Raw genomic sequence first — 126,061 nt, 5'->3', positions numbered from 1 at the left:
AACCTGGCTTGCTCTTGAAATTCATTTCTTGTGGCTTAGCCAAGAACCTAGAAAAAATCCAGCAACACCATGTAAAGGTCCTGGGTTTATTCCCCAGTACCTCCTAAAACGAAACTTAAATCTCATATTCTTTTGGGGTTTTTTGGCCTTTCGTATTGACATAGTGCCTTCATTGCCTTTGTGAACTATAATTTGGGCTCAGCCGTTCACTCACTGTGACATTGGACAAACAATTTAACCTTTCTGGGTCTCAGTGAGGTTACCTACAGAGTTGGTGTAAAGAGTAAATGATTTAATACATGTAAAGTACATGTAATAATGCCTCACCCCAGCAAGCTCTCCATAAACGTTAGCTGTGATTCCTCAGACTGGAACTCGGATGCCAACCAGACCCATCTCATTTGGGATAGCCTTTTTTTTCTGAGATACCAGGCCCAGGGATTGAAATGAGGACCTGGTATATGGGAAGCTGGCACTCATCCACTGAGCCACATTGGCTCCCTGGGTTGGTTTTGTCATATGTTTACTCGTTGTTTGCTTTTTTGTTTTTAGGAGGCCCTAGGGGTTGAACCCAGGACCTCCCACATTGAGCAGGTGCTCAACAGCTTGAGCCACATCCACTCCCCAGGGATAGTCTTTCAATGCCCACATCACATCCCTGTAGCTCTAAGGAGGAAAAACGCAAGCAGTGGCCCTGGTTTCTGGTACAAATGTTGGCAACACATTACTTTAATATCATAATATACTTTACGTATAAATAATACATGGCCTTGCATCTGCTTTGGCATAGATGTTCAATCCACATGTTGATGGCAGGACCAGCTAGATCGAGTCCCCACTTGCTATCCTCTGAGCAGGGTCTGGTCTCCTGTGTTGACCCTTTGCCTCCACCTCCACACATCCAAGTCCATCCCAAACTCACAATCATTCCTTAGGCATGTCGTGACTATTTCTTGCCAACTTTACTTTTCAAAAAATACTTTCAGACATACTGCTTTGCCAAACCTGTAGAACTTCTTCATAAAATCCAAAAACAGCTGTTGGTTTTTATAGCCACTGCACCCTCTCAAACCCTAGAAAATACTCAAATTCCCTGAAAGTGAATTGTACTTAAAACTTGTTTTTAAATGGGAGAAGTGTCCTCCTTTTTCACTTCAATTGGTTTTAATGGGATGGGTCATGAAATTTAAAGCAGGAGAGAGGACTTTGGATAGGTTGTCCTAGTACCTTAAACGTGTTCTACATAGTGCTCATGAATTACTCACGATGTCACAACTAGAAAGGAGCACCTCAAAGTGAAAAGTGGTAGTGCAAATATGGGGCATCTTTTTTTCCTTCTTCTAAAGCTTCCTTTAGTCTTAGACCACATTTTAAATTTATGGAAAGTAAGTTAAAATTACTCATTAATGACTATCCTCTTTTTATTCAAATGATTTTCAGCAATCCTTATTTATGAATATCACCTGATGAATATTCTAAATCAATTTGCTTTTAAAAAGTTAGGTTAAGCAAAAACATCTTGTCCTAATGTTATTTTTACAACTGCAAGCAAGGCACCTTTCTGCTTCCTTTTATATATATTAGGAAGGACTTTTACCTGTAATATCCTAGATTTGACATTGAAATCATTTTTATGGAATACCAAAATCAAAAGTTTAATTTCGGGTATGATGTTGCCTGTTGCTGGTTGAGAACCCAGTACAAAAGCATCAGCAAAGTGCCTCGTGTGTCCTTGCAGATGGCTGGCAACAGCCAAAGTCCAGCCTCCAGAACACATTGCTTGGCTTTGATTTGCTTGAACAAGAAGTTCCGACTGAAAAACATACACTGTGGGATTTGTGCTAGGAGGAGGAGAACATCTGGACCTAGAAGTGGTGGAGTGGAAACAGATGGCCAGCTCCCTTGGAGCAGAGCTGCGGCTCCTCCATGGCTGAGAGCTGTGCACCCCATGGTTTTGCACCTCATTTTCCTACTAAACAAAGACTGTCTCCATCTGATTATCTTGAAAAGATATTTTATACTCCTACAACTTTCCAAAGGAATTATACATACCACAGAATGCCAAAGGAATAATGTCTACTGTTAATAAAAATTTCTATAAGCAAGATACAATTGTCTCTTTTTATCACCTTTATTTTCTTTAGAGTAGCTTTATTTTTTTAAAATATTTTAACCAGTTCTACATATAATTCAGGGGCACTGATTACATTTACAGTGTTGCATTACCTTCACCACCTTCCATTATCAAAATGTTTCATCACTACAAACTCTGTACCCATTAAGCAGTAACTCCCCATTCTCCTTCCCCCAGCCCCTAATCTACTTTTTTTGTCTCTATTTGTATATTCTAGATACTTCCTATAAGTGGACTCACACAATATTTGTCCTTTTGTCTGCTTTATTTAATGAAAACATTAAAGCATAATGTCAATGTCCATCCACGTTGTGGCATGTATCAACACTTGGTTCATTTTTAAGGCTGAGTAGTAGACCATCGTGTGTATGTACCACATTCTATTTATCCGTTCACCTCTTGATGGACCCTTGGTTGTTCCCCCCTTGTGGCTACTGTGAATAACGCTGCTATGAACACTGGCCTACATGTATCTATTTGAGTCCCTCTTTCCAAATTCTTTTGGGTGTGTAGCTAAGAGAGGAATTGCTGGTACAACTGTCTTTTCAACAGAAATGTTATTGGATTTTGAGTTTAGATTAGTGTTTAATTTACTCAAATAAAAGAGAAAGAGCTACAAAATGCTTTATTGTCTATATTATGTGAACTGTGGAGCTGGACTGCTGGGTTAAAATCCTAGCTTCCATGCCCTGAGTGAGTGCTCCTGGGTGAGAAAGTTATTTAACTTCTTTGTGCCTCACTTTCGTCATCTGTAAAATGAGACTATTTTGGGAACCCACCCTATTGAGTTGATGTGAGAATTAATGAGTTCGGTGAATAAACCCTAAAACCAATGTCTGGCACATAGTAGGCACTCAATAAATATTAGCTACTGTTATTTTAACATAAACTTCCAATGGGCTTTTTCATGTTGATCATCACACAGATCATGAAATTATTATCCTTCCTTTCAGTAGCCACAATGAAAGGAAATCACGTGTTGCCTTGTAGTGTAGTGGAAGTGACGTGGTTTTGGAATCTAAAGGTGTGTGAGTCCTCCATCTGCTGCCCCGGCTTGTGTGTAACCTTGAACAGGCCTTCCTCTCTCAGCCTCCTGTGGCCGTGCAAATCAAACGAGTTTTCCATCTACTAGCACTTAGGCTGGCAATTAGAAGGCACACAATAAAGGCATTGGGGGAAGCAGACTTGGCCCAGTGGTTAGGGCATCTGTCTACCACATGGGAGGTCCATGGTTCAAACTCCAGGCCTCCTTGACCTGTGTGGAGCTGGCCCATGTGCAGTGCTGATGCACGCAAGGAGTGCCCTACCATGCAGGGGTGTCCCCCACATAGGGAAGCCCCACACACAAGGAGTGCACCCCATAAGGAGAGCCTCCCAGTGCAAAAGAAAGTGCAGCCTGCCCAGGAATGGTGCTGCACACACGGAGAGCTGACACAACAAGATGATGCAATGAAAAGAAACACAGATTCCCGTGCGGCTGACAACAGAAGTGGACAAAGAGGAACACACAGCAAATGGACACAGAGAACAGACAACCAGGGCATGCAGGGGGGAGAGGGGAAAGAAATTTAAAAAATAAAGGCATTGGGAAAAAGTGCCTTTCATAAATCATAGCAGGAAACAAAGTTCTTAAGACAACAAAATACAGGAACAATGCCCATCAGTTCTGAACTTTTGGTTAAACCAATTTTGGAGACTATTTTGTCTAATTTGGGAACAGTGTGACACCCAATGCCTCTGGTTTCTGCTCTCTCTAAACCAGTTTGAGGCACTCAGGCTACAGAAATGCGTGAGACAAGAGGGAGTATTAGAACCTGTGAAAACTGGACTGTACAGGTTCCATCAAAAAAGGATTCAAGCTGGAAAGTGTTTCAATCATTGGCCTGTCCAAAGCTCACCTGCAGGCCAAAGTGAGCCCTCAGGCAAGCAGCCCACACTGGTTTTTGAACTGGTGCCCCTGAGTGAGGTTCCTATCACCTGGCATGGGGTCTCCTCTGCTGTGTTCTGCAGCTGTCCACTCATCTGCCCTTGCTAAATCCCCAGTGTTTACTCGGGTTTGGCCTTTCTCTCCTCTACCATCTACAAAGATGCTAGGCCGCTAGCAGTAAGGCACTACTAAGGAATGCGGCCAGCTGCTCCGAGGACCTCAGGAAGCCACAGCTGACAGAACACCGGGAGGCACTCAACAGGTATTTGCAGAGAGTCTATTCTGAGCACAAGGAAGCATCTCAGGGCAGGCATTTCCACTTTCCATCCCTATGTAACCCGAGGGACTTGGCTTTAACAAATCAGGTCATCAGCTTCCTTCCTATTCCCTTGGATAAACTAGTGCCTTCCATTTACAAAAATGTTTTTTCCTTGCTCCTTCTAAGTAAGATCACAGCAAATCTGCTTTGAATGTTGCCATTTCTAAACTTGCCATGAAGTGGCCCTGAGCTGTGTCGAGTCAGCCCAGCCAGGCTATAGGAATTGCCAGGTTCTCTGCACAGCCACTCGCTGGGGTTTGAAAGGATGTCTGCCCACGCTAAGGGTCGACAATGGGGGGTACAAGGGCTATGGATTTTCCCTTTTGGAGTCATGAAAACGTTCTAAAATTGACTGAGGTGATGACAGCACAACTCTGTGGTGAAACCGAGAGCCTCTGAGTGAACACGATGCATGGATTATACAAAGCATGGGACTGCAAATACAGAGGACCCTGTCGTGGCTGATGGTCTGTAGTTAACAGGACAAATACGAGAATGTTCTCTCATGAACTATAACAAACACATGGTGTTCATAATAGGGTGCTTTATGGAAAAATACACCAAATATAAGCTATGGACTACAGTTAGCAGTAATATCTGATTATATTCATTGATAATTTGTAATAAAGGTTCCACCGCAATGCAAGGTGTTGGTAGTGGAGTGATGTATGGGAATCCTGTATGATTGTTTTGTAAGCTCACAATTTTCTTAAAAAAACAAAAAGGCTATCTGCCCTCGTTTACTTTCTAAAATGATCACCTGTGACTCTAGTGGACATAAAATGGGTGCAGAGAATTTTACTGCACTGCAAAAACAAACTATAGAGTACTGATTTGTTTATGGTAAAACTAAACTAATTGTAACTTTAGTTCCACTTTCAGTTTTGTCATTCCATCTTAGAACGCCGGTTGCTCCTCTTGTCATCTTACAGTTGAGGAAACTGGAGCCTGGGGTCCACCCCCTGGACAAGTCCACTCAGAGGCCAGCCCAGGCCTGCCCCAGCCTCCTCCACGCAGTGAACAGGGATCCCCAAACGCTGGGCCACCCAGAAAGTGTTTTAGGAGCTCCTAAAATACAGTCACCTTGTTAAATATGAGATGTTCGTGAAGAACAATACTTTTCTTAGTCAAGTTCATAAATCTGAGTGAGTGAGAACTCTGTGCCCAGCACTACTCTAACCTCCCAGGGCACAGAAGTGATTTGAAGGTGGTTCATTCCCTCCTGGGGTTCAGGATCTCCTGAGAGAGACAAAAGTGAAAACAATTACTGCAAAGCAATCGGTGCCATAAGGGACGTCACTAATCATGGGAGGGGACACAGAAGAGCCTCCTCTTCTCTGCTGCCCTATCAGGGAGCCTGAGGAGCTCACCAGATGGACAGTGCATGGAAGGGCAAGGGGCATGGGAACAGCATATGTGAAGTCAAAGAGGTGGGAAAGTGCGTGGCTTGTTTAAGGAACTGAAAGCAGTGCACACAGTATGGGGGATATCTTTGTAAGGGTAGAAAATAGGCTGGATCTTGAAGGGCCTGTGTACCATGCTAGGAAGTCTGATAATTTCTGTGGACAGGGAGAATCAAAAAAGAGTTTCACAGTCAGATAGGCATTTTTGCAAGAATGCTCTGGCGGATTAGGAGAGAGCAAGAAAGAAGCAGAGGACTATTAGAAAGCTAATGAAACCATTTGGGCCATTAATGATCAGGCAGTACCACAGGGATAGAGCAAGTGATAGAAACTGGAGACTTACTGGATGCAAAGATAATGGGAAAAGAATTTCAAAGTGCCTCCTATGTTCCTGACCTGGGGGACTGGTTGTGTGGAGTGGCTTCACACCTCAATATAGAGCAGTTTGGAGAGAGAAGAGGATCCAGATTAGAAGACCCATTTTTGAAATACATATTTGAGAATTTTCATCTGAGCTTGGATAAACTTGCCTGGAAGTGTATGTGGCATGACTAGGGAAATGTAATGACAAGACCGACATGGCCAATACTTGAGAGGCAAGATGAAGTGATGCAGCCAAAGGGAAGCAGAAGCAGACTACAAACAGGAGAGGATGCCAGGAGAGAGCTTGTCACAGAAGCCCGGGAAACAAGTGCCACTTGCCACTGAGAGGCCAAGTGGACCATGATCTGAAAAGGAATCATTTAGACTCAAGTAGGTGAGTGTATATTAAGCACCTGCTAGGTGCATAGAGTGTTCAAGGCAGTGAGGATAAATTAGTGAACAAATAGGAAAAAAGAAATCCCTACCCTCTAGGCTTACAATCTGGTGGGGGACACAAATAAATAGTAAAATTACAAAATATTAGATAAGCGCTATGGAGAAAAATATAACAGGAAAGGACAACATCAAGTTGGGATAGGGAAAGATGTGGATATGACTGAAAATAGAGTTATCCAAAAAGACTTTAAGTGAGCAAATGCAAAGGCCTTGAAATGAGAGCAAATTTTACTGGAATCAGTTTCAGTCTAGCAATGGTGAAAGCTAGATTGTAATGAATTGAAGAGTAAGTGGGGGGGGATGGAAGAAGAAGAAAAGAGTGATGAAAGTGAAGGAAATGGAACACAGAGAGCAAATAACTCCCCCAAGCAACATGATTCGAAAGGGCAGGGATGAGATCCATAGCCCTGGTTGAAGAGACAGGGAGAAAGTAACAAAAGAGGTATGGGAGCAGGCAGGTTTGTAGGTTGAAGGCCAGGAAGTGAGGCTGCCAATCTGACGACTCCAGGGGAACCTTCAGTTGCGGGCCTGCTCCTCCCTGGAGTCGTGAAATGAGGTGTCCAAACCCACTCCCTCCATTAACTCCAGTCTTGTTATGAAATAGGAAGAAAGAATATCTATTCAAAGTACAGGGCTATCTGATCATCAATTGCAATGAATGTATCACACTGATGAAAGAAGTTGTTGATGTAGGAGGAGTAGAGGGGGTAGGAAGTGGGGCATATGGGAACCTCCTATATATATTTTTTTAAGATTTATTTTTTAATTTATTTCTCTCCCTTTCCCCCCCTCCCAGTTGTCTGCTCTCTGTGTCCATTCACTGTGTGTTCTTCTGTATCTGCTTCTATTCTTGTCAGCAGCACAGGAATCTGTGTTTCTTTTTGTTGCATCATCTTGCTGTGTCAGCTCTCCGTGCATGCAGCACCATTCCTGGGGAGGCTGCACTTTCTTTCATGCTGGGAGGCTCTCCTTACAGAGGGCATAGGGGCCAGCTCCACATGGGTCAAGGAGGCCCGAGGTTTGAACCGCAGACCTCCCATGTGGTAGGCAGACGCTCTAACTGTTGAGCCAAGTCTGCTTCCCTCCTATATTTTTTAATGTAACATTTTGTGTGATTGATGTGTCTTTTAAAAATAAATAAAAAACATTTTTTAAAAAGTACAAGAATGTCATCAGGCAGGGGTAAGGGTTGGGGTTGACTGGTTGGGACAAAAACAATAAACAAGGGAGTTCTGGGAAGATGGCATAGGAATAGGCAGGCACAGCTAAAATCTCTCACAAAAACAATGGAGAAAGAGCCAAAAGTTGCCTGAGCAACCTGCCTTGGGAATCATCAGAAATCCCAGGAGGGTGAAGGACACAGAGACAAAGAACTCAAACAACAAACGTGAGTTACAAAACCCTGGCAGCAGCTGGGAAGGCTCCCCTCCTCCACCACAAAGATATTAAGTTTGGTAAAACCCAAGGCTCACTGCAGCTGACTGAGAGGGGAACAGCCATATTCCTTCCTGCCAGCTGTTACAAGGGAAAAGGGAGGGGAAGGCGGGGGGCTTCTCTTTCATGAATTTGGCCAACAGAACCCACTTTGAATCACTTTGAATCAAAGCAGAAAATACAAGAAAACAGAGATACACCTCTGTGAAAAGGTGCATTGAGGAGCGCCATCTGCTGACTGGTCTGGAAATTTCATGGACAAAAATTGACACTGGGTCTCTCTGTACCCTAACCCCTGTTAGAAAATCTGTGCCCCATTCATCAGCCCCTGGCCCAGTTTTGATAACTTAAGCTGGGAAGTATTAAAGACTTAGAATACCAATTATCAAGAGCTGTGAAAAAAAAATAGGCAAGTGAAATTCGCCATCAGAGTAAAATCACCAACAATATTCACATGCTTAGACATCAGCAAACAATTACAAGCCATACTAGGAAACAGGAAGAGATCACCCAGCCAAAGGAACAAACCAAATATTCCGAAGAGATATATGATTTAAGACAATGAATCAATGATTATCACACAACTCTTCTAAATATGTGCAAAGAGTTGAAAGAAATATAACTAAAGAGATAAAGGATATTAAGAAGACACTGGGGAAGAAGAAGTGGCTCAAACAGTTGGGCACCTGCCTACCACATGGGAAGTCTTGGATTTGGTTCCTGATGCCTCCAAAAGAAGAAGAAGCAAACTGGCATGGTGATTTGCCACAACAAGATGATGCCGCGAGATGATGCAACTAAGAGACACAGCTAGGAAACACAATGAGAGACACAACAAGCAGGGAGCAGAGGTGGCTCAAGTGATTGGGTGTCTCCCTCTCACATGGGAAGTCCCAGGTTCAGTTCCCAATACCTCCTAAAAAGAAGATGAACGGAGAGCAGATAGCGAGCATAAAAAACGGGGAGGGGGTGAATAATAAACCTTAATTTAAAAAAGAAGATACTGGGTGAGCATAAAGAATACTCTGAAAGCCTACAAAGAAAAGTAACAGACCTTACGAAAATGAAAGACACAAAGACTGATATTAAAAATACAATAGGGAAACGGACTTTGGCCCAGTGGTTAGGGCATCCGTCTACCATATGGGAGGTCCGCGGTTCAAACCCCGGGCCTCCTTGACCCGTGTGGAGCTGGCCATGTGCAGCGCTGATGCGCGCAAGGAGTGCCATGCCACGCAAGGGTGTCCCCCGCGTGGGGGAGCCCCACGCGCAAGGAGTGCGCCCGTGAGGAAAGCCGCCCAGCGTGAAAAGAAAGAGCAGCCTGCCCAGGAATGGCGCCGCCCACACTTCCCGTGCCGCTGACGACAACAGAAGCGGACAAAGAAACAAGACGCAGCAAATAGACACCAAGAACAGACAACCAGGGGAGGGGGGGAAATTAAAAAAACAAATAAATCTTTTTTAAAAAAATACAATAGAGGCATGTAAGAGCAGATTTGAGGGAAGTGGCTGTGGCTCAAGCAATTGAGCCCCCTTTTACCATATGGAGGACCCAGGTTCAACACCCAGGACCTCCTAGTGAAAAAAGAAAAAAAAAACTTCCCAGATGTGCATGGAGAGGTGCAGGTCCCTGCATGGCATGCCCTGATGCAGCAAAGCAATGCACCAAAAAGACAATGACACCACCAGATGGAGGGGTAAAAAAGAGCAGACTTGAATTGCATAAAGACAGAATTAATGGTTTCAAAGACAATATCTGAACTAGAATGGACAAGAAAACAGAAAAAGAAGAGAATGGAAAAAATGGAACAGGGTCTCTGGGAACTGAGTGACAACACGAAATGTACGAACATGCACATTATCAGTGTCCCAGTAGGAGAAGAGAATGGGAAAGGAGTAGAAAGAATATCTGAGGAAATAATGACTGAAAACATCCCAACCCCTATGAAAGATATAAATAGCAATATTCAAGAAGGACAATGCACCCCAAACAGAATAAACCCAAAGAGACCTACTCGGAGACATCTACTTTACAAAATGACAAATGTCAGAGATAAAGAGAGGATTCAGGAACCAGCAAGAACAAAGCAAAGCATCACATACAAGGAAACTGCAATAAGATGAAGTACTGGGAAGTGGACTTGGCCCAATGGATAGGGCATCCACCTACCACATGGGAGGCCTGCGGTTCAAACCCCAGGCCTCCTTGACCCATGTGCAGCTGGCCCACATGCAGTGCTATTGTGCACAAGGAGTGCCTTGCCATACAGGGGTGTCCCCTGAGTCAGGGAGCCCAAATGCACAAGGATTGTACCCCATAAAAAGAGCTGCCCAGTGCAAAAGAAAGTGCACCCTTCCCAGGAATGGCACCACACACATGGAGAGCTGACACAACAAGATGACGCAACAAAAGAAACACAGATTCCTGGTGCCACTGATAAAGATAGAAGTGGTCATAGAAGAACACACAGCGAATGGACACAGACAGCAGACAAGTGGGGGGGGGAGAAATACATTTTTTAAAAAATCTTAAAAAAAAAAAAAAGATTAAGTACTGACCTCCCATCAGAAACCATGGAGGAGAGAATAAAGTGATATGACATATTTAAAGTACTGAAAGAGAAAAACTGCCAACCAAGAAGTCTGTATCCAGCAAAACTGTCCTACAAAAATGACAGTGAGTTCAAAGTCTTCACAGACAAACAAAAACTGATAGAATATATTACCAAAACCAGAATTACAAAAGACTTAAAGGAAAAAACAAGGGGGAGTGACTTGGAGAAGAGTATAGAAATGAAATGAAGATTATGAGGAATGGTAAATTAAGGGGTAAAAAGAAAGACAGCAGTATGATATAACAACAGAAAGTCATAGGACAATGCAGATGAAGTAAGTAATGCCTTTACATTCATAACATTGAAGGGTAAGGGCTTGAATTTCCCAATCAAAAGTCATGGACTGATAGAATGGACTAAAAAATATGAGCCATCTTTTAAGCTGCCTACAAGAAACCCACCTCAGATGTAAAGACAAAACCAGGTTAAAAGTGAAAGGTAGGAAAAAGATAGTAAAAATAGTAACCAAAAAAGAGCTGGAGTAGTGATACTAATATCAGACAAAATACATTCTAAATGCAAATCTGTTATAACGGATGGATAAGGTCACTATATACTAATAAAAGGGACTATTCATCAAGAAAAAATAACTATAATAAATATTTATGCCCCTAACCTAAGTGCCGCAAGGTACATGAGGCACACACTGGCAAAAGTGAAGTGAGAAATAGATATCTCTACAATAATAGTTAGAGACTTCAATACACCTTTTCTCAGTATTGGAAAAAACATCTGGACAGATATAAGTAAAAAAACAGAAAGGTTGAATAATATGATAAATGAACTAGACCTAACAGACATGTATAGAACATTGCACTCTGTAGCAGTTTGATATTACTGATGAATTAAAAAAATATATATTGGATCATGTTTGTAAATTGATCTTTTCCTCTGGGCATATCAGATTATATTGGATTTAGTAATTAAGTAAATTTAGTAAGTAAGTAATCAGGTAAACCTCTTCTGCCAGTAGGGCACTGAGTCCTCACCCCTTGGTGGGTGGGAGACTCACAGATAAAGAGCACAACAAAGGACAGAGTTAGGGGTTTTTGATGTTGGAGTTTTGACGTTGGAGTTTAGTGCTGAAACCTTAAGTTGGAGCCCTGGGAAGAGAGGTATGCTAAGCCTGGGAATAAGCAAGCCCTGGGAATAGAGGAACCCAGGAAGCCTGAACCCCCACAGACATCAGCAGCCATCTTGCTCCAACACGTGAAAACAGACTTTGGTGAAGGAAATAACTTATGCTGTATGACCTGGTATCTGTAATCTCCTAACCCAAGTAAATACCCTTTATAAAAAACAACCAATTTCTGGTGTTTTTTATCACCACCCCTTTGGCTAACGAGTACACACCAAACAGCAGGATATACAATCTTCCCAAGTGCTCATGGAGCCTTCTCCAAGATAGACCATATGTTGCATCACAAGATGAGTCTCAATAAATTTAAAAAGACTGAAATTAAAAAAACACTTTCTCTGATCATAATGGAATGAGGGAAGCAGACTTGGCCCAGTGTTTACAGTGCCGTCTACCACATGGGAGGTCCGTGGTTCAAATCCCCGGCCTCCTTGACTCATGTGCAGCTGGCCCATGTGCAGTGCTGATGTGCACAAGAGTGCCATGCCGCACAGGGGTGTCCTCCACATAGGGGAGCCCCACGCACAAGGAGTACACCCTGTAAGGAGAGCCACCCAGCATGAAAGTTCAGCCTGCCTAGGAGTGGCACCACACACATGAAGAGCTGACACAAGATGACACAACAAAAAGAAACACAGATTCCCATGCTGCTAACAACAGAAGCAGACAAAGAAGAACATGCAGCAAATAGACACAGAGGACAGACAACTGGGGTTGGGGGAGGGGAGAGAAATAAATAAATCTTTAAAAAAATAATGGAATGATGCTGGAAATCAATAATGGACATAAAAAGGAAAAACTCATAAATATATGGAGAATAAACAACACACTCTTAAATAATGAATGGATCTAAGAAGAAATTGCAAGACAAATCAGCAAATATCTTGAGATGAATTAAAATGAGAACACAGCACACAAAATTATGGGATTCCACAAAGGCAATGCTGAGAGGAAAAATTATAGCTCTTGGTGCTTACTTACATTAAAAAAGAAGAGCTAAAATCAAAGTTCTAAGTGCACATCTGGTGGAACTAGAAAAAGAACAGAAAACTAATTCCAAACCAGCTAAAGGGAAGAAATAGTAAAGATCAGAGCAAAAATAAATGAAATTGAGAACAAAAAACAAAACACAAACAAAAACAATAGATTCAACAAAACTAAAACCTCATTCTTTAAGAAGATCAACAAAATTGACAAGCCCTTAGCTAGACTGACAAAGAAAAAATGAGAGAAGATGCAAATGAACAATATCACAGATGAAAGGTGGGACATTACCACTGACCACTCAGAAAAAAGAGATCACAGAGAATACTATGGACAACTGTATGCCAAAAACAAAAAACAAAGCAAAGACAATGTAGACAAGATGGACAAATTCCTAGAAACACAGACTACCTACATTGACCCTAGAAGAAATAGAAGACTACAACTGTCGGAGTCATGGACCCGAAGGGTTTTGGGAATGAAATACAAAGAGAGATTGGGATCAGGGGATCTGAGAGCATTGAAGCCTCAAGCTCATCAGACAAGTCTATTAATCTCAGGGGCTTCTTTATATACCCAAGCAATTGTGAGAACCAGCAACTATTCTAGCTAACTATTCCCATTACCTCAACCTGTGTAACACAATGGATCAAATGCTATGATTATAATTCAAAGTTCAAAATTACAATGTTCCATTATACTGTTGAGAAAACATACCCATAAATCTTGTTGCCCAGGTTGTCCCATTCTACCAAGTCCTCATTTCACCTGAGCATTCACATCACCTTGCTAGATTTATGACCTGCACATATAGCTATGGAGACAGCATGACTCAGTGGTCAAGGAAGTAACTTGCTTCCATGGAAACAACATGCCTTTGTTTCCCACATGTCCCCCTTTTTGTTTTAGTCAGGGTGACTGTGCCTGTCTTCGATTGCCCTTGTCTGAGAGTCTTACCCATCATTGACTACCAGCCAAGTGCAGTGACCATAGGGAACTCATTGCCAGGTTCGTGCAAATACCAAATTATTGGCTTGTCCCATACCATTCACATGGTGCAGTCTTTGGGAAACACCTCGTCCCAGGCAGGCAACAACAATGAGCAACAAGATTAACACACAAAGTCCTATTCCTAATGCTAATAAAAAATGTTGAGACTTCCACCAATTTACTAGATTAAATTTATTGAAATGAGAAATCAAATAATTAAAGATATCCTTATCATCAGCTACATATATCTGATTATGAGACATTTTCAATATCTTTTTCTGTAATTTTTCTATTTTGAATGACATATTATGCTTATGACCTATCAAATGATTTTTAATCTTTTCCCAGTCAAACATAGAATTATTATAGGCAAGCAGAGTAATACAAAAATTACTCATTCCAATCACATTTTAATCCTCTAAGTAATTTTAAGTTATATACTTGATCTCCAAGATGTAAAACTGCTGATCCTAGATCATTAACTCTACTGTTTAATTCTTCATCAATATGTTCTTGACTTTGCCATAAGTCACTAGCATTCTTATGCCAATCATGCACATATTGCTGAGTCTGCACAGTCTCATGCAAGGCCATGGTAGCTGTAGCAGCAGCTGCAATAACACCAATCAGTTCCAATATGCCAGCTATTAACAGTCCCACAAATCGCTTTGAGCACTTAAGGATTTCTTGAGCCATATGGAACAGCAGTTGACTCTCAGGTGACGATTGCCAAATTCAGTTCAGTCGCACTGGGATCCACACTCCCCACTGCCTTCGAGCCATTATAATGAAATCTCAATTCTGTAAAATATTCTCAAACAGTTATACAATGCCCCACTTTTATAAAATAGAACATTCTTAGTTATAGCTGGTTTTCCAACCACAAACACATGAGGATCTCTTACACACGATAGAAAATGATGAGTTTGATCTAAATGCAAATATTGACCATTCTTACTATTAGTCCCAATCCATCTATAGCATGTGCTATTCCCAGAAAATTTTTCCACAAATTCTTTTGTAGGTTATGACGATGAGTGTCATTAGCCCAAGGGACCAGTATCCATTTTCCTTTGTAATGTTAACAGTTCCTGCCACAATAGCATAGGGAGAGGGCACAGGGGTCCAAAGTCCACAGGGAGACACAAGCTGCAAGTTCACAGTTCCAGGATTTGTAAAGTTAATGTGATGCATGGCATCAATTGCCACAGGTCTCAGTGAAGTATTTTATCCTCTGGCCATATTTCCACTTTTCCCCCTTTTTGTTTTAGTAAAGTAAGGAATACAGTTCAGGTGGATTTTTGTTGTATTGCTCCCCAGAGGATTTGAATTGTGCATTTGGGGGCTCATTCCTCTCAAAAGCAGAAGGGATATGATGTCACAGTCATTGGAGTAAGCATGAAGGTAGTTATGGGGGATGTCTCTGAGCTGTTGGCAAGTAACAGGCAGCCAGAACTGCTGGACTAGGCACCACAAGGTTTGGTACTCATGATGTTTGCCTTTTCAGTGGAGCCACTTTGCCTTTTCTCAGGTTTCAGTGATAGGGCCCTGGATCTTCACAAAGGCATCTGTGCCAACAGTCCTAAAAGGGATGTTAGTGGGGTGGACAGGGACATGACAGTCACCTGTTACTACTAGCAGGTATCTCAGATGTTTTTACATAGATATGAGGGTGATTTACAGCAGTCCATTATTACTGTCTTGCTTTTAGTATTTGCAATCCACCCCTGGATAGGGATAGCAGTTTTCAGAGTGAACAGACACTATTGGGTTAAATCTTTCACTTTTCACAGGACCTCCTATGCTGCACACAATTGCTTTTTTATATTGTACTTTTGGCCTTCTTCCAGAACTGTGTTTAAGACCCAAGGGGTTCTTGTTTAGATTTGCCTTTGCCACAAACTCCACCCAAAGCCAATATTGGTGCTTGCCACATCCAATTCATAGGCTAATTTAATGTCCACAATTTACTTTCCTTTTATTATTATTTAAAGCAGCTTGCTGGAGGTTTTCCTAATTCTGTGAAGGACTTTTCTCAATTAATACAAACAATGGTTTTAATATTTGAGCTAAATGAGGGATGAAAGATTTTTAGTGTTTTAATAATATTACAAATTCTATTAACATGAGAAAACATTGTACTTTATTAGTTACAGCAGGAAGTATAGTTTTATCTTACCCAACTAAACAAAATTTAAAAATTTGATAGAGCAGCAGGGACTTTGCAGCTTCTTCCAATTGTTTGCCTAGTTTAGGCTTTTAAGATACTATTGTCTCTGATGTTTTTTTAATTCTGAAAAAAAGGGATTACTGGTTAACGTCATCAGTAGGGTTTCAGCTACAGATTTTTTTCTACGCAGCCAGATTATTATCACCATGCCAGGAGAGATGGTTGGGCTATGTACACAGGCCTGAAAAGCAGTGTAAAAGTCCATTGTTGGGTTTTCCACAGATAGGGGAGTGCAGGCTGGTTTGACCTGTCTAAGAAGACACTAAAGAAAGTCTTAGCAAGTTTTAAAACAAAATTATAGCAACACAGCTGGACATTAACTTCTTGCAACAAACTAGCAGTATTTGGGACTGCTGCATACTATAGTGTTGTTATTTTAATCTATGATAAGAGGTTGTTTCTGTGACACATGCCCTTTTATAATAATTAAAACCATAAATAACCACATTGTACTTCTATTTAATATTATGCTGAAATATTGGTAAATTTATACCCTCTTAAGTATTCATAGGAACCTTTTACTCATACAACTTTAATAGAGGGTTAAAAAAAAACCTGTTAATTTTATAACACTTTTAAACACCTTCTATTCGACTTATAACATGTTAAATCAACTTACCTATTACTTTAATTTTTCTTTCAAGGTAAAAGAACAAATCTCTTATAATTAGTTTGGAATAAAAGGCTACTTTTTGGGATTTGATTTTGAGAAAGCAGGTTTGAACATTATGTTTTTTTAAAAGAGATAAGACTTTTCCTTCTTGGAACACCGAGGAAATGATGAGGTTAAAGCACAAGAAGCTATTTTGATAAAACAGACTTTCTTTGTATACTGATTATTGAGGATAAAAATTTTTTACCAAAACAGATTAATGACTTGAGAAACTTTGAGAAAGAAGAAAATTTTGAATTTGCTTTAGTATATTACTTGATACTAAATCTTTTAAAATTTTATAGATAGACCCATCAAATTTTATTTAACTTTAATCATAAAAATTTCTTTTCTACGAACTTCTACACTTTAGTATTCACCTAGGTTTTATTCCACACTCTACTCTTTCCCAATAATCAATCATTTTATCTTAGGACAAAATCATCTCCTGTTTCCTTAATAATAAAAACACATTCCATATAGCCCATATACAAAGTTATCAAGCAAACTTCTTACAACATAATACCATCAACACTAAACAAGCTTGTTAAAATAATAAACTTTTCTTTATTTCAAATACTTAGTAGCATGCAATATTGAAACAGTCTCCTAGAAACAAGTTGTCAGGGGAGGCTGGCTGCTGCCAAGTTTTCCTGTTGTAAAATTACATTTTATTATTACTAATATTATTATTATTAACTCAGGTTTGTTTAATAATGACTTTTTGGAATTAGCCATTTAAACACTTTAATTTAAACAATGCTTTGCTAAATTTCTTATAATTATTTATAACCATGTAGACTATAATTATATTATTTTAAGACAAATTTTACCTTCACAGAACACATTTCCTTACTTAAAGTTACCACAATACCTTCTAAAACTTGCTATATGCATTTAGGTCCCATGAATTTATGAAAATTAGCCATCCTATTTTAGGACAAAACACACTTTTTAGAAGAAACTTATTAAATTTCAGTCAGCATTTTCACAAACTTTGAACCTTCTTTAATATTCATTTAAGTTTTACATCCTTCATTTTATCCTGTAAAGAAAAATCAACTATTCATTTCAATCTAGGGAAGAACAACTTTTTATAAAAAGGCTTATAGTAATTTTGTTAATCAAGACTTACAAGTTTTATCATTGTGGAGATTTTATTAACACTTATTAACATTTAAACTTAAGTTTTAATATAAGTGCTTATTTAATTTTTGGCCATTTGAATAGAGCTCTTTTTAGAATTTTTATTAATTTATATTACCATCTGGATGTATTAAAATATACACTGACATTGAATGAACAGACAGACACAAAACAATTACAACACATTAACAGAAACATACAGTTTACAATTAACCCATAATTCTTATTTTCTTCATATAGCTGTTTTTAAGTTCTCCTTTATATCACATCTTAGACTGTACTTTTTAAAATTTCTTCTGGAATCCATGCTGCCTGTAACATGCAAGCTGGTACTTGGAAACATTGTTATTAGTTTAGTTACGGTTAAACATTGTTCAAAGTATGGGGTGGGACAGCTAGCCTGAACCTTTGGAAGGGTCTATTGCTCCTCACGTTTCAAAGTGCTTGGGGGAATGACTGTTATTCCGTTAGTAATGTTGTGTACCTACATGTTTGGCTTCATTATAATAGAGAGCTTTCCAGGTAATATAATCTCCGGGGGTTAAAATAGCAAGGGCTAGGTTTTTCCAATCAATAGGTGTATTGTGAGCATGAGAAATGCTGTTTAATAACAAGTGAGCACAGGGGCTATTAAGACTATATTCTTGAACGGCTTTATGAAGGTGAGTCATGGTTTTATGATCCCAAGGATCCTAAAAGGAAGGAGAATCTCATTGTGGTAATTTACTGGAAAGAAGTGAGGAGGAGTGAATGGGTGGTGATTAAGGACAATTGCAGTAAGTGAAGCTGAAAGAGGAGGTGTAGAAGGCGCAGCAGTGAAAGAGTTAGTAAGCAGAGCTGAAAAGGGAGGTGTAGTAGGCGTGGCAGTGAGAGAGTTAGACTCCGGCAGTTTTAGACAGTGTCTGGCAGGGTGCCTGTAAGGCAGCCGTGAATAGCTAAAAGAGTGGGTATGAGACTAAGAGGGAAGGTTTTGCTTTCGTGGGCCTTAGCAGATTTGACTCACCTGAGCAATTTAGCCCAAGTGGCAGGATACCATATTGCAGCAGTGGAAAGCCACGGGTTAAAATGGACAACAAGGTCCCAATACTGACAGCGCTCTTTTTCAGTGATTTTAACGTGGCAGCTAGCTAATAGGGCATATAACGCCCATGCTTGTGGTGCTTAATCACATGAGGCTAGATTGCCCATACTGAGCTTCACTTACCGATAGGAAGAGGATCGATGTGGATCCCGCTGAGGGCTGGCGAATGGGGAGGGGGGGCAAAAAGGTTGGGCGCCAGTTGTTGTCGATCCCCGCCCGGTTGGGGCGGGCTGCCTGTCCGCGAGGTAAGTGACGACGGAGCCCCGGAATCACACAGCCGGGTTGAACACACAGTAACCACTCCGGAGACGCAGGCTCGTGGCGCAGGTCTGGTTTACTGGGGAAGTGATACAGCTTATATAGGAGGGGTAAGGGCTTAGGGTGACGTGGCAATTACAGAGAGGCTACGGGGACTGGGGTAATTTGAAGCGGCTGTTGATTGGAGGAGGCAGGTTTGAAGCTGGCGCCCGTGGGTTTTTCTGGCGGGAAGGTGGTGAGGAAGGAGGGCGGTGCCGTTTGCCATAGCCATTAGCATGCTCAGCGGCCATTTTGGCTAGATGTTACTTGCTGGCAAGCTCACCAACACCCGCGGCGGTAATGACCGAGCCGCGCCCAGGAGCTGCAGCACCGCGGTGACCGAGGCTGCCGGACCCACCGGGGCGCAGCGACCTCCACCCACTGGCTCTGAGCGAGCGCTGTCCTCTGGCTGCGCCTCGTCTCCAGCGGCCGGCCCTGCCGAGCGCTCGCCCCAGGAAGGCTGCTGCGGAGGGTGACGTCCACCTCGATGCCAGGCCTGTCCCCGGGGAACGGGCACAGCAGCTGTGGCGTAAAAAGCCCCACCCGCAAGGCGCCTCCCGCGGCCTGGGATGTCCGGTTCAGGTCCATGTGAAAGACGGGCCACTCCACCTGGAGAAAGGCGCTTTTCTCCCCCCGGGGCACGGGGGGGGGGGTGGCTGGCCGTGGCGCCTGGGGACATGGTGAACCAGTAGTCCCCAGCCTCCTTGAAGTGGAAGCACTCAAACTCGGGCATCCCCTGCGCCTGGCTGCTCAGGAGGTGCTTGGTGGCGACAGTCCGGTTGGTGCTGGCCTCCACCAGCAGGGCGGAGACATTCCGCAGTGTCCCGTTTGCCCCGTCGACGTACTGGAAGGCCACGGACACCGAGCTGTTGCTGAGCGCGACATGGCCTGGTTCTCCCAGGAGGAGGTACTCGGCGTCTCCGAGAACTGAAACGAGATGGTCAGATCTGGTGTTGAGAAACGAGGAGTGGAACAGTGCCATCGGATAACACTGAAGACAGCGTTTCAGACACGAGAGAAGGCGGAGATGAGCCCAGGTGGGCATAAAACGGTGGTGAGGGCAGACCCGGGAGCTGGACCCTGCACTGTCCCCACATAAAGGGAAGGGTTCCTCCATCTTCACCTCTAGCGCTCATGTTTAAAATAATTCATTGTAAACACTCGGGGTTCAAAAGAATCAGAATAACAACTGATACTTCTCAAGACTAAAATCCCACCCCTCACATTTCTCATTTGAATCAGGTTCCAGTCCTTAGGACTTTGAGGAAAATGGACATACAGGGAAGTGAGAGAAAGCTTGCTTCAAGCAACACAATGCACACTTCTCTAGATCACTTAAAAGGTGAGGTGCGACATTTACTTCAAAGCTTTTACTGTCTGATACTTAAGACAAATACTTGGGAATTTTTACATGCAAAGGAACCAGTGCCCCTTGGTTCGTACAGGGCGGCAATTTGTAGACGGGTAAGCAATGTTGGCACTTCATTCTAACAGGCCAGCCGAGGGCTGGAGTGGGCTCTCAGAGACTGACCGGCTCTAAAATAACTAGTTTTGTTCTTGGAAGTTTTAGCCTCGCAAGTATCAGTCCGCTGGGATAAATCCTTTCTTTTTAAAAAGATACCCACCAGAATGGCTGAAGTGAAAAGTGGAAAGAACACAACACACACAGGAATGCTCGTTTCTGCTTTGAACCCTATCCAAAGACACAGTCAAAGAGACAGAATTTGGCACTGTAGTCATTGGCCAGCCCACGGCTGATGTAAGAAACAGCTCTGGATTTAAAGCACTGCAGTGGGAGTGAGGCATTTTATCTTACTTTTTAAAAAGAGCTACAACATTTAAAATGACACCTGAATCACTCATGCTGAACCCCCGAAGCTCCTTAAGAGCGCCCGCGGTCGCCGGGAGCACGGCTCTATTTTGATGTTGTTCTTAAGCAGGCACCGGGGATTGAAGCTGGAACCTCATGCACAGGCGGGCGCTCCACACTGAGCTGCACCTGCTCCCAGGCCGCAGGTGAAACGGCACTGCCCACAGACCCGCCCCTGCCGCCTTCGTGAAGGGTCGTCAGCATGGGTACATGTAGAAGGCTCACGCTTACGTTCCTTCCGTACCTGCATTAGGTGCGCCACACTCACCGTAGTCACAGAGGACCACCAAGGGAAGCTTGAAAAGTCTTTCAACATCTGTTTCATTCTGATCAGCGAAATCCCAGGTCTTTGGTCTCCTCATGTCCTTTCTCACATCCAAATCATGAATGTTTTTCAAGAACACCTGAAATTAGGAACCTCAGGTAACGACGGCTCTGTCCCATGGGAGTCACAGACTAGGAATCATGACAGGACAAAACCGTTCGAAGGAGGTCAGCTTCCTAGGGTATACCGACAGGAAAATGGGGAGGAAACAAACTCTCCCCGGGGAAATAACCTGCAGCCAAGGACGACCCCGCACTGCATTACAGCTCACGTGGTAAGGTCACCCGGTGTACTCAGCACCCAAAGACGACCTGTGCACAACACCACGTCTCTTACCTTTCATGCACATCCTTAAGTGTAGAGTTTGTTATTTGTGTCACGTCTGGATAATATATTTTCACACTGTTTATCTGATGAATTTACAAAATTCGGCCAAACTTCCGGGTGGTTCTGTGCTGTGTAGACCAGCCCTCCCTGCCCTGCTTCTACAACTGAGCTTTCCAAACGTTCTCTTGCAAAACCGATGTGCTGCCCGGACTGCGCCATCGCGCGTGTTTAGGCGCCGCCTCCAACGCACCCAGCCATTTAAAGGAAAGGCCAGCTGAGCACTGCACCGCGGGGTGAACCAGGGGCCCTGCTGCCCCTTCTCTTCAGGGCCAGCTGAAGAGAAAACACATCAGTCACGACCGTCCCCCAGTACCTGCTGCTGCTGACGGCTGAGGAGATGGGCTCCAGGCAGCAGTCTTCCCGGGCCCCTTGGCGGGCAGGAGAGGCTGGGGCGGGCGGTTCAGTTACTGTGAGCAGAGGCTCCTGCTCTGTATTACACACACGCAGACTAGACAAGACGCAAGGACATTTAAGGGGCGGTTTCCTCACACTCAAGTCGTGTAGACTTGGGGCTACCAAACAGTTTACTTAATGTTTACATTCCCCGACTGTCCCCCACTGTCCAGAAATTATATAGTTTAATACACAAGTAGTGTGTTTTCCAAATAAATGTATGCCACATCCTTTCAGACAACAGAAAGGAGGAAAGGAGTGCTGTCTAAAATAATCCAAAATTCAATGAAAAGGAAACTGGTGCGTTCCCATCAGCTTTCTTTCAGTACGAGTTGATTGAACAAAGGAAATACTGCACTTCCCCAAAGGAAGCAGAGATTTGAAGTGTAATTATGCTGATCATTAGTGAGGCTTTCACCCCACCCCCAACAACAAAAAATTCCCTTTGCTGGAAGGGGCTGTGGATCTGAGGGAACCCTTCACGGGGCCACAGAGAGGGAAAGCTCTTGAAAGGCGGCTGGTGAGAACTTGGCACAAGGGGCTCTTACCTCTCGGGCACGGGTGGGGCTTTAGGGCTGTTAAAATGCTTCTTTACAGCCACTGATACTCGGCCACCAAAATAGGGAGACACAAGAGGCCCCCTAGATCCCAAAGGGTGGGCTTGCTTCTCCCCACTTACTTGCTCCCTCACGATAGCCATTTTTCAAAGAAGTCCCTAATCACAACTGATTGTGTGATCATCACACATTTTTCTTTCTCATGAAAATGAATGCAGAATTGTGTGATGATCTATATTTAGGATATTCTATATGCTAAATGGAAATGTAATTATAAAATAAACCAGGATGCCACCTATAAATTATAATATGGATTTTTTTAACGTTTTCTGGTTTTCAAAGTTAAATGCGGACGTTTTACTAGTTTAACCCTGAATTTTAAGAAGTTAGAGCACCCCCCAGAACGGGATAGAATGCTGGGTAAATAACATTAGTTTGTTTTTTTTAAGAAGAGGTCATACCTCTTCGATTTTTTTTTAAACCTTGCTTACTTATTTGCTTCCCAAACGTTGTGCCCAATACCACAACGGGCCGTTTATGCTTGGCTTGAGAATCATTTTAAGAAAAAAGCTTAGGTATACTTTGTGCACATTTTAAAATACTCATATATAACAGTCATATACATAAAAACATTTATAGAAAAATTCTAAACGCATCAGTTGGGGGGCGGGGAGTTGGGAAAATTCTCCAAGGCCAAGGGCATCCCGCCAAGCTCATAACCCTAATTTGACGGAAACCAGCTAAAATAGATGCTTCTACAACCCCCGGAGAAGCAGAAAAAGAAAAATGTTTGCGGTCATGTCCGTGGGATCAACAGCTAGTCAGGAATAAACGGGAAATCCTAACCCACGCACCGCTGCTCGTGGGCGCACACGCCGGCATTTGGAGGCGGCCCCTCGCGCGCAGGCGAGGCCGGGAGAGCGCGGCGCCCGCGCCCGGCACCCGGGCAGGCGGCAGTCAAGTTCAGGCTTGGAGCGGGCCCGCCCGCGTCGTCAGCGAGAGCAACGCAAACAGGGGCCGTTCCCAAATGCCTACACGCTGCTCGCACACACCCCCCAAAAAGGAGGTTAGTCTTAGAAAGAAGCAAACCCCCGAAACGCAGAGCAACCCCAGACGCGACTTGTCCAGGGTCCCAGGATCCTGCCCGCGCCCCGCTCGGGACGGCCGGGTCCCCCCAGCCCCGCGCGCGGGAGGCGGCGCCGAGCAGGTCGGCCCTCGGCGGAGGAGAGCCCCGCGACTCGTCCAGGGCGCCCGGGGCGCCGCCGGGGCGCGCTCCCGGCTCGGTGCCTCGGGCTGCGGGGCCCCGCCCGCGCCCGCCGCGGGCTTCTCCTTACCTCGGTGTGCCGGGCGCCGGCGCCGCGCGGAGGGCGAGTCTGGGGGGCGGGCGGGCCGAGCATCCCGCGGCGCCCGACGGCGCCCCGCGCCCCGCCTCGCGCCCCGCCCCCCAGCTGGCCCGGCCCGCCCCCGACGGCGCGGGGAGGGCGGCACGGAGGGCGGGGGCGCCCGGGGCGAGGTCCGCCGCCTGCCCCCCACCCCGGGAGCGCATCCTCTGCTCCCGCCCGCAGCGCGCCCGGCGCTGGACAGGAAGCCCGGCGGGGAGCCGGAGCGGCCGTCCAGGGCCCAGCTGGGAGGGCGCGCAGCCCTGGCAAGCGCGTGCTGCCCCCACCCCAACACACCCCCCTGCCAGGCTGGTGCCGGGCTTTCCCGAGGCCTCGTATGCAAGCACTTGTCTCCATGTCATTCTTAGAGGGCGATCACAAAAATAAGTCTTTGAAATGGCATAATCTCTAGGCTTTCCCAAAAAAACTTGGTTTCCCAAATGTCATTTAAGAGTATCAAAGGAAAACAGGTAAAGTTCATCCTCATTTCTCCTCCCCTGGAACCGGGATATTTAATTTAAATTAAAAATAACTAGACATTTTTAGAACTCTAGTCTGCAAGTGTTAAGTTGTCTTTTTAAAAGAATACAAGAGGATAGAGGTCCATCTTGTTTAACAGCTGCCCGCACTTGTTTTGGGGTACACTAATGTGTGATAAAATTTGTTTTCTTTTCCACAAAATATAACATTAAACAGACAAAACTATTTTGCTGTGCTGGAAATCAAAGCGCAGTGGGGCGCCTGGGGAGATGTGATTGGAAGAAGCCCAGTGGAACTTTCTGGAGTGACAGATAGGTTGTATTGGCTGGTGTGTGAGTTACATGGGTTTACACAGTAGTCAAAATTCATCCTGCTATGATCTGCGCATCTTACTGTATATTTTGCCTCCGTTTTTAAAACTTAAAACATGTCTCCCCCTCATTTTGCATTTGCTGTGCTGGTCTTCCTTCAGAAGGCAGGGAGGAACCAATCACTCGGGCCACTTCCACTTCCTGTCACTTCATCTTTTCAAACACCAGCACCAGTATTCACTTATATGATAGCAGAGATGCCAGGTTTTCTAAGTACCTATCTCGTCAAATAACCCACACCAGTAGTTCTAATTCCATCCAAAGTTTCAAAAAAAGCTTTAAGATTATCATCCAATTTTCCAGAACTTAATTAGGAAAACTGTGTTTTTAGTTTTATAATCTTGAAATTATCTAATCCAATATGCCATTCATTGAGGGAATTCTTCTTCAAACCCTTGCCCAAGTCCTGGGCATTTTCAGTTTTGCCAACAAAAACTCAGTGCAAAGAGCAGGCTTCAGAGTTAGGGAAATCTGACTTTAAACTCCAGCGTTGCCTCTGTAATCTTGTGCAAATTATTTAAATCCCTCCCTCCCTTCACTGAAAAAGGCAAAGAATAATTACATTGAAGTCTGTGGTAAATAAGTGACAACCTATGGAAAGCAGCTTGCTTGCCGTGAACCATGTACACACTCTTCCTGTGGAGAGCCACTCTGGGAAGAAGGAACTATGTCTAGTACAAGAGGCTGCTGCATCGATATGCTTGGTCAGTTTTTAAATAGCTGCTTTGAGATGCTTGATTGTTCTTGTCTAAATTAGAATCCTTGCCAAACCATATTATTGTCTTTTCTGAGCAGTTACAATATAGTTTAACCTTCTTTAAAAGAAGGCAAATGAACGGTGAAGGGGGAAAAGGTTTTAAAAGAACAGTGGTGTGGTCGTGCCAGCACTGAACTAGCACTAAGATGGCTGTGAAGACACCTTCACTCTTTCCAGGCGTCTGATCCAGTGATCTTGTGTGAACGGAGTAAACTTTACACACTCTCTCTCTCAAGAACTCTCTTCACACCAATGGGGAAATCTATTTCCCCAGGTAATATTGTGAGATAAAAGCTGTAACTGATGCATGATGATTAGGACACAAGGAAGAACACAAATGACCCAGTTTTCACACTGCAACACAACACTATCTGCAGGTGCATAACCTGATTCTTCTGGTGCTTCCCACATCATGGATATGTTCCAAACCATGGAATTTGAATAAGACAGAGAAGGTCTGAGAGTAGACCTCAGACAAGTCTAGGTGAGAAGCATTTTGGGAAAAGGCGAAAGCACACAAACACAGTTTGCCTGGTCAACACAGTATCACCATCTCAAAATCACACAATTCAGTTAATACTTAATAGAAATCTACCATGTACAGTCAATGACGTAGGCCAGTGAGAATTCAAAAGACGTACTGTATGACGGTCCTTTAACTTACAGGAATCCAATTTTTCTATTTTCTGTATCAAGACAATTAGAGAACAAGACAAAATGGTTCATTCATAGGTATTTGAGTCTTTTTGTTGCTATTGTAAATGGAATTTTCCCTGATTTCCTCCTCAGATGGTTCAGTACTCAAGGGCAAGTACATTACTGATTTTTGCATGCTGATGTTGTATCCCACCACTTTGCTAAACGCATTTCTTAGCTCAAGTAGGTTTGTCGTGGGTACTTCAGAATTTTCTAAATACAGGATTCATGTCATCCTCCATTCGTATTTGGATTTTTTTTCTCATCTAATTGTCCTAGCTAGAACTTCTAGTACCAAACTGAATAACAATGGTGACAGTGGGCATCCTTGTCTAGTTCCGAATCTTAGAGGGAAGGCTTTCAACCTTTTCCCATTGAGTATGATGTTGGGTCTGGGTTTTTTGTGTGTGCTTTTTATTATAATGAGGAATTTTTCTTCTCTTCCTATCCTTTGAAGTGTTTTTATCAAAAAAGGATGTTGGATTTTGTCAAATGCCTTTTCTGCATCAGTTAACATGATTGTGTGCTTTTTCCCCTCCAATTTGTTAATGTGGTGTATTATACTGATTGATTTTCTTATGTTGAACCAGCTTTCATACCAGGAATAAATCCTACTTGGTTGTGACATGTAAATCTTTTGATATGCTGCTGGATTTTCTTTGCATGTATTTTGTTGTGAATCTTTGCATCTATGTTCCTTAGAGATTGGTCTGTAATTTTCTGTTCTTGTAGTATGTTTATCTGGCTTCCTTATTAGGGTGATGTTGGCTTTGTAAAATGTGTTAGGTAATTTTCCCTCCTCTTCAATTTTTCAGAAGAGTTTAAATGGGATTATTGTTAATGCTATTTGAAGTACTTGGTAGAATTCACCTGTGAAGTCATCTGGTCCTGGACATTTCTTTGCTGGAAGATTTTTGATGACAGATTCAATCTCCTTAAATGTGATTGGTTTGTTAAGTTCTTGTATTTCTTGTAGCATCAGTGTAGGTTGCATGTGCATTTCTAAGAATGTGTCCATTTCATCTCTGTTGTCTAAAGAGTTTCTCATAATATCCTCTTATGATCTTTTTCCTTCTGTGGGGTCAGTTGTAAATTTCCTCTTTCATTTCTGATTGTATTTATTTGCATCTTCTTCCTTTTTTCCTTTTTAATGTAGCTAAGGGTTTGTCAATTTTATTGATCTCAAAGAACCAGCTTTTGGTTTTGTTGTTCTCTATTGTCTTTTGTTCTCAATTTCATTTATTGCTGCTCTAGTCTTTATTATTTCTTTCCTTCCGCTTGCTTTGGGAATGGTTGTTGCTTTTTTTCTAGTTTCTCCAGTTGTGCAGTTACTCTTTGATTTTAGCTCTTTCTTTTTTTCTCATATAGGCATTTAGGGTTGTAAATTTCCATCTTGGAACTACCTTCACTGTATCTCTTAAGTTTCAATGAGTGTGTTCGTGTTTTCATTCATCTCAATATATTTACTAATTTCCCTTACAATTTCTTCTTTCACCCACTGATTATTTAGGAGTGTGTTCACCCTCTACACGTCTGTAAATTTACCTCTTTCGCATCTATTCCTGATTTCCAGTTTTATTCCATTATGATCTGAGAAGGTGCTATGTATAATTTCAATTTTTTATATTTATGGAGACCTGTATTGTGACCTAAAATGTGTTCTATACTGGAGAACGATCCAAGAACACTTGAGAATAATGTATGACCCCTGAGTGTGTGTACATTGTTCTGTATGTCTGTTCTGTCTAACTTCTTTATCATATTGTTCAAGTCCTCTGTTTCCTTGTTGATCTTCTGTCTAGGTCCAGCTAATGATGTGACTGGTGTGTTGAAGTCTCCAACTCCTATTGTAGAAATGTCTGTTTTTCCCTTCACTTTTGCCAGAGTTTGCCTCATACGTTTTGGGATATCCAAAATATATGCACAGTATTTATGACTGTTATTTCTTCCTGGTGGATTATCCCTTTTATTAATATATATATACTGTTCTTCTGTACCTCTCATAAATTTTTGCATTTAAAGTCCATTTTGTCTGATCTTAGCATTGCTACACTTTCTTTTTTATTATTATTATTATTATTTTTGTGGAGTATCTTTTTCCAACATTTCACTGACAGTTGGTTTGTATCCCTGGTTTAAGATGAGTCTCTTGTAGTCACCATATGGATGGCTCAAGTTTCTTTTACCCATTCTGTCAGCTTATATCTTTTCATTGGGAGTTTATCCATTCATATTCAATCATATTATTGTAAATGCATTATTTGTTTCTACTATTTTATTCTTTGATTTTCATATGTCGTATCTTATTTTTGTCTTTTTATTCTTTTGGTTAACCTTTCTGCTATTCTTTCTTCTATACTCTCCTTCAAGCATCCCTCTCCTTTCTTTTTCTTTCAATTTGTAAGGCTTAATTTACTATTTCCTGCAAAGGTAGATTCTTCTTTATGAATTCTCTTAGTTTCTGTGTGTGAATATTTTAAACTCCCTTTCATATCTGAAGGACAATTTTACTGCATGAAGAATTCCCCAGCTGGTACTATTTCTCTTTCAGTGTCCTAATTGTATCATTCCATTGCCTCCTTGCCTCCAAGGTTTTGATGAGAAATCCATGGTAAGCCTTGCTGGGCAGACATTGTATGTGACGGTTTCCTTCCCCCTTCCTGCTCTGAGAATTTTCTTTATCTCTGACATTTGACATTCTGGGTAGTATGTGTCTTGCAGTAGTTCTATTCACATTTATTTTGATTGGGGTATGCTGTGCTTCTTGAATATGTAAGTTCATTTGTTTCATGACCATTGGGAAATTTTTAGCTATTATGTCCTCACATATACTTTCTGCCCCCCTTTCCTTGTATTTTCCTTCTGGAACTCCCATACACATATGTTGTGTTTCATGCTATCAGGGAACTCCCTGAGCCCATGCTCAATTTTTTTCCATTCTTTTCTCTCTTCTTTTTCAGCACTTCTGTCACCTATATCATATATTCTTTCTTTTTTCATTTCCAGTCTGCAGTTATATGCCTCTAATATGCTGTATTTTTAAATTTTACCTATCTTGTCTTTCATTCTCATGAGTTCTGTTACTTTTCTTTTAAAATTTTCAAATTCTTCTTCATGCCAGCTCAGTGTCTTCTTGATGTCCTTAATCTCTCTAGCCATATTGTCTTTCAACTCATTAATTTGATTTTGGAAATTTGGGTACATCTCGTTGTTTACTTTTCTCAAATCTTGAATCTCTCCTGGTGCTTTGATATGTTCCTTTTCTTGGAGCCATTTCTTCCATTGTATTAGTATGGCTTGTAGTGTTTTGATGATGTCTAGGCATCTGATTAGGATGGTGAGATTACTCAGATGCTCTCTTTTCCTCTATCTTTTATAGGGATTTAGCAGTGGGGGCAGGGTGTTATGGTTCTATCTGTTCTGTGTCTTTAGGGTTGTCCCTGTTAGTTGCTCAGATCTGGGCACTGGACCCATTAATGCAGACTAGCTCCCCAGGTCCTTGAGTGGCGGAGGATGTAAAGAACAGAAAAAGCCTCTCAATTCTTTACTTTTACTTTTCTCATCTGCAAATCCTTGGTCCATCAGAAGATGGTGCTCTGTAATGGTCCTCTCAGGCCAGTGTGTGACTGGAGTGTGTTTTCTGCAACATGGGCCAGATCAGTTTGATAGATAATCCTGCTTGCAGCTAAAGTAGGTAGTAATCAAACATTCTCAGAGGCAGTTCTCCAACTTTTGCAATTTATAGCCCTAATTGCCTATATTAAAAAAGTGGAAAGAGGTAAAAATGAAATACTTGATTGAACACCTCAGGAAACTAGAAAAAGCACAGCAACCCATTCCCAAAGCAAGCAGTAGAAAATAAATAATACAGATGAAATATAAATAAATGAAATGAAGAACAACAATAACAAAAAAAATGTAGGAAATCAACAAAACCAAGAGCTGATGCATTGAGAAGATCATAATATTGATGAACCCCTAGGTAGACTAACGAAGAAGAAAAGAGAATATGCAATAAATAAAAAATCAAAGGGAATGTTATGACTGACTCCATGAAATAAAAAGCATCATAAGAGGATATGAGAAACTGTATGCCAACACTCTAGACAACCTCGATGAAATGGACAACTTTCTAGAAATGCACAAAACTACTTACATTGATGTTATTACATTGATGTTACAAGATATACAAGACATAAACCAATCATATTTAAAGAGACTCAATCAATCATCAACAATCTCCCAGCAAAGAAATTCCAAACAAAAGTGCCTTCAAAGAGAGAGTCTACCAAACATTTCAAAAAAAAATTAACACCAATCCTGTTTCAATGTTTAGAAAAAATTGAAAATAAGGGAAAATTACCCAACATATTTTATGAAGCCCACATAATGTAATACCAAAGCCAGGTAAAGATACTACACTAAAAGAAAATTAGAGAACAATATATCTAATGGACAGAGATGCAAAAATTCTCAGCAAAATACTTCCAAATAGAATCCAGAATGATATCAAATTATTTATATATCATGACCAGATAAGATTTATTCTTGGTATGCAAAGGTAGTTCAAAAAAAGAAAATTAATTAACAAAATACTCCACATTAACAAATTGAAGGAAGGAACCACATGATCATCTCAATCAGTGAGAAAACATTAGGCAAAATCTAGCCTCCTTTCTTGATAAAAACATTTCAAAGGTAGATATAGAAGAAAAATTCCTCAATATAATAAAAAGTGTATATGAAAAACCCACAACCAACATCATACTCAATAGGAAAGGTGAAAGTTTTCCCTCTAAGACTAGGGACAAGAGACGGAGGCCCACTGAAACCACTGTTATTCTACATTGTTTTAGAAGTTCTAGCTAGGGTCATTAGAGAGGAAAAAAGGTAATCCAAACAGGAAAAGAAGAGGCAATATTCTCACTATTTGCAGATGACATGAATCTATACTTGGAAAATTCTGAAATGTCTGTGACAAAGCTACTTTAGCTAATAAACAAGTTCAGCAACGTGGCAGGATAGAAGATCAACACACAAAAATCAGAATGTTTCTACACTAGTATTGTACAATCTGAGGAAGAAATCAGGGGGAAAATTCCATTTACCATAGCAACAAAAAGACTCAAATACCTAGGAATCAAATACCAAAGACATACAGGACTTAAATGCAGAAATTTACAAAACAATGTTAAATGGAATCAATGAAGACCTAAACAAATGGAAAGACATTCCACATTCATGGATTAGAAGACAAAATATGAGGGTGTCAATTTGACCCAAACTGATTTGTAGATTCAGTGTAATACCAATCAAATTCAAACAGCCTACTTTAACAAAATACACAAGGCAATTACCAAGTTCATTTGGAAGGGAAAGTGCACCTGAAAAGACAAAAGCATTCTAAAAAACAAGAATGAGGTGAGAGCAATTTTACTGCCAGACCTTGAAACATAATCCAAAGCTATAGTTGTTGAAACAAAATTGTACTGGCAAAAAGACAGACTCATCAATCAGTGGAATAGAATTGACAGTCCCAAAACAAGCCCTCACCTCAATCACAAACTGGTTTTCTGAAAACCTACCAAATGCATGTTAACAGGAGAAAACAGTCTCTTCAACAAACGGTGCTGGGAGAACTGGATATATATAACCAAAAGAATGAAAGAGAATTCATATCTCACTCCCTGTATAAGAATCAATTCAAAATGGATCAAAGACCTAAATGCAAAAGCCAGGACCACAAAACTATTAGAAGGAAATTTAGAGAAATGACCTTGTGATAGGTGGTAGTTTCTTGGATGTTACACCCAAAGTGTGAGAAAAAGAAAAAATAGATAAATGGGACCTCCTCAAAGTTAAACACTCTTGCACATTAAAGGACTTTGTCAAAAGGATGAAAATGTAGCCTAATCAACGGGAGAAAATATATGGCAATCACATACCTGACAAGGGCTAAATATCTGTGATATATAAAGAAATGCTACAGCTCAAAAGAAATGGGCATAAGACTTGAATAGACATTTGCCCAAAGAAATATAAATGGCAAAAAAACATGAAAATATGTCCAGCTTCACTAGTGATTAGGGAAATGTAAGTCACAGCTACAATCAGATATCATTCCACACCTATTAGAATGGACACTAGTAAAAATACAGAGAACTACAAGGGTTGTGGAAGATGTGGAGAGATAGAAACACTTATTCATAGTTGGTGGCATTAAAGAACGGTATAGCCACTCTGGAGGATTGTTTGGCACTTCCTAAAGAAGTTGAATAGCCCAATGGTACCACTACTGGTTATATAACTAGAAAAACTGAGAGCACTGTTAGGAACAGACATCAGCACACTGATGGTCATTGTGGAATTATTCATGTTTGCCAAAGTTGAAACCATCTGGGTTCCATCAACTGAGGAATGGATAAACAAACTGTGGTCTATTATTATGGTGGAATACTTTGCACCTTTAAGAAGAAATGAAGTCATAAAATATATGAAAACATGAATGAACCTGGAGGATATTATGTTGAATGAAGCAAGCCAGGCACAAAAGGAGAAATTCTGTATGATTGTTCTTCTGTGATCTAAATATATTGTGCAATCCCATAGAGTTAAATCACTTGAATATGGGTCAACAGAAAATATGTTAATCTTTGCAAATGAGGAGAAAAGGTAAAAGCCCAAAATCATGTTAATAACTAACTCTGCTATTAAGTGGGTATGAAATTGCTTTAGATGGAATGTCTAACATCATGTATATTACTAAAAGGAAACTAAATCTGTAACACAGGACTGTATAGCATAAGAAATGCACACGTGAACTACAACAATGGGTTAAATTGCATATATAACATCTTTCTTTGAAAGTGAACAAATGTATGTTAGTACTATGAGATGTTAGTATCAGACCAAAAGAAAAAAAAAAAAACCACATGTGAAGTGAAAGAAATCAGACACAAAGTACCACATATTGTATGATTTCATTTATATAAAATGTAGATATAGATCAATTTATAAAGATAAAATTAGAGTAGTGATTATGTAGAGTAGGGGAAGGACTGAAGGGTGGTATGGAATTTTTCTTTTGGAGTAATGTAATTGTCCCAAAATTTTTGGGGTCATGAATGCACAACATTGTGATTATATTAACAGCCACTGATTATACTTTAGGTAGACATTATGGTATGTGGATAGATAAATAATTGTGCAATAAGAGCCAGAAATAACAGCGATGTACAGCAGGGGAATTCACAGAGAGATTGAGAAGTGAAGACTTTTTTTGTTTGTTTATTATTATTATTGAAATAATTAAAATGAAAATGCTCTAATAATGACTGAAGCGATACATGCATAACTAGTTGATTTTACCAAATGTCATTGCTAGTACATTCTGGATAAACTGCTTTATTAATATGGATCAATAAAAATGACATGATTTAAAAACATGAAAGAGATAAAAATCTTGATTAGATTTACCTTGATTGGTATCCAAGTTAATCAGGATGCATTCTTTGGATTCTATGACTGAAGAGATTGTCACATGCCAGAAGGATAATTCAGCATTGAAACTGTTTTATTCTAGCAAAAGAAGCTGGGGTCTCAAGTATTAGTGACAGTATCAATAATGAAGACTTGAAATCTTTGATTTATCCAATCTATTTTGGTTCTTTTGAATACTAGGGTAATTTTCACCAGGGTTTCTTTTATTTTTTAGATGAGCTCTTATCAAAATAAAACTGCTTAATCCAACTACAGTTACCTTGGGTAGGTCTTCTGAGGACAGGCTAGGTAGCTGTGAGCATATTGCTCCTCATTTGAATGCACAGGTAGAGAAGCGGACTTGGTGCAGTGGATAGGGCATCCGTCTACCACATGGGAGATCTGTGGTTCAAACCCTGGGCCTCCATGACCTGTGTGGAGCTGGCCTACGTAGAGTGCTGATACGTGCAAGGAGTGCCGTGCCAGTCAGGGGTGCTCCCCTCGTAGGGGAGCCACATGCACAAGGAGTGTACCCTGTAAGGGGAGCCGCCCAGTGCGAAAGAAAGTGCAGCCTGCCCAGGAATGGCACCACACACACGGAGAGCTGACACAACAAGATGACACAACAAAAATAGGCACAGATTCCCATGTCACTGACAACAACAGAAGTGGACAAAAGAACATGCAGCGAATGAACACAGAGAACAGACAAATGGGGTGGGAGGAAGGGGAGAGAAATAAATTAACAAATAATAATAAATAAAATAAAATGCACAGGTAATAGTCACAGGAAATCTTGTCTCATCTTAGCATGGGGGTTTGATTTTTCTGTGATCTGATCAGTGAGGGAGGCAGACTATACACAACACCTACAGACAGACAGGAATATTAGAGTTTTAATTAAGTCTAGGGGGAGCAAATGTAAGGGCTATCATTAGTGGAGTTCATTGAAAGGATATCTGAGGAATTCTCATTTCAATTAAGACTGAAAGAAAATGAGTATGGGGGAGGCAGTGTTTGTGGAATGGGGTGGAAATTAATGTAAAAAGTGATTAGTTTAGACAGAATAGCACTGTTTAGTTGTCTTTTGTAGGTTTGAGAGGGCTTGCAAAGTATCAGTCTCTATGCCTGGTGGAGGCCTTAAGCAAGAGTAAAGGAGGTGTAGTATTTCTATTTCAGGGGAGAGCTTATGCTCTGAGAAGTATTCCATATTAAGTCCATGTAATTAACCAAGTAGCAATGACAGCTCAGAAAAGGATTCCAGTGTTTGGTCACTTTCATCTTAGGAAGAGCAATGGAAGAAATGAAAAGTAAGTGAATAAATTTGGGAAGATGTAAGGATAGTTTATAAAAAAGGAGAAGAGAGGGTGCTAGGATTTAGTCAAACTGTTGTTTGATTTGTTCTTTGCAGTGACCAATGTAGTTTGAAAACAGTCAGAAGAATAGCATTTCAGAGAGAGCAAGGAAAAAGAAGTTCCAAAACCAGATCATGGTTCAATTCTTCCGTGGTTCCAAGTAAGGATTTATTTACGGAGAAATCCATGTTGACGTTAGCCAGCTCTCCTTTGAGGAATCATTGTTGGTCTCTGTGAGTCAAAGGGTGGGTGGGGTGAGGAATTGGTAACTGTGCTGGTAGTTTGATTGTGAAGGCAAGGACAGGAGATCAGGAACTTGGGGAGAAATAGGTTAGGAGGAAGTTTTTGTTTAACAATGGAATAGATGGAATGCGCTTCAATGGTGAGATGGATTGTGAGAAGAGGGAGCAGTTTCTGATTTAGGAGATTCAATTTAAAATCAATTCTATAGTCAGCAAAAAATCAGGAGAGGAAGAGTTCACCAGAGACTTTGGTCTCAGCCAGAGGTAACAACACTTCTCAATTTAATAGAAGAGAAGGTGTAGCCAATGTGAATGGTTGCAAGGAATATTTGAAGATGTTATGCTATGGAAGGGAAATCTGAAAATTGATGATCCATCTACTTCTTAAGAGGATATTCTATACATTAAAAGTGAGGTGTTCTGTTAGAATAAGTGTGATCGAAAGCTATGGAGGAGATTTCATGTATTTATAGAGATCAGAGCAGTAATATAATTGTCAAGACATTTGAGGTGCCAGATATATTTGATAGTCACTAGGAGTAGTGACTTTGGGTTTATACCAGGAACAATATCCTAATCTCATGAGGTGTCAGAGGCAATCATGGAGAAATGCAGGTATTTAGGTCTTGATCACTAGCAGTAGCAGTTAGTATGACGGACATAAGAAATTAAATGTTGGATTTGTAATGCTGAAATGTGTAACTGGATTAACCTAGACATTCAAGACAGAGGTCAGAGGCTGATATTTGGCAAGAGGCATGAAGGCATGAGGAGATTCCTGTGAACAAGCCCAAAGGGAGGTGGTTGTGACCACAGGGTGCGGCCTCTGACACGTGATGGGAGATGGGACAGTCCAGGTAAAGCCTGGGTGTGGTGAATAATGTACCAGGAATTTAAGCTTGGCACACAGGCTAAGCGGCATTCAAATCACAGCTGTGTGATCTTCTAGGCATGTAATTTGGTCATGTTATTAAAGTTTGCCGAACTTCTAATCATAACCTTTGTGAAATTGTTTGAAAAAAATAATCTACAGGATTATTCTGACAATAAAATAAGGAAATCTATGTGAATCTTTCCTTTTTCTAGACTTAAGGTAAAAGTGGGTGCTTACTTTGTTTATGACACATTACCATTTTTGTTCTTTGAATACACTTAATTATTAAAAGTTTAAGGGACAAATGTATAGTTTATAAATGATTAATGCTTTTACACTTGTGTATATTTATATATAAATTGAAGGACATTGCAGCAATATTGATAAATACAGGACTGGATTTCAGTAAGCCTTTTCTTAAAAGAGCAGATGGGCAACCAGCTACACCCTTACGCTCATCCATCCTACATTTTCTGAGATTTGCCCTACAAGGATTGTCTCTTGGCACAACATTATAATCTATGTATTCCTGCTAATTTCTAATGAATGGTATTTTCAGGGCTAGACTTGGAGAATGGGTGACATTGATCTGTCCAAATGAATACATTCTTAAACTTATTAACTCCTTCATGAAATAGATTTTAATTTGCATGAATGATATCCAAATGTACAGGTAAAATATCTAAAAGTCAGGCTTGAGGGAGTGATAATTCTTAAAATCCCAAGTGGGATGACCAAAATGATTTAGGGCAAGTGTATATGAAAGAGCAGAAACTGCACAGATCATGAAGTGGGTGGATTCCAGAGGACTGGGAGGGACACGGGTGAAACAATGAAGCCCCAGTGTATGCAACAACATGGATGAATCTTGAGGACATCATGTTGAATGAAATAAGTCAGATGCAAAAGGACAAATCTCTCATGGCCTCACTAATATAAACTAATAAGTCAACTCATGGAGGTAAGATCTAGAGCATAAGTTACCAGGAGATACAATGAGGACAGATAATAGGGAACTGATGCTTAATGTGTGCAGACAATTTAATGAGGTTGACTGTAAAAGTTTAAAAATGGATACATGTGATGGTAGCAAATTATTGTGAGTGCAGTTAACAGTGTTCATATATGGCAGTGATTGTGGCAGAAAGGGGAAGCTTATGGTTGTATATGTCATTAGAAGGAAACTAGAGAATGAAATTGGTACTATATAACATAATGAATCCTGTTGTGGATGATGAATGTAGTTAATAATACAAATATAAGTGCTCTTTCATGAAGTATAATAAATGTATGCTACTTGTGTAAGGTGCTAATAATAGGGTGTTATATGGGAAAATACTAATAATGCAAATTCTTGCACAGTAAACAGTAATACTGTAATATATTCAACAACTGTAACAAATGTACATTAACAATGCTAAAGAGCATTAATAGTGGGAATAAAGAATATGGTAGCTTTCTTTTTGGAGTAATGAAACTATTCTAAATTCATTCTGGTGATGAATGCAAAACTATGTGATTGCACTGAGAGCCATGGATTGTACATTATGGATGGAGTGTGTGGAGCTCAAAGAATAAAATTTTAAAAAGAAAAAATCTAGCATGAATGTCACTCAATTCCTGGTTTAGGTGTTAATAATTTGGAAGATTTTCTTGAATATTCAAATCCAACACTGGTGCCTACACTGGGATCACAAAAATTTATTCTTCTAACATCAAAGTATGATCTACTCATTCTTTATAACATATTTTTTACTGATATCTACTCTCCCAGTCATTGACTCATGTGAAGTAGAAATCATGTATGTCAATGTCATCTTTTTTTAATTTCAAAATTCTTTTTCTTTATTAAATTGTCTTTTTTAAAAAAAGATACATAGATTGCAAAAAATGTTACATAAAAAAATAAGAGGTATCATCTTTTATACCAGTTTTGGCAAAAAGAGCAGTTCAAGAATAGTATTGGCTGAATTATAGATACTTTCCTTCAGACATTTTGTAATATTTAAGAAAGGAGATATCTTTGAGGTAGTACTTCAAGAGATATAAAGAAGTCAGTGTTGGCATAAAGACAGGCAGATTGACAAATGGAACTGAATAAAAATCTCAGAAATAGACCCTCACAGCTATGGTGAAGTGATTTTTTGACAAGGCTGTCAAGTCCTCCCAGGTGGATCAGAACATTCTATTCAACAAATGGTAATGGGAAAATGATAGACATATACAAAAGAAAGAAAGATGACCCCTATTTCACAACTTATACAAAAATTAACTCAAAAGATATCAAGGGCCTAAATATAAAGCCAATAAACATAAGAATCCTAGAAGATGTTGTAGAGAAACATCTTCAAGATCTTGTGAAGGATGGTGGTTTCTTAAACATTACACATAAAGCACAATCAATGAAGGAAAATATAGATAAATGGGATCTCTCAAAATTAAACACCTCTGTACCTCAAAGGACTTTGTGAAAAGGGTGAAAAGGCAGGCAAGTCAATGGGAGAAAATATTTGGCAACCACATATCAAATAAGGATTTAATATCCATGATATATACAGATAATATAGCTAAACAATAAAAAGATTAACTATCAAATTTTAAAAATGGGCAAAAGAGTTGAAAAGACAATTGTCCAAAGAGGAAATAGAAATGGAGAAAAAACTAATGAAATATTGCTCAACATCAGTAGCGATTAGGAAAATTCAAATAAAAACTACAATGAAAGGGAAATGTGGGAAAATGTATTAGATTAGGCAGGCAAGACTCAATTTTCTCACAAAAACAATGGAGAAAGAGCCAAAAGCTATCTGAGGGAACGGCTTTGGGGTCAGCAAACCAGTATGGTGCTACACAAGTCCCAGGAGGGTAAGGGAAAGAGAGAGGAAGAACCCAAAACAACAAATGTCAGTTACCAAATCCCTGCAGTGTCTGCGCTGGGTCCCCTCCCAACCGCACATATACTAAGCTGGGGTAAAACCCCTGGCTCACTGCAGCTGACTGAGATGGGAACAGATTTCTTCCTCCCTTTCAGCTATTCAAGGCAAAATGGAGGGGGAGATGGGGAGACTTTTCATGAGTAAATTTGTCCAGCAGATCCCAATAAGAATCTCAACTCTGGATGACCAAAACACAGGAAAGCGAAGACTGAAACGCCTCCATGGAAATGTGTGCTCTTGAGCACCATCTGATGATACATCTGAAAATTGTATGGAAAAAATGTTTCTGGTTCTCTCTGTATCCTATGTATCCTAGCCCCTGGGAGAAAATCTATACCACATTGGTGAGTTCCTGGTCTGATTTTGACAACCTAAGCTGGGTAATTTTTAAAAAATGGTAGAACACAAATGGAGTTTCCCACTACCACAAATTAGGCAGGAGATTTTCCCATACTCAGAGAAGTCACATATCCAGAATGCAATGGATTGGCCTCACCCTGGGAAAAATCAGCTTCATGTTCTTTGTACCTCTCCTGCTAGGTAAGTATGGGGTAATTTTAAGAACTTAGAATAAGCTGAAACAAATACCAGAGAAGACCTGTGGGAAAAAAAAGGAAGAGAGAATTTGGCCATCAGAGTAAATTCACCAACATATTCAGATGGCTAGACATCAGCAAATAATCACAAGCCATACTAGGAAACAGGAAGAGGTGGCCTAAAGAAATAAACCAAATGACCTGATAATCACACAACTCTCCTAAATCAATTCAAAGAATTTAAAGAAAATATGACTAAAGAAATAAAGGATATTAACAAGATACTGCATGAGTATAAAGAACAATTTGAAAGTCTGCAAAGAAAAGTAACAGACCTGATGGGAATGAAGGACATGATGGATGAGATTAAAAATACATTAGTGATACATATAAGCAGATTTTAATTGCTCTAAGACAGAATTAGGGATTTGAAAATCACAATATCTGAATTGGAAAAGTCAGGAAAACAGAAAGACAAGAGAATGGAAAAAATGAATCCAGGACTCTGCAAATTGAATGAAAATGGCAATTGTTTATACACACTATCAGTGCTCCAGAAGGAGAAGAGACTAGAAATGGGAGAGAAAGAATATTTGAGGAAATAATGATTGAAAACTTCCCTACCCTTATGAAAGACATAAATATCAATATCCAAGAAGGACAATGCACCCCAAACAGATTAAATCCAAAGAGGCATGTGCTGAGACCCACTATACAGAATGACAAATATCAGAGATAGAGGATTCTGAAAGCATCAAGAGAAAAGCAAAGCAACACATACAAGGGATACTTGATAAGATTAACTGCTGCATCCTCATCAGAAACCATGGAGGAGAGAAGAATTCTATATCTGGCAAAACTGTACTTCAAAAATGAGGGTGAGTTCAATGTTTTCACAGACAAATAAAAATTGATGAAATATGTTACCAAAAGACCAGAATTATAAGAGATACTAGAGGCAGTGCTGCAGCCTGCAAGGAAAAAACAAGGATGAGATTTGGAGAAGAGTAAAGAAATGAAGATTACTAAGAAGGGTAAATTAAAGGGTAAAAAGATAGACAATAGAATGATATGATGAGAGAAATGAAGGACAAAATAGATGAAGTAAGTAATGTCTTTATATTAATGACATTAAATGTTAATGACTTAAACTCCCCAATCCAAAGACTTAGACTGATAGAATGAATAAAAAGTATGAGCCATCGATATGTTTTCTACAAAAGACCAACTTCAGATATAAGGTCACAACCAGGATAAATGTAATAAGTTGGAAAAAGATCATGCAAATAGTAACCAAAACAGACTGGAGTAGTGATATTAGTATTGGACAAACAGATTTCAAGTCAAAACTGATAAAAAAGGATGAAGAGGAAACGGACTTTGGCCCAGTGGTTAGGGCGTCCGTCTACCATATGGGAGGTCCGCGGTTCAAACCCCGGGCCTCCTTGACCCGTGTGGAGCTAGCCATGCGCAGTGCTGATGCGCGCAAGGAGTGCCGTGCCACGCAAGGGTGTCCCCCGCGTGCCCCACGCGCAAGGAGTGCTCCTGTGAGGAATGCCGCCCAGTGTGAAAAGAAAGTGCAGCCTGCCCAGGAAAGGCACGGCCCACGCTTCCCATACCGCTGACGACAACAGAAGCGGATAAAGAAACAAGACGCAGCAAATAGACACCAAGAACAGACAACCAGGGGAGGGGGGGAAATTAAATAAATAAATAAATCCCCCCAAAAAAAAAAAAAGGATGAAGAAGGTCATTATATATTTTAAAAGAAGCAATTCACCTAGAAGAAATAGCTATAATAAATATTTATGCACCTAACCTGAGTGACCAAAGATACATGAGGAACACGCTGGTAAAACTGCAGGGAGGAACAGGTTCCTCTATAATAATAGTTGGAGACTTCAATACACCCCACTCAGTATTGGATAGAACATCAGGACAGAGGATAAAGAAAGAGAACAAGAATAATATGACAAATGAACTAGACCTAACAAACATCTATGAAGCACTGCATCCCCAAACAGCACAGTGTACTTTACTTTTTAAGAGATGAGATCATTTGTTGGGTCACAGGACAAGTCTCAATTAATTTACAAAGTTTGAAGTTGTGCAAAACACTTTCTCTGATAATAACAGAGTGAAACAAAATCAATAATGGATGGAAAAAGGGAAATTCATAATTATATGGAGATTAAACAACACACTTTTAAATAATAAGTTGGTCAAAGAAGAAATTGGAGGAGTATTCAAATATCTTGAGGTGAATGAAATAAGAACACAACATATCAAAAGTTATGGGACACTGCAAAAGCAGTGTTAGATTAAAAAAGAAGAAAGATCTAAAATTGAAGTTCTAACTACACACCTGAAGGAAACTGAAAAAGAACAGTAAACTTAGGCCAAACCAACCCAAAGGAAAAAGTAGTAAAGATCAGAGCAGTAATAAATGAAATCGAGAACAAAAAAAACAATACAGAGAAATAACAAAACCAAAAGTTGGTTTTTTTTAGAAGATCAACAAACTCAACAAATCCTTAGCTGGAATGACAAAGAAATAAGAGAGAAGACACAAATAAATATAATCAGAAATGAGAGAGGGGACATTACTACTGATCCTGCAGAAATAAGAGAGATCATAAGAGGATACTATGAACAACTGTATATGAAAAAACCAGACAATGTTGAGGAGATGGATAATTTCCTAGAAACACACGAATTACCTACACTGACCCTGGAAGAAGTAGAAAAGCACAACATATTATAAGAGATTGAAAGTCATTAAAATCCTCCAAAGGATGAGAAGCCAAGGACCCGATGCCTTCACAGGTGAAATCTACCACTCATTCAAAGATGATCTAATACCAATCTTGCTCAAGCTCTCCCCAAACACTTGAGAAGGGAAGAACACCAGCAGACTCACTCCATGAAACCCACATCACCCTAACAGCAAAACTAGATAAAGATACTAAAAAAAAATTTAAATTCCAGACCATTTTCTCTAATGCATAGAAATGCAAAAATCCTCAACAAAATACTTGCAAACAGAGTCCAAAAAGTACATTGAAAGAATTATGACCCTCAATCAAGTGGGTTTTATCCCAGATGCAGAGGGTGGTTCAACAGCATAAAATCAATTGGTGTAATAAGCCATATTAATAAGTTGAGGAAGAAAAATCACATGATCTTCTTGATTGGTGCAGAAAAGTTATTTCATAAAGTACAGTACCTTTTCCTGATAAAAACACTCCAAAGATAGGAAGGAGGAAACTTTCTCAATATGGTAATGTGTATATATGAAAAACCTGCAGCTACCATTGAATTCAATGGGAAGGACAAAGCTTCCCCACTGAAATCTAGAACAAGACTACGAGGCCTACTGTCACTGCTGTTATTCAATATGTGCTACAAAATAAAACTAAACAATTAAAAAATGGGCAAGTGCCTTGAAAAGATCACCATCTGAAGAAGAAATACAAATGGCAAAGAGACACATGAATAAATGTTCAACATCACTAGCAATTAAGGAAATGCAAATTAAAACTTAAATGAGGTATCAGTTCACACTTATTAGATTGGCTATCATAAAAAGTAAAAAAACTGTAAACGTTGGAGAAGATGTGGAGAGACAGTGATGCTTTTTCACTGTTGGTGTGAATGTAGAATGGTACAGCCCCTGCAGAGGACTGTTTGGCAGTTCCTAAGGAAGAGAATACTTGCCATGTGACCTGACAACATCATTGCCAGCTGTATACCAGAAGAACTGAGGGCAGAGACACAGACATCTGCACACCAGTGTTCACATTGGGATTATTCATGAATGCCAGAAGTAGGAAACAACCCATGTGTCCATCAACTGATGAATGGATAAACAATTGTGGCATGTGCACATGAAGGAATGTTACGCAGCTGTGAGAAGAAATGAAGTGGTGAAGCATATGACAACATGGATGAATGTGGAGGATATGATTTTGAGTAAAGCATGCCAGCCATAAAAGGAAAAATACTGTATGATTATGCTAATATGAACTAAATATATTGTGTAAACTCAAGGAATTAATAATTGGAAAACAGGTCACAAGAAAATAGAATGAAGATAGAGAATGGAAAGCTGAGGGTTAATCTCTGCAGATTTGGTATAAAGGTTATTCGTAGACCTTAGGAAATAAATAGAAACAGTGAGAGCACATCTTAGTGTTTGTAACTAGCAGAGCTATTCTATGGCTTTGACAGTGGTTGAAAAGGGTAAGTCCAAGGTCATGTACATTACAAGAAGGAAAGCTAAAAACTGTAATCTGGGACTGTGTAAGATAGTAAAACCTCATGTAAAACACAAATATGGGTGATACTGCTTATATAAAACTGTTTTTACAAAATATAAATAAAAATAACCTAGAACAAATGAAAAAGAATAGGAGCTACATATGGCAGGGGAAGCATAGAGAAACTGAGAGATGCTGAGATTCTTTGTTTTCTTTTTATTATTATTATTACTATTATTAGAATAATGAAACTGCTCTAAAAAGGATTGAAGTGATGAATGCACAACTATTGTTTCTACCAAGTACCACTGATGAAAACTTTGGCTTGATTTATGCTTTAGTAATATGTATCAATAAAATTGATTTGTTAAAAAAACAACAATGAGATATCATTTCACACCTATTAGAATGGATACTATTAAAAAGTCAGAAATCTCTGAGTGTTGGAGAGGATGTGGAGAGACAGGAACCTTATTCACTGTTGGTGGAGTGTAGAATGGTACTACAATTGTGGGGGACTGCCTGTCAGTTCCTAAGGAAGTTGAACATAGACTTGCCTTGTGACCTGGCAATACCATTACTAGCTATGTACCCAGAGGAACTGAGAGCAGTGTCACAGAGACATCCACCTGCTGATGTTTTTAGTGACTTTATTCATGATTGCCAAAAGTTGGAAACAATCTAAGTGTCAATCAACTGATGAATGGACAAACTGTGGTATATATACACAACGGAATATTTTACAGCAGTAAGAAAAAATGAAGTCATGAAGCATATGACAACGTGGATGAGCCTATAAGACATTACATTTTTTTAAAGATTTTTTAAATTTATTTCTCTCCTCCCCCCCAGTTGTCTGTTCTCTGTGTATAAGATATTACTTTGAGTGAAGCAAGCCAGACACAAAAGGACAAATAGTGTATGACTGTGCTTTAAGAACTAAATATAAGGTCCTCAAGATTCATCTATGTTATCGCATGTGTTCGTACTGTGTTCCTTCTTACAGATGAGTGATATTCCTTTGTATGCATATTCAAGAATTTGTTTATCCATTCATCTGTTGATGGGTATTTGGGTTGATTCCAGCTTTTGGTGATAGTGAGCAATGCTGCTATGTACATTGGTGTGCATTTACCTGTTCGTGTCCTTGCTTTCAATTCTTCTGGGTATATACCCACTGTGGAATTGCTGGATCATAGTCCAGATCTATAGTTAGTTTTTCAAGCAACTGCCAAACTGTCCTCCACAATCACTGCACCATTCTACATTCCCGCCAGCAGTGCCCCAGGTTTCCCATTCTTCCCCACCTACTTACCACTGGTAGTCTCCTGCTTTTTAATAGCTTCCAGTCTAACGGGTGTAAGATGATATCTCATTGCAGTTTTGATTTGCATTTTCCTAATAGCTAGTGATGTTAAGCATCTTTTCATGTGCTTTTCAGCCATTTCTATTTCTTCTTTGGAGAAGTGTCTATACAAATCACTTGCCCATTTATTAAATGGGTTGTCTTTTTATTTTCAAGGTGTAGGATTTCTTTACATATGCTTGATATTAGACTCCTTTCAGATATATGGTTACCAAATATTTTCTCCCATTGGGGAGGCTGCCTGTGTTGATTGAAGCAAGTCAGGTATTGAAGGACCTCACTGATAAGAAATAAGCAAGTTGAGCAACTCACAGAGCTAGAGTTTGTAAGATAGGTTTACCAGAAATAGAAAGGGAGAAGGTTGTTAGCCAATGCCCATAAGGGTAAAACCTATAAGATGGAAATGTGTACTTGTGCAGTGAAGGGATGTGACAGGTGTGGAGTGATACTAATGGGTTGGATGGTGCAGGTTTGATGGGGGTAGGGTAGGGTGAGTGTGTTGAATGGTCCATGGAACTGGGGAGAGGGTTGGGGGAGGGAGCAGGTGAACACTGGGGATCTGTGGGTACCTAGTTGAAACTACCATGCTGGGAAAGCTCTTTTGGTGATATGGCAAGGAAGGGTTACTGGTTTGGGGTCCTCAATGGGGAGGCATTTGTGCCAGGGTGCACCTGGGGCAGGCTTCCAGGGAGTGTATGAGTGATCATTTTGCCATAGTGTTTTGTATCAGTGGGTGGAAACTCACATAAAGAGCAGGAAGGAATTGGACTCCCATCCTGGGGTGGCCCATTATGTTCTCAAATAGAGGGACAGGAGTCTCTCAAGAGCACGGGCAATATCTAATAGGGAAAGACAGACAGTGTGTCAAGCCCTCAGTGTTGCTGCAAACAACTATGAATCTTGTCCTTCAAGGAGTGAAGCCTCGTGGTTGCTGTGTGCCACAGGGGAGGGGGAGGCAGGAATAGAATAGATGAAACAGGCGATATTTTGGGGGCAATAGAAGTTTTCTAAATGATCTTGCAGTGATGGATACAGGCTATGCTAAACTTCATCAAAATTTATAAAAGTGTACACTCAAAAATGTAAACCATAACGTAAACTATTGACCATGGTTAGTAGCTATGTACATCAGTTGTAAGAAATGTATCATCCACATATAAAAAGGTTATTTATATGGGAAGGGGGAAAATGGTCAGGACGTTGGGTAAATGGGATCCCCTGTATTTTTTGTGTGACTTTACTGGGACCTGACAAAATGAAGAAAAGCAAGACACCATGGGAACAAATGGATGAAAATGTCAGTGTACATATAGGACAACAGATCTCACAGTGATGAAAGGCAAAATGTGTCAAAAAATTTTTTCTTAAGTATTTTTTATTTTATAAATCCCCAAATTCACTATGTTTTTAATTTTAAAACATTTTCTGAATTTTATTATGTTTAAAACTATCATTATTATTTCATTTTCTTATTAATTGTATTTGGCTACTTTATTGGGTTCATTTTGGAGAAGTTTTGGATCACAGAAGGGTTACAACTGTGGCAGGGGAGGATCAGTGGGGCAGGGTGTCAGTGATGGGGATACATGGGAGGAGGTTCACTGGACATAAATATAAGGCATATAAATGTGTTCAAAGGTTCATGGGGCATGGCCATAGTGGCTGGAGATTCACACAATAACCAAACGAATATCAAATGCCCATCCTGGGGATCTCTGCCACATTCTCCACTGGAGCCCCAAATACAGGGGCAATGACTAGTGGAGGAGAATGGTCCATTGATGGGCCATTGATACTGATGACTATGATTATGAACCTTTGCTCTTGAAATTGAAACTTGGCATAATATTGCAGGATGCCCAAGAGTTACCTACTGGAAGCCTCCCTGTTGCTCAAATGAGGCCTCTTCTAAGACAAAACTCAGCATATAAATGCAATAAATTCCCCCAAGGAAAATGACTCCCAGGGATGAGACTCCCTGGCACCAAGGGATTGCTACCAAGTACCAACAATGCAACTGGAGAAAATAAAGGCCTTGACCAAATGGGGGAAAAGGTGGAGACAAATGAGTTTACATGGTTCAGAGACTTCAAAGTAAGTTGGGAGGGAATTCCAGAGGTAACCTTTATGCACATCTCAGCATGATCACATAGACTGTCAAAGTAGATACTATCCCAAATAGTGGGGCTCCTGAGGGCTCTGGAGACATCCAGACACTACAGTCAGGGCAGATAGCTCAGGAGTTTGGTCCCTTGCCAGTGGGCCCTACTTTGGGATTTATGCTCTCCAGTGTGACAGAGTCAGACTCCCTTGTGGTTTCCCTACACATGGCTCCTCTGTCCTTCTGTTTGAACTTATAATTTGTACTGAAGTTGGTAGGTATACCTCTAAGAGACATAAATCTCTGGGCTGTCCTTGTGCCAGCCTAGCCCTGAGTCTTAAAGGAGTTGTGACACCTCCTCTCCAGTTCATTGGACTGACCCAGGACAAGTAACAAGGAGGAGATGAAGGAGAACCAATATGCCAAGGAATCAAGAGTGCCTACAACTGCTAGCAAGAGAGTTCCATGCACTGGCTGTATGGGATTGAAGCATCCCCCTCAAATAAAGGTGGAGTGGGCATCACCATCCCAGAATCCTCAGGATTGGGGAATGTACTATGGACTACAGTACACTTACTAGTATTCTACTCTAGACCTTTTGTAATTCTAGCAATGGAGGAAATAGTGATGTGCAGGCAGTGGCCACTGGAGGTTCTGAGGGTAGGGAGAGGGAGAAAGAGGTATAATATGAGGGCATCTTCAAGACTTGGGAATCAGCCTGAATGACATTACAGCAACAGACACAGGTCAATATATATACTGCCATAAGTTACAGAATTGAGTGCGAGAAAGTGTAAACTGCAATTCAAACTATAAACCATAATGAGTGGCAATGCTACAAAATGTGTTTCCAATGCAATGAATGTACCCCGCTAATCAAAGATGTTGCTAATGTGAGAAAGTGTGGGAGGTGTGGGGAGCAGGGCATATGAGAATCCCCTATATATTCTCTGTGACATTTATGTAGTCTAAGTATCTTTTAAAAAGTAAAAAAAAAAAAAAAAAAAAAAAGAAAAGACACATACACAAAAGAACTGGATAAATTTTGTAAAATCTTGGAGTTAACAATTAGAATATAGGTCACCAGAAAATAGAAAGAGGGTAGAGGAAATAAAAGTTAAGGATTAAACTGTGCAGAATTGGTATAAAGGTTGTAAATCTTTAGAAGTGAATAGAAATTGTGAAAGCACATCGTAGGGTTTGTAAGTAGCAGAGCTATTATATAGGTATCACACTGGTTGAAAGGATAAGTCCAAGGTCATGTATATTACTAGAAGGAAAGCTAAAAAATGTAACATGGGACTGTACAACATAGTGAAACCTTATGTGAAATATGAAAATGGGGGATATTGCATATTTTAAACTAACACAATATAAATACAAATAATTAGAGAGACGTAAACAGAATAGCAGCTACGTGTGTTCAGGGAAGCATAGAGATTGGGAGGTGTTTTTTGTTTGTTTATTTTTTGGGTTATTATCGGAGTAATGAAAATGCTCCTTAATGATTGAAGTGATAAATGGACAACTATGTGATTACCCTGACTACCACTGATAATAAACTTTGAATGGATTTATGCTTCATTATTACCAATAAAATTGATTTGTTAAAGAAAACTAATCTTAACCAATCATTTAATCAAAAGACATCTCAGTTGAATTGTAGAAAATCAAAAGGTATCACACCCAGAGGAATAGATTAGTTTACAAACACAATCTTGCCCTTTTGGGGATTGATAAATAAACTTAAACAGCCACATGCTGACTTTAGCAGTTTGATATGGTTATGAATTCCAAAAATAGATATTGGATTATGTTTGTAGTCTGGTCTGAACAAGGGCATGATTAAGTTATGATTAGAGATTTTATTGGGCCATGTCATTAGGGCACTGGGTCCCCACTGCCTGGTGGGGGGGGGGGGGCTCACAGATAAAAGGCATGGCAAAGGACAGAGTTGAGGGTTTCTGAAGTTGGAGTGTTGATGTTGGAGTTTGATGCCGAAGCCTTAAGCTGGAGCCCTGGGAATAAGCTCACAGAGGAAACAGAAGCAAGCCCCAGGAAGAGAGGAACCCTGAGCCCAGGAAGAAGCAAGACCCTGGAAGGGAGGAACCCAGGAAGCCTGAATCTCCACAGCTGTCAGCAGCCATCTTGCTCCAACATGTGAAAATAGACTGGTGAGGGATGTAGCTTATGCTTTATGGCCTAGTATCTGTAAGCTCCTACCCCAAATAAACACCCTGTATAGAAACCAAGCAATTTCTGGTTTGCATCAGCACCACCTTGGCTGAAAACTCACTGACTTAAGAATTTCTTTCCCATAACTATCAAGGTCATTATAATATGGTGAATGAGACTGTTCATGAATTCCAGGGAAGAAGAGGTTAAACAGCTGTTTTAGTATCTAGCTGTGCGGGCAAGTCAGCGACATCCTCGGGGGCCATTTCTCAGCCTTGCCTCCCCCCCTCACCTTGGTGTGCAGAGGCTTCATGTCTCCATTCTAGATCCCTGGGAGGCGTAGGTCTAATGGAACAGCCTGAGCACACCTTGTGACCCAAACAGGGAACAGAGGCCCCAGCTGCTTCTCAGGGTGGGAACTGCACAGAGGTTGTGTGGTACCTGCTTCGTCCTCAGGGGAAGGCCCGCTCCCCACTGGACGTCCTGCCTCTCCAAAGCAAAGCTGTGTGTGGGGAGCTGCCGTCCCACAGCCTGACCTGAGTCGTGGACCTCCTCGGGGAACCGGCAAGGAGGGCGTCTCTTCCCGGGCCCTTTGGGTGCTCTGTGCTGAAGAAGTCATAAAGCGGTCAGTGCTGGAAAAAAATAAGAGTCAGTGTTAAACCAGGCAATGCTGGGCAGTTACTTGGGTGCAGATTTAGCTTAATGAGTCAGTACAAAGCCGACGCACTCACAGCCATCCAGGCTGACTGAGCCAAACCATTTCAGAGATCACTGAGCAAAGACTGCTGAGGACTGGACAGTGAGAGGAAAAGGCTGACCACAAAGGTGCAAATCTGTGAGTACTGAAAGGTTTCTTTTCTCAAGTCAAATAGCTCTCCTAACAGAACTTAACAAACACCAATCACAGGGAGTTCTCATCAAGAGGGCATTTGCTCTAGAGAAGTGCATATATTCTATTTTTTTTCCATGCTCTTTCATGGGCCATTACATTTATTTTGAGCATTCCTTTTTACGTTTTATCAAAATTATTTTCATGCTTTAAATCTAAATCATGAAAACACTTCATGGAGCATCTATCTTAAAGGACGGCATCTATTCTTTTGAGAATTATCTTCTAAATATTTTAATGACATTCAGATTTTTGAAGATTGAAATTTATCAATTAACTATTAGCAATTCCTTAATTTATCTTGTTAGGCTATTGCTCTTAATTGCTCTTATTAGGATTTTTCTTTCTGGTAATAATGAACTTGCAAAACTTTGGCACTCTTTATAAAATTTAAATATTTTCAGCAATTCTCCTCAGTCTTTCCAGGATTGTGCCATTATCTGTGTTTCATGAAATTTTATTTTTCGTAAAATTTAAAGTAATACATCCCTGATCAATTTTTATATGGACTTTTCTATTGTATCGAATACTGAATCTTCCTATTTCTCATACTGGGGACAAGAATTTTCACATCCAGGACTTAGAAAGAACTTCTTGACCTGAAGACATAATAGTAATAAAACGAAATCAACAGTTTGCCAAGCTTAGTTCAAAGCCCTCTCTAAGCATCAACTTGGTTTATCCTTCAAAACCTGCATGAGGTTAACGGGGGAGGGGTGGTGTGGGCGAGAGGGGAAGGTCTGTGGGAGCCGATCCCGTCGCGGTCGCAGCCCCCGTGGTCGGGGCACTGGGAGACGCCTGGGGCCCAGCTGGAGCCCGGGACCCACGGAGCCCGCAGCCAGGCGGTGGGACCAGGCTCAAGCGCCCAGGCCGACTCCAGGGCCCCGCCCACTGCGCCTGGGGCCGGGTGCGGGGGAGCCCGAAGCGAGCCCAGCTGAGCTGAGCCGAGGCGAGCGCAGCCGAGCAGGGTCCTGCCGAATCCAGCTGAGCCGAGCCCAGGGCAGCTGAGCCCAGCCGAGTGGAGACCAGTAGGGCCGAGACCAGTAGGGCAGAGCCCCGCCCAGGAGAGCCTACCCCAGCCCAGCCGAGCAAAGCCGAACCGGGACTCGCCGAGCCGAGGCCATCCGGACCTAGCCGAACCCGTCTGAGCCGAACCCTACTGAGCCCAGCCTAGCCCAGCCCCTGCCCAGCCCAACCGATCCAGCCGAGGCGAGCCTTGTCGAATCCTAGCACCACCGAGTCCAGCGCACTGAGCGCAGCTGAGCCAGGTCCACCGAGCCGAGACCAGCTCAATCGAGCCAGACGAACCCAACCAAGCCCAGCACACCCGAGCCCAGCCGAGTCCAAACGAGCCGTGGCCAACCGAACCCTGCCCAGTGCAGCCGAACTGAGTCCTGCCGCATCCAGCCGAGCATGAGCCCACCAGCCGAGCCCAGCCGAGCCCAGCCCACTGAGCCCAGCTGAGCCCAGCCTGGGTGAGCCCAGCGCCGCCGAGCCGAGACCAGCTCAGTCGAGCCAGACGAGCCCAACGGAGTCCAGCACACACGAGCCTGGCTGAGTCCAAAGGAGCCGTGGCCAGCCGGCCCAGCCCAACTGAGCCAAGTCGAGCCGAGCCCAACCAAGCCAGGTCCAGCTCAGTGGATCCGAGCCCAGCCGAGCCGAACCCTGCCGAGTGCAGCCGAGCTGAGTCCTGCCGAATCCAGCCCAGCCGAGTCCAGTGGAGACGAGCCCAGCGGAGAAGATACCAACAGGGCCAAGACCAATAGGGCAGAGCGCATCAGAGCCAGCCCAGCCCAGCCCAGCCGAGCAGAGCCCATGCCAGCCCAGCCCAGCCCAGCCCAGCCCAGCCCAGCCGAGCAGAGCCCATGCCAGCCCAGCCCAGCCCAGCCCAGCCCAGCCCAGCCCAGCCCAGCCCAGCCCAGCCCAGCCCGAAGAGCCTGGCCCACCCAAGCCGAGCCGAGCCGAGCCAAGACTCGCCAAGCTGAGGCCAGCCGAGCTGAGCCGAGCTCGACTGAGCCGAACCCAACTGAGCCGAGCCCAGCCCCCCGGGGCGCGCATGCCGAGCTTGGACTTCCTGCCAAAGAAAGGGACCCTGGAAAATTCACAACTAAGAGAAAATTACGAACTACACTCAAGCTACAGACTTTAGAGGAATAAAAGGTCGGTAAAAGAATATCATGAACAATAGTACAACAAACTAGATAACTTAGGTAGAACAGACAACTTCCTACAAGCATACAAAGTACCAAAACGGACTGAAGAATAAATAGAAAGTAAGATCAGAGCTCTAACAAGAGATGGAACAATCATCAAAAATTTCCCCACCCATGCTTCACGGACAACTACGGGACATTGTAGATCCCCCCAGGGCCCACTGGATGGAACGTGGGAGAGTGTGGGCTATGATGTGGACCATTGACTATGGGGTGCAGCGATGCCCAGAGATGTACTTACCAGGTGCAATGGATGTGTCATGATGATGGGAGAGTGTTGCTGTGGGGGGAGTGGGGGGTGGGGGCGGTGGGGGTGAATGGGACTTCATATGTTTTGAATGTAATATTTTTTAAAAAATGAATAGAAAATTAAAAAAAAAAATTTCCCCACCCAGAAGAATCCAGGACCAGATGGCTTCCTTGGTCAATTTTACTAAAAATATACAGAATAACTAACACTAATAGTTTTCAAACTCTTCCAAATATAAAAAGAGGCGAGAAATTTCCTAGCTTGTTGCATGAGGCATCAATGTTCTGATATTGAAGATTCCGCAGGACCCTACAGGCCAGGAGTTACTTGAACTCGTCTGAAAACTCCTGAACCTGCCGCACAGCACCCCCCGCAGCTCGTCTGCAGGGTCGTGAGCGGGAGGAGCAGGAGTCTCCCAGGAACTCAGCAGGGTCCGCACAGGAAGATCAAGCACTGAGCAGCACCTTGGGCTCCTCAGCTCGGCCCACCAGCGGCTGGGGGTACAGGGGCAGAGCTGGCCAAGTCGGGGGTCGCGGGGCTGCCAGGGCTGGGGGCGCTCGGCCCTGCTGCCCAGGATGCTCTGCCGCCCCCCGGGACCACGAGGCAGGACCTGCAGAGGAGCCCAGCGGCGCAGGCGCAGTAGAGCAAGGTGCCGGAGCCGCCGGTGGACTGCGAGAGAGGGGCCTCCTGCGGGACCCGGGTTACTGGAGACCCTGGTGCCCGTGAAAGAGAAGTCGAGGAGTGAGCTGAACCCCAAGGTGAGCCTCCCGGGGAGCGGCGCAGACAGGTGCAGGTGAGCTCCACCTGCAGCCTCCGTGCACACCTGGCCGCGCTCCTGCTGGCGCCAGCAGCAGCCACAGGGCGAGCCCTTCCCGGCCTGGCTGGGGCAGCCGCTGTGGGACTAAGCGGACCCACCTTGCCAGGAAAGCACAAAGAAAACTGATGAACCCAGATGAGAAGATGAAGATGATCCAGCTGTCACAGAGCAACTCTGAAATATGGAGTGGATCCTGCCCCTGTTGTAGGAACAGCCCAGAACTTGGTCACTTCTCTAAGAAATCTCTAAATTTCTTTCCGTGAACTCTGCAAAATCAACTGAATGCTATATCTTTGGCACCCTGAACTTGGTCTCCTAATTTTAACTATATAAAAACATTGGTGTACACTTGTTGGCTCAAGAACTAAAATAATGTGGTTATTTTACAGTATTCCTTTGAAAAGAAAAGAAAACTTAAATGGACTTCATTGAAATGTTTTGGACTTTAAACTAAGTTCACTTTGTGGCCATATGAATAAACATTTTTAGCTGTGGAACTTTTTGTCGGTTTATTTGTTTTCACGTGGACATCTTATTTCATTTTTTGAGAAAAACTATACTGTTTCTGTGTATTTGGGAAACAAGAAGGGCGAAACATGGTAGTATAATGCGAACCTACACATTTCAAAATCTTGAATTCTTACAGAACACATCTTAGGATTCCTTCTCTGTGAAACATAATGAAATTCAGCAAGAGGAAACATGAATAAGTTGGGGTTGCACAATTTAAACAAAGTTTGATAGTGGTTACGGGGAAAAGTACAGCAGTAATCTCTCCTGTAATTTTTATTTGTGTCAATGTTATTTAGCCCTATTGAATTAGTATCATGAACATCTTACTTCTGTTAAGATCTGTTTAAATACAGTTGATTTCTAGCAGGGATATTTTACTGCAAAATATAGTGTTTTAGAAAACTGACAGCTGCCTTTCAAGCAATATTGGAAATGTGTCTTTATTTACAGTCAAACATTAATTCCATACAATTTGGCACCAAAATATTTTTTTAGATAGTTAAGTGTGTGTTTAGAAGTTAGAAACTTTAAATACTGTTCTTAGGTTCCATTTGGACTTTTCTTGGATACACAGTAGTAAAAGTTGTACACTCAGAACTTGAGTAGGGCATTATGATTTTGCATGTACTAGAACCAGTTAGTTTTATCTTTGTGGTGGAATTTTTGTTAGTTGAAACTTACCTCATGTATAAGTCAGTTAAGTAAAGTAGTAGGTAATTGAAATGTCAATAGAATCAAGTGAAATATAAAATTTTAAACTCATTCATTTGAGTTTCAAACTTAGCATATTACACTTAGAAAAGGTAACTTACTTTTAAGTACCATCTGCAATAAAAAAGGAAAAACCTGAAGATATATATTTAGACTGGCATAGAATTTTGATTTTAATTAGCCCTGTTTTGATTTTTGACTTATACATGTTTTGCAGACATTTTCACTTACTTTGCAATTGAGACCAGAAACACTTGAAGATCTGGTCCTGCAGAGAACGTGGGAAACTTACTCCCAGATCACAAATACTTGCCTCTGAGTAAATGTGCTTCCTTGAGACGAGCCATAGAGGGGCCATGTTTTACTCAACCTTTCCACTACAGGAAAACAGCAGATTTACTTTGTTTTTAAACCATTTCCCTTTTGTTTATAACTTAGAAATTGTGAGAAGCTGTATTTAATTTTTAAAATGTGGAAAGATAAATCAGATTTAACATAAATGTGTTAGTTCTCTAGGAAGAAAAGTGCAGTCCAAAATAGCAAAAGTGAGACCTGGTAAAACATGTAGTCTTTATTTTTAAAAACACATACTTGGTCTTTTGTCTATGTCTCTTTTATGCCACTACAGTAAATGTGTCCTTGATGTAAATGCAAAACTTTGTCTTGATTAAATTGTAGACATACTACTGAAGCCTTTACAACATAACTCAATAATAAGAAAGTAACTAACCACTACACAAACCTCATGATAATTTCCTGAGGGACACGAGTTTCAACAATATGTCAGACTGAGCCAAGTTGCCTGCCCAAGGACTGCCTCATGAGTTCCAGAGAATGTGATGGAAGGTGTTGCTCATGTGAGCTTGCTGTAGTGCTGGTGTCCCATGCGCAGTCTTTCTTCCTTGTAGAATCACCCAGATTCCTCATGTAAGGAAAATGGGTGGAAACAGCATGCTGACAGTGAGTGGTCCTCTCTGTAAGCACATCGTGTTCATTTTACCTTCTTTCCCACCCTCTCTCTCCCTTCCCCCTTCCCTCACTACCCCAGCTGCCCTCCATGGCAAAGACATTTAAGCCAGGGAGCCTCCCAGATGACTTTTCCATCCAGATGCCAGTCTTCCTTTGACACCCACAGTGGGCACATGAAGGGTTTCATACTTTGGCAAGAGTAGAGAGTTCATATTCCTCTTTTGGAGCTTCAGAAGGCCCGCAAGATTAGTAGCCAAGCTCTTACACGTGCCAGAGCTGCTTGCTGGATTCCTAACAGCTCAACTTTCTAGAAGTGCACTTTGAAGGAAGTAGAGTTTCCCCAAATCACAGCTACACCACCCTTGGGCAAATGCAGTTTCTGTTTTCAGCTTCTTAAATCTGAATTTCCAAAGGTTTCTTGCCTCTATAATGTATACACATTCCGGGTAAACAGAGGGTAAAAAGACTGTGAATGTTGACATGACCTGGTAAATCTTAAGCTCTATTAACTTGTCAAGTTAACTGCCAGGTGGCTTTCACTGTGTTTAAAAATAGCCTGCATTCCAAACAAAACAAAACTATAAAGCTATTGTGATTACAACAGTGTGGTCATGGTGAAATGATAGACAGGTAGATAATTGAAACAGAATAGAGAGAAAAAAGGTATATCCTGCACATATATATAGTGAACAGTCAACTAATCTATGACAAAAGAACAAAGGCTATTAAAGATGTAAGGACAGTTTCCAAGAAATGGTGCTGGAAAAACCGGACTACCAAATGCAAAAAGAATATGGACATATACTACGTAAATTTCTCTAAAACAAACTCAAAATGCATCATTAATCAAAGAATGCAAAAATATGCAATTTTTTAAAGTAATTATAGGTGGCATTGGGTTCAATGACTTTTTATGCAGAATCCTAAAAGCATTATATATTGAAAGAAAAAATGTTAGGTTGGACTTCATTAAAAAATTTAAAACCTGTATTCTGCAAAAGACACTATTGAGAAAATGAAAAGATAAACTACAGAGTGGGGGGAAGCATATGCAATCCACATGTCTGATAAAGTATTTATATCCAAAATATACAAGGAATGCTTAAAACTCAACAATAAAGAAACAACCCAATTAAAATGGACAAAAGATCTGCACAAACACCTGACCAAAAACGATATACAGATGGCATAGAAGCATATGAAAGGATTTGCATTATCTTTAGGATGTGGGTATTTAGGGAAACACAAAATTTTAAAAGTTAGATGCCACTACACAACTGTTTGCATGGTTAGAAACCCAAAAGCTGACAGCTGCAAGTGCTGGTGAGGATGTGGAGCAAGAGTAATTCCCACTCATTGCTCGTGATAAAGCAGAACAGAGCAGTCATGTTCAAAGAGAGTCTGCCCGTTTTGTAAAAAGCTAACATAGGCTTACCACACAATCCAGCACTAATATGGCTAAGTATTGATACAAATTACTTGAAAATGTACATCCACACAAAAACCTGCACAAATTATAGCAGAGTACTCATAATTGCCAAAAATTGGACATAATCAATGTGCCATTCAATAGGTACACAGATAAAAAATGTGTGATTTGTCCATTGAATGAGTATTTTCCAGTGTTCAAAACAAATTAGTAGGAAGCTAATGTGGCTCAAGCAATTGGGCTCCCATCTACCATATAGGAGGTGCAGGGTTCTATCTCAGAGACTCCTGGTGAAGGGATGCTGGCCTGAGTGGAAAGCTGGCCCACACGGCAGGCTGGCCCACATGGAGTGCTGGCCTGCATGGAGTCCTGGCCTGTACAGTAGTGCTGGCCCAGGCAGAGTGCTGGCCCTTGGGGAGTGCTGGCCCGTGCAGTAGTGCTAACCCATGTGGAGTGCTGGTCCACACGGCGTGCTGTCCCAAGCAATAGTGCCGGCCCACATGGAGTGCTGGCCCAAGCAATAGTGCTGGCCCACATGGAGTGCTGGCCCACACAGAGTGCTGGCCCAAGCAATAGTGCTGGCCCCCATGGAGTGCTGGCCCACATGGAGTACTGGCCCACATGGAGTACTAGACTACATGGAGTGCTGGCCCATGCAATAGTGTTGGTCCACACAGAGTGCTGGCCCACATGGAGTGCTGGCCCACATGGAGTACTGGTACAGCAAGATGACAAAATAAAAAGAGACACACAGGAGAGACAATAAGAGACACAGAAGACCAGGGAATTGAGGTGTGCAAGAGAGTGATCATCTTTCTCCCACTCTAGGAGGACCCAGGATCGGTTCCCAGTGCTGCCTAAAGAGAAGAGAAGCAAGAACAGAAGAACACACAGCAAATGGTAAGAGAAGGCAGACAGTGGGTGCAAACAATGGGGTGATTAAATAGATCTTTAAAAACAACAACAACAACAACAAATTAGTTATCAAGGCATGAAAAAGCATAGAGAAATCTTGAATGCATATGACTATGTGAAAGAAGCCAGTCTAGAAAAGCCTACATACCATCTAATTCCAACTATACGATATTCTGGAAAAGGCAATACTATAGAATCAATAAAATGTTCAAGGTAGCCAGGGTTTCTGGCGGAGGGAGGGTAGGGTGAGTTGGAGCACTGGCATTTTTAGGTGAGTGAACTGTTCCATATGGTACTATAATGAACACATGACCTTACGCATTTTCAAAACCCATAGAACTACACAATACAGAGTAAGCTCTAACCTAACCTATGGACTTTCTTTGACAAAAATGGATCAATATTGATCCATCAACTGTAGAAAATGTACCTCAGTAATGCAAGATGTGAAAATAAAAGACAACTGGGCAGAGGATGAAGAGGGGAGTATTGGAAGTAACTATACCCTCTGCATACTTTTTCCAGAGACCTAAAAGTGCTCTGAAAAATGAATTTTATTGTAGGAAATTAAAATCCAGATTACCTGTGTCATGGTGGGTATAGGGATTGGGGTCATTCTAAATTGGTATAAATTTTCTGTTTGGGGTGATGGGAAAATTTGGGTGGCAGATGTAGTGACAATATTGTGACTGTAAATAACAGCATTGAATTGTATATTGGAAAGTGGTTAAAATGGAACATGTTAGGTTGTATATATGCTACCAGAAGAAAAGGATTAAAAAATCATAGAACTGTACAACAAAAACGGTGAATCCTAACATAAACTATGAATTATAATCTAGTTATAAATCTTGTCACAGGGTTTCATCAATTTTAACTAAATTACCACATTAATGCAGTGTTAACTACAGGGAAATCTGTGTGTCTATGAGAGAGACCTGGGAATTCTGTACTTCATGCATGATTTCTCTGTAAAAACTTCTCACAAAATAATTGAATGCTATTAAAATACAAAATAACACATACCATTAATTCAAAGAAAAAAAAAACAAAACAAAAAATTTGATCTTGTCTATTGCCACAGAAAAACTATTTGACAAAATCCAATATGCATTTGTGCTCAAAAACAAACAAATAAGCAAACAAAATCAGGAATACATATTTAGCTTTCTAGTCATTGGGAAATACTAAAAGGTTTCCCAATGGAATAAGAAACAAACCAAAGATATTTGCCTTACTGCTATTAATCATTGTCCTGGATATAACAACTACAGCAATTAGGCAAGAAAAATAGAATAGGCATCCAAACAGGAAAGGAAGAAGTGAAACTACTGCTACTTGCAGATGATATGATTAATAAATAAAAAATGCTCTAGAATCACAAAAATACTTTTACAGCTAATAAGTATTTTCAGCAAAGTTGCACAAAAGTTCTTGTATATCTATACCACAGCAACAAATAACATGAAAAGGAAATTTTAAAAAGCCATTAATTTAACAACAGCATCAAAAGAACAAAATATTTAGGAAGAAATTTAACCAAGGAAGTGGAAGATTTGTAACTTGATAATGGCAAACCATTGCTGAAATATATGAAAGAAGGGGAAGCTGGGGAAGACATTTTAGGAAAGTGTATTAGTCAGGGTTCTTTAGGGAAACAGAATCAGCAAGAGATATCTGTCAATAGTATGTGATTTTATGAGTCTTTCGTGCAGCCATGGGGAGGCACAAGTCCAGGTTCCACAGACAGACTCAACCAGGGGCTGCAATGAAAGTCCAGTGAAGGTTCTTGATGAGTTCTGGGAGAGGTTGGCTGTCCAAAGGCAAGCTGGGAAATTCTCTCTCAATGCTGCAATCACTCCCCCTTTAAGGCATTCAACTGATTGACTTAAGTGTCACTCGTTGCTGATGGCAGTCTCCCTGATTGATGTAATTATAACCAGCTAGCTATGACTTACCACTGCAGTAAAGTCAATGGTGACTGAAGTCCATAAATGCCCTTGTATTACAGTTAGCCCAGTGCTTGCTTGACCAAACAACTGGGTGCAAACACCTGACTGAGTTGACACATAGCCTAACAATCACAGAAGGTAACATGAACGAAAACTTATATGTATATGTGTTAGAAGTAAAAATAAAAGCGTATTTAACACCATTACTGGTTCACAAGACACTGTTAAATGCTGCAATTATGCCAATTGAAAATGACATGAACATATAGTAAAATTAGAAAATGCTTTTGAAATGTCCATTTTTCTAAATTCAAGAAATAAATATTAAAATAAATCCTGCATTGGTTATATATAAAATTTCATACTTCAAATATTGTTTTATTTTAAATTCCACATACTTCTCAATTTTAAATACTTTTCACTACATTAATGTTGGAGGAATTTTTTCACATTAAAAATGGATGAAAACATGTAAACAGGGCCACCCACGGTCCTTTTCTCCTTGGGCTTCAATACGGCTCATCTGGCTTCAGCCTGTCCCCAACTTAACTGGAAAATCCCGACCTTTTGTATATTCATGTTCCAATTGTATATGCTTGCCCACTCTCTCTGAAGCTATCAGAATTTTACATGAAAACAGCCCTGAATCAGAAAAGAAACTACAGCATGCCTTGGTTGGAAAGTTGCTTAAGTCTTGCTTAAACATTCCATGAGAAAGCTAAGAATAAACCCCAGGGGAACAGCACAGAAAGTGAAATGTTTGTGCTCCCTAAGAACAATCTTCTCAGAGAACACATGGCAAAGCCCCCTCCTCAGGACAGATGCAAACAGAAAACCTTTTACTCACTGAGGAAATATCTAAGAATAAATTTAACCAAGGAATAAAGGACTTGTACACAGAAAAATACAAAACATTGCTAAAAGGAAATCAAAGAAGACCTAAATGAATAAACATTCTGTGGTCATGTATTAGAAGACAAAATATTGTTAAGATGTCAGTCGTACCCAGAGCAATTTATAGAATCAACAATCCCAATCAACACCAACAACCTTCTTTTAAAATTGGGAAGTTTTTCTTTTTGGAGTAATGAAACACTTCTAAAAATTTTTGGGGTGGTGAATACACAACCTTCTGATTATACTAAAAGTCATTGAATATATAGTTTGGATAGATCATATCATATATGAATATCTCAGTAAAACTGCTTAATAAAGAATTGTGCAAGAATGGCCAGAAACAGCAGCTATGTACAGCAGAAGAAGCATAGAGAGATCGAGAGGTGAAGAATTTTCTTCTTTATCTGGTGTTTCTGTGTTATTACTATCATTGAAATAATGACAATGTTCTAATGATGATTGAGGTGATGAATGAATAACTATGCACTTATACCGAATACCACTGATTATACACTTTCAGTGAATTATATGCTTTATTAATATGTGTCAATAAAACTGACTTATTTATTAAAAAAACAACAAGCAGAAAAGAGCATGGTATTCCCAAAGACTGACATACAGATCAAGAGACTCAAATTGAGATGTCAGAAACAAAGCCTGCCATTTATGGCCAACCTATTTGACAAGAGGGCAAAGAGCACTCAATGACTCAATTATGAAAGAATAGTTTCTTCAACAGATGGGGCAGGGAAAATTGGATCTCCATTTGCAAAAAAATAGGATGACTGCTACCTCACACCTTATACAAAACTCAACTCAAAATGGATGAAAGACCTAATTGTAAGACTCAGATATATCAAACTCCTGAAAGAAAATGTAGAGAAGTATCTCCAAGACCTTGTGTTAAGCGATGGTTTCTTAGACTTTACATGTAAAGCACAAGCAACAAAGGAAAAAAAACAAATAAATGGGGTCTCATAAAAATTTAAATTTTCAGCCCTTAAAGGATTTGCTCACGGAAACGAAATGACAACTGACACAATGGGGAAGTAAATTTGGAAACCACATTGTTAGAGGTTTGCAATATTAACAAGGTAATACTAACAAGCTCAGTTTCCCCTGACACACATTGGGGAAAAGGCACCCCCTCCCCCATGTCTGAGGGCACTTCCCCACAGGTTAAACAAAGGAACCTCATAGAGACAGGAGTAGAGGGACATAGAGACCTTCACCTCTGCCTGTCAGAGGCAGATGGAGATCTTCACTACTCTACCTGCATATCAGAGGGAGACAGAAACCTTCAGTGTTTACATATCAGAGGGAAACAAAGAAGCCCTTTAAAACCCTACAGATGAAAAGAAACGTGTGCTCCTGCAGCATTCCAAGAGACCCTGACCTCCCTACTCATTATCAGGAAAATTTTCACCTCTAAGGCCCCTATTGGCCCCTGCACCTCGCTCAGACCCTCACCCTCCCCACCCCCCACTATCACCTCCTCACCTAGGAAAGTTCTGTATAACTTCAAGTCCCCCCCTTCCAGGAGTGGCTGAAGTCTCTCTTCAGACCTCACCGTGCTGGTGGGGGGGCTGAAGTCTTTCTTCACACCCCTCCATTGGGAGAGCTTCTCAATAAATTCTTTTTCTGCCTGTGGTCAGTCTCCATGTCCTTGTGAATGCCATCTTTCTCCAACACACATATTTGATAAAGTTTTAATATTTAGAATTTATGAAACAAACCTTTGACTTAACGACAAAAGACACCAACAAAATTATAAAACAGGGAAAAGAATTGACATCTTTCTAAAGAACATATAAAAATGGCTACAATGCACATAAAAAGATGCTCAACATCATTAAATACAGGGAAATGCAAATCAAAACTACAGTGACATACATCATCTCACACCTATTAGAGTGACTGCTATTAAAAACAAAATTACCCGTGATTGGGAAGTTGCAGAGCAGTAGGAATACTCATCCACTGCTGATGGGATAATAAAGTGGTTCAGCCACTGTGGGAGTCAGTTTGACAGTTCCTCATAAAGTTAAGTATTGAATTACCATATGACCCCTCAATCTCCCTTGTGGGGAGCCCTGCAAAGCAGGCTCCAAAGTTCACAGGAAGGGTGTAGACCAAGAAGGAGGTGCCCCTGGCAAGATTATGTGCTGAACAAAATATGCTGCATGTGGATAAGAATTCTAGGAGAACAGTTATCAGAGAGCTATTGAGAAGAAGAATAACTGTTGTATTTGTAGTGACCTAGAAACAAGAGCTTCCCATGAGAACTGGTGAATGTGCCCATGTCACTGAAGGTATAAAATAGCATGCCTGATTGAACTCGGTGCCTGAGGTCGCTGTAAGCTCCTGCAATCTCCTCACAGTCCACCTGGTCCCTGCTACTTTGTGTCTTTCATTTCTTCTCCCTCTCATCCCCTCCTCGCAACTGTGCAGACCCTGTTCAGCTACGACTGCACTGTGCGGGTCATGGCACTCACTAAGGAAATACCCAAAATATTTGAAAGTATGGACCCGAAGAGGTATTTACACACGGCTATTCATAACACATTATTCCCAACTGCCAAAAGTGCCCATCAACTGATGGATGGATAAACAAAATATATACACACAATGAAATATTTTCTCAAGATTTAATATCATTATTTTTATACCCCCCCTTACCACTTGCACTTGCTCTCAGCACTCTGTGTCCATTTGTTACACATTCTGCTATATCTGTCTTCTCAGCTTGTCCTCTCTTCTCATCTTTTCTTTAGAAAGCACCAGGAACCAATCCCAGGACCTCTGATGTGGGAGAGAGACATTCAATTTCTGGAGCCACCCCAGCTTCCTGGTTTTGTCTCTCATTGTCTTTTCCTCTGTGTCTCCTTTTTTTGCTGTTGTTGTTATTGTTGTTGTTGTGTCATCTTGTTGTGTCATCTCCACATTGGCCAGCTCCACCACACAGGGTAACTCACCTTCACCAGGAGGCCCTGAGAACTGAGCCCAGGACCTCCCATATGGTAGATGGGAGCCTAATCACTTGAGCCACATCCACTTCCCTACAATGGAATAGATTTAAGTTGTAAAAATAAATGAAGTTCCGACACATGCAATCGCATGGATGAAACTTGAACACATCTTCTTGAGTGAAATAGCCAGATGCAAATGGACAAATATTGTAGGTTCTCACTGATATGAAATAATCAGAACAAGCAAACTTACAGAGTCAGAATCTAGAATAGCAGACAGGGCAGTGATAGGGAATGGGAAGTCAAGATGAAAAATGTACAGAGTTCCTAATTGGAATGGTAGAAACATTTGGTAAGATATGGTGCTGATGGGAGCACTACCTTGTGGTCATAATTAAAAGCACTGAAGTATATATATCTAAATGTGGCTAAAGGGGAATTGTTCGATTATATCGGTGGTAACAAATTTAAAAAACAAACATGGAACTGCACTACACAGAAAGTGAAGCTTAAGGTAAACCATGGGCTATAGTTAACAGTACAATTACAAATCTGTTTTCCTCAGCTAGAACAAATGCTGCATATCCATGCAAGCTGTTAACAATAGGGTGGTACAAGGGAATCCTCTATGTCATGCAAGATTGGTCTGTAAACACAGACTTTCTCTAATAAAGTAAAAAAAAATGGTATTGATATGTGATAGAAGAAAGAATTCATTCAAAATCAAGTAATTAATTTTTTTAGATTTATTTTTATTTATTTATTTCTCTCCCCTCCCCCCCCTTCTCCAGTTGTCTGTTCTGTGTCCATTTACTACATGTTCTTTTTGTCTGCTTCTGTTGTTGTCAGCGGCATGGGAATCTGTGTCTCTTTTCATTGCATCATCTTGCTGTGTCAGCTCTCCGAGTGTGCAGCACCATTCCTGGGCAGGCTGCACTTTCTTTTGCATTGGGTGGCTCTCCTTATGGGGTGCACTCCTTGTGTGTGGGGCTCCCCTATGCAAAGGAACACCTGCATGGCAGGGCAGTCCTTGCAGGCATCAGCACTGTACTTGGCCAGCTCCACACGGGTCAAGGAGGCCCGGGGTCTGAACCGTGGACCTCCCATCTGGTAGGTGGATGCCCTATTCACTGGGCCAAGTCTGCTTCCCAAGTAACTAATTTTAAAAAGTAGCCACAATATGATTGTCAGTCTTAAATCATTAATAATATGAGCACTTGCAGCTGTGCACAACTACCACAAGCTGCCTCAGCAAGCAGCGAGAGCCCCTCGGGTTACGATGTGCGTGAGTCCTACAGTGTTCCAGGCACAGGTGCTGTCCTACCGCAGGCAGACAACGTCGCTATTTCGCGGGGAACTGGTCCACATTAAAGCTTCTGGATTCTTGTTTAGTGGTAGGTTTTCCTTTATATGAACCAATTGCATATTTATGTCTTAAAATATTTATATGAACTAGAAAAAGCACAAAATTATCCCAAAGAAAAAAGAAAGTAGGAAATAACAAAGATTAGAGCAGAACAAAATGAAATTGAGAATTAATAGCAAAAAGAAAAAACCACTAGGAAAATTAGCCAATAGCTGGTTCTTTTAGAAGATTAATAAAATTGATCTTCTAGATGAACCAAAGAAAAATGAGAGGGGATGCAAATAAATAAAATAAAAACCAAGAGAGGGACTACCACCACTGAACCCACCAATGAAACAGGATCATTAAAGAGGATATTTTGAAAACCTGTATGCCAATAAGATGGATAACTTAGATGAAATGGATACATTTCTAGAAACACACAAGCATCCTACACTAATGAAAGAATAAGTAAAAGAAATGAAGAGGCCATAACTGAATTAGTCATAAAAAATCACACCAAATCAGAAAAGCCCAGCACCAGTGATTTCATGGGTAAATTGTACCATCATTCCAGGAAAATCTAAAACCTATTCTGCTTAAACCCTTCCCAAAACATTACCTAGCTCATTCTTTGATGCCAAAATCACCCTATTAGGTGATAAAGCAACATAAAGACACCACAAGGGAAGACAACTACAGATCAATCCCTCTAATGAACTAAAATCCTCAAAAAGACATTAATAATCCTATTTGACAACACATCAAACAAACTACACACCATGATTAAGTGGATTTTTAAAAAGATTTATTTATTTACTTATTTTTCCCGTTCCCTCCTCTCACCCTGCTGGAGTTTTTTGTTGTTGTTGTTTTTGTTTTGTTTTGTTTTGTTTTGTTTTCCTGTCTCTGTTGTCTTCTCTTCTTGTCTTTCTCCTCTAGGATTCTATCCTGGAGATCTCTGATGGGTAGAGGGGTTCCCTGTCAATCACACCACCTCAGTTCCTGGTTTGTGTTGCATTTCTCCTTGACTCTCCCCTTGTCTCTCTTTTGATCCATCATCATCTTGCTGCATGACTCACGTGTGCTGGGCACTGGCTCACCACGTGGGCACGCCTGCGGACACTTGTGTGGGCACTGGCTCACCACGCAGGCACTTGCTCTGGCACTGGCTTGCCATGAGAGCATGCTTTCTCTTCTTTTTCACCAGGAGGCCCCAGGGATCTACCTGAGGTCCTCCCATATAGTATGTGGAAACTCTATCACTTGAGCCACATCCACTTCCCATGATCAAGTCGAATTATCCCTAGTATGCAAGGGTGGTTTAATATAAAACAATTAATCAAATTAATAGACCATAAGAACAGATCCAGGGAAACGGACTTTGGCCCAGTGGTTAGGGCGTCCGTCTACCATATGGGAGGTCCGCGGTTCAAACCCCGGGCCTCCTTGACCCGTGTGGAGCTGGCCATGTGCAGCGCTGATGCACGCAAGGAGGGCCGTGCGACACAAGGGTGTCCCCCGCGTGGGGGAGCCCCACGCGCAAGGAGTGCGCCCGTGAGGAGAGCCGCCCAGCATGAAAAGAAAGAGCAGCCTGCCCAGGAATGGCGCCGCCCACACTTCCCGTGCCACTGACGACAACAGAAGCGGACAAAGAAACAAGACACAGCAAATAGACACCAAGAACAGACAACCAGGGGAAGGGGGGAAATTAAATAAATAAATAAATCTTTAAAAAAAAAAAAAAGAACAGATCCATAGAAAAAGCTACATGATCATCTCTACTGTCACAGAAAAAGCATTTGACAAGGTACAGCAGCCTTTTTGGATAAAAAACACTTGGAATTATAAGAATAGAAGGAAACTTCTTAGACATGATGAAGGCTGTATATGAAAAACCCACAATTAACATCATACTCAAAGGTGAAATGAAAAAGACTTGTCTTCTAAGATTGGAACAAAACTAGGACACCCACTGTCACTGCTCCCATTTAACATTTTTATTAGAAGTATTTGCAAGCATTTAGCCAAGAAAAAGAAATAAAAGTCATCCAAATTGGAAAAGAAAGAAAGCTTTCACTATTTGCTGATGACATGATACTGCATGTACAAAGCCAAAAAAAATAAACTGCAACAAAGCTGTTAAGAGCTTGTAAACAAGTTTACTAAAGTGGCAGGATAGAAGAGCAAAACATAAAAATCAGTAGATTTTGTACATAAAAATGTGCAATCTGAGGTACCAGTCAAGAAAAAAAAATCCACTTACAATAGCAACTTAAAAGAATCAAGTAGCCACCAGTAAGCTTATAAATGCAAAGGCCTCGTACACAGCAATCTCCACGACAGCATGAAAGGAAGTCGGGGTGCACTGGGGGATGTGCTCAGGAGGGCTGGGAAAATCCCTCCCTCCAGGGTGGGGCTCTGGGCCTTGCCCCTGCAGGACAGGTGGGGAGGGGAGCTCTGGATGGGGCCCTGGCACCCTGGGGAGAAGGGGAGAAAGGGGTCTCAGGGCCAGCCTTTGAGAGCCCATCCCCCCACAGCCCATTCCTGGCTCTGTTTGCCCACCCAGTCCTCTCCACCCCACGATCATGGTCCCAAAAGGGAGGTGTGGGGAGCGGCCCACTCACCAGTCCAGGCAGGGAACTCAGCTGCACTAGGGCTGAGCAAGGCTTTCTCCCCCCCATCGGGAGATTATCATCAGTGGGCGAGGACACCCACACACGGTTGTCAGAATAACACAGCACGAGGAGCTGGGCAGGGGATGGGGAGACTGGGGGGCAGGACCCAGGAAGAGCCTCGGAAGCTGCTGTTGTCCAGGAGCTAAGAGAGAGGGAGCTCAGACCATGCCTCCAGGGGCTGCAGCCTGGGGCGGTCCCTGGGGGTGTTTGGGCTGCTCAAGGCTGTGGGGTGTTCTGTGCTTTGAAAGGCAGAGGGATGGCCATCATGGGGGTGAACGTTTCTCCTCTTCCAGCTCCAGCACCAGGTCCAGAGCCAGACCTACAGCCAGACCTGGAGCTGGACTTCCCTGCAGCACCACCGCTGCCGCCAGCTCCAGCTCCAGGGGCAGCTTCTGGGTTGAGGGTACCTCAGATTTCAGAGGCAGCTCCAGCAGCTGCTCAAGAGCTCAAGACTGAGGGAGGTTGGCCCCCTCTAAACCAAGCCCTCCCTGGAGAGACGAGAGGGAGACCCTCTTCCAGTGAGGGAGCAGGGCCCAGCACGGACCTATCGGTAAGCTCAGGCCCTGCAAGCACCAAGGACACTGCTTCCTGGGATTTAGGAGAGAAGACAGGAACTAGTGGGGATGGAGGATTTGGGGGAGAAGTGGGAGGGCAACTGATTTCTGTATAAAAGTCCAAAGAAATACTAACCACGTGGATAGGGACATGATGAGTGTTTTAAACAGCAAGTTCTTGACCAGAATATTACACTAAATTTCTATTTCTAGGACAGCCTGGAGTTGCAGTTTGGTTCTTCATTTCCTGTGTTAATTAAAGTGAGATACAGACTCTTTCCTCCTTCAATCAAGTCTGAGGGTCATCAGTTTTTTAATGTGTGGCAAGTTCAAGGGCCATCTGTCCTTCTCTGGTGCTGAAGGACACACACGAGTCCCCTGCAGCAGAGCGAGGTGCATTTCACTACCATCAAACTGGGCGAGGAGCAAGACAGCCCATCAGAACCCCCGGGTGAGGGGTGAGGGCGTTCACCGGGCACAGCAACCACCTCTGAACAGTGGGTGTCTCTAAAACCCCATGTTCAAGGACCGCGTCCTGACGCACGGCAGTGCCTTCTTTCTGTTTGGAGAAAGAGGGAATCTGCCTGCTTCTCATGCTGAGATTTCTTTTCACCTCCGCTTAGGAAACCGCAGTCTTCATGGTGGGCTCTGGAGCCCATCAGCACCACGTGGGGGAAATGTACAACGAACGAGACTTCCCACGGGGAGGGACAGGACCGGGGAAGCCTGATCGCTGGCACGTGGGCTGTGGGGGCAGGACTGTGCACGCTCAGCTCCCTCTGGAGTGAGGAGTCCTTAGGCTGCCTCCTCCTGGATCCTGACCCCCGACTCCGAATGTTGCCCTGGTTGGGTGGACCCAGGGCAGACACTTGGGCACCTTCACGGCTCCAGCGGGGCCTCCTTTCATGGGCACCACTGCTCCTGTGAACTGGCATTTGACTGGGGGTGCAGGGACTGGAGTCCTGGTCTAGTGGGTGCAGTTTCTATGGGGTGACAGGAAAATCTGGTAGGGGATGACAGTGACAATACAGCGCATGCAAAGGAACATCACTGAATTGTATATTTGAAAAAAAAATAAATGGGAAATATTAGGTTGTATGTATCTTTCCACAATAAAAATTTCAAACATAGAACTGCACAACACAAAGAGAACCCTAAAGCAAACCATGGACTACATGTAACACTATAGTTCTAGTAATATTGTTCCATCAGTTATAACAAAAACACAGCATTAAAGCAAAGAATAATACAGAAAACTGCCTGTGAGAAGGTTATATGGAACTCTGTAATTCAGTGTGATTTTCCTGAAAACCTTAAACTTCTCTAATAAAATATTTTTAAAAATAAAATGTTATTAAGATACAAAGTAACAAGCAACATGAATTCAACAAGAAATGAATACTGTGGGGAAGTGGATGTAGCTCAAGTGATTGAGCTTCTACCTGCCATATGGGAGGGCCTGGGTTCCATCCCTGGGGCCTCCAGGTCAAAGGAAAAATGCATGCCTGTGCAGCGAGCCAGTGTCCACGCGGTGAGCCAAGTATCCACGCGCTGAGCTGAGTGCCCGTGTGGAGCATCAAGTCCCCAGGCAGCAAGCCAATTCCTATGCAAGGAAGACATGAAGCAAAATGATGACACAGCAAAAGAGAAACAAGGGGAGAGACAAGGCAAGACACAACAGAAACCAGGAACTGAGGTCATGCATGTCACAGGGAACCTCTCTCCACAGCAGAGGTCCCCAGGATGGGAATCCTAGAGGAGAAAAAAGAGAAGACAAAAAGAGAAATAAGCACAGAACATCACACGGCAAAGGGACACAGACAGCAAAAACAGCAGGGCTGGGGGAGGCGGAAGGAAAATTTAGAAAAAGAATACTGTGGCCATGCCATTTGCTGCAGATAAATCATTTGACACAATCCAATACCTTTTCATAATGAAATACAAAGAAACAGGGCAGCAAAACAAGGACTGCATAACTAGCGTCATTCTCGATGGTGAAAGGCTGTGCGTTTGGGCAATAACATCAAGGCCCAATCCATGATGCTGCTTTTGCCCCTGCTATTCCTCACTGTCCAGGATGTCCTAGCCAGAGCATCAGGCAAGAAAAAGGAGGTAAAGGCATCCACATTGGAAAGGAAGAACAAAACTATCTCTGTTTAGAAAGGACAGGGTTTATATATAAAAATCCCTCTAGGACTCACAAATACTCTTACAGCTAATAATGCCAGAAAGTTGCACAAAAGTCTGTTGTATTTCTATAACATAGAAGCAAACAATCTGAAAAGAAAGTTATAATGCAATTTCTTTTACAGGAGCATCAGAAAGAATAAAATACTTAGGAAGAAATTTAACCAAGGAGGTACAAGATTTGTTACCTGAAAACTACAAACCATTGATGAGACACATTCAAGGAGGGGGACCTGGGAAGCCATTTTAGGAATTAACCTGAATGAGAACTTATGGATGAAGCTTCTGACTCGCTACAGACAGGGCAAGAGTTGTCCCATGGCCCCCGGAGCTTCCCAGGACAGTCCTGCAGAATGAAGCGCTTGTCCACATGGGACAGGGCAACCAGGCCTCAGGGCCACAGGGAGGCCTTCTCCACTGGGCCTGAGGTTCAGTCGGGTCAAAATGATGGCTCAGTTGTCCTAAATGGCATTGCAGGGACAGATGCCGGACATTGTATGTCCTGCCATAACCCACTGAATGGACTGGGGAGAGTGTAAACTACAGTGTAAACCATTATCCACGTGGGGCAGCAGTGCTCCAAACTGTATTCACCAAATGCAATGAGGGTGTCACTTGATGAAAGAGGTTGTCGGGTGGGAGGAGTGGGGTGAGGGGCGATGGGTACAGGGGAACCTCATACTTTTTGAACATAACTTTTTTATCATCTAAGTATCTTCAAAAAAACAATTAAAACATTGATGGGGTCGGGGAGTGAGGAGTAGGGTATATGGGAACCTCTTATGTTTTTTAATGTAATGTTTTGTGTGGTCTCTTAACTTTAAAATAAGATAATTAAAAAAAAAAAGGTCCTCAGGCACCTCTCCTGGCAGCCAGGGTGCAGGAGAGGAACTGCTTGAGCTCACTGTTCAGCTGTGCACACGCGCCCCCTTCAGGCTACCAACAGAATCACAGAAATTAAAATTTTATATTATTCACTGCTATAAATTTGGAAGAAGGAAATGGAGCTAACTATCCAGTGCCTTGATGAGACTGCATGGAGATAACAAGAAGCAAAGTACAAGGTAAGTATACAAAAATCAATTGATTTCTCCTCCCCTGCAGTGAACAACAAAATAAAAAACAAATGCTTTTATAGTTGTAAAAACACATAATAAATTCCTTTGCTCAAACCTAAGAAAATAAGTACGTATTTCTCTCTCATAACCTATTAAAAACTTGCAAGTAGTAAAAAGTTAAATAAATGGAGACATATTCCTGTTTCATGGTAGGTAGAGTCAATATTTTTAAGGTCTTATATAAAATCATAGAAAGATATTTTGTATATATTTATGAACCTTTTCTACTCCTAGAAGAGCATGCAAAATGCTTAAGAAGGACAAAACTGAGCAGCCCATACTGCCTGGTTCCAATCCTTATTATAAATCTACAATAATTGATAGAGTTTGATGTTGGTACACAGAAAAATGGGGAAAAAAGAGAGTTCATATGTAGATCCATTAAAATACGTTCAAGTGAACATAATCCTTTCAAAATATGGAAATGGAACAACTGGATGGCCATATGAAAATAAATAAAGACATAAACTTTACAGCTTACACACAAATTCTCCTAAAATAGTTTATATGTGAATGTTTAAGAAGCAAAATGATTTTTTAAAAAAAGTGAGTTTCCAACAGAAGAATGACCTCGTGCTTGCTGATGAGTTTTTAAATGCAACATCTAAAGAGTCATGAAAAGAAAAAATGGTAATGGGACTTCATTTGAAAAGTTAAAAGTTCTACTTTGTAGAAGACACTGCTAATTGAATGAAAGACCTCAATCCTGCACTGGGAGTAAGTTTTGTAAGATACATATATTTTGTACCAAAATATACAAAAGCCCTACAGAGCTCAATAAAAAGAAAACAAACCACACAACTAAGAAATTGGAAAATGGCTGAACAGACCCCTCACTAAATTAGGTATACAATTGACAAATAAGCACACATAAAGACACTTATCATTTGTCATTATTGAAAAGTAACTTAAAACAACAATGAGAGATACTACCCACCCACTGGAATGGCTAACAGCCAAAGAACAGGCAATCCAACTGCTAGCAATGATGTGGGACAACAGGAACTCGCATTCCTTGCTGGAGGGAATGCAAATGGTACAGCCACTTTGGAAGACATTTTAGCATGATTACTAAGGTCAACTTATCTCAGCATGTGACTCATTAATCACACTCCTAGGCCTGTACTCAAGTTTGTTTGACAACTAATGTCCACACACACAAAAATCCAGCATTGATATATTTATAGCAACTTTTAGTTATAATAACTACAAGTTGGAGAAACCAAGATGTCCTTCACTAGGTGAATGGATAACCAAACTGTGGTACAACTACACCCATATAGTTACTCAGCAGTAAAAAGGAAAGTGTTATCCTGCCACAGAAGGACATGGATGCATCACAAATTCATATTGTTCAGAGAAAGAGGCTGCTCAGTTAGGGTTACATAATGCATGACAAGGTCACGCCTGCTTGTTGATGGGGTACGATGTTAAGGGCCTCTTTGCACACAACAAAACTAGGTGCTCCAAAACCTGTCAAATTAAAAAATTCAGATATCTGCTGAACTGTCATTTTGTCTTCCTTTAAGATCTGAATTGCAGTGGGGAAAAGAGATGATATGAAGTAGTTACTCTCAAATCTCAGCATCACAAAATGAGCTAGGCCCTGGCCCAGCTGCTAGAGAGGTAAATAGACAGTTGAACAAACAGAAATATTCTTGCCATCTTGTCTCTTACATTATTGCAAGATAAAGAAGAAAAAAAAAACACTGCGGCAACTGTTTTGAGTTACTTCAAGTTTCCAGAGTTAGAACAATTTCAGGACTCTGGCTGGGCCTTTCTTAGTTGAGAAATGTGGATCCATAGTTCAACATCCTGTACTTTAGTTATAGTACTAGAAGTTAGATGAACTTGGTAGGGGTTGTTTTTATTAATGAGGGTCCGTCACCTTGATGGAGCACCACACCTTGCCAAAATGTTTCCCTCATTCCAAATAGGAATGCTGTCGATTTTAAGTCTTTGCTTCTTCTCATTCTGTATACACACCGCAGGAATGAATACTCTACATTCTGATGCTATGAGATTATTTATTCTATATATTTCAAAAAAGTGAGACGACAATACTTGTCCTTTGTGTCTGGTTTATTTCACTCAATAGGACGTCTTCCAAGTTCATCCATATTGTCACACGTATCATGAATTCATTCCTTTGTACAGCTGAATAATATTTCATTGTATGTCTATTCTGTTATACATTTTATTTATCCATCCATTGGGGGAAACTTGTGTTGCTTCCATCATTTGGCAATTGTGAATAGTGCTGCTATGAACATCGGTGTTCAAATATCTTTTTGAGATGCTGCTTTCAATTCTTTGGGGTATATATCTAGTAGTCCAGTTGCCAGATCATTTGATAATTCTATGTTTTGCTTTCAGAGGAGCCATCACTCTGTCATCCATGGTGGATACACCATTTTGTATTGCCACATCCCTCCAACACTTTTACTTTCCATGCGGTTTAATAAAATAAGAGGCGGCCAATTCACGTGTAAGAAGGATGCTCCCTGGAGGCTCCCTTCTGACAGCAGGCCCGGGAAGCAAATGCTGAGAGGGCAGGGCCACATGGGGAAGGAGACTCGCTCACCAGTCACCTCAGGAGAGACCCCCATCCGGGAAGACTTGGATTAGAAGGGGACCAATGTCTCCACAGAAAATCCATGAAATTTTCAGAAACTGCCAGTCCCAACAGATTTCTCCCAAGATCCTCTGACTGTCATGCAGGTCAATTTGGTGAGACGCTGCAGAAGTCCAGTGCCCCTGCTTGCCTTGAGGAAAGGGGAACCCATGGGGGGGGAGGCTTCCTGTGATGCCTGCGGCAGGATCCTGCTTCCCAAGGGCAGAAAGAAACACTTAGGAGAATGAGCCCACCAGGCTGTGGGTACAGGAGCCCTCTATTGGCATGGCGCCCACCATTGTGCCCTGACATGCCCCGTGCAGGGGAGGGGTGAGGTCAGGGCACCGCTTGATCCTCTGGGCTTGCTGTAGGTCCAGGTGGGGCTCAGAGAGGCCAGAGCACAGGGGCTGGTCTCCTTTGCCTGACATCAGCCACATCCCTTTCATTAATGCACTTTCTATTTATACAAAGAGCAAAGCAAGAGAGCCCTGTTGCATAGAGCCTTGCTGGTCTCCCCCATGACAGCCCAATGACAGTCTTCCCTGTGACATCAGGACAGCTTCCCTGAGGACCCCAATACAGCCTCCTCTGGCTCTCCTTTCAGAGCTAAGCTCCTTAGAAACAGTCCCATGCAGCCCCTCTCCAGAGGGACATCTCTATTTCAGCCCTCGGTGTGTCTGAACTTGCTGAAGCCTAGCCAACCACTCCAGTGGAACAACTCTCCTATGGGTATTCCAATTACATTCACATTCTCACATGCAAAGGCCACTTTCTTTATCATGCTTGAACTTTCCTTCCTGATTTTTCAGCAGTTTTACAGATTTGATTATGTCTTCCCCTTCTGCTATCTTGGCTTCAGCAGGCTTGGGCTTGGGGCTCCCTGCTAATTTTCTTTCATACATCTCAGTGTCCTCTTCCTCTGTTAACTGTTTACATGTTGATGCTCCACAAGGTTCAGTCTTCTTCTCACTTTTCTTCTCATTCACCCTAGTCTATTTCAGTGACCACATCCAAACCTATTGTTTCAAGCAGGATGCCAAGGACCCTTAACTTTTCATATCTAGCCCAGATCTCTCTCCTGAGCCCCACATGTGAATTTCTCACTTGTCTTTCATAAATCCCTCAAACTAAGGCTGTTACCCCACAGTTCTACTCCATTTTCTTTTTCAGTATGAATGTCACCACCCCATGCCCAATTCTCTAAGCCAGAAACCAGATGATTTCCTTTATATTTCCCACTCTATAATTCTGAAATACAATTAGTCTGAAATTGTGTCAATACTACTTCCTAAATATATCTTCTCAATTCCACCCCACCTTCCCATTTCTCATGGTAGACTTAGTCCAGTATTTCATCACTGATAGCCGGGATTATTGTCACAAGCTTCCACATATTTTCTCCACTTCCGGTCCAGCCTCCTTCAAACTTATCTTCTACACTGCAGCTAGGACATGATAAAATGCAAAATATTTCTTATCTAAAACCATTCAATTATTTATATGGTTTGCATAATAAAATTCAAATCCTTCCAGCATTTTAGAACAGAAATCTCCAAACTGGCCATGATCCACCTCTATGACTCATCTGTGAACCACCCAACAGAATTCTCTTACACTAAAGGTCAGCATATTCTAAAGTGTTCCAAGGAGCACTTGTTCCAGATATTAATAAAATTCTGGTCTAATAAGTTTGTGAACATGGGGAAATGGACTTAAACACAGTGATGGGCAGGGAGTGTAAACTATAATGTAAACTATAATATACTTTAGTGGCAATGCTCCAAAATGTGTTCATCAATTGTAATAAATATACCACACTAATGGAGGATGTTGTTAATGTGGGAAAATGTGGAAAGGGTTGGGAGTGGGACATATCAGAATCCCCTCTATGTTTTTTTGTAACATTTATGTGGTCTAAGTACCTTTTTTAAAATTTAAAAGTATATTTTAAAAAAATCAACACAGTAATGGGCATTGGGGATACCCAAATAAGGAACAGAGAAGATACAGTCTGAGTGCTGAACTCCTGTTTTTCACTGAATAGCTACTAACACCTGAAGGCATTCAGTTTGGGAAAAGTTACTGAAAGCACTTGGGAAAAGCTAAAGCTCCAACAATATGCTCTACTCTCCTATTTCTTCACCTCTGCCTGGTGAGCCATCCTTTCATTCAGTCATTCATTTGTTCATAAACTCCAAAACAATCACTGGAAATCAACTAGTATATGCTTTACATTCAGGGGGAGAATACACTCCTGGGGAGCCAAACTTTGTAAACATATGATTAAAGCAGTCAGGATAAGTGCTCTGAATTTTGGAGCATAGTGTAAGGACCTGAGTTTGGCAGATCAATCGACAGCAAGCTTTCCCCCTCCTCCTTGACAGGGATATCCCTCAGATAGATGTCAATGTTGTTTTTTTTTTAACTTTAGGTATTAAATCGAATCTTAGGTGTTAAATGAGCATATAGTTACAGGTGTCATATCTTTCCCTTAGGTTGATCCTTTTATTGTTATGAAATCTCCCTCTCTGTAGAGGTGTAGGTAAAGTATATGTACATATCATGAAAGGTAAGTTGGTATCAAATGAAATATGATTTTATATATTCTGGATGTTGCATTTTAACCCCATGGAAAACACAGGAAAAGGAAATGACAATATATCCATATGGGAAAAGGAAGGCAATCAGTGTGGTACAATTCAAAACATCCAATACATATAATAGCAGGAAAAAAGGGTTGTGATGAAAATGAATTGTTACCTTGGGACAAACTTTCTAGATAGAGTTAAGAAATTCATAATAATAATAATTTGAAAGAGTGACAGAGTAAACTAGGCTGATGGGACAGAAGTGATCGTGAGATTATCCCAGATAGATTTTTTCATTATGTTCATGTACCTAATCAAGAAATCTAATATATTTTAATAAAATGCAGATTTCTGGTTCTCCACACCAAATCACAGATAAAAATATCTGGGTATAAGGTATAGAAAATAGTATTTTAAATATGTTTCCTACAAGATTTTCATGTACGATGAAGATCGAACCTTTCTGTTGAGAGACTGTAATGAATTCAATAATTGAAAGGTGCAGAATCCCTGACATAAGTCATATATATTGGCTTCTTCATTTTCCACTGACCACTAAAATATTACATACCTGGGCCAGAGCTTAACCTCCTGCCTCAATGTCTTTATCAAGTGATACTTCATAATTATAGTTTTGTTTTTTATTTACCAAGAAAGGGTTCTTATTTGCTAAAAAAAAAATTATCTTTTTTATTATTGTTCGTTTTTATTCATTGTCTCTAATAACAGTTCTCTTATTTAATTATCCCTGTAAAAGCTACCAGTTTCAGCATTCTTGCATCAGGAAAACTTTTTCTTAAAATGGAATGTTTTCTTCTCTGTGAAAAACAAATATGTAATTGCTTTGTAGCCTGAGAGACTATTGAACACAAATGAGAAGAGCAGGGCTGCCCTGATGGAAGGGGCTGAGGGTGAGAACTGTGTACTCTGTTTCCTCCATGACTCCTGCACTAATTTCCTAGCTGCTTTAATGGATTCCATGTAATGGGTTGGCTTACCAGCAGGGATTTACAGACTCAAGGTTTCAGAGGCTAGAAGGCATGCTTCCTCCCAGAGTCAGTGCTTCTATCTCACCAGCAATCTTGGTGCTCCTTGGCTTTTCTGTCTTGTGCTGATGCGTGTGGCTGCATCTTCTCCTTTCTCTTCTGGGCTCCCTTGCCTTCCAGCTTTAGGCTGCTCCCAGAGCTTCCTTTCCACATCCATTTGCTTTGCTTATAAGGACTTCAGCCACACTGGATTAAGGCCCATATAGTCAAAGGTCCTATTTACAAAAGTGTTCACACCCACAGACCAGGGGTTGGAAGCTGAACATACCTTTTGTGGGGGACATTATGCAATCCCCAACACCAATGATACCCTCTGACCACTCTCCTTTCCAATGGGACCCAGAGAGCAAACAAAAAATCATTAAGTGAAAAATCACTTTGGAAACCAGTATTTCAAATGTCCACAATTCTCACTTTGCTCTGAACACTAAGAAATTCAGTCAAATTTGATACAATTTGTATTAACGCTCTTTGTGAGAATGCTTACTTTTGCCTCCTTTATGGCTTTAACTTCTTTAGTGCTTAAGTTTCAAGAGAATTTCATAATTATTTCTATAAATATGTATTTGTGTGTATACTAAAAAACCATTATGGAAAGATGGGGTACAAATAGTCTGAATACATAGTCATTACTGTTATCTTTGTTGAAATCTTGTGAACTCAAATGGCTTCCATTACTTTACAATGATACTTCTGGGAAGATGGCAGACTAGCAAGATAGAGGACTCTCTTCTCTTCCAGAAAAATAGCTAGAGGACAGGCAGCAATGGCCTGGAAAGAAACTTCTAGGGTTCAGGACCCGCGGGGAAGGCTGGACACCACCCAGCAGAGAGAGGGGCAATGGAAAAGAACCATGGTGGCAAAACTGTGAGTACATGCTGCAGCTGCCAGGATCCACCCCACCATTTAGACACTTTGAATTCTCAGGCCTCAGGGCCACTGGCTACAAAGGGGGACCCACCTCCCGGAAGTGAGGAAAGAGCAACACAGCCTAAGGCTGGCTGCTTTTGCCTGACACCTTTGGTCTGCTGTGCCCTTGAGCTCCTGCAGGCTGGGGAGGGCCCTGCTATTGTTTTCCTGGGAGCTAGCAGGGGACTAAAGAGATCCAGGACTAAGGAGAGCTGACCCTCTCAATTGCCCTCTCTATTGACCAGGACAGACGGTTTGAATTAGGAGGCTCTTAGCCTCCAGGCAGGATCCTCTATTCCAGTGATCTGGTCTGGTGGATACAAACACACTCAGACCAGGCTTTGAACTGAAGGGCTGACAAGGAGTGCCATCTGCTGGTGGACCAAGGAAAAGCATGTGGGGAACACAGTAAATAAGCCAGAGAGGCATTTTCTGTTCTTTACAGTCTCCCTCCCCGAGGCCCTAGGAAGCAGGTCTGCAACACATTACTCTGTTCAGGGCCCAGATCTGAGCAACTAACAGGGACAATCCTAAAGACCCATAACAATTTAACCAGGAATCAATGACACCAGTAACACACAGCCTCCTGCCACTAAATCCCTATGAAAGGAAAGTGAGCGTCTGAGTAAACTCACCATCCAAATCAGATGCCTAGACATCAGGAAAAAATTAGAAGTCATTCGGAGAAAAGAGAAGAAATGACCCAAGAAAAGGAATCTATCAAAGTCCCCAGAAGATACACAGGATTTCAGACAACTAACCAAGGAGAGGCACACAAATTTCCAAAATCAAATTAATGCATTGAAAGATGATATGGATAAAAAGATAAAAGATATCAAGAAGACACCAAGTGAGCACAAAGAAGAAATTGGAAGCCTGAATAGAAAAGTAACAGAACTCATGGGAATGAAAGACACAATAGTGGGATAAAAAACAAATTAGAGGGCAGCAGTTGTAGCTCATGTGGTTGAGGATCTACTTCCCATGTACGAGGTCTCAGGTTTGATCCCTGGCACCTTCTAAAAACAAACAAATGAAAAAATGAACTCTCACTGTGGAGCAGATGTAGCTCAGTGGTTGGGCATCTGCTTATAATTCACAAGGTCCTGGGTTCAATTGCCAGTACCTCCTAAAGAGGAAACAAACAAAACAACAACAACAAAACATTAGAGGCATACAACAGCAAGTTTGAAATGACAGAAGAAACCATAAGTGATGCAGAAGACAGAACAGCAGAAATGGAAGAGAGAAAAGAACAAAGAGAAAAGAATGTGAAAATTTGAGCTAGGTCTCAGGGAGTTGAATGATAACAGAAAACACAACCACATGCATGTCATGTCAGTTCCAGAAGGGGAAGAGAAGGGAAAAGGGGCAGAAAGAGTATCTGAGGTAATAAGAGCTGAAAATTTCCCAACCCTCATGAAAGTAATGACCTTGCATGTCCAGGAAGCACAGTGTACCCCAATCAGAATAAATGTGAATAGACCTACTCCAATAGGTCTATTCAGATTCATAGTAGGTCTAACAGGACTTCTCCAACTGCCAAATGTCAAAGATAAAGAGAAAATTCTGACAGCAGCCATGGAGAAGCAAACTATCACATACAATGGATGCCCAGAAAGAGTTATTGGGGATTTCTCATCAGAACTTGGAGAAGACAATGGCATGATATAATTAGGTTATTAAAAGAGAAAAACTGCCAGCTAAGAAATCTTTATCCAGCAAAACTGGCCTTCAAATATGAAGGTGCGTTTAAAATGCAAAGAAAACAGAAATTAGGAGAATTCATAACAATGATTCGACTTTGTAGGAAATATTAAAGGAAGCTTTACCACCTGACAGAAAAAGACAGGAGACAGAGGCTTGGAAGAGATTATAGAAGAAAGAATAGCAGAAAGGATAACCAAGAGAGCAAAAATACAGACAGAAATAAGACATGACATATGAAAACCAAAGAAGAAAATGATAGAAGTAAATAATGCATTTACCGTAATATCATTGAATATGAATGGATTAAACTCCCCCATCAAAAGGTATAGGCTGGGAAGCAGACACGGCTCAACTGCTAGAGCATCTGTCTACCACATGGAGGGTCCAGGGTTCAATCCCCAGGGCCTCCTGACCTGTGCGGTAAGCTGGCCCACATGCATTGTTGCTGCACTCAAGGAGTGCCCTGCCATGCATGGGTGCCCCTGCATAGCAGTGCCCCACGTGTAAGGAGAGCGCCCCACAAGGAGAGCCGCCCCATATGAAAAAAAGTGCAGCTCGCCCAGGAGTGGCACTGCACACAGAGAGCTGACACAGCAAGATGACACAACAAAAAAAGAGACAGTTTTCCACTGCTGCCAGATAATGCAAGCAGACACAGAAGAACACACAGCAAATGGACACCTAGAGCAGAAATGGAGGGGGAAGGGGATAGAAATAAAAAAGAAATAAATAAATCTTTTAAAAAAAGATAAAGGCTGACAGAATGGATGGCAAAACATGAGCCATCCATGTGCTGCCTACAAGAGACTCACCTTAGATCCAGGGATAAAAACTGCCTGAAAGTGAAATCTTTGAAAAAGATACTCCATGCTAACAGTAACCAAAAAAGATCATGTCCTCTACACAAGTAAAAGAAAAAACTTGCAAACTTTGATGAGCGATTCTGCAGTTCTTTGGGATTTGAGGGTTCTATGACAATGGAAAGAGGCCACTGCCTGTTGTGGTTTAGAAAAGCCTGAGAGAAGAGAGAGAAGAGGCAGGAGGAGGAGGGGACCAGGGGGAGGAGGAACTGGAGGGAGGAGGGAGAAATGGGACATAAAGAATGGCAGCGAAGGTTCATGTGGTCAGAGAGGACCCTGCAAAGGCACTAGTAGAACAGGGGAAGCTTAAGTGAGCTAGGAGAAAACCCTCTGATCAGGTTCTGGACTAGAGCAGAAAAGAAAAATGCTTTAATTTATTCCAGTGATGAAGACTAGCAAGAGACTTGCTCAATTGCAAAATTCCTTTTTCCTCCTAATTCACTCTTGAGTGTGTCTGTGTTGATGATTCTTGTTTAACTTAATACCCTAGCCTTTAGCCATTTTTAGAACTAGAGAAACCTATTCCTTGAACAGGAACCAGTCAGGATTTTTGTGGCTCCTTTCCAATGTAGGCACACCTTCTCCTTTTGGATGGCATGGAACTCTACCATCAGCAGGTGACAACTCAGAACGGTGCAGGTGAGAGAGATAGTAGAAAGAAAGTGTTCCTTTCAAGCACCAAAGAGCATTATGATTGAGAGTTTCTTTTTCCTCCACTTCACATTATATTTTTTTGTTAGGTGAAAGTGACATAACATAAAATTAACAATTTTAACAGTACATTCTCTGGCATTTAGCACATTCACTATGTTGTGCATCAAATTTATCTAATTTCAGAACATTTTTATCCACTCCGAAGGAAACCTCATAGATCCAAAGGGAGTTCTTCCGCCTTCCCCACTCCCCTCAACCCCTGCCAGCCATTAATCACCGTTTTGTCTCTCTTTATTTGCATAGTATAGTGGGGGATGGGGGCGTGGGAACCTCATTTTTTTAATGTAACATTTTTTGTGCTCAAGGTAGCTTAAAAAAAAAGGCAAGTAAAACTTTTTTTCAAGTTTCCATTTATATGATAGTTTTTTGACATTACAGGAATAATCTGTTTAGAGTGATTACACAAGTCCTGAAAGATGAGTTACTGACAGCTTGTCCCAAGTATTGCTCTAAAATATTCCAAGTGTTGATTCACTTATAATCATAGCATTTCATAGGTCTTAATTTCCCTTGAAGAGTTTCCACTTTAAAATCCTGTGTATCTTGGGAAACTACAATAATTCTGTTCATTTTAACTATTTTTATCATCTTGGGTCCTAGAATCATGACCTTTAGTTGAAAAGGAGCCAGTAACCATCTGTTTACAATGAGACTCCCTGTTCCCCCCCACCCAACGCACCCCCTGCTGCCCTTTATTGCGCTGCACCCTGAGCTTCAGTCTTCTTTGATGTAGAAGAATATTTACCTCACAATAGGGGGCGCCGGCAGCTCTTCCCGGGAGGCGTCCCCACTCCTGGCCAGGGGGACCTGCGTGGCTGCCAGTCGCTAGCCGGATCTCGGGGGTGCGGAGACCCTCCTCCCGGAGGACGCAGGTAGGGGCCCCGAAGTCTAGTGGGACGGGAGCGCGCAGGAGCCCCGAGTGCGCGCGGGTCCGCCTCGGGCCGCGGCGGGGGCGGGGCTCCTGGCAAGGGCGTGGCCGGCGCTCAGCCCTGCTGCTGGCCGCGCAGCCGCATCCCCACCGCTCACCCCGCCCCTGGGCGTTCAACCCGCCCCGAGGCCCCGCCCCCCGAGGCCCCGCCCCCGAGGCCCCGCCCCCCGAGGCCCCGCCCCCCGAGGCCTCGTTCGTGTCTGACCGTTGACCTAGTGCTGCGGCCGGCTGAGGCGCCGCGGGGCCCCCGGTGTGCGGTGTGCGGGGATCCCCGCGGGGGGGCGGTTAGTGAGCGCCGGCCCGGAACCCTCAGGCGGAGCGCGCGGCCCCTCCTCAGACGCCCGCCTGCGCCGGCTCGGAGCCCGGGACGTGTTTGGCGCCACCTGGCGGCGGCGGGGCGGGCGGCGGGGAGCGCCCGCGGCCTGCGGGCGGGGCGGGGCGCGGGGCCGCGGGGCCGCCGGCAGCGCGGAAAAGCGGGCGAGCGGCCGTCCCCGCGCTGCGCTGAGGGCGCGCCCGGCCCGCGGCCGCCCAAGCTCCCGCTCGCTGGACGGTTGTGCGCGGTGGCCCCGCAGGCCCTGCCCTCTGCGTGCGGTTTGTCGCCAGGGGCGTGGGGGCGCCCTTGGCGGGGGAGCGGGGGCGGGGGCGGGGGGGGGGGGCCCTCCGGGCCTGCTTCAGTCTTCGGCATTTTTCCAGACACGGATAACTTGTTCATCTGTGACAGTTACTTGAGTGCAGTTACCTAGTTAGAGCTGCACAGCTGTTTACCATGTACCACCTCCTCTCATCCCAGCCCCGGGTGACAGGCGTTTGTCTGTTTCTCCAGTTTTGGCGGCCGTGAACTTGCCGTGAACTTGCCGGGGGCATCATGGTACAGCAAGTCGTCGTGGATAGATACCGCGGAGTGGAACTAGCAACAATGATGTAAGTTTATATTTTTAAGAAACTGACAAAATGTTTCCCAAAGTGGTAGCACCTTTTGGCATTCTCACTAGCAATGTAGGAGGACTCCAGGTTTTCCACATCTTCGTGAACAGTTGGTATTATCTTTCTTGATTTTAGCCATTTTACTATGTCTATATGATAAGTCATAGCAGATTTTATTTTGTATTTCCCTACTGGTGAAAGAATTGAATGTTTCTTCTCTTGTGAAAGTGTTATTTACATAGATTCCCATTTTTAAGTGCTGTTTGTCATTTTTTTTTAACAAATCATTTTTATCGATACGTAGCAACAAAGCATACAATTCACTGCACAGTCAGTGGTATTTGGCACCATCACATAGTTGTGCATTCATCATCTCAATCTTATTAGCGCATTTTCTTAATTTCAATAATGATAAAAAGGTAAATCCATCCCTTCTCCATCTGTGCTTCCCCTACTGTTCACAGCTCCCCTTTTTGGCTATTCTTGCACAGATACTTTTATTCCCCCCTCTATAAAATGATTTATATTTACATTTTATATAAATGGAATCATACAGTATGTTATATAACATATTTAGTTCATAGCGATCCCGTATTTATTGTATTTGTCCTTTTGTGTCTGGTTTCCTTCACTCAACATACTGTCCTCCAGTTTCGTTGATGTTGTCAAATGTTTTAGGCCTTTTTTTTTTAAGATTTATTTTTTATTTATTACTCTCCCCTTCCCCACCCCACCCCCAGTTGTCTGCTCTCTGTGTCCATTTTCTGTGTGTTCTTCTTGTGTCAACTGGTATTCTTAACAGTGACACCCAGAATCTGTGCCTTATTTTGTTGCATCATCTTGTTCTGTCACCTCTCCGTGTGTGTGGCACCACTCCTGGGCAAGCTGCACTTCCTTTCGCGCTGGGCGGCTCTCCATATGGGGCGCACTCCTTGCACATGGGGCTCTTCTATGCAGGGGATACCCCTGCTTGCCACAGCACTCCTTGGGAAAATCAGCCCTGTGCGTGGGCCAGCTCATCACACAGATCAGGAGGCCCTGAGTTTGAACCTTGGACCTCCCATGTGGTAGGCAGACGCCCTATCTGTCTGGCCAAATCCGCTTGCCCATTTCTTCTTAAGTACTACATAATATTCCGTTGTGGGACTATACCACTGTTTGTTTATCCATTTGTCAGTTGATGGACACCTGGGTTCTTTCCAGCTTTTGACATGATGACTAGCACTGCTATGAACATTGGTGTGCAGATGTTTATTTGTATCACTGCTTTCAATTCTGGGTGTAGACCCAATAGTGATAGTGCTGGGTCGCTGGCAAAACTATATTCAACTTCTTTAAAAAAAAAAATTATTTATTTATTTATTACCCCTCACCCCCACCCTGCTCCAGTTGTCTGTTCTCTATGTCTATTTGCTGCATCTTCTTCTTTGTCCGCTTCTGTTGTTGTCAGTGGCGTGGGCATCTGTGTTTCTTTTTGTTGCGTCATCTTGTTGTGTCAGCTCTCCGTGTGTGCAGCACCATTCTTAAGCAGGCTGCACATTCTTTTGCCCTGGGGAGCTCTCCTTATGGGGCACACTCCTTGCGCGTGGGGCTCCCCTATGCAGGGGACACCCCTGCGTGGCAGGGCACTCCTTGTGCGCGTCAGCACTGCATGTGGGCCAGCTCCACATGGGTCGAGGAGGCCCTGGGTTTGAACTGTGGACCTTCCATGTGGTAGATGGATGCCCTAACCACTGGACCAAGTCCACTTCCCTATATTCAGCTTCTTTAGGAACTGCCCAACAGTCCTCCACAGTGGCTGTACCATTCTGTATTTCCACCAATTGTGAGTAAGAGTTCCTGTCTCTCCACATCCTCTCCAACATTTGTAGTTCTCTGACTTTTTAATAGTGGCCATTCCAATTGGTGTGAAAAGATATCTCTTAGTTATGATTTGCATTTCCCTAATCATTACTCATATTGAACACTTTTTCATGTTTTTTTCTTGCCATTTGTATTTCTTCTTTGGACAAATATCTATTCATGTCTTTTGCCCATTTTTTAATTGAGTCTTTTTAAATTTTTGAGTTGTAACATCTCTTTACATATCATGGATATTAATCCCTTATTGGACATGTGATTTCCAAGTATTTCCTTCTGCTGAGGCAGCTGCCTTTACACCCTTTTGACAAAGTCCTGTGAGGTATACACGTGTTTAATTTTGAGGAGGTCCCATTTATCTATTTTTTCTTTTGTTTCATGTGCTTTGGGTGTAAGGTCCAAGAAACCACCATGTAGCACAAGGTCTTTAAGATGTTTCCCTACACTTTCTTCAAGCAGTTTTTTTTTTTTTTAAGATTTGTTTATGTATTTCTCTTCCCTTCCCCCCCCCCCACCCTGGTTGTCTGTTCTCTGTGTGTATTTGCTGCATCTTCTTCTTTGTCCACTTCTGTTGTTGTCAGCGGCATGGGAATCTGTGTTTCTTTTTGTTGCATCATCTTGTGTGTCAGCTCTCCGTGTGTGCGGTACCACTCCTGAGCAGGCTGCACTTACTTTCGTGCTGGGTGGCTCTCCTTATGGGGCACACTCCTTGAGCATGGGGCTCCCCTACACAGGGGACACCCCTGCGTGGCACAGCACTCCTTGCTCACATCAGCACTCTGCATGGGCCAACTCCACACGGGTCAAGGAGGCCCGGGTTTGAACTGTGGACCTCCCATATGGTAGACAGATGCCCTAACCACTGGGCCAAGTCTGCTTCCCACTTCAAGCAGTTTTATGGTCCTTACTTTTATATCTAGGTCTCTGATCCATTTTGAGTTGATTCTTGTATGGGATGTAAGATAGGGGTTCCATTCCATTCTTTTGGTTATAGATATCCAGGTCTCCCAGCACCATTTATTGAAGGGACTTTTTCCCCATTAACATGGACTTGGTAGGTGTCTGAAAAACTAGTTGACCGTGGAGGTGCGGGTTTATTTATGGACTCTAAATTTTATTATACTGATCGACAAGTCTCTTTTTATGCCGGTGCCTTGCTGTTTTGACCACTGTAGCTTTGTAATATGTTTCAAGGTCTGGCAGTGAAATTCCTCCCACGTTGCTCTTCTTTTTTTAGAATGCTTTTGATTACTTGGGTGCCTTTTCCCTTCCAAATGAATTTGGTAATTGCCTTTTCTATTTCTGTCAATTAGGCTGTTGGAATTTTGATTGGCATTACATTGAGTCTATAAATCAATTTAGGTTGGATTGATATCATCACAATATTTAGTCTTAGAGTACGTGAACACGGAGTGTCATTCCATTTGTTTAGGTCATTTTAAATTTCTTTTGCCACTGTTTTGTAGTTTTCCGCGTCTAGGTCCTATACTTCTTTGACTAAGTTGTTCCCTACATATTGAGTCTTTTTGTTGCTATTGTAAATGGAATCTTCCCTGATTTCTTCTCAGATTGTGTAATACTACTGTACAAGAACACTGATTTCTGCATGTGGATCTTGTATTCTGCCACTTTGCTGAACTCATTTATTATCTCAAGTAGCTCTGTTGTATACATTTCAGAATTTTCTAAATATAGGATCATGTCATCTGCTGGTAGTGCAAGTTTTATGTCCCCTTTTCCTATTTGGATGCCTTTAATTTTTTTTCTTCTCTAATTGCTCTAGCTAGAACCTGTAGTACAATGTTGAATAGCAGTGGTTATCGGGGGCATCCTTGTTTTGTTCCTGATCTTAGGTGGAAAGCTTTCAACCTTCCCCCACTGAGTACAATGTTGGCTGTGGGTTTTTCATATATGCCTTTTCATATATGCCTATTGTGGCATTTTCCTTCTATTCATACCTTTTGAAGTGTTTTTTACCAAGAAAGAATGCTGGATTCTGTCAAATGCCTTTTCTGTGTCTATTGTGATCATCGTGTTTTTTCCCTTCAATTTTTTTTTAATGTGGCGTATTATGTTGATGGTTTTTTTAATGTTGAGCTAGCGTTGCATACCAGGAACAAATCCCCCTTGGTCGTGATGTGTAAGTCTTCGATAATGCTGCTGGATTCAATTTGTCAATATTTTGTTGAGAATTTTTGCATCTCTGTGTTCATTGAAGAGATGAGTCTGTACTTTTCTTTCCATGTAGTGTCTTTATCTGGCTTTGGTGTTAGGGTGATGTTGGCTTCATAAAGGGAGTGGGGTAATTTTCCCTCCTCTTCATCATGTTGGAAGAGTTTAAACAGGATTGTTGTTAATTCTTTTTGAAATGCTTGGTAGAATTCATCTCTGAAGTCATCTGGTCCTGAGCTTTTCCTTGTTGGGAGGTGTTTGATGATGAATTCAGTCTCTTTAAATGTGGTTGGTTTGTTAATTCTTGTATTTCTTGTAGCGTCAGTGTAGATTGGTTCTGCCTTTCTAGGAATTTGCCCATTTCTAGGTTGTCATTGTTGGCATACAGTTTCTCATAGTATCGTCTTTTGATTCTTTTTATTTCTGTGAGGTCAGTCATTACTTCCCTCCTTGAATTTCTGATTGTATTTATTTGCCTGTTTTTCTCCTTTGTTAATCTTGCTAGCGATTTGTCAATTTTACTGACCTTCTCAAAGAACCAGCTTTTGGTTTTGATTTTATCTATTTTTTGTTGCTGTTCTCAATTTCATTTATTTCTGTTCTAATCTTTATTATTTTTTTCCTTCTGCTTGCTTTGAGGATTGGTTTGTTGTTCTTTTTCCATTTTCTCTAGGTGTTCAGTTTAGTCTTTGAGTTTAACTCTTTCTACTTTTTTAACATAGGTATTGAGGGCTATAAATTTCCCTCTCCAGACTGGCTTTGCTGTATCGGTTGCTGTTTTGGTAATTTGTGTTCTCATTTTCATTTGTCTACACATTTACTGATTTCACTTGCAATTTCTTCTTTGATCTACTGATCATTTAAGAGTGTGTTGTTTAGACTCCACAAGTTGCAAAGTTACCTTTTTGTGTCTATTCTTGATTTCCAATTTTGTTCCATTATGCTCTAAGAAGGTGCTTTGTATAATTTCAGTCTTTTCATATGTATTGAGACCGGCAGTGTGCCCTACATGTGGTGTATCCTGGTGAAGGATCCATGGGCACCTGTGAAGAATGTATAACGTGCTGCGTTTGGATGCAGCATTCTGTGTGTCTGTTAAGTCTAACTCATTTATTCTTTAAATTCTCTGTTTCCTCGTTGATCTTCTGTCCAGTTGTTCTGTCTCATAATGTGAGTGGTGTATTAGACTCTCCAGTGATTAATGTACAGATGCCTGTTTCTCCCTTCAGTTTTGACAGAGTTTGTCTTATGTATTTTGGGGCACCCTGGTTAGGTGCATAAATATATCTTCCTGGTGGGTTGGCCTTTTTATTAATATATAATGACCTTCTCTGACTCATAACTTTTTTTCACTTCAAGTTTGTTTTGTCCAATAATAGTATAGCTGTCCCTGCTCTTTTTTGGTTACTATTTGCATGGAGTGTCTTTTTCCAACTTTTTACATCTAGCTGGTTTGTATCCGTGAGTCAAAGGTGGGTCTTTTGTAAGCAGCATATGGATGGCTCATGTGTTTATTATCCATGCTGTCAATCTATATCTTTTGTTTGGTGCGTTTAATCCATTAACAATCGATGATAGGACTGTAAATGCATTGTTTACTTCCTACAATTTATTCTTTGCTTTTCATGTGTCATGTCATATTTTGGTCTGTCTTTTTTCTCTTGGTTATCCTTTCTGCTCTTCTTTTTTCTCTACTCTCCTACAGGCTTTTCTCTTCTTTTTCTTTCAGGCTCTATGGCTTCCTTATTATTTTCTGCAATTTGGATTCTTTTTTACAAACTCTCTTAGTTTCTGTTTGTGGATATTTTATACTCACCTTCATATTTGGAGGACAGTTTTGCTGGGTACAGACTTCTTGGCTGGCAGTTTTTTTCTTTCAGTCTCCTAATTGCATCATAACCACTGTCTTCTCGCCTGCATGGTTTCTGATGAGAAATCCACACTATTACTGGACATCCCTTGTATGTGATGATTTGCTTCCCTTACTGCTCTCAGAAGTTTCTCTTTATCTTTGACATTTGACATTCTGAATAATATATGTTTTGGAGTATGTCTATTTGGATTTATTCTGATTAGGATAAGGTGGGCTTCTTAGACATGCAGGATCATTCCTTTTGTGAGCGTTGGGAAATTTTAACTATTCCCTTAAATACTCTTCCTAATCCTTTTCCCTTCTCTTCTCCTTCTGGAATTCCCATGACATGTATGTTGTTGTGTTTTCTATTGTCATTCATCTCCCGGGCCTCTGCTCAATTTTTTTCTGCATTTTTCCTCCCTCTGTTCTTTTCTCTCTTCAATTTCAGCTGTTCTGTCTTTGGTATCACTTATACTTTCTTCTGTCCTTTCAAGTCTGCCTGAAATGTTGTAGACCTTTAATGTGTTTTTGATGTCACCTATTGTGTCTTTCATTCCCATGAGCTCTGTTGCTTTTCTGTTCCATATTTCAAATTCTATTTTTGCTTGGTCAACGTCTTCTTGATGTCATTCATCCCTTTAGCCATATTGTCTTTCAACTCATGAATTTAGTTTTGGAAATTGGTATGCATCTCATTAATTAGTTCTCTCAAATCCTGGATCTCTTCTGGGACTTTGAGATATTCCTTTTCCTGGGCTATGTCTTCCATTTTCTCCTTCTGGCTCATAAATTTTTGCTGATTCTAGGCACCTGATTAGTATGTAGTTTCCTCAGATGCTCAATTTCTTTGTCTTTTGTTGGGACTTAGTGGCAGGAGGCAGTGTGTTACTGTTGCTCTTTGATTCTTGATTCAGCCTGGATCATTAGGGTTGTCCCTGTTAGTTGCTCAAAGGTGTGCTCTGCACCCAGTAATGGGTTGCAGACCTACTTCCTAGGGCCTTGGGAGGAAAGCTATAAAGGTCAGAAAATGCCTCCTTTATTTTTTATTTTCTCACATGTACTACCTATTTCTGCCAGCAGATGGCACTCTTTGGCAGTCCTCTCAGTTCAATGCCTGTTTAGAGTGTTTTTGCTGTAACACAGCCTGGATCAATCTGAAAGGGTCCTGCCTGGAGCCTAAGAGCCTTGTAATTTGAACTTTCTTATAAAAAAGTCTCTAGCCTTCTCTGGCAACCCCCTCCCATTTTCTGGGTAATAATCCCACTCCTTTCTGCATCTTCAACAATTAGTCCCCGTTCATCGAGAAGATTGAGAAGTCAGATTTCTTTACTCCCTTACAGCCTCCTAAGGCAAGCAATGGCAAGGCCTCCCTGGCCTGGAAGGGCCCGTGGGACAGAACAGGCCAAATTTGTGAGTCAAAACCCAAGTCAGCCTTAGATCTTGTCCCTCTCTTCCCTGTTTCCTGGGAAGGTCCATCCTCAACAATTAGTGCCAGCTATAAGAGAGGGAAATTGAGAATGTTGTATTTCTCCAGGCCTGTTTAGTGTCCCAAGGTAGACAACAGTGTGGTCCCACTCAGCCTGGAAGGGCTGGTGGGACACAGCAGACCAGAACTGTGGGTCAGAAGCTGTCAGCCTTAGGCAGTGCCCCTCTCTCTCCCCTTTCCGGGGATGGTAAATCCCTGGATACCCCTTTGTAGTCAGCTCAGAGGCCTTTTTGTCCTTTTTAATTTTATTTTTAAAAGATCCTTAGATTACATAAAATGTTACATTAAAAATATGAGAGATTCCCATATGCCCTACTCCCTACACCTCCCACTGTTCCCAACATTACCAACTTCTTGCACTAGTGCGCTACATCCATTACAATTGATGAACAGATTTTGAAGCATTGCAACTAAGCATGGATTATAGTTTACATTGTAGATTACACTCTCTCGCACTCAATTCCGTAGGTTATAGCAGAATATATAATGGCCTGCGTATTAATCAGGCAAAGGGGTACTGATGTAAAATACCAGAAATTGGTTGTTTTTTAGCAAAGGGTATTTATTTGGGGTAGGAGCTTACAGATAGCAGACCATAAAACATAAGTTACTTCCCTCACCAAAGTCTATTTTCACATGTTGGAGCAAGATGGCTGCTGACATCTGCAAGGGTTCAGGCTTCCTGTGTTTCTTCCCTTGCAGGGTATTGCTTCTCTCTGGGTTCAGGGTTCCTTGCTTCCCAGGGCTCCAGCTTCAGCATCAAACTCCAACATCAAAACTACAACATTAAGAACCCTTAACTCTGTCCTTTGCCGTGCCTTTTATCTGTGTGTCCCTGCTCACCAAAGGGTGGGGACTCAGTGCCCTTCTGGCACAAGTGTCTAACATAATTACCTAATCAAGTAAACCTATAAATCCAACATAATTTAATATGCCCCCCAAAAAGATCAGTTTACATACATAATCCAATATTTCATTTTGGAATTCATCCATAATATCAAACTGCTATAGCCTGTATCTGTCATTGCAATGTCATTCGGGTCTATTCCAAGTCCTGAAAATGCCCCCATATCATACCTCTTTTTCCCTCTTCCTGATTTCAGCACCATCAGTGGCCAATGTCTCCACATTGATGAATAGTTTTTCCATTGATAGAACCACAGTAAGTCTATAGTAGAACACCAATAAGTCCACACTAATCTATATTTTATTCCCCAATCCTGAGGATTCTGGAATGGTGATGCCTACTCTACCTGAGAGGCGACTTTGATCTCATTTGGCTAATAGATGAGACTTTCTTGCCTGCAGTTGTTGACTTTCTCAGTTCCTTGGTATGGTGGTTGTCCATCCTGACCTCCTTGTTAGTTGTCCTGGGTGAGGCCAATGAACTGGAGAGTAGGTGTTACACCTCCACTGAGGCTCAGGGCCCAGCTGACACATGAACCATCCAGAGATTCAAGTCTTTTGGATGTACACCTACCAATTCCAGTATCAACTATAGGTTCAAATAAAAGAGGTGGAAGAGGCATGTGTTGAGAAGACACATTTAAGTCCAACTCTGTCATACTCAGGAGCACAAACTCTGAAGTAGGACCCAGTGGCCAGGCATCAATCTCTGGAGCTATGTGTCCTGAATATATGAGCTGGGTATCTCTGGATCCCTCAGGTGTCCCAGTATTTGTGGTAGCATCTGCTTTGGCAGTCTATGACATCCTGCAGAGACATTTTAAGTGTAAATCTCTGACGGCCTCCTGGCTTACTTTGAAGTCTCTTAGCCATATAAACTCATGTATCTTTACCTTTTCCCCCCTTTAGTTCAGTGTCCTTTTCTAGTTGCATCATCAGCTGGTGCTTGATAGTAATCCCTCAGTGCCAGGGAGTCTCATTCCTGGGAGTCATGTCCCACATTGGGGGAGAAGGTAATGCATTTATATGCTGAGTTTGGCTTAGGGAGAGGCCACATTTGAGTAACATGGAGGCTCTCAGGAAATAACTCTTAGGTATCCTACATCACTAGGCTAAGTTGCAAATTTAAGAGCAAAAAGTGCATAAGCATAGTCATCAATCTCAAGGGTATATCAATGGACCATCCTTTTTCACTAGTCCTTGCTCCTTGGGGGACTGTTGCTGTAGCATTAGAGAATGTGGCAGAGCTCCCAAGGATAGGACTTCAATATTCTTTCAGTTATTGTGTGAATCTCTACCCACTGTGGCAATGCCCATGAACATTTGAACATATTTATCTACCTTGTATATATCCCGTGGTGAACTTCCTCCCATGTATCCCCCATCACGGACACCCCACACCAATGTTCCTCCCCTACCATAGTTGTAACCCTTTTGTGATTTAAACTTCTTAAAAAATGAAGCCAAGAATATTTTCAAATTCGCTTAATAGGAAAATGAAATAATAATGAAGGTTTAGACGTCAGAAATAAAATACATAATTAAGGAAACTAAAACTAAAATAGGGTTAAAAAAGGGGTATTTAAAAAATGAAAAATAGTTAAAAAATTAAGTTTTGCCTTTCATCACTGTAATATATGTTGTCCTATATGTACAGTTACATTTTTTTCCATTACTTCCCTAGTATTTTACCTTTTTCATTTTGTCTTCAAAGAAGTTTTAGGTCACAGTAAAGTCACATACAGAATCTAGGGGACTCCCATATACCCAACATCCCCCCGTTTATCCCCTTTCTTTGTTAAGAACCTTTTTCATATGTGGATGGTACATTTGTTGCAACTGATGTACAAATATTAAAACATAGTTGCAAAGTATGGTCAGTGGTTTCTATTATGGTTTACATTTTAGACCATACACCTTTATGCATTTTTGATGAAATTTAATGTGGCCTATGTCCATCATTGCAAGATCAGACAGAACACTTCCTTTGCCCCCTAAATACCTACTCTTCCATTGATCCCTTTCCTCCCTCTCCCTTCCCTCAGGACTTACTGTGCCCACAAAGCTTCACTCCTTGAAGGACAAGATTTGTAATTCCTGCAGCAATGCTGATGGCTTGACACAGTAGTCTGTCCTCCCCTATTAGGAACCACCCATACTGTCCAGATTCACCCTCCCCTGTGTTTGAGAACATATCAAGACTCCCCTTTGTGGGAGTTTAACTCCTTTCCACTCATTAGGTGGGTCTCCCTCCACTGTTCCAACACACTATGACAAAATCACCACTTGCGCCTTCTCTATAAGACTGCCCCAGGTGTGCCCTGTCCCAAATGGACCTCCATCCAACACCCTAAACCAGTAGCCCTTCCTTGTCATATTGCCAAAAGAATTTTCTCAGCATTGTAGTTTCAACCACATACCTGCCAATCCCCAGTGTTCACCTGCTACTTTCCCCAACCCTTCCCCACTTTCCATGGACCATCCAACCCATCCTCCCTACCCAAGCTCCCTGTCAAGCTTGCACCACCCAATCCATTAGTATCCCTATACCCCTGTCATATCCCTGCACCGCACAACTACTCACACCTTATCATAGATTTCACCCCTATGGGCATTGGGTCACAATCTTCTCCCTTTCTATTTCCTGTAAACCTATCTTCCAGACTCTAGCTCCCTGAGTTGGCTTACTTAACTTATTTCTTATCCAAGAAGTCATGTAATATTTGTCCTTCAATGCCTGGCTTGCTTCATTCAACATAAGGCCCTTCAGATTCATTCATGTTATCCCATGTGTTGTACTGTGTTCCTTCTACAGTTGAATAATATTCCATTGTATGTATAGACTACATTTTGATTATCCATTCATCTCTTCATGGGCATTTGGGTTGATTCCAGTTTTGGCAATAGTGAATAAGGCTGCTATGAACATTGTTGTGCATAAGCAGTTTTTGTCTTTGTTTTCAGTTTCTGGATATATACCCAGCAGTGGAATTGATGGGTCTTATGACAGAACTACAGTTAGTTTTTTGAGGAAATCCCAAACTGTCATCCACAATGGCTGGGCCATTCTACATTCCCACCAGCAGTAGATGAGGGTGCCCATTACTCCGCATCCTCTCCAACACCTTAGTCCTCTGATTTCCTTAATGTCCACCCATCTGGTGGAAGTCAGATGGTATCTCGTTGTAGTTTTGATTTGCATTTCCCTAATAGCTAGTGATGTTGAGCATCTTTTCATATGCTTTTTAGCCTTTTGTATTGCTTCTTTGGAGAAGTGTTTGTTCAAATCACTTGTCCATTTTTTAAATGGGTTGTTTGTCTTTTTATTTTTGAGATATAGGATTTCTTTACATATGCTGGATATTAGGCTCCTATCAGATATTTGGTTTACCAAATACTTTCTACCGTTGTTGAGGCTGTCTTTTCACTTTTGTCACAAACTCCTTTCCAGTGCAAAAGGTTTTAATTTTGAGGAGGTCCCATTTATCTATTTTTTTCTTTTGCTTCTCATGCTTTGGGTTTGAAGTTCATGAAGACATTTCCTATTACAAGGTCTTATAGAAGCTTCCCTTCTTACCTTCCAAGGTCTTTATGGTCTTGGCTCTTATAATTAGATCTTTGATCCATCTTTAGTTAGTTTTTGTATAATGTGTGAGATGGATATTCTTTTGGATATTCATATCCAGTGCCCCAGCACCATTTGTTGAAGACACCATTCTCTCCCAATTGAGTGGGCTTGGTGGCTTTGCTGAGGATCAAATGACTGTATATGCCATGATCTATATCAGAACTCTCAGTTCAGTTCCATTAGTTATTAAGTCTGTTCTTGTGCCAGTACCATGCAGTTTTGACCACTGTAGCTTTGTAGTATGCTTTAAAGTCAGGTAGTGTGATTCCTCCAATTTCATTTTACTTTGTCAATATGTCTTTGAATATTCAGGGACTCTTGCCCTTCCAAATAAATTTCATAGTAAGTCTTTCCAATTCATTAAAAAATGCTGTGTTGATTTTTATTGGGATTGCATTAAATCTGTAGATTAGTTTGGGTAGGATAGACATCTCAATGATATTTAGTGTTCTTATCCATGAGCAGGGAATATTCTTCCATTTATTGAAGTCTTCTTTCATTTCCTTTAACAGTTCTTTGCAGTTGTCTGTGTATGTCATTTACTTCTTTAGTTAAATTATTCCTAGATATTTGATCTTTTTAGTTTCTTTTGTAAATGCTATTTTTTTCCTTGATTTCCTCATCAGATTGCTCATTATTGGCGTAGAGGAATGCTACTTATTTTTTTGCATTGTTCTTATAACCTTTGACTTTACTGAACTCATTTATAAGTTCTAGAAGCTTTGTTTCTGAGGACTTTCCATGTATAGGATCATGTCGTCTGTACATAGTGAAACTTTTACTTCTTCTTTTCCAATTTTGATGCCTTTTAAATCTTTTTCTGGCCTCAGTGCTCATGCAAGTACTTGTAACACAATGTTAAGTAAGAGCAGTGACAGTGGACATCCTTCTCTTGTATCCCATCTTAGATGGAAAACTTTTAGGAGTTCATGATTGTCTAGGATTTATCTGTGGGTTTTTCATAAATACCTTATATTATGTTGAGGAAGTTTCCCTCTATTCCTATCTTTTGGAGTGTGTTAATCAGGAAAGGGTGTGTTTTGTCAAATGTTTTTCCTGCATCTGTAGAGATGATCATGTGTTCTTTTTTTTCCCTTTGATCTCTTTAGGTGGTGTATTTAATTGATTGATTTTCTTATGTTTAATGCTCCTTGCTTACCCAGGATGAAACCCATTTAGTCATGGTGTGTCATTTGCTTGATGTGTTGCTCAATATGATTAGCAAGTATTTTGTTGAGGATTTAGCATCTGGTTCATTAGAGATTGGTCTGCAATTTTCCTTTCTTGTAGCATCTTTGGGTTTGGTATTAGGGTAATGTTGGCATTCTAGACTGAGGTAGGTGATGTTCCTTCTACTTCTATTTTCTGGAAGAGTTTAAACAGGATTGGTGTTAGTTCTTTCTGGAATGTTTGGTTGAATTCACATGTGAAACTGTCTGCTCCTGGGATCTTCTTAGTTGGGAGGTTTTTGATGACTGATTCTATCTCTTTACCTGTGGTTGGTCTATTGAGTTCAATTTTCTTCTTTCTCCAGTGTAGGCTACTTGTGTGTTTCTAGGAATTTGCCCATTTCCTCTAAATGATTGTTTTTGGCATATAATTTTTCAAAGTGTCCTCCTATGGTACACTTTATTTCTGTGGGGTCAGTGGTGATTTCCCTTTCCTCATTTCTTGTTTTATGTATTTGTATCTTCCTTTTTTTTCTTTGTTAGTGTAGCTAAGGGTTTGTCCATTTTATTGATCTCTAAGAACCATCTTTTGGTTTTATTTTTTCTAGTCCTTTCAAATTTTCAATTTCATTTAGTTCTGCACTAATCTTTGTTATTTCCTCCCTTGTACTTCCTTTGGGGTTAGCTTGTTGTTCTTTTTCTAGTTCCTCCAGGTGTGCAGTTAGGTCTTTGATTTTAGCACTTTCTTCTTTTTTTTTTTTTTCTTTTTATTTATTTTTTGTATGTTACATAATTTACTGAAATTAAGCCTGAGCCAGATAGTTTTTCATATTATATATAAAATTAATTCTACCACCACAACAAAAATACAACAGAGAGAAAACAATTGCCTATAGCCCACAGTATATTAACTGTTTTGTGTTCTTCCTCTCATCTTTGTTAGCTTTATTGTTTCATGTTTTTTAAATTCAGAGTTTTAAATTTTTATTAAAACAATAATGTACATGGTTAAGAAATCGTATGGTACTGATTGGCTCATAACTTAAAAACAGGTGTCTGCCTTACCCATAACTTTTGTATTTTCTTCTGGTAGTTGTTTCCATTTCTTTAAATATGTTTATACCACTGTTTTTTGGTCTGTCATCTTTAAATGTTATTTACTTCCTGCTATAACAAAGGAGGATTTACTTTTACTGCACCAGTCTTCCCTCCCCTATCTGATCCTTACAATAGAATAATTTCATTTTTAGTTAAATGGTGTTTATATTATGACTAAGTAAATATTAAATGTAAAAGTAAGCAGTGTGTTTTGATTACATTTAATTTCTTGTGTTGTATTTCTTTATCATATCTTCCTTTTGTTTTTCCTCCCCATCTGTGCCATTAGGTTAGTGTCTATTCTCTGGAACACTTACTTCTGCTGTTACCTGCTCTCTTGTTTGTTGTCCTCTATTTCCTGACTCCCACATCTTCTATTTTCTTGATTTCATCCCTCATTTTGCCCTAGCACATTCTTTTTTTTCAAATTCTACTCAATTTATTCATTTTTTAAAATATATTACATTCAAAAAATATGAGGTCCCCATTCACCCCCACTGCCCCCACTCCACCACTCCCCCCTCTTTTTTTTAATATCAGCATTTATGGCTGTGAATTTTCCTCTCAGTACAGCTTTGCTGCATCCCATAGGTTATACTATGTTGTGTTATTTTTTCATTCATTTCAAGGTAGTTATTGATTTCTTTGCAAATTTCTCTTTGACCCACTGATTGTCTAAGAGTATATTGTTTAACTTCTATCTCTTTGTACTTAATCTGCTTCTCTGCCCTTGCTGATTTCCAGCTTCAGTCCATTGTGGTCAGATAAGTTACTTTGTGTAATTTCAATCTGTCCGAATTCATTGAGAGCTGTTCTGTGGCCTAGCATATGATCTATCCTGGAGAATGTTCCATGTGCTCTCAGAAAGATTGTATATTGCACAGTATTTGAGTGTAATGTTATGTGTATGTCAATTAGGTCCAGATCCTCTAATGTATTATTTAGGGTCTTTGCTTCTTTATTGATTCTCATTGAGATATTCTGCCTAATGGTGATAATGGTGTATTAAAGTTCCCCAGAGTAATTATAGAGGCATGTATATCCCCACTTAGTTATTTCCCTTGTTTGTCTGATGTATTTTGAGATTCCCTGGTTTGGTACATAAATATTTATGATTGTTCTTTCTTCTCAATAGATTTCTCTTTTTTTTTAAATATATAGTGTCATTTTTTGGTCTCTTACAATAGTTTTGCATTTAAAGTGTATTTTGTGTGGTTTTAGTATAGTTACTCTCACCCTCTTCTGATTATTATTTGCATATAAAATTGTTTTCCATCCATTCACTTTCTGTCTCCTTGCATCCCTGGGTCCTTGGTGAGTTTATTGTAGGCAGCATATGGATGGTTCATATTTCCTTATCCATTCTGCCAATCTGTGTGTCTTCACTGAAGAGTTTAAGCCTTTAACATTCAATGTTATTACTGTCAGGGAATTGCTTATATTAGCCATATTTTTTTAGACTTATATATGCCATATGTTGTTTTTATTTCTTTTTATGTTTTTATTCTTATACTCTCATCCACCTCTCTCCTTTTCCCATTCATCATTAAGAACTCCCTTTAGTATTTCTTTTTTTTTTTAAGACTTTTTATTTTCTTTCTCTCCCCTATCCCCCCAACACCCCCATTGTCTGCTCTCTGTGTCCATTTTCTTCGTGTTCTTCTTTGTCCACATCTTTTGTTTTCAGTGGCATGGGAATCTGTCTTTCTTTTCGTTGCATCATCTTGTGTCAGCTCTCCATGTGTGCGGCACCATTCCTGGGCAGGCTGCACTTTCTTTTGTGCTGGGTGGCTCTCCTTATGGGCACACTCCTTGTGCCTGGGACTCCCCTACGTGGGGGGCACCCCTGTGTGGGACGGCATTCATTGTGTGCATCAGCACTGTGCATGGGCCAGCTCCACATGGGTCAAGGAGGCCTGGGGTTTGAACCATGGACCTCCCATGTTGTAGACGGACACCCTATCCACTGGGCCAAGTCCACTTCCCTCCATTTAGTATTTCTTGAATGGCAGGTTTCTTATTGACAAATGCTGTTAATTTCTCATTATCAGTTAATATATTGAAATCTCCTTCATTTTTTGAATGCCAGATTTGCTGGATAGAGAATTTTTGGCAGGAAGTTTTTTCTTTCAGCACCTTAACTCTGTCATACCACTGCCTTCTTGCCTGTATGGTTTCAGGTGGGAAATCAGCACTTAATCTTTTTGAGCTTCCCTTGTATGTGATGGGTTTCTTTTCTCTTGCTACTTTCAGTATTCTCTCTTTGTCATGAGCATTGGACAATTTGACAAGTATATGTCTTGGGTAGAGCTGTTCAGATTTATACTTTTTGGGTTGTGCTGTACTTCCTGGACATGTACATCCCTCTCCCTCAGTAGGGTTGGGAAGTTTTCAGCCATCGTTTCCTCCAGCATTCCTTCTGTCCCCTTTTCCTTCTCTTTTCCCTCTGGGATGCCTACAGTGCGTATGCTTCTGCAATTCAAATCCTTCAGTCCCTGATGGATTTTTTCAGTCTTTTCACCCTTCTGTTTTGCTATCTGATTTCAGATGTACTGCCTTCCTCATCGATTCTTTCCTCTGTCTGTTCACATCTGCTGTTTTGTATTTTCAGTGTATTTTTGATTTCCTGCATTGTGCCATTAATCACCATCATATCCATTATCTTTCTATGTATGTATGTTTTCAAATTCTTCAGTATGTTCTCCCAGTGTCTTTTTTTTAAGATTTTATTTGTTTTTCTCCCCTTTCTCCCCTCCCCACAGTTGTCTCCTCTGTGTCCATTTGCCATGTGTTCTTCTGTGTCTGCTTGTATTCTTGTTAGTGGCACTGGCAATCTGTGTCTTTTTGTTGCATCATCTTGCTGCATCACCTCTCTGTGTGTGTGGCGCCACCCTGGGCATGCTGCACTTTTTCATGCTGGACAAGTCTCCTTTTGCATGGGGCTCCCCTACGCAGGGGACACCCCTGTGTGGCATGGCACTCATTGCACACATAAGCACTGTACCTGGGCCAGCTCATCCCATGGGTCAGGAGGCCCTGGGTTTGAAATTTGGACCTCCCATGTGGTAGGCAGACACTGTATCTCTTGAGCCAAATCTGCTTCCCTCTTTTTTTTTTTAATATCCTCAGTCTCTTCCTTTACTTCATTAAGTTGACTCATGATATTTGGACATCTTTGATTAGTTCCATGTTCTGTATTTCCTCCTTTTTTTCAATTTGTTCATTAGCCTGGGCCATGTCTTCCTTTTCTTAGTATGGTTCATAATTTTTTGTTGGTGTCTAGGCATCTGTTTATCTTGATGGGTTTATTCAGTTGGTTAACTTCTCTTTCTGTAGGGAGAAAAAAAATCAGTAAATGTATGGAATTGGTGTTTTATTTTGTTATTGTTTTTGCATGTTGTAAGTTTTCACTTTGACACTTCATTCCTCTTTTTGTATTTCCTTGCCTGTGTTGTCTTGAAAAAAAATATGACCAGAGGAAAGGAAAGAGATAAGAAGAGGAAAAGAATAATAATAGCAGTAATAATAATAAAAGGTAGAATAAGGGTCATACAAGACCTAGGAAAATATATACTCCACATGAGTAAAATAATCTTAAGAAGGACAGGGGAATAAGTTTTAAAAAGTGGAATCAAAAGAATGAAATGAGAAAAAATAGAGAAAAATAATGAATTAAAAGTCTGGAATAATGAGTAGAGAAGTGAAAAGAAAAGCAAAATGTCAAAAAATAAGGAAAGAAAACAGAAAAACAGAAGGTGAAAAAGAAATAAAAATTTTTAAAAAATTGAAGACCAAGAGAAATAGGCAAGGTGTATGAAAAAGAACAGAAAACAGAAGATAGATAAATGAAGGCAAGAAAAGAAATTATGTAGGTAGAAAAAAATCAGTAAATGTATAGAATTGGGGGGACAAAAAGAGGGGAAACACCACAAAAGAAACGAAACAGCAGCAGCAACAACAAAACAACTGAGGAAAAACAGCCTTCTCTTTGGGTCCCTAAGGAGCTTCTCAGGCTGCTGGTGTTCATCATTCACCCTGCAGCCTACTTTCTACAGGCAGTTGATGTACCCAGTTTTAGTGATTAAAATTTAAAAAGTTAAAATAAAGAAGGGGGACTTTTTTAAAGCAAAGAAATAACAAGTCCAAGAGTACTTAAATCAAAAAGAGTGCCAGTACATTCCTTGTCATAAACTACAAGCTGATGCCTGATAACCAGTTGGGTCACATCTTTGACCAGGGGCCTTATACATGCAAGACAGGACTCCCTCCACTCAGCTAAATTGTCTCCTTAGGTTAATGGGTCTTTAGAGAGCGAGGTGCCACCTTCCCCAGGTGTTTGTAGACTTCTGTACCTGCTAGAGTCCTGCTGATGAGGCGGTTGTGCCCAGCCCCTTTCTAGTCTAATGGCTTTCTCTCCTCAAGAGGGCATCTGGGTGCAACAGCCTGCCTGTGGGGATCCCATCTCCCCTCTCCCAGGCAGGTCTGGGTCTCTTCCAAGATTCCAAAGACCCTGAGCTGCCCAAACTCACCAGAAAGAAACCACTGTCCAGTATCTGCCAGACCCCTCTTCCTCCCAGGGAACACCCCTTCCCAGTCCCTTGGCAGCAGCAAGCCAGGGGCCATGTGGCTACTTACAGGGATTGTGGGGCATATGTGTGATTTCCAGCCACAGGTGTGAGCAACTCCTGGTTTTCTTCTTTATCTTTCCAGTACCTTCCAGATGACTCAGAGCACCTTCCTGTTCTATAAATATCCAGAGCCCCTCCTTTAGATAGGTACCTGCCTTCTGGGTGCTTTTTTTTGTAGGCATGTCAGTCTCTAGCTACCATCTTCATCCCTTTTCCTGGCAGTCCTCAAGGTTGTTTTTTGGGGGAAAGTGGGCTTGGCCCAATGAATAGGCATCCACCTACCACATGGGAGGTCCACTGTTCAAACCCCGGGCCTCCTTGCCCCATGTGGATCTGGCCAATGCGCAGTGCTGATGCACGCAGGGAGTGCTGTGCAATGCAGGGGTATTCCCTAAGTAGGGGAGCCCCATGTGGAGGGAGTATGCCTCATAAGGAGAGCCACCCAGCACGAAACTACAGCCTGCCCACGAATGGTGCTGCACACAGGGAGAGCTGACCCAACAAGATGACACAATAAAAAAGAAACAAATTCCTGGTGCCGCTGATAAGAATAGAAGAGGTCACAGAAGAACACACAGCAAAGGACACAGAGAGTAGACAAATGGGGGGAATGGAGGGGAGAGAAATAAAAAAAATAAATCTTAAAAAAAAAGTTGTTTTTTGATGTTTGGTCCTCTAGAATATCCTCCCAGTTGTCTCTATTCCCTTGGGGAAAAAATGCTAAACCCATAGGAAAGGAAAGAGATAAGAAGAATAGTAATAATAATGCAAAAAAGGTAATGAGGAACTGCATAAGAGCTAGGAAACTAAGGAATATATGTAAAACACCATAAAAAATATAAAGGAATAAGAATAAAAAGAGTTGGAATAGAAAAAAATTTAACAAGAATAAAAATAGACAAAAATAGGATGAGTTAAAATTCCAAGCACATCAGAAGAAAGAAGAAGGAAAGAAAAAGGAAAGAGAAAAAGAAAAAATGAAGACCAAACAAAAACTGGTAGAATGAAAGAAAAGCAACAGAACTCAGAAGGCAGAAAAACAAAAGGAAGAGAAATAAAATAGGTTGAAAAATAAGTTTAAAAAAAGGAACAAAGAAAGGGAAAAGAAGAAAGAAAAGAAAAGAGTAACAAAGAAGCCACCCCAGAAGAGCAGGCTACCCTCTTCGGCCCCCAGAGACCTCATAGTCTGCTGGTGCTCATCAGTCACCTACAGCCTGCCTTCCACAGGTGATCCATCCAGTTTTACCAAGTAAAATAAAGGAAAAAGAAAAAATAATCCAAGAAACCATTAAAAAACAATAGATCCTCAGCCTTCTGTCCCTATCATGAGGTGCTCACGGTGTGCCTACTCTCTCTGGATCCCTTCACTCAGGAGGTACCAGGGCTCCAACCAGGCACCTCCATGCAAGGCAGGGGCTTCCCTCTTGTGCTGCAGCAGCTCTACTAGTGAAGCAGGCTTTTGGAAGCTTGTCTGGCTCTTCCTGGCCCTGTTTCCCTTGAGAGTTGGACTTTCTAACAGCTTTCAGGGGCTGGGCTAGTTGGGTGCCCATCCCTGCCCCTCCTTGATCAAGTTCCTCTCTCCCAGGGTGGCTGTGTGTGACAGCCTGCCTGAGCAGACTCCCCCTCCGCTCTCCCCAGGGCCACCCCAGTGCTGGCTGCTGTCCTCCCCAAGATTCAAAGGGGGCTGAGGTTTCCAAACCCACAGAAAGGAAACCACTCCCCACCCTGCAGCAGACCCACTTCTTCCCAGGGAATGCTCCCTCCCCCTCAGCTGGCCTTTGAGGGCCAGCGGGTCCATGGAGGCTATTTGCCTTGAGGGTGGGGCTTGCCCACCACCTTTTCCAGCCACAGGGCTGAGCACCTCACGGTTTTCCTTTGGGCTCTTTATCTCTTTGTCCAGCTCCCTCCTGAATGATGCCTGCTGCCTCCTGCTCCTCGGATTGCCAATACAGCTCACTCAAGTTAGACACCTGCCCCCTCTCTGCCATTTTTTTTCAAGAGATGAGCAGTACCCACTTACATCGACACCATTTTCCAGATTAGTGCATCTACAAATTTTTGATCTGCTCAGTGAGTGAAAGGAAAACATGAGAATGATGTCTCCCCAAGTAGAGAATATCAATAAAGGGCTAGAAAGTATAAATTTAGTGGAAATAGAAATTCTGGAGTTGAAAAGTAGAATGATACGAGAACTTCTCTCAACAGGTGGTCAACAGGTGTTTCTCTGACTAAAGATCTAAACAACTCCCTCAGCAGCCTGGACTGTGCACCTTCCTATTTCAATCCTTCCTCTCCCAGATCATGTGCACTCCAGAAGATGTAGCAGTGAGACCTTCTCATTTTCTTATTAATTTTACTGGTCAATAGTGATGTTGAATGAGTTTTTATACCCTTGCTCATGCTTAATTCACTGCAGATCCTGTGATTTAGGGTACAAAGAGGAGGGGACTTGGTCAATTATTGTGTTTTCAGAGACCTCTACTTCCTTCTGAGAACCAAAAACTGCACCCAGCCTAAATGAAAATCCACCAATGGAGAAACAGCTCTGTACTCAGAGATATTCCGCATCCTGGCCTCTGAGTCCACATGAGATTTACAGGAAAATATTGCCCTCCATTAACAGGGAGAATTATGACTCAAATTTCTGTGAACCCCAATATCTCTCAGAGAATCCCACCTATTCCTACCCAAGTGAACCAGATCTCAATGAAAGCCCTCCTCATGTTATATAAATTAGTCTATCCCAGCCTCACAAGGAAGAAAGGTGATTGTTTTCTCTATTAAAGACACTAATTGAAGCCATTTAAATTGGAGAATCGATTTTTCCATTTCTGTAAACAAAAATGGCTGCTGGGATTTTTATAACTATTATACTGAATCTGTAGTTCCCTGTGGGTAGTATTGATATTAGAACAATACAGTCTTATCATCGTTGAACAATGGATGTCTTGCCATATGTTTAGATCTTTTTTAGTTTCATTCAGTTATGTTTTCTAGTGTTCATGTGTTTTATCCTTTCATTAAATTCATTTTAGCTATTTTATTTGTTAGCAGCTAATTGAATGGACTATTTTTTTTTTTGCTGTGCTGTATAAATGAAACTGACTTTTGTGCATTTATCTCCTACTATGCAAGTTTGCTTAATGCCTTTATTGTTGCATTAGTACTGTGGCTTCTTTGGAGTTATGTATTTAAAGGAGTATGTCATCTATAAGGATAGCTTTCCTTCTTCCATTCCAATATGGATGACTTTATTTCTTTTTCTTACCCAATTGCTCTGGCTAGAACTTCTAGTACAGTGTTGAAAATCAGTGATGAAAGTAAGTTAACTCATCTTGTTCATGAACTGTTGGGAAAGATTTTCAGTATTTCATTATTGAGTGTAATGTTAGCCGTGGATTTTTTTTTTTTTTAAAGATTTATTTATTTATTTAATTTCCCCCCTCCCCTGGTTGTCTGTTCTTGGTGTCTATTTGCTGCGTCTTGTTTCTTTGTCCGCTTCTGTTGTCGTCAGCGGCACGGGAAGTGTGGGCGGTGCCATTCCTTGGCAGGCTGCACTTTCTTTTCACGCTGGGCGGCTTTCCTCACGGGCGCACTCCTTGCGCGTGGGGCTCCCGCACGCGGGGGACACCCTTGCGTGGCACGGCACTCCTTGCGCGCATCAGCACTGCTCATGGCCAGCTCCACACGGGTCAAGGAGGCCCGGGGTTTGAACCGCGGACCTCCCATATGGTAGACGGACGCCCTAACCACTGGGCCAAAGTCCGTTTCCCAGCCGTGGATTTTTTAAATGTAGCTGTGAACAGAGTAGAATGACTTCCACAAATGACCATCCAGGTAGTGAGCAGCAAAAAGTCCCCAGATTATAGGCATCCTGTGAGTGCATTTCTGAAATCCTGGAATGTGAGTTATAGGATACCTACATTTTTGTGGCTTTGTAGAACTTAATTCTCACTAATGTCCATATGTTCAAGGTTTAATAATAAGATCATGATAGACTATGCCTAAAATATTTTGATGTGTTCTTAAATTTTAAAAATGCAATAAACCCTATTAAATGAATTTTTCTTTCCTCAGGTTATTTATAAAATAGTATTTTAATTGGAGTAAGAACAAGTATTAGCCAGAATCCTTGAGCACCATGTGTGTGTCTGATGATAGGTATCAAGCCATATGGTGGTAATATTGTAGTTCAGATATAAATGACACTGAACCTATTTGATTACAAATCTAAAGCAATAAAAAATTTTCAAAATTTGCTGACTATGAACCATGATTGCTAACACAAAATATGTATACAAATAGATTGATTTAAAATTAACTAGAAAATAATTGTAGTCATAAAGTATAAGAAACTAAAACCTAATGATTGTAGGAATACAATACATTAAATATACAAAAACAAGATAATTCAAAAATGAAATATAGTATAACTTATTGAAATAACATATAATTATTGCTTTGGAATATATATAGGCTTTTATAGATCATTGATTTTGAAAATCTATACACGTATAGAGAATGACTAGATTTTGGCAATGTAGTAATGTTTCTCAAGAGAAGAGTACATGTAAAAGGAACATTCAGTAGTCAGATGGAGAAAGAAAATAGACAAGAAAAGGTGCAGTAGAGGTAATGAACTGAGTGAAGACCCTTCTTGGAAGAGTGGTGGAAGTATAGAATCTGAAAATATCAGGAAGACAGCTTCCATACTTTAAAATATTTCATAAAACATACAGAAAGAGAAACATAGCCGTATTCTTAGAAAGCTATTTTCAGTCTCACTTCTTTCTATAAAATTTTTAAAATCATATGGAAACCAAGAGAAAAAACATTGTTATTTTCAGGTATCAAAGTAATATAGGGAGAAAAGGAGTAGGTACATAGTAATCTACAACAAATGAATGAAAGCTCCTTGTCATGATCTATATTATGTACTGAAATATACTTTCTGAAAAGTAGAGAATGGGCATTAAGAAAATGAAATAATATATGATAAGATATCATAAATTTAAAAAACTCAAAAAGTGAATGAGAAGAAATAAAAATGGAAATGCAGCTCAAAATTGAAGTATAATCTCTAAGAAATAGTGTGACAAGATAATGCTTAAGTAGATAGAGAAAGTGAAAACCTGAAAGGGCTGAAAAATTACATGGAGAATGTTAAAGATTAAAGAAAAACAGAAGTTGAGGAATGGTTCAGATGATCCACTAGCTGAACCCTGGGTGCCTGAAGCAGGAAGTGGGCAGGGCCATCCCCAGTCTGGAGGCCTGGGGTGGGCCCTGAGGTCTGGGTGGGACCTGCACATGGGCAGTGCTGAAAGCTGCCCCACCCCTCCCTCCCATGATGCTCAGCTCCAGGCCGCAGGCCTTGGCAGGTGGTGTCCAGGCTCCTTCAGCCTGGCCTTTGGTGATGGCTGTGGCTCCTCGGGTGCTATGTTGCCTTGAGCTCTGTACCCTGGGGCATTTGTGGGAGGTGTTAGTCCTGTTCACTGGGGAGGGTGCAGACCTGTGCTGAGCCTCATCCTTTAATACTGGGCCTCCTGCTCCTGGAGCGGGAGGTGGTGCATTCATCTGGGTGGACCTGGGGGACTCCAGTCAATTAAAGAAAGTCCATGAACTCAGTTTCCACAGAGCTGTTAAACAGATGGATGAGCTCCAGGATGACTGTGTGCTCCCCCTTGTTGAGGGCAGCCCTAGTTTGTGTCCATTGTCCTGCCTTTTCATGTCACCCCCTCTCACTGAGAGTATCCTGATATGACTTTGTGTTACATGGTCAGACTATTAGGTCTATTTTGGGCATTTCTTTAAGAAAGGTTGACTTAATGACTGAATAACTTAAGTTAAAAGAAAACTTGCAAAACATAGGGTGTACAATGAGACACAGGCATATATACTTGTGTCCGGATGGCTTATCCAGCAAGGAGGTGTGTGGAATTGGTAAGGGGGTGTCTGGGCAGCAGTAGAACTGAGGGAACAGGCTGGATGAGAGGGAGGTTTACCTTTCATTGTGTAGCTTTTTCAACATTTGATTTTTATTAAAATGAGTGTTTTTCCTACAAAATACATGATAATAAGATTCTGGGAAGGGACCATTATAGGCATTTGTCCTGTTATGTGAATTTTCCTTCTAGGAGACCTCTAGTCAGCTGGACAATCCCAGGCAATGGGACAAAATTTTGTTTTTCTGTTCATGAGAAATACTGGTATGTGATTTCCATTCTTTTAATATCTTATTCTGGTTTTGCCATTGGGGTAATGTTGGCCTCATCTAATGAGTTAGGAAGTGTTCCCTCTGCATTGTTTCTGAAAGAGATTGTGGGGATTTGGTTTCATTTTCCCTTAAATGTTTGGTAGAATTTGCTATTGAACTATCTGAACCAGGTCCTTTGTTTTTTGGAATGTTATTAATGATTCAAGTTTTTAATGGCTGTAGGGCTATTCTGATGATATATTCTTGTGTGAGTTTTGATAATTTGCATCTGTCAAGAACTTTTGAGTCATTACATCTAAGTTATCAAATTATTGGACATAAGGATATTCATAGTCTTGTTTGACTATCCTTTTAGTGTCTGTGGAAGCAGTAGTGATGACCCCTCTTCCATTCCAGGTATTGGTAATTTTTATCTTCTTTATTTTATGTTTGGTTAGCCTAGCTAGAGATTTACCAGTTTGATTAACAAACTAAGACTTAAGTTTGGGCGTATATTTTCATTTATGTGTCATTAATGTGCAGGAGTGCACTTGCTGGACCATATGATAAGTTTATGTTTAGTTTTATAAGAAACTGCTAACACGTGACTGTACCATTCTACATTCCCTTATGCAATGTATGAGAGATTCAGTTTTTCTGCATTCTGACCAGCATTTGGTATTGTCACCTTATGTTTATTTGTTTTAATAGTGTGTAGTTACATATCATAATGTATAGTTTGTATTTCCCTAATGGCTAATTATATCCAGCATCTCTTCCTGTACTTATTTCCCATCCATTCATCTACTATGGTGAAATGTTTGCGCATATATAGTGCCCATTTTCTAATCGGATTGTTTTTTTTAAAAATTTTTTTATTCCCCCTCCACCCTTGTGGCTTGCTTGCTGTGTCCATTCTCTGCACACTCTTCTGTGGTTTTTTTTGCTTGTCTCCCTCCTTTGTTGCGTGACCTGGCTGAGTCGGCTCTCTGAAGTGCCTGTGGGCCAGGCAGTGATCTGCAGCCTGTGGGCGAGACTGCCTTCACAAGGAAGCACTGGGATGCCAACCCAGGGCCTCCCATATGGTAGATGGGAGCCCAAGTGATTGAGCCACAGCCGCTTCCCAGGATTGTTTTATCATGGTTGAATTTTGAGAATTTTGGAAATTCTTTTGATTTATTCTAGATATCTGTGTGTGTTTTTATGGTTGTTGTTTTTTGTTTTTTTTTTTTGGTATTAGGCCCAGGGGTTGAGCCCAGGACCTCATTAGTGGGAAGCCAGGCCTCTACCACCAAGCCACATGGGCGCCCCTGAGATTTTTTTGTTTGCTTGTTTTTTGTTTTTGTTTATTTTAGCAAGTACTTGGATCTGAACCCAGAACCTTTTGTGGGAAGCAGGCGCTCAACTGCTTGAGCCACATCCACTCCCAATATTGTAAATACCTATTCCAGATATCAGTTTCAGATAGTCTAGGTATGTGTTCTTTCTTCATCATAGTTAAGTTTGCAAATATTATTCCCTGTCTGTAGTTTGCCTTTATAGTTTCTTTTTTTCCAGATCTGTAGTTTTAAACTTTGGTGAAGAGCCATGTATCAGTTTTATTTTTTATGGATCTCATTCAATGCACTCTGTCTTCAGAATCTGATTCCATGTTTTCAGATATCAACTAGTTTTAATGATATCCCAGGCTTTCTCTTGCCTAACACCACAACTCCATTGATACTTCTGCTTCAATGTCACAGTTTAAAAAAACATTTTGTTTTCATTATTTTTAAAGGAGCTTTAGTTGCCATAGATGTTCCATCAAAAATATAGGGGGGGCAGCGGACATTGCCCAGCGGTTAGGGCATCCATCTACCACATGGGAGGTCCGCGGCTCAAACCCCAGGCCTTCTTGACCCATGTGGAGTTGGCCCATGCACAGTGCTGATGTGCGCAAGGAGTGCTTTGCCACACAGGGGTGTCCCCCGCATAGGGGAGCCCCACGCACAAGGAGTGCACCCCGTACGGAGAGCCACCCAGCATGAAGGAAAGTGCAGCCTCCCCAGGAATGGCGCCGCACACACGGAGAGCAGACACAACAAAATGACACAACAAAAAGAAACAAAGATTCCCAGTGCCGCTGACAACAACAGAAGTGGACAAAGAAGATGCAGCAAATAGACACAGAGAACAGACAACTGGGGGGGGGGGAAGGGGAGAGAAATAAATAACTAAATAAATCTTTTAATATGTGTATATATATATATATATATATATATATATATATATATATATAGGGGGTTCCCATATACTCTACTCCTTCCCCCTGACACACTTTTCACCATGAACATTATCCTTCATTACCATGGTCCATTTGTTTCATGGGATGAACACATATTGAAGCATTGCTGTTAAGTATGGTCTATAGTTTGCATTATGTTTCACACTTTGCACAGCACATTTTTATAAGTTTTGAGAAAATGTATAATGACTTGTATCTGTTATTGCAGTATCATGCAAAATAATTCCAGTGTTTGAAAGATGCCCCATGTAACACCTATTCTTCCTGCTCCCTCCCCTCAGAACCTCTTGTGTCCACTGTCTTTATATATCAGTGTTACAAGTTCTTCCATTATTAGAATAATAATAGTCTCCTTAATCCATTGTTGCTTTCCTCCTGTTTGTTTATTCCTCTATCTTTTGGAATTGGGATGTGTCACTTTCTTACCCCACAGCAATACAGCAACAGCTACTTCAAGTACGTGTGGAACCCGACCACCTGATTTCCCTAACTGCTGCTGCTCTGTCTAATCCACCATATCACTTGCCTGGGCTACTGTGATAGCTCCCTAACTGGTCTGCCTTTTGACCTACTTGCCACTGTGGTCCATTCTTACCTAGCAGCCAGAGTGATCCTGTTAAAACCCAAGGCAAGCCTTGGTCCTTGTTTTCCTTTACTGAAGCCCCCATGCCTTCCCAGGTTACAGTAACATGCAAGGGTATTCTACTGGACTACAAGAACCTCCACAATGTGTGCCCCAAGTTTTAAAAGCAGTTTTATTGAGATATAGTTACATACCATATAATCTATCCAAAGTGTACTTTAGTATAATTACAGATGTCTGCATTCCTCACTGCAATCAAGTTTAGGACATTTTCATCTCTCCTAGAAGGAAAGCCCTATACTCCTTAGAAGGTACCTGTCAATCCCTCTATCATTCCCCAGCCCTACACAACCACTATAAATTTCATCTCTATAAATTTATCTTTACATTTTATATTAATGAAATCATAGAATATGTGGTACTTTGCATCTAGTTTCTTTCACTTAGCATAATGCTTTCTTAAATTACTACAATTTTTTTAAATAATGGAAGTTGTATGTTTACAGAAAATTCATGTAAAAAATACAATGTTCCCCTATATCCTTCTACTGTTCACTCTTTGCATTAGTGTGTCAGCTTTGTGAGGCTTGATGAAAGAATATAAGATATTATGACAACTATAATCCTTAGTTTACATTAGGTGTATTTTTTCCATTTACCTTCCTATTATTAACAATGTGTAATAGTGTGACCCATTTGTTATAATTCATGACAGAGCAATCTTATATTTGTTAACCTCAGTCCATCATCCATAACAGGTTCACTTAGTTAAACAATCCCATCTTTAGGCTTCTAGCTGTCCTTCTAGTAATGTACATGACCTTAAACAATATCTCTCAACCACATTCACAAACATAGAATTCAGAGTAAGGTCCTACCATCACCACTATCCATTCCCAAACATTTATAAGCAACCTAAATAGAGATTCTGCACAATTTAAGTATCAGCTTTCCATTCTCTACCCCATTCTATCCCTTGGTAACTTATATTCTAGATTCTAAATCTGTGAGTTTGCTTCTTATCCTTAGTTCATATCAGTGAGATCATACAATATTTTTCCTTTTGTGTCTGTCTTATTTCACCGAATGTAATGTCGTGATGGTTCATCCATGTTGACGCATGCATCAGGACTTCATTCTTTCTTAGAGCTGAATAATATTCCATCGTATGTATTCACCACATTTTGTTTGTCCATTCATCTGCTGGTAGTCATTTGGCTTCTCCCTTTTCTTTATTGTGCTCTGAACATTGACATACAAATACCTGTCTGAATCCTTGCTTTCAGTTCTTTTGGGTATATATGCAGAAGTGGGATTGCCAGTTCATTTGGTAATTTTAGTTTAACTTTTTTTGAGTTATGCCAAGCTGTTTTCCACAGCCAATGCACTATTTTATATTCCTACCAGGAGTGTACAAGGTTTCTTATTTCTATGCATCCTTCCCAGTACTTTCTATTTTCCAATTTTAAAAATAATAGCCTTTGAATGGGTGTGAAGGATAGCTCATCATGCTTTGATGTGCGTTTCCCTAATGGCTAATGGACTTGAGCATCTTTTCATATGCTTCTTTGCCATTTGTATATCTTCTTTGTGGAAATGTCTATTTAAATGCTTTGCCCATTTTTAATGGGTTTATTGCATTGCCCACCTCCCTTGGAGGTCATGCAGTGATCAAGCTCTGTCTTCCTTCTCCACTTGTCACTGGCTATTTCCTTGATCTGGAAATAGCCCCTCGCCACTTGGCTGCTTCTTCCTCCTTCTTTGACCCCCAGCTCCAGTCTTGTCTTCTCTGACTTAGGTAACCTTTTTTGTTTGTTTGTTTGAGGTACCAGGACTGGGCATTGAACCTGGGACCTTGTATGTAGGAAGCTGGCACTGAACCACTGAGCCACATAGGCTCCCTTGACTTGGTTTATTCATTTGTTTGCTTGTTTGTTTTTAGGAGGTACCAGGAACCAAACCTGGGACATCCTATGTGGGCAGCAGGTTGAACTTCATCCACTCCCAGCATCTTTTTTACCTGCTCTGTTATCCTAGCACTGACCCCTCTTCTTCAAGTTGTATTTGCTGATTCTTTATCTCTGACTCACTGGATTGTAAATCACTCCCATAAGGTTTACATTCATCTCTCCCTGCTCTGTGCCTAACACAGAGTCACATAAACAGTCACCATGCACTCACTTTATTTAAGAGAGTGTAAAGAGTGGAGACAGTGTCTCTTTCCAGCATCTCTATGACGACCCTCCTGGCTGGGTAGGTGGTTTCAGACCATCACATTTGCAGCCCTAGAATATCATTGAGGCTCACCATGGGCTTTGAGGGCAGCCCAACTTGGATGGAATTGTGACTCTTGTGAAGTCATTTCCACAGTGGTTTACCTTAAGTCAAACTTCCCTGTACTTAGATCCTGACATGTACTTGGTGGGTCACTTCAGGAAAAATACTTTGAGATCTTTGTACCTATCCCTCATCTGTAAAATGGTGATAAAAACACATACCTAATTTTTAGACTTTGTTTTATAATTGAAATCTAATTTTAGCTTGCCTAACTCCCCAGATAATCTCCTTCCAGCCCTGTTCCCCAGAAAAGAGAGTGATGAACTCTGTGTCCCATGCTTTAAAATTTTTTTTTAATTTATTAAAGTATACCACTCATACATAAGCATACATAGACACTAAGTGTATAATAATAGTTGTGAATTTACAAAACAAATATATATAACATCATACAGGACTCTCATACCTCACCCTATCACCAATGCCTTGAATTGTTAAACATTTTTAACTAACGATTAAAGAGCATTGTCACAATATTACTACTAACCAAAGTATTTTCCCCCAACCCACCCTATTATTTTTATAAGTATGGTAACAATTGTGAAGTTAGAAAGCAAACATGTATAACATCACTCAGGGGTCCCATACATCAACCCTCCACCAATACCTTGCATTTTCGTGAGGTGTTTCTTACAAATTATGAAAGATCATTGTCAAAATCTTATTGTCCTTATCTTACATTTGGTGTATTTTTCCCTCAACCCACTCTATTATTTTTCTTGAAGTATATTTTTATGGCAGAAGTTGTAAACTTATAACACAATCATGCACATGTACAGAATTCCCAAACACCCCTACACCCCTGTATCTGAACATTTGTTACAGACAAGATAATATCTGGTTGTTACCATGACCATAGTGTACATTTGGCACACATTTTCCATACTGCCCCATTATTAACACAGTACATCTTTGGCATAGATGCAATAATATCATATTATTACTGCTAACCAGAGACCATGGGTCACTCCAGTTGTATTTTTCCCATGCTTCTCCACATTCCCACCACCGTACAGTAGTGATGTACATTTGCTTTAGCTAACAAAGGACACTCTTGCATCTGTACCATCAAATGAAGTTCTCATCTACTTCTTGGTTTACCATACTATTCAGTTCCTAGATTATTCTTTAGCATTCTGTCAATTGACATTTCATATCTGGACTACCATTTTCAGCCACATCCCCATTTATAAACTAGCTTTTACTCACTATGTGTTGCCATCCACTCTATACATTTCCACACTTTCACGGCAAAGCTAATTAAAACTTCTATGTACATTAACCATCAGTAGTCCACCTCAGTCCCCCCCTTATCTCCTTTAAGAATGTACCATGTACCACCAAGTCTTGAAGATACTTTCCTACAACTTCTTCTAGAAGTTTTATCATTCTTGCCTTTGTTTTTAGGTTTTTGGTCCATTTTGAATTAATTTTTGGGTAAGGTGTGAGATAGGGGTCCTCTTTCCTTCTTATGACTATGGATATCGAGTTCTTTCAGCACTCTTTGTTGAATGAACTATTCTGCCCGAGCTGTGTGGGATTGACAGGCTAGTCAAAAATGGCTTGACCATACATGTGAGGGTCTGTTTCTGAACCATCAAATTGATTCCATTGGTCTATGTGTCTGTCTTTATGGTGGTACCATGCTTTTTGTAAAGCACAATAGCTAGGAAGTATGATTTAAAGTCTGGAGGTGAGAGTTTGCTTTTCCTTTTTAAGATGTTTCTGGCTATTCAGGATCCCTTACCCTTCCAAATAAATTTGATAATTGTGTTTTTAATTTAAAAAAATTCTGGTGGAATTTCATCAGGCTTACATTGAATCTGTATATCAATTTGAGTAGAATTGACATCTTAATGATATTTAGTCTTCCAATGCATGAGCATGGGATATTCTTCCAGTTATTTACACCTTTCTAAACTTTTTTTAACATTGAGTTGCAGTTTTATGAATACAAGTGCCTTGCATCATTAGTTAAGGTTTTTCCTGACTTCTTGAGTTTTATCTGCCGTATTTTATTTTCACCATTCTTTTCCTCTTTTAGTTACTTTTATTGATATAATCTTCATTTCTAGACTCCCTTTAAGGCCTCTCTCTCCTGTCTTTTCTTGTCAGGGTCTAGCATACCCTTTCATATGTCTTGAAAATCTTGTCTCTTGGTTAGAAATTCTCTCAGTTTCTGTTTATCTGTGAATATTCTAATCTCACCCTCAGTTTTGAAAGACAGTCTTGCTGGATATAAGATCCTTGGCTGGAAGTTTTTCTCTTGTATCTTAAATATATCAGGCCACTGTTTTATTGCCTCCCTTGTTTCTGAAGGGAAATCAGCACTTAATCTTATTGGTATCCTTTCTGTTATGCTTTGCTTTTCTCTTGTTGATCTCAGAATTCTCTTTGTCTTTGGCATCAGATATTCTGGTTAGTATGTGTCTCAGAGTTGGCTGATTTGGATTTTTTTGGGTGGGAGTACATTGTGCTTCTTGGACATGGATATCTATGTCCTTCAATAGGGTTGGGAAATTTTCTACCATTGTTTCTTCAAATATTCCTTCTGCCCCTTTTCCCTTCTTTTCTCCTCTGGGTCAGCCATGACATGTATGTTTGCACATCTTTTGCTGTCATTTAGTTCCCTGATTCCTTGTTCAGTTTTTTCCATTCCTTATCTGTTCTTCTGTATGTTCACTTTCAGAGCCCATTTCTTTCAGCTTACCAATCCTTTCTTCTGCCTCCTCAAATCTGCTTTATATGATTCCAATGTTTTTAAATTTCATTGATTGCACCTTTCATTCTGAGATCTGCTAATTTGCTATGTATGCTTTCCAATTCTTCTTTGTGCTCCTCCAGTGTCTTCTTAATATCCTTAATCTCTTTAGCCATCTCATTGAATTTATTAAGGAGGTTTGTTTGAACTTCTCTGATTAGTTGTCTCAACTCCTTTCTGTTATTTGGAATGTTATCTTGTTCCTTTAGCTGGTCCATATCTTCCTGTTCCTTGGTGTGGATTATAATTTTTTGTTGTTGTCTTGGCATCTGGAGTAGTAGGGTATTTATTCTGGGTGTAGGTTTTCTCTTTAGTTTATGGCTTGCTGCCCTTTCTCCTTTGCTGGTTGTGCAGTAGGAGCCAAGGATGTAGTTGGTGCTCTAAGCTGTAGGTGCTTAAGCTGCCCTCATTACCCAGGGACCTATGAATCTTCTCTCAACTTTCTCCTTTGCCAGGGGTAGGGACAGAATCACAGCTGTGTGGAATAATTCAAGTCATGCAGGCCTAGACTGTAACTGCCCAGAGAGACTGATGAAGCTTCACGCCCCTTTCACCCCTGCCTGGGCAGGGACAGAGCTGCAGGCGTGGGCAGCAATCTATGCGTTGCAGGTCCAAGATGACCGCAGTTGTCCTGGTACACTTCTGGTTATTCAGTCCGTGTCAGCTAAAGGTTCCTGCAGTTACCTGGATAGGCTGGTGCAGGGCCCACCAGGTTCCTCCCTGCCAGAGGTGGGGCTGAAGCCTAGGATAGGACTGCAGGCTGATCTGGATGCAAGAAACTGATCCCTATGTTCACCGAGACTTTCTGTCAGCCTGACTTCCCCTCATGCTGGGGGTGGGGTTAAAATGGTGGCCACCAGCCTCTTTCCAACTTGGACAGGTTCATCCTTTAGCTATTCTTAGGGTTAGACTCTAATCAGTAGCTGAAATCAGTGGCCAGCTCTCTTCCTCCCCTATTTTTGGGAAAATGGAGCTTCCATTTCTAGCCAGAGGGTAGCTCTTGGGGCAGCTTGTGCTGCTATAGTAGGATATTCACTGGCATGTCAACTTGGCTGGTAATTTCCCAAAGAGGCTAATGCAGGTCCCCCAGCTTCCTGCCTGTTGGAGGTGAGGCTGGGTCCTATGCTAGAGCTGCAATCTGATCTGGATGGAAAGGCGCCGAACCAGCACTGGGATTTTTATTCTGTCCTGCTTCTCCTTGTGCCTGGCATGGAGTTAAGATGGCAGTTCCCAGCCTCTTTCTGACTTGGTCAGGTTCAAACTTTAGCTGTTCTTAGGATTATATACTGTAGCCCTCTGAATTTACTCATCAGGAGCTGAAGTTGGTGCCCAACTACCATTTCCTTCCCCATTTTTGGGAAGTGGAGCTTCCTATTTCAGCTGGGGAATAGCTCCCCAGGTGGCTTGTGCCTCCACTGGAGGATGGGCACCAGCCTCCAGGGCATGGGGTGCTCTGTTTCTGAATCTTCTCTGCAGATGGGCAGTCTCCTTCCTTCCATTCTTTCAAGGATGTTGCAGGATGCTCTTCTGGCTTCCTGGCACACCCAAACAGGTGCTTTAGATAGTGCTGTGTGATTACTAACTGCTCTGTAGCAGGAGCTGACTCTAGGAGCTCCTTGCTCTGTCGCCATCTTGCTAGTTGTCCTTGAATTTTGGATATTTTTTATATAGGTCTAAAGTTTCCTTTTACATTTTTGTTGTTGTTTATGTTTCTTTGTTGAGAACTATCTTTTCTTTCATTCCAAGAGGATTTACCTTTCTCATTGAGCAGAGAGTGCTTTGTCACATAATTCCTTCTGTGGTTCATTTGGGACTGTATTGGCTGATTGTTTTTTCCCCTGGATAATAGATGAGATTTTTCTAGTTCTTTTTATGTTATGTTGTATAATTTGGGATGATATCTTGGTTGCGTGTGCTTATTATATAGTTAGAGACTTCTGAAAGATTGTTTTAGTGAGTTGGTATTTGCTTTTCCATATGAATTTGAGGATCAACTTTTTCCATTCCTAAAAAAAGATTGCGGAGATTTTGGTAGGTATTACATTTAGTTATTTTTTCTTCATTTTTTTGTCTTTATTTTTTTTTAATGTTCTCATATACCCTCCACCCCCCTCACTCTAATTCTCCCCCTATAACAACCTCCTCCATCATCATGAGACATTCATTGCACTTGGTGAATACATCTGTAAGCACCGCTGCACCTCATGGTCAATGGTCCACACCATAGCCCACACTCTCCCACAATCCACCCAGTGGGCCATGGGAGGACATACAATGTCTTGTAACTGTCCCTGCAGCACCACCCAGGACAACTCCAACCCCTGAAAATGTGCCCACATCACATCTCTTCCCCCCACTCCCTGCCCCCAGTAGCCACCATGGCCACTTTCTCCACACCAATGTCACAGTTTCTTCGATTACTAATCACAATGGTTCATGAATAGAATATCAGTAAGTCCACTCTGATCCATACTCTATTCCTCCATCCTGTGGGTCTTAGAATGGTTGTGTCCACTGAACATCTATATCAAGAGGGGGCTTAGATTCCACATGGATGCTGGATGCAATTCTGCTTTCAGTTATAGGCACTCTTGGCTCCCTGGTGTGGTGGTTGACCTTCTTCACCTCCATGATAGCTGAGTGGGGTAAGTCCAGTAAACCAGAGTGCAGGAGTTGCAAATCTATTGAGGCTCAGGGCCTGGCTATCCCATGGACGGTCCAGAGACTCAAGTCCCCTGGGTTTACACTAAACCCCAGCACCAACTACAGATCTGGTAAAAGTAACAAGAGGCTTGGGAACAAAGATCATATCTGAGTCCAGCTCCATCACACAGAAACACATACTCCAAAGTAGGGCCAACTGACATGTCGCTGAACTCCATCTGCCTTGACCATAGAAGCTGTTGGTCCCTGTAGCCCTCAGAAGAACCAATACCTGGGGTTGTATCTACTTTATCTGTCTCTGGGACTCTGCTGAGGTGTGCATAAGGGCGACCCCTCTGATGACCTCCTGGCTCCTTTTGGAGACTCATAGCCATATAAACTCATTTGTCCTTTCCATTTCCCTCTTTTATTCAGGTCAAAAAGCATTTTTAACTACTGCTATTATATGTAGACTGAGATATTCTGCTGGTCCGAGTTGACCCTTTTATTTAAGGTCATTTTCTAGTTACATCATCAGCTGGTCCTTGGTAGTAATCCCTCGGCAGAAGAAGTTGCCTTGCCAGTTTGCATACAGGCAACACTTATTGCAGTGATGGAAGGCAAAACATCAAAAATACAACTTTTGCATTTTAAAATTTTTGATACCCCAATTTATTTTTACCTGAAGTTTTCTAAATATCTATTCTATATCTAACCTTTAACCTCATCACTATATTCCATTTTACTATTAATGGAACCTGGCAATATATTGGGCTTCATTTTTGAAGAAGTTTTGGATCACAGAGAGGTTCAGCAATGGCAGGGGAGGAATACTGGTGTGGGATGTTACTGACAGGGCACACATGGTTGGCAGGGAGTTCTTCAGGGCATATATCCAGGGTACATAAAAATGTTTGGATATTTTCATAGCTGTTACAATTAAAAACAACAACTGAGGGAGTGCTGAGTTCCTAGTCAGGGGAGCTCTATCACAGTCCCTAAAAGAACACCAACAATCCCCCAAGTGCAACAGCAAACACCAAAAAAGAAGGAAGGTCCAACAATGAGCCCTTGATACTAATGACTATGCTTGTGAGCCTGTGCACCTGAAATAAGAGCAAGGCCTAGAGCTGCAGGGTGCCTAAGAGTTCCCTTCTGAGAGCCTCCGTGTTGCTCAGATGTGGCCAGTCTCAAAGCCAGACTCAGCATGTAAATGTGTTACCTTCCCCACAGCGTGGGGATTGCATTTAATCTGTAGATCACTTCAGATAGTACTGAAATTGTAACAATATTACATCTGAAAGAAGGACACGGTATCTTGCCATTTATTTAGATGATCTTTAATTAATTAAAATGAATTAGGTCATAATTTAGGTCAAATTTAATTAAGTGCTTTGCAGTTTTCAGTGTATAGGTCATTCATCTCTTTACATTCATTCTCAGGTATTCTTTTAGAGGCTATAGTGAATGGAATGTTTTAAAAGATATTTTTTATTTTTTCAAATGTACTTAGGTTACAGAAAATGTTACACAAAAAATATAAGGGATTTCCAAATGCCCCAGTCCACACACCTCCCACCCTTCCCCACATTAACAACTTCTTTCATTAATGTGGTACATTCATTGCAATTGATGAACACATTTGGAGCATTGCCATGAAGCGTGGATTATAGTTTACATTCTTTCTACTCACTCTCATTCAATTCTTTAGGATATATAGTGGCCTGTATCTGTTTTTGCAGTGTCAGTAAAGATAATTCCATGTTCCAAAAATGCCCCCATATTACACCTCTTTTTCCCTTTCTCTGCCTTCAGCACCTCCAGCAGCCACTGTCTCCACATCAATGATATAATTTCTTCCATTGCTGGAATACCAGTAAGTGTATAGTAGAATATTAGTAAATCTACTCTCATCCATATTTTATTCCCCAATCCTGAGGATTCTGGGATGGGGATACCTACTCCATCTCTAATTGAAAGGAGGCTTCAATCCCATATGGCTAATGGATGGGATTCTCTTGCTTTGCAGTTGTTGACTCTCTCAGTTCCTTGGTATGGTGGTTGTCCATCCCCACCTCCTTGTTAGTTATCCTGGGTGACACCAGTGAACTGCAGACTAGGTGTTGCAGCTACTGGAATTGATATTTAATGCCCATTTCAGAGTGTTCTTTCCTGGAATGGAAAAACAAAACTGATTTTTTTAGTGTTTACCTTATACCCTGCAACTTTTCTGATGTTATTTCCTCTAGTAGATTTCTTATGGCTTTTTTGGGATTTTCAATAGGAAGGATCATATCATCTGAGAATAGTGGTAGTTTTTGATTTCTGATTTGAATGCCTTTCTCTTTTTTTGCCTAATAACCCTCACTAGAACTTCCGGTTTAATTTTGAATAGAAGTGATAACAGTGGGCATCCTTGTCTTGTTCCTGGCCTCAGGTTTTGTTCTTTCTTTGCAAGCTTTCATTGTTCCTCACATTGACTACGATGTTAGCTGTGAGTTTTTGTATTTGCTTGTTGTTTCATTCCTATTTTTCTGAGCAATTTTATTATGAAATCATGGTAGATTTCATTAAAGCCTTCTCTGTGGTATTGAAGTGATCATAGATTTCCCCCACCGTTCTTTTAATGTGGTGTTACTATAGTGACTGATTTTCTTACTATAGTGACTGATTTTCCCCCTGCTCTCTTCTAGTTACTCTTAATATGTAATATTTTTTTCTTCTGCATTCTGGAGATAAGTCACCCTTGGCCATGGGGTGTAATCCTTATAATATATGTAGTTTGATTTCATTTGCCAGCATTTTGTTGGAAGTTTTTGCTTCTCTATTCATATGGAAGTTGTTCTTTGTTTTCTTTTGATGTGTCTCTCTGGTTTGGGTATCAGAACAATAGTAGCCTTATGGAATGAGTTAGGAAGAATTCCTACCTCTTCAGTTTTTTGGAAGAGTCTGGGAAGGATTGGCATTAATTCTTGTTTGAATGTTTGGTACAATTCTCCCTGAAGCCATTTGGACTTTGACCTTTCCTTGATGGGAGGTTTTTATTTTTTCAATCTCTTTGCTTTCATAGGTCTCTTAAGATCTTTTATATCTTCTTGAGTCAGAGCAGTTTATTTTTATGTTTTAGGAATTTGTTCATGTCTTCTCGATTATCTAGTTTCTTGACATATAAATGTTCATAGTATTCTCTTATAACCCTTTTAATTTCTGCCAGATGAGTGTTAATGTTCCCACTTTCATTCCTTAAATAGTTATTTGCATCTTCTCTCATTTTCTTTGTCTGTCTGGATAAAGGTTTGTCAATTTTATTAATCTTTGCAAAGAACCAAATTTTGGTTTCATTGATCCTCTCAGTTGTTTTTCTGTGCTTTATCTCCCTTGTCTCTAGTCTTTATTATTTCCTTCCTCCTACTAATGTTGTTTAGTTTTCTCTTCTTTCCTCAAGATATGAGGAAAGGTAATTGATTAAATATCATTCTTCCTTAATGTAAGAATTTATAGTTATAAGTTTCCCAATGAGTAGTGCCTTGCTCCTTTCCAAAGTTTTTTGGACATTTAAAAAAATTTTTTCTCTAAGAATTTCCTGGTTTTCTTTGTAGGTGGATTTTGGTAAATTATCCCATTGGTTATTTTAAAATGGGTCATATAGTTTCTACTTAATTGTACAATTTCAGTTTTCTTTCTGTTGATTTTTATATAGATCCATTGGGGTAGGAAAGGATTTTGTGTGGTTTCTGTCTTTTAATTTTTATTGTCTTGTGCCCTAATAGATAGATGGTCTAGTCTGGAAAATGATCCATGGATGCTTTAGAAGAATGTGTAACCTACTATTGTTGAGTGGTGTTCTATATATGTTAGGTGCAGTTTGTTTATAGTATTGTTCACATCCTCAGTTTCCATTCTGAAGTTGTCTTGATGATTGACTCATTCTTTTTTTTTTTAAAGATTTATTTTATTTCTCTCCCCTTCCCCTCCATTGTCTGTTCTCTGTGTCCATTAGCTATGTGTTCTTTTGTGTCTGCTTGTATTCTTCTCAGATGGCACTGGGAATCTGTGTCTCTTTTGGTTGCCTCATCTTGCTGCATCAGGTCTCTCTTGTGTGTGGTGGCACTCCTGGGTGGGCTGTGTTTCTCATGTGGGGTGGCGCTCCTTGAGGGGTGCACTCCTTGTGCATGGGGCACCCCTACATGAGGGACACCCCTGCATGGCATGTCACTCCTTGCCTGTGGCAGCACTGTGCATGGGCCAGCTTACCACGTGGGCCTGGAGGCCCTGGTTATGGAACCCTGACCTCCTATATAGTAGGCAGATGCTCTATCAGTTAAGGCACATCTGCTTCCCTGATTGATTCTTGAAACTGGTGTTTTGAAGTCTCCAACTATTATTATGTAACTATTTCTTCTTTCAGTTTTGCCAATGTTGTTTCATGTATTTTGTGGCTCTGTGCATTTATGTTGTTTGTTACTATACCTTCTGGTGGATTGACCCTTTTCTTAATATATAGTATCCTCCATTTTCTTTTGTTGTAATTTTGGACTACAAGGCTATTTTATTCTGATAGTAGTTTAGCCACCCTGCTCTCTTCTAGTTACTCTTAATATGTAATATTTTTTTCTTCTCAAAACTTTCAAACTATTTGTTTCTTTGGATCTAAAATGAGTGTCTTTAAAATACCATAGTTGTTTGAAGTATTTTTTAAATATATATTTTTACTTATTTCTCTCCCCTCCCACCCCAACCCCAGTTATCTACTCTCTATGTTCATTCACTGTGTGTTCCCCTGTGTCTGCTTCTATTCTTGTCAGTGATACTGGGAATCTGTGTCTCTTTTGTTGTTGTTGTTGTTGTTGTTGTTGCATCATCTTGCATCAGCTCTCAGTGTGTGCAGTGCCACTCCTGGGCAGGGTGGACTTTTTTTGGTGCTGGGTGTCTCTCCTTACAGGGTGCACTTCTTGCACATGGGGCTACCCTACACAGGGGACACGCCTGTGTGGCACGGCACTCCTTGCGTGCATCACACTGCACATGGGCCAGTTCCACATAGGTCAAGGAGGCCCTGGGTTTGAACCTTGGACCTCCCACATGGTAGGTGGATGCTCTATCCATTGAGCCAAGTCCGCTTCTCTGAAGTATTTTTAAAATACATTCTGCCAATATGTGTATTTTGATGAGTGAGTTTAATCTATTTCTTTATTTTTTAAAAGATACTTAGATTACATAAATGATGTATAAAAAATATAGGGGATTTCTGTATGCCCCATTCCCTACACCTCCTAAATTTCCCAACATTAACATTCTTCATCAGTGTGGTACATTCGTTACAATTCATGAACATATTTTGGACCATTGCTTCTAATCATGGATTATAGTTTACATTGTAATTTATATTCTCTCCCACACACTTTTATAGTTATGGGAAGATATAGAATGGCCTGTATCTGTATTGCAATGTCATTTAGGGCAATTCCCAAGTCCCAAGAATGCCCCCATATTACATCTGTTTTTCCCTCTCCTTTCCCTCAGAACCTGTAATGGCTACTGCCTTCACATCAATGATATAAATCTTCCATTGCTAGAATCACAATAAGTCTACAGTAGGATACCAGTAAGTCTACTTTAGTCCATAGTTCATTCCCCCAGTGCTGAGGATTCTGGGATGGTGATGCCCATTCCACCTCTAATTGAGAGGGGGCTTTGCTCCCATAGATCGAGATGCATGAGAATATCTTGCTTACAGTTGTAGACTCTTTATGGTTCTTGGGATGGTTGTTGTGCCATCAACCCATCATTATTGTGCCATCATTTCCTAGTGAGTTGTACTGGGTGAGTCCAATGAACTGTTGAGATTCAAAGCCCAGCTGGGACATGGACAGTCCAAAGATTTAAGTCTCTTGAATGTATACCTTAAAATCTATTTATTTTGAAGCAAGTACTTTGAAAAGCAGGATTTATTTAGGCATTTTAAATTCATTTCTTATACATCCTGTACTTTTCCCCCTTATTTCCTCCATTCCTGCCTTCTTTTGTGTATAGTTGATCTTTTGCAGTGAAA

The 126,061-nt window shown here is 41.1% G+C and overlaps 1 protein-coding gene across 12 annotated transcripts; it reads right to left on the bottom strand.

Moving 5' to 3' along the window:
• Positions 1 to 13,940: 13,940 nt before the first annotated feature.
• On the bottom strand, positions 13,941 to 83,528 carry LOC101419144 (thrombospondin type-1 domain-containing protein 1-like). 12 transcript variants are annotated; one of them, XM_058276821.2, is made up of 5 exons: positions 83,300 to 83,527; positions 50,149 to 50,339; positions 33,861 to 33,908; positions 21,284 to 21,443; positions 13,941 to 20,096 (listed from the first exon to the last, which is right to left on the bottom strand). In XM_058276821.2, exons 4-5 carry the CDS (start codon positions 21,399 to 21,401, stop codon positions 19,426 to 19,428), a joined length of 789 nt encoding a protein of 262 aa, XP_058132804.1. In that variant the 5' UTR covers positions 21,402 to 21,443; positions 33,861 to 33,908; positions 50,149 to 50,339; positions 83,300 to 83,527; the 3' UTR covers positions 13,941 to 19,425. The 12 variants fall into 12 exon arrangements, 10 of the variants coding, with proteins under 10 accessions (XP_058132804.1, XP_058132802.1, XP_058132806.1 ...); XR_009180770.1 differs by lacking the exons at positions 33,861 to 33,908; positions 50,149 to 50,339; positions 83,300 to 83,527 and adding an exon at positions 24,036 to 24,112 and having other exon boundaries at positions 13,941 to 14,564; positions 18,996 to 20,096; XM_058276819.2 differs by lacking the exons at positions 21,284 to 21,443; positions 33,861 to 33,908 and adding an exon at positions 70,251 to 70,411.
• Positions 83,529 to 126,061: the final 42,533 nt, after the last annotated feature.

This window comes from Dasypus novemcinctus, chromosome 15 (assembly GCF_030445035.2).
Source record: "Dasypus novemcinctus isolate mDasNov1 chromosome 15, mDasNov1.1.hap2, whole genome shotgun sequence".
In the NCBI taxonomy this organism is placed as follows: Eukaryota; Metazoa; Chordata; class Mammalia; order Cingulata; family Dasypodidae; genus Dasypus; species Dasypus novemcinctus.
Note: the sequence above shows the minus strand (reverse complement) of the source record. Positions and strands in the feature narration are given on the sequence as shown.

What these genes read in the sequence shown, in the direction of transcription:
- LOC101419144 (XM_058276815.1), bottom strand. Translation starts at nt 24,098, where the DNA reads ATGCTCGGCCCGCCCGCCCCCCAGACTCGCCCTCCGCGCGGCGCCGGC. An exon ending in CCGGCGCCCGGCACACCGAG is followed by an intron (nt 21,444 to 24,035) that starts GTAAGGAGAAGC and finishes TCCTAATTTCAG; the next exon opens with GTGTTCTTGAAAAACATTCA. An exon ending in GTGTGGCGCACCTAATGCAG is followed by an intron (nt 20,097 to 21,283) that starts GTACGGAAGGAA and finishes ATCTCGTTTCAG; the next exon opens with TTCTCGGAGACGCCGAGTAC.